Source organism: Sminthopsis crassicaudata, chromosome 3, assembly GCF_048593235.1.
Source record: "Sminthopsis crassicaudata isolate SCR6 chromosome 3, ASM4859323v1, whole genome shotgun sequence".
In the NCBI taxonomy this organism is placed as follows: Eukaryota; Metazoa; Chordata; class Mammalia; order Dasyuromorphia; family Dasyuridae; genus Sminthopsis; species Sminthopsis crassicaudata.
The window spans coordinates 259,622,629-259,738,426 of NC_133619.1; the positions used below are offsets into that span (position 1 = coordinate 259,622,629).

The 115,798-nt window shown below is 33.6% G+C and overlaps 2 protein-coding genes across 8 annotated transcripts; one reads left to right on the forward strand and one right to left on the reverse strand.

The window, feature by feature from the left end:
- Nucleotides 1-12,648: 12,648 nt before the first annotated feature.
- On the forward strand, nucleotides 12,649-100,745 carry HLCS (holocarboxylase synthetase). Of its 7 annotated transcripts, none has more exons than XM_074300590.1 (11): nucleotides 12,649-12,707; nucleotides 22,965-23,117; nucleotides 29,629-29,791; nucleotides 31,702-32,630; nucleotides 33,440-33,619; nucleotides 46,174-46,445; nucleotides 88,931-88,998; nucleotides 91,616-91,776; nucleotides 96,500-96,614; nucleotides 99,017-99,230; nucleotides 100,094-100,745. In XM_074300590.1, the coding sequence occupies exons 3-11, from the start codon at nucleotides 29,740-29,742 to the stop codon at nucleotides 100,263-100,265; spliced, it is 2,163 nt and encodes a 720-aa protein (XP_074156691.1). In that variant the 5' UTR covers nucleotides 12,649-12,707; nucleotides 22,965-23,117; nucleotides 29,629-29,739; the 3' UTR covers nucleotides 100,266-100,745. The 7 variants fall into 7 exon arrangements, with proteins under 7 accessions (XP_074156691.1, XP_074156687.1, XP_074156690.1 ...); XM_074300586.1 differs by lacking the exon at nucleotides 12,649-12,707 and adding an exon at nucleotides 18,258-18,339; XM_074300589.1 differs by lacking the exon at nucleotides 12,649-12,707 and adding an exon at nucleotides 18,275-18,378.
- Nucleotides 100,746-103,734: 2,989 nt separating this feature from the next.
- Nucleotides 103,735-109,871, reverse strand: LOC141562009 (uncharacterized). The gene is made up of 2 exons (XM_074302037.1): nucleotides 109,868-109,871; nucleotides 103,735-107,528 (listed from the first exon to the last, which is right to left on the reverse strand). The coding sequence occupies exons 1-2, from the start codon at nucleotides 109,869-109,871 to the stop codon at nucleotides 106,771-106,773; spliced, it is 762 nt and encodes a 253-aa protein (XP_074158138.1). The 3' UTR covers nucleotides 103,735-106,770.
- Nucleotides 109,872-115,798: the final 5,927 nt, after the last annotated feature.

Genomic DNA, 115,798 nt, shown 5'->3' on the forward strand with positions numbered 1-115,798 from the left:
GCCTAATATTTTTTAAAATGGAAATAGGCTTTCATTTATGCTTCCTTTTCAATTATCTTAAAATATTCTCATACCCTTTCTTTCATGTAAATAACTATTTTCCTCCCATAAATTAACTCTGGACAGAAATATCTCATTCTTTTTTTATAAGGACATTCCTTGTATCTAGAACTAAGAAACTAATGAATATTTCTTCAGCTCTCCGTAACAGGGAGCTGGTATTTAAAACGTGACCCTTGATGCCCTACATCACTCTTAAACCTCCTCCTATCCCTTTTCAAAGCAGTAACTTCATAATGAAAGATCCTAAATGTTATTGACTTTTAATTGGGTAGAAGAGATCAAGACTCATGGGAAAGATCATTTTCTTAACAGTTGATCCTGGAAACAGGGAAGAAGTATCTAAAGTATTTTTCACCCTCTTATCTTCTTCCCTAATAGTTTCCACTACTAGGTTAAGTAATGCTTTACTCTAATAGTCTAGCTTTTAAAAAAAAAAAAAATTTAATATCTTTTTTAATGCCTACAACACTTTATGTAGCTGAAGTAAAACTCTTTAATTTCTACTTTATGTGCAATTTGTCAATGCAAGTGATATAATGACATTTGCCATTTAAGTTATATAGTTAGAAGGCTTTTCTCTCAAAGATTATAAAAGGAGTAGTATGCAATTATAAGTAATAGCATAGCTTCAATTAACCACTAAAAGTTCAAAGATACTAATAGTCCCCCTTTTGTCAAAGGAAAAAAAAAAGACAAGTTACTTATGATTTTTCTAGCTGATAAAGGATTGTCTGGGGAGAGGGAAAAACCTCTATCTCTTTTGGATCCCGTCTCTCACTAAAAAACATGTGTTTGTTGGCTTGGGGAAAAGGACTGAATCCAGGTTATCTTTGTCTACATAAGAACCATTATTGATCCACTATTTTTTTTTTTCCTCATAAAAAGTATTCCCCATAGCATTTTTTTCCCCCATGGAGTTTCATCTATTTCCCCCGCCCCCCATTGGTAGCCATCTTATTTGCCTTATCCACTAATGATGTCAGGAATATCAGCCAAGAAAATTTCAGGTTAATTTGGGCTTTGTCCTACATACATATTTTTTAAGCTAATGAAAAGTCATTTGGAAAGCTTATTATGCAGCTTTGTTTTCAAATGTCCCTTCATATAAAGCAGTTTACATCTATAGCTAACTTGCCTAAAAATTGACAAAGATCAGGAAAAATCATGTGTTAGCATGTTAAATTAGAGGTGGATTATCCAAAAGAAAGATGCTTTCTATAGTTGAACTCCACACTTAAATTAAAAATGTCTTATGAAACCAAGTATATCATCAGTAAATCCGAAATAATTCATATTAATACTTGCATTTATTGCCTAAGCAATTATCTGAAACCCTTCCATTATTGAACAAGTATATTTCTTTGAAAGTTTATGTTTCATTTATTTTTGGTAAGGTCTGCTGTTTTTCTACATTTGTGATTTATGCACATTCCTCCCCTTTAAAAAGGGGTAGTGCAACTTTCATATAGCACAAAACTGTTTTCAAATTTGTCGTATTTGCAAATCTTTGATTAGCAAGGTCATCAGACCTAAAGGGTATACAGATATTAAGATGTCAATGATATATTCTGTTGCTACCAGGAAAAAAAAAAAATTACCAATCTTTTGTAAAGGGAAGCAGGATTTTTTTGAATATGTTTTTACTCTTTAAATAAAGACACTTATACTGTCATAGTAACAATTATGTATTCGTGTTTTTTTAGTAATTTTAAATAAAACAATTCTTTTCTATTTTTACTCAGATATAAAAATATTTGTGCATAAAATGTCAAAATCATAAAATAAGAATAATAAAACTGTTGAACAATAAATGTCTTTGATGTTTGAGGGTTTTTTTTCCCCTAAATATAATAGTAATCTCAAATTCCTGAAAATGAGTAAGAAGTTGAGAATATCATACTACTATATCATATCTAAGCAATTAACACTTGAAGGTCATACACAAATACAGGAAAGTGTTATTTCACACATAGAAAACCTATAGATTTACCTGCCAGTTTCTGGAAAATTGCCTAAGCTGCATGGAGATGAAGTCCCTCGTCATAACTAGTAAGTCTTGAAAGGCCAAATTTTAACCCAGGTCTTTAACCTTCTTACCCTAGCATTTTGTCTAGTCTATCTCACCGAGGACCCTAAACAGAATTAGTGTCTCAAAACTGATTTTTGGGGAAAAAAAAGTTTTTTTCTATGAAACTAAAAATTTAGTCTATTTTCTATGAATGCAAAGGGCTACAATTTGATGTTTGTTTTTTTAATAATCACAGACAGTGCTTGCTTCTGACATAATGGTGATAATGGTACATAGTAAAAGGATTTTTTAATCTGAAAGTTTAAGCCTTCAAGTTAATTTAATAAGGATAAAAGTAGATCAGCAAAATACTTAAAATTGCACTAAAGTTCAGATTGCACTAAAGTTCAGATGAGTTCCTGGTTCAACACTTTGGTAAAGCTTATATACCTTTAATTAGAACTAGATCACATTTCAGCTTTTTTAAATGAATTTTTTGAATACTTAAAAACGAGATAGCAGGGACAGCTAGGTGACACAGTGGATAGAGCACCAGCCTTGAATTCAGGAGGACCGGAGTTCAAATCTGGTCTCATAGACACTTAACACTTCCTAGCTGTATGACCCTGGGCAAGTCACTTAACCCTAGTGGGGGGGGGGGGAAGGGGGGATATATATATAAAAATGAGATAGCTTTAAATATGCTTACTTGCTATCTAAATGAAGTAGGTAGTGCAATGGAAAAACTATTGTATTTGGAGTCATAGAACTTGGGTCTTAATCCTGATTTTTGCCACTGCCTATGTGATCTTGGGCTGTTGATTTCTAGGCCTTTTATTCCTTCATCTGTGAGGGTCTTGGACTAGTTGATCCAAAACAGCATTCTTGTGAATTGTTGCCTTGTTTTAATTTTGAAATTGTACACAATGTTAACTCTGGAAAAAGTCCAACTCTGTCTCAGATAAGCAAAAGCAAAGAGATTAAATAACTTTGCAAACAGCAGTAAAACTAAATTGAAAACCCATATCTTCTAATTGCCAATGATTTCTTATTTCTTTGTCCAACAAAAGACTATTTTAGCTATTAGCATCACGATTAAAGAAGTGATGAGATATTTTCATTCATCACAATTTGTGTCTAAGACTTTTCATTTACTTCTTGATTCTATAAAAGTACTGGTTTTGTCCTCACTGTTCCCATAATATATTTTACTCTCTAAGGCATGTGTTTAAACATGATCATACCTAGAGTGAGGCTGACTAACCAAAGAGCCCTTTAGAATATTTTTAATATTGATGAGTAAGTAGAATATAAATGGCACTTTCATTTGCTAAGGATATAAAGAAAAGTTAAATATCCATTCCCAAGGAGCTTCCATTTGGAGCAATGAGACATAAAAGTAAATACAAAGTAATTGGAGAAGTAGGGTAAGGACTAGTAGATGGGAGGAATCAGGAAGACTATATATGTGCTTTCAAAGGAAATAGAGATTATAAGAGGTAGAAGTGAAGAGTACTTTCTAGGCATCAAAGATAGCATAGACAAAGTCCTATAGACAGTATTTTTGTGTGTATAGCATAGTAAGCAAGCTACTTTGAGAAACTTGAGTTCATGAAGAGAAATAATAAGTAATGAACCTAGAAGGATAGGGTAGAGGTTAGTTACTGAAGGGCTTTAGATAGCAATCAGAAGCATTTTGTCTTTTAATATAAACCATTAGCAGTCACTTGAGCTTTCTGAGTAGTAAAGGATATCATGGTTATATTTATGTTTGAGGAATATCTCTTAGCAGCCAGAGTTAGCTCAGTGTTTGGGAGGCTCTGAACAAAAGTGTGGGAGAAGAGAGGTATTAAGCTAACTATCAACTGAAGGTCTACAGATCCATTGTTCTATCCTCACATTGTTGTATGTTGGTGAGACCTGGACTCTATGCCAGCACCATGCCAGGAAATTGAATCACATCCATTTGAATTGTCTTAGGAAGATTCTGAAAATGAGCTGGCAAAATATGATACTAGACACTGAGGTCCTTTCTCAAACTAAACTGTCAAGCCTTCCAACTCTATTGCAGAGAGAACAACTCCATTGGGCCAGCCACATTGTTTTGAGTGTCAAACGTACACTTGCCAAAAAAAATTATTTTATGGAGAACTCGCACAGGACAAGCATTTACAAGGTGGTTGGAAAAAGTGATATAAGGACACTCTCAAGGTCTCTCAACTTTAGAATCAATTGTATTATGGGAGATATTGGTACAGAACCAACCAACAAAGTGTGCCCTCAACAGAGAAGGTGTCATGCTATATGAGCAAAGCAGACCTGAATTAGCCCAAAAGAAATACAAATGTTCAAGACAATTCTCAGAGGAAGAAATTGAAACTATATCCACTCACATGAAAGAGTGTTCCAAATCACTACTGATCAGAGAAATGCAAATTAAGACCACTCTGAGATACCACTACACACCTGTCAGATTGGCTAAGATGACAGGAACAAATAATGACAAATGTTGGAGGGGATGTGGGGAAATTGGGACACTAATACATTGCTGGTGGAGTTGTGAAAGAATCCAGCCATTCTGGAGAGCAATCTGGAATTATGCCCAAAAAGTTATCAAACTGTGCATACCCTTTGACCCAGCAGCGCTACTACTGGGATTATATCCCAAAGAAATACTAAAGAGCGGAAAGAGACATATATGTGCCAAAATGTTTGTGGCAGCTCTTTTTGTTGTAGCTAGAAACTGGAAGATGAATGGATGTCCATCAGTTGGAGAATGGTTGGGTAAATTGTGGTATATGAAGGTTATGGAATATTATTGCTCGGTAAGAAATGACCAGCAGGAGGAATATAGAGAGGCCTGGAGAGACTTAAATCAACTGATGCTGAGTGAAATGAGCAGAACCAGAAGATCACTGTACACTTCAACAACAATACTGTATGAGGATGTATTCTGATGGAAGTGGAAATCTTCACAAAAGAAGATCCAACTCACTTCCAGTTGATCATGATGACAGAGGTAGCTACACCCAGAGAAGAAACACTGGGAGGGGAATGAAAATTGTTAGCACTAATATCTGTCTGCCCAGGTTGCATGTACCTTCGGATTCTAATGTTTATTGTGCAACAAGAAAATGATATTCGCACACATGTATTGTACCTAGACTATATTGTAACACATGTAAAATGTATGGTATTGCCTGTCGTCGGGGGGAGGGAATAGAGGGAGGGGGGGGTAATTTGGAAAAATGAATACAAGGGATAATATTATAAAATATATATATATATATATATATATAAAATAAAAAATAAAAAAAAAAAAAAAAGAAATACAAATGTTCATAGAGAGTATTTGTGCCGACCTCTGGCAGAGCATTTTGAGCTCATATTGGTCAGATACACTGTAACTCGACAACACAGTGATGTCATTTTCAAGAATGAAGGATAAATGGTGATTGACAGAAATAGGAAAGGGAGGAGGAGGTATATTGAAGAAATGATGAGATCTCTTTCAAAATTGCATATGAGAAAACTAGGACAAGATACCAAGTAAGTGGCTGAATGCGTAGGACTAGAACTCAGGATGGAGGATGAGAGCTGGATGTGTAATTTTGGGAGTCATCATAGAGATGATAATGGAATCCATGACATTTGTTGAATCCTAAAGAATAATTGAATGTTTAAATCACTATAGAATACATAAAAATAACAACCAGATACTTGTAGATATCTTCACACTAGATGGTATCATATAGAAACAGCTATTAAATTTATTAATAGCAATAGCAGCTAGGTGGTGCAAAGGATAGAGCACCAGCTCTGGAGTCAGGCGGATCTCTGAAATTCAGCTTGAGATATTTACTGTGTGACTGGGCAAGTTGCTTTACCCTTGATTGTGTCTTTCCTGAATCCTCTACATCCCTTACATGCCCCCCAAAAAGTGCTAAAAACAACCGATATAGAAAATACAGAAGGAATTACAGTAGATACCCATTATAAAAAGGAACATTATTACTAAGATTTCACCGAATATCATCCTCCCATGTATATAAAGTGTCAACTTACCACAACAGTATTCATTCAGGTTTTTTTTTTTTTTTTTTATATTGAATTCAAGTATCTGACAATCCGCCATTCTACTTAAAATCACTGTAAATAAATTTTAAAAATTCTTTATAAATTACATTATCATGCAAAAAAGCTACTTTCTAATCTCATTTGTCATAATTTCAATTTTTTACTTAAACAAGAGGAGTTTTGAGGAAGTCCTCTCAGGCATGTTTAAATCTTTGTGACTCCATTTAAGGTTTCTTGACAAAGATATAGAAATGTATTGCTATTTCTCCAACTCATTTTATAGGGGAGGAAACTGAGGAAAACCGGGTTAAATGACTTACCCAGAGTCACACAGTAAGTGTCTGAGGCCAGATTTGAATTCAAGAAGATAAATCTTTTTTTTTCCCCTCCTGGCTAAGGCAATTGGGGTTAAGTGACTGCCCAGGGTCTCACAGCCAAGATGTCTTAAGTGTTCGAGACAGATTTGAACTCAGGTCCTCCTGACTTCAGGGCTGGTGCTCCATCCACTGCATCACCTAGCTTCCCCCTTTCTAAAAATCTAAAAAAAAAACATATTTTATATATATATATATATATATATATATATATATATATGTATGTGTGTGTGTGTGTTTGTATATTCCATTACATTCATATAACTTATTCAACCATCCCCCAATTGATAGGTATCATTTTCTAATTCTTTGCCACCAAAAAAAAAAAAAAAAAAAAGCTGCTATAAACATAAATATTTTTGCACATGTGGGTTCTTTTCTCTCTTAGTATTTCTTCTGAATTCAGACCTAGTAGTGGCATTGCTGAATTGAAGGGTATACACAGTTTGATAACCTTTTGAGCATAGTTCCAAATTGCTAATCAATAATGATTTAGAGCATTTTTTTTCATAAGACTATAGATGGCTTTAATTTCTTCATCTGAAAATTACATGTTCATATCTTTTGACCATTTGTGAATTGGGAAATGACTTTTATTCTTATAAATTTGACTCAGTGATTTATGTATCTTAGAAATAAGACCTTTATAAGAAATACTGGCTGTAAAAATTTTCCCCCAGTTTTCTGTTTCCCTTCTAATCTTGACTGTATTAGCTTTTGTTTTGCAAAAACTTTTAATTTAATGTAATTGCAAGCCATTCTCTAATTAATAAATGGTCAAAGGATATGAACACAGTTTTCAGGTGAAGAAATTGAAACTATCTGTAGTCATATGAAAAGGCGCTTTAAATCACTATTGATCAGAGAAATGCAAATTAAGACAACTCTTAGATACCACTACTCACTCTCAGATTGGCTAAAATGACAGGAAAAGATAATAATGAATATTGGAGAGGATGTGGGAAAACTGGGACACTAATACATTGTTAGTGGAATTGTGAATGAATCCAACCATTGTGGAGAGCAATTTGAAACTATGCTCAAAAAGTTATCAAATTGTGCGTTCCCTTTGACCCAGCAGTGTGTCTATTGGGCTTGTATTCTAAAGAGATCTTAAAGGAGAGTGCAAAAATGTTTGTGGCAGCCCTTTTCTTAGTGGCCAGAAACTGGAAACTGAATGGATGCCATCATTTGGAGAATGGCTGAATAAATTGTAGTTTTGCAAGGGTTGATGTTGAAAAATTACCCATGTGTATCTTTCATAAATAAAAAATTATAATTAATAATAATAATTTGCTAGGATTCTTACAAGGTACTTATGCACTTACAAGGTACTTATTCACACCTTTAAAGGAGTTCGTTCATTGGTCCCACAAGCCCATTCTAATCTGATGGAGTCAAGGGGAGAATTTCAGGGAAGCTCCAGGAGATTCAGAGCCAGGATTCAGTGGATTTGCAAGTGCAGGAGATTCACAAATCTAAAGGAAAAGCCTGCTCATGGATTTCTGGGAGATTCACAACTAGGATTGACTCTGGGAAACCCACAATCCCACATTTGGAGGCAGAGTCGGATTCATTCCCATGTCTACCTTTGTGTTGGCTGGAGGCTTTGGATTCAGAGGGAGCTAAAGACTGAAGCTGGCTGGAGACATTCTGACAAGAGCTCATTAGGGAATCAAGGAGAGAGGAAGGCCAGAGGAACTAGCTGAGCCCCAAATGAAGGAAATAAGATTTGGAAAAGAGACCGTAAAGGACTTTATCTCCTGGCTGCATTTTGGGATTATTGAACTGAACAGAAATGAAGGCTGCCTTCAGAAGCTCCCCAAAGAAACCTGCCCCCAAGAGAATGATTATAATGTAGAGAACGTGGCAATAATTTAAAAAAAGAATTTGGATGCTGAATCATTTGGCGCATATACATTTACTATTGATATTGATGTAACTAAATGAAATTAGGTCTAGTGGCAGCGTGAGAGTCCTCTGTAAAGGAATTTACAGATCCGAAAACCTAGACTGATAAAAGAGGTTTATTGGAAGTAAAGTTTAGTTAGTAAAGTTGAGGGTAGAGATAAAAGGGCACCGGAATAGAATTCCAGTGGACAGAGATCCTTGGTGCCATGCATAAGGCTGCCATGTTATGAACCTTTGCAAAGAGAGTGCTCCAGTCTGGCTCTTTTATAATGAGAGATTTAGCTAAAAGGGCCTGTGTGTGGTCCAAGTTGGCTCAGATCTGGTTGGGGCTGGGACTGGCCCAGATCTCCTATTGGAATTCAAAAGTGTGGTTTTGACAGGATTTGTGAATCAAAGGTCCTAGCTTCTTGAATTGATAATGAATCACCTAAGACAGAATCAGAAAGGAATAAATCCATCTGAAAGGATTAATTTCTTAAAGGGAGCACAACCCACATCAATATCATTTCATTGCCTATGGTGCCCTTTAACAAGTTGTAATTTCCTTATCACTTTTCATTAAATCTATTTTTGCTTTTGCTTTAACTGAAATCAGGATTGCTATCCCTGTATTTTTTTTTTCTTCAGCTGAAGAATAATAAATTCTGCTCCAGGTTTTTACCCTTAATCTCTCTATTTCAAATATTTCTTGTAAACAGCATATTGTAGGATTCTGTTTAGTTTTTTTTTTACTCTGCTATTCACTTCTCTTTTATTGGAGAGTTGATCTCATTCACATTCACAGTAATGATTACCTGCTGTGTATTTCCCTCCACCCTCTTTTGTTCCCTATATATACTTTTTTCTCTCTTTCCATTCAGTTCTTAGAAGTATTTTGTTTATGATTTCCCCCACACACACAACCTGTCCTCTCTTCTATCACCTATTTTCTTTTACCCCTTTTTCCTAAGTGTTTCACCCTCCTTTTTATCCAGCCCCTCCCTTTTCTTTCCCCTTTCTCCTCTACTTCCTTAAAAGGTAAGATAAAATTTTATAACCTCTTTAAGATAAAACTGATAAGACTAAGCTTCAGACAGCTCAACTCCTTCCCTTCTTAACCTCCATTTTTGTAGTTTTTTTGCCTTTTCATGTGATCTATTTTATCCTATTTTACTTCCCTTTTTCTCTTCTTCCTTTTTCTATCTCTTAATGTCTTTCTCATTAGAGGAGATAATTACATCAGAGTCCATTCATACTCACAACTCTGTTTACATGTCCCTTTAACTACTTAATAAAAGATACAATTTTCAAGAGTAATACTCTATTAAGCAATTTTAATTACTATATAGAGAGGGTGTATTTGAGCCTTGGGTGGGTGGAAGATGTTTGTATGTATCTTCTGTGTCAAAGCTCAAATTCTACCAAAAGGAATAAAAAACTTTACTATATATAATGAAATACAAAAAGCTTTAGAATAAAAATTAAGTGAAGAGATGGGAACACATACCAAGCTGTCTATGGCTAAGTTAAAGTTACTTGGAAGGGTATTGAGGTGGGAATATCTTTTACAATATAGAAAAATGCAAGAGACAACGAGACATTAATTTTTTTTGTCAAAAAGTCTGCTTAAGGACAAAAAGCCCACTTAAACCAGGATAATCCTATTAGCACTTCTGGCTTGTATAGTAATTCAGGCTCTCTCAATGCCCACCTTGCTACCAAGGACCTCAGCATTTCTCTCCTCAAACATATGGGACCCAGAATCTTTTGGGGTTGAGTTGAAGATCTTTTGAATCTGTTTGTAGCTGAGATTGGGCATAGAACTGTCCCTGTTTTAGTAGTCCTATTCAAAGGGGTGATGTAGCTCTTTTTGTATAGTGAAGAACTGGAAACTAGGGGAGTACACAATTGAGGAATACCTCAACAATTTAAAGTATATGAATGTGATTGTACATTATTGCATCATAAAAAATGGTCTGAGTCAGTTTCAGAGAAATTTCGAAAGATTTATATGAGGTGTTACAGAGTAAAGGAGAGAACCAAAAGAAAAATTTGCATAATAATGGATTGATCAAGATTATGTGATTAGCAATGATGGACTTAGCTTTTTTCAATGAAGTGATTCAAGGTAATTTCAAAAGACTTGTAAGGAAAGTGCCATCAGCATCCAGAGAACTATAGAGACTAAAAGTACATCAAAACATGGAATTTTTACACTTTTTGTTTGCAACTTTTCTCCCCTTTCACATTTTTTTTTTACTTTTGATCCAATTTTTTTAAAAAAAATTAAGCTTTTTATTTTCAAAACATGCACAGATAATTTGACAACATTGATCCTTGCATAGCCTTGTGTTTCAGATTTTCTCCTCCTTCCCACCTCCTCCCCTAGATGGCAAGCAATCCAATATATTAAACATGTTAAAATATATGTTAAATCCAATATGTATAAACATATTTATATAATTTTCTTGCTGCACAAGAAAAATCAGATCAAAAAAAGGAAGTAATTGAGTAAGAAAACAAAATGCAAGTGAACAGCAACAAAAAGTGAGAATGTTATGTTGTGATCCACATTCAGTTTCTATAGTCCTCTCTCTGGGTGTAGATGACTCTCTTCATCACAAGATCATTGGAACTGGTCTCAATCAACTCATTGTTGGAAAAAGTCATGTTCATCAAAACTGATGGTTGTATAATATTGATGTTGTCATTACAATTATCTCCTGGTTCTGCTCATTTCAGTTAGCATCAATTCATGTAAATCTCTCCAGGCCTCTCTAAATTAATCCTCCTGATTGTTTCTTATAGAACAATAATATTCCATAACATTCATATTGTGTGGTTCAGAAATGGTGAGGGGTCACCATTTAATTAAAAAAAAAGCTGGAGAGATCTTTAGAAGCAAAGCAAAATTTATTATACATTCTCTTGAGAAGGGCATCCCACCCATCCAGCAGACAATGGAAGGGAGGAAGCACCTTCTGGGGTAGGGTTAACACTTTTAATCCCTAAGGCAAATACAAATACCCCCTCCCACCATTGACCCTCATCCTCATTGGCTGAGGATCTTACATTCTAATCTCCAGAACTACCCAAGAAATTTAACTGGATCAATAAGCAACTATGCCCATACTTGACTGAAATAGGGAGAAAATGATGTCAAGGGAGGATTGCAGGAAGGGGACTTAAGTATGCCCTTGACTCAATCTTCAAAGTCCTTCAGGCCTATTCAAACTCTTAAGTTGATGAAGCCTTACTCGATTTTCACAAATGTCTTGAAAGATCTAACCTCATCTTGTTCAATATATCATGATTTAATCAGCCATTCTCCAACTTTTGGGCATCCACTCAGTTTCAAATTTCTAGCCACTACGAAAAGGGCTGGCACAAACACTTTTGCACATACGGGTCTCTTTCCTTCCTTTAAAATCACTTTGGGTTGATCTGCTTTTTCTTGTACAGCATGACAAACATGGAAATATGGTTAGAAGAGTTGCACATGTTTTATATATATTGGATTATTTGCTGTCTATGGGAAGAGGGAGAAAGGGATAAAGGGAGAAAATTTTGGAACACAAGGTTTTACAAATATGAATGTTGAAAACTATCTTTGCATGTATTTGGAAAAATAAAATACATAAATAATTAAAAGACAATAATGAATTGATTCCTTAACTGATAGATGAATCTTTTCCCCACTTTCTATATCTCTTTTCTTATTTTTTTTTACTCATCTGTATAATATATCTTGTGGTCAAAGAGGCTGACAGAGAATCAGAATAATGCCATGGAAGCCAAGGGATCCTAAATGTATACATTTTAAAAGGTAATGTTCTTAGAAGTAATTTAATCGAATTCTTTATTTTTAAAAGTGAGTAAACTGAGTCAGAGAGGTTGGATGTTTCAATGTCTTCTAAGGAAAAACTACATTATCTTCCATGGGTTTAGAGGAATTGGTATATTTTTCTTACCAGATTCTATCTCTTGGTAAGTTCCTTAAAGTCCTTAAGATGCCTTTAGAGTTTATAGTCTACCTTAACCATGGGGATTCAAAAAACCACTAGGCTGCACTAAAGGAGGAAAACAAAAATAGAAACAAAAGTGTAATCCAAATTTCCAACTAAACTTGGAGGATTTCCATGTAACTACTTTGTTGTGACCTCTTATTAATAGAAGGGGAAGGGACGGAAACAAGCATTAAACTATGCTAAGTACTAGGAATACAAAAAGAAGCAGAAGAAATCTCTACCCTCAAGGACCTCACAAATTAATGATACTCACAACAATCTCAACAGGTAAGTGCTATTATTATCCCCATTTTAAAAACAGGGGGAACTGAGATTAAGATAACATACATACAGATTAAGTGATTTGCCCAAAATCACACAGATAATGTCTGAGGTTGGATTTGAACTCAGGTCTTCCAGGCTCCAGACTGAACATGCTATCTACTGTACCACCTAACTAATATAAAGTGGTATGCTTCCATAATAGTTGGAGTTGCCCTGGTAACTTTTGGGAGAAAAGAGACTTTTATACTTCCAGAGAACTTCGGAAGTACTAGATTCTCTTCAAGATTAAGTCCATAAAGGTAGGCAAGGGATGGAGTATAGAGAACTATAGATAGACAGGCAGATAGATAGATAGATAGATAGATAGATAGATAGATAGATAGATAGATAGATATAGATGTTGATAAATAATCTTTACATATATATATGTATATATGAAGGGAGAGAGAGATGGAGAGAGATAGAGACAGAAAAAGACAGATAAAGAGAGAGAGAGAGATACTTTGGAAGGTACAGACACATAAACTAGCTCTTCAATATTTCCCTGATTTCTAGCTTTTTATTTTTTCTAATCTTTCTACACTTAAAGGGATTTATTGTGTGACACTAGGGCCTCTCTCTTGGTTTGAGACAAAACATCTCATTCCCAGAGGGAGAACTCATTTACTCTTATCTTCTGGCATATCTATATAAATTCTCTGATTTTTGTTTGCTATCAGCTGGGAAAAAATTGCCTTACTACCGAAATTTAGTGTGAAGGAATTAAGTATATAGACTTAAGCTTGGGATAATTCTTCTCCCTCTAAGGGATAATAACTAAGAAAGTGGCTTTTTGTTTTGAACCAAAATTATACACTGAAGGCAGTAATATTTATGAGGTGATAGATATAATTCTATAATAACAAAACCTCTCAAAGACTGAAGAAAAATGTCCAGTCTCATGGCCTATATCCTGCTCTTTTTAAGGCTGGAATCATTATTATTTCTTCTTTGTAGAAGGATAGGAAAGATTTCATTAATATCTATCAATGCTTCCTCCATGACCTGTTTTTAAAGAACCCATGGAGACATATCTGTCACATGGGCAGACATTATCATGGCAAAAACAAAATAAACAAAGTTGTACCTCCCAGAAAGTGACTAAATATTCAATTTTTCATTTCAATTCAGTAAGCTAATTAGACATCCACTGTTTGCCATGTACTCTACTAAGGGCTGGGAATACCAAAAAGAAAAAGAAAGTTCTTATCTTCAAGAGTTTAAAGTCTAATGAGGAAGAAAATACACAAAGGAAAGCTGAAAAGGGCTGGTGTGTGTGTGTGTGTGTGTGTGTGTAAAATAGTTACCTGGAAAGTTTTGAACCCTCTAGAAAGGAAAGTTTTGGGAGGCATTTGTGACTCTAGCACTCCAATTAGAGGCAATTGAAGAAGTTGAGAAAGTGTTAAGTATTATCAAAATATTTTGAAACACCCAGTTTTTCGACTTAATATCAAGTATGCAGATTGCACCCTGAGTTTGGCATAACAATGATCCTTTTCAGGCTGGAATAAACTCAACCTCTGGCAAAGTATTACTAAATAATACAAAGTATTATTAAGAAATTTAGCTCACCTTATTTCCCAGTGCCATCTATCACACATTCATAATTCCTGTTCCTTGTCATTGATTACACTCCCATTCCTGTAACAAAACTGGTTCTCTGCCTTTCAGAGTGGACGTGACCCCTAAGATCTGAAACAATGACTGCTCTCATGGGACCCAAGAACATTGTATTGTTCCAAGAAATGCTAATCATAAGCACTATCTCAAGATCTAAAAATCATTGTGTTGTGGGCCAAATTCTTTCATGTAGATAAGTGGACCCAGTAGCCGAAGTGTAAGCACTCCTTTGGAGTTGGGGTAGCTTCCCTTTTCAAATGCCATTTTCCTCACTCTGAAATTAATTGAATTTCTGTTTAAGTCGTGACTCTCTAGTTTCTAGCCTGCTTTGTTCAGCTCTCATTCTTCCAATCTTCCTAAAGATTAGAGAGTACTTTTGGTCAACTTCTGATTCAAACTACATAAGGAGGAGCTTCCTGGTGATCAATTTAGCCTGGAGGTGACATAATTATTCTGCAGAATGGTAACCAAACAGAGCTGCTAAAGGAAGATAGGTGGCAAAGAATTGGAAATCTAGAGGAAACTCATCAATTGGGGAATGGTTGAACAAGTTACGGTTTATGATTGTTGTGGAATACTATTGTATCTTAATGAACGAGATGAGATGAGATCTTGTTCATCTACTTCAGAGTTTGAGTAGGTCTGAAGGACTTTGAAGATTGAGTCAAAGACATACTTATGTCCCCTTCTTGTTATCCTCCCATGACATAATTTTCTCCTTATTCAGTCAAATATGGGCAACTATGTACTTATTGGTCAAATTAAATTTCTCGGGTAGTTCTCAAGATTAGAATGTAAGACCCTCAGCCAATGAGGTTGAGGGTCTGTGGTGGAAGGGGGTATTTGCCTTTCGGATTAAAAGTGTAAACCCTGCCCTGTGCTTCCTCCCTTCAATTGACTGCTGGAAGAGTGGGACGCCCAATTCTCTTGAGAACATATAATAAACTTTGCTTTGCTTCTAGAGATCTCTCCAGCTTTTTTATTAAATGGTGATCCCTGACCATATCTGTACCACACATTAAAAAATGGAAAGCAGGATGGTTTCAGAAAAATCAGGAGGTTTTATATCAATTGATAGCATGTGAAGTAATCAGAACCAGGAAACCATTGTACATAATAGCAAAACAAAGGTCTGGCTCTGATTCATTGTACATAAGGATGAGATTTCTGGTGGTCAGTTTAGCCTGGAGGTGACATAATTATTCTGTAGAATGGAAACCAAACAGAGCTGCTAAAGGAAGATGACTGGCAAAGAATTAGAAATCTAGAGAAAGCTCATCAATTGGAGAATGGCTGAATTGTGGTGGAATACTATTGTACATTTAGAAATGGAGAGCAGGATGGTTTCAGAAAATCTTGGCAGGTTTTATGTATCAATTGAAGCTATGTCAAATAAGCAGATAATAAGCAGAACCGGGATAACATTTTATATAATAGCAAAACAAAGAACAACAGTAAAAGAATTATCTATTCTGATCAAGACAATGATCTGAGATATTCCTAAAGGACTCATGATAAAAAATGCTATCCATTTTCAGAGAGAGAAGTAATGCATTCAGAGTACAGACTTAGAAGCATATTTTTTCACTTTCTTTACTTTCTTGGGGTTTTTTGTATGTCTTCCTTTGCAACATGGCTAATATGAAAATATGCTTTGCTTGACTTCATATGTATAGTCGATATACTGTTTGCCTTCTCAAGGGGTCAGGGAGAGGTGTGAAGGAATAAATGAATGTGGAACTCACAACTTAAAAAAAAGGAATGTCAAAAATACTTTAAATATAATTGTGAAATATTAGTGAACTAAATAAAATACATACATGAAAGTAAAAAAAAAATAAAGGAAGATGAAGAAAACAGGACAACAAAGACAAGAAATTCCAAGCTTTGCCAATCTTCTCATCCCATTTTGGAAGAATTGATTTCTAGATCTAAATGATGAGAAAGTTTTCCCCATTTTGCAATTCAGGAAATCTTTGCAGTTCATAATGGAATTCTCACTATAAAGAAGTGAGGACATTGAGCAGAAGCACCAGAAACATCTGGGCTACCATGAAGATGTCAACACTTACTGTATGGTTGGTGATGCTCATCACTCTCTTTTATATTTAATACTTTTATTTTCCCCAGTTACATGTAAAACAATTTTTTTACATTTGTTTTTTAAAATGTTGAGTTCCAGATTCCCTCCCTTTTTCCCCACGCCTACCTCCCCTCCTTTATGTGAAGTTATGATGCTCATTACTATCATGGTACCATGTGCTACATCTATTTAGGGTTCCCTGACCCACTAGCCAATTATATAATCCCCTTTTTAGAAGCCCCATGGGGAAGAGCAGAAAAACAAGACTTTGCCCTATTAGAGACTTCTGAGGGCTTGCCTTTCTTTTTCTGTTGACATCGACACTTCTATGGTTGATAGACACTTTAACCTCCTTCCTATTTTCAGACAGCAAGTCACCTCCCAACAATGATACCTTTTTGATCTTCCAGTCCCTCTGGGGAAGGGCTGTATTGGTAGCAGTGCTGAGGACACAGACGGTAATTTAGTGGTGAGATCTGGCAAGCAATGAAAGGTTATTCAGGGGAGGTGTTCAAGAGCAGAGAACAGTAGAACTGAAATGGCTAATTGTTTGAAATTGGAAAGGGAAGAAGGTCAAGTCAGAGCAGATCAAATGACCTAAGAAGGTACTGAAGGATGGAGGAAATAAAAGTCTTGTGGACAAAGAATAGATTTCAAAGTAAGGCAGAGAGATGGAATAAATATGAGGTTATTATCAGAAAAATAGTAAGAGTTTTTATCACAGAAGTAGAATACTTGGTGAATAACATTGAGATCATGTGTGACTTTTCTATATATGATATAGGTGGAGTGAAGAAATAGGTCATGGTGATGGGGGCTGGAAATCAGAAAGGAATCTTAAAGGGACCTCACCCCCCATCAATGGGAGTGAAGGTAACTGAAATTAAGGAGTTAGAAGATGCATTATTGCCAGAGTTTTGAGTAGAGGAAATTTGTGAACTAGGGAGTACTTCAGAAATGATTAGCTCTAGGCAAATTATTTTACCTCAGTTAGCCCCAATGTCCTGAGCTGTCAAATGGTGAAAATCATAGCACCTACCTCTCAGAATTGATGTCTGGCTCAAAGTAGAGTGCTTATCACGTAGTAGGTGATAATGAATACTTATTTCCTTCCTTCCTAGAACACGAGGAATGATCTGGAGGACATGAGTATTAGCTAACATGGTTTGGATTACCTGGAAAATTTTGAGGATTTACCTTTAGGATCTTCAACTCTAAAAGGAGGGGGTTGAGACAGATAAGGTATTCAATTTCAAACACTTAATATCTAGGCTTCTCATACTTAAACCCAAAACTTTTGTGGGTGTGTATTCTTTTGCAAAGAAAGTGATTTTTTTTTACATTTAAATTGGGAAATATTAATAAAATAGATAAAATATATTTTTTAAATCGCTGCTTTTAAGATTTGTTTAAGATATTTTTTTTCTTCTGAGGCTGGGGTTAAGTGACACAGCTAGGAAGTGTTAAGTGTCTGAGACTAGATTCGAACTTGGGTCCTTCTGAATTCAGGGCTGGTGCTCTATCCGCTGAGCCCTTTTAAGATTTGTTTAAGGGAAATAGCCCGCAGAGGTTATTCCGGTGAATCAGATAGGCAACTTTATATTAAAATAAAAAATAGAAAAATGAAAAAAAAAAAACAGGAAAGAAGTAGAAAGAAAACTGCAGTATATCGGACAGGGAAAATCTCAGGCCCGGCTGCCTGCTAGGGCTCTTTCCCTCAAACTAGGCAAAGAGAGCAGAGGCGGGGCCTTTCTCAGTCACTCCCGGACGGACCTATCAGAACCGTGCTTTCTCTTTCAGAAGAGCCAATCAGAGAAGGAGGAGGAGCCGGAGAGGAAGTGGTAAAGGTTGTGCCGGGGCGGGGGGGATTAGCATTTGGGACCCCCTGCTCCGGTGAGTGACTGACCAGTTGATTGCCTTCCGAAAGTGGAGGTAGGGGAGGGGACCTTGACGCGGAAGTGTAGGGAAGGGCTCGGAGGCTTCGCTGCCCCCTTCTCGCGGGCACCTGAGGCACCTGAGGGGAGTTCACGGGGCATGAAGCGCTAGACACTGCGGGTGCTGGAGACGGACGAGCCGGGGCTGAGGACAGCAGGGACGCAGGTAGTGAAAGCAGTTAGGAGAGGGTCGGAGAGGGTCGCAGGCGCTCCGGGCATGCTGATCACGCTGTGTTACCTGTACCTGTGGGCGCGCTGGGGGGCGCGGCCCACGCGCATTATCCACAGTACGGTGCGCAGGCTGCATCGCACCCGCTGCTCCTTCACCTTCTGCAGAAGTGGCGGGGTCGGCAAGCCTAGCCCGGGGGCCTTGGGGATCTCCGAGGACCGTGTCTGCCTCAGAATGGGAAACCGAGTCTTCTTCACTGACGAGTCCCAGGTAGTTCTTACTCTTTCGGGGACTGGGCTTGGTGGGCTGCGGAGACACAGGTTGGCTTTGCGTAACCTCCCATTGCCTAGAACGGAGCGGTGTCTTTTTCCCAGCTGTGGGACGGCCTGGAGCTTTTTTTTTCCGTCTCTAAAATGGGGATGGATGCCCTTGGTACCCATCTCACAGGACTGCTGGGAGACGCAAATTATGTGTAACGCTTTTGCGAACTTGTAAAATGACATAAAAACGAAGTGAGTTTTTATTGACTTGTGGAAGGATGACGTGTTTTCTGCAGCCCTTGCGACCACTGAAAATAAGTTGCATTTGTTAAGAGCTCTGTGGTCATAAGGATATTATGATATTAAGAATCCTGAGTCGGGGAAATAGCATGTACTTGCATGACCTCGAAGTAATTGTAAACATACTCGATAAGAAATTTTATTCTTGTTGGGAGCATGTTCTCTACTATTTAGGGAGTGGAATTGGAACTATCTACAAACTTTTTCAATTTGACTAAATCCTGTTATTTTTGAGGATTTATGTAAAATGCTGCTTGAAAAGTTAGCGCTGGCTAGGAGAGCAGTTTGGCCTGTGGGAGAGAGCACTGAAGTTCGGCTATCCTAGTCAAATGCCATCTTGGGGGACCTTGGATCAGTTATTAGAGAATCTCCCAAACCTTCCTCCAGTGCCTCGCGGTGGTGTGGAGGTGACCACGCTTTAACCAGATAGTAGAAAAAAAGGTTTTTATGCACTTTGTGATACCTTGTTAGTTATAAGGTGACGAATTCATTGTATGGGATGCAAAGATGGTACCTCCTCTAATGGTGGTATCAAGTACCATCAACATGTTAAATGGCTCTTTTCAATAATGAGATGATGGAGGCCAGTTCCCATGTTCTGTGTGATGAATGGAGCCATCCACCCAAAGAGAGCACTATGGGAACTGAGCGTTTTCACTTTTTGTGGTTTGCTTGCATTTCTATTTTCTTTTTTGCCTTGTTCTGACTTGTGGAGAACGATAATTGTATAAAGATGTATATATAGGATTTAATATTTTTTCTTAACATATATTGGATTACTTGCCACATAGGGGAGGGGGCTAGGGAAAGGGAAATTTGTAACACAAGGTTTTGCAAGAATTAATGTTGAAAAAATTATCCGTGCATATGTTTTGTATATAAGTAGAAAAAAGGCTTGTTAACTATAGAGGTGGTTACATTCATGCCAGGATTTTGCTTGAGAATGTAAAACACTCCTGAAAGCTGTGTAAAATTGTGGAGAAAGGAAGGATAAAGTAGTACCATTTGAATGGAGTGAGTATAATTTGATATTCCAAGAAATGTAAATTTGGGCTAAAAGAGGGCCTTGTAAATATTTGAGCAGTATTTTTTTGAGCATCATGTTCTCAAATCCACCCCTCTTTCAAATTTCCCTGTTACGTTTATTTTTTTTTTCCTGAAGCTGGGAGTGACTTGCCCAGGGTCACACAGCTAGGAAGTTTAAGTGTCTGAGACCAGATTTGATCTCTAGTTCTCCTGACTTCAGGACTGGTGCTCAATCCACTTCGCCACCTAGCTGCCCCTTGTTACTGTCACTTTTCTACTCATTGGTCAGAACCATTGTATAGTCCATTGCTCCTAATTTTTATTCAATCAACATATCCAATCTTGCTTTTTAATCTCTACAGCATCTCTGCCTCTCTGTCCTATCTTATCTATCAGGCTTTGCCTTCCTTAGATGGTATCTTCTCATAGGTTTCCTCAATAGCCTATAGGACTCTGTAGGAGTGCCTCTGATGTGAAGGCTTGCCTTTTTCAAGGCTGCTCATTCGCCTCTGGTGTCCACTTTCATCCAATTGTTTTCTGTAGCTTCAAGTGTTCACACTTCCTAGTGTACATACCCCAACAATTTTCTCTACAGATAGGTTACACCATGTTGAGGGTAACCTCAAACCTATGGGAATTGGATGTTTAACCATGTATCTGATGTAGATGGGAACAATTTATGAAAGTGGGTGAAACAGACTTTGTGGGAGCATCTAGAGCTTGGTCATACATGATGGCCACTGGACATTGACTCTGGAAGAGAAAATGAGGTTGATGACTTGGTGAACTCTTCCCTCACTTTAATTCAAATCATATACAAGGCAAGATATCATCCTGTGATGCCATTGATCCTCTGAAATGAAGGGACAAAACTTAGTGGAAGCAGATTCCCATTCCTCTAGCACACTACATATAGATTGTACATTGGCGACAGTGAATTATAATTATGTCTACAAATGACTGCATGTATTCAATGGACCCTCTAAGTTGTATGTGTTATTAGTGCCTACAATATGAGCTGTGGAACTGTGGAATGATTACAAAGGTATCAGCCCATAATGTGTTGAAAGACTATTTTTGAAGATACCTGACATTTTGAAAGTACCAATAGGTGATTATCTGTTTGATTTAGAGTTGAACAAGAAGAAAACATCAGGATTGTTTTTAGTGAATTGAAGTGTCCTTTTTTTATAGTACTAACATTATATCCATGTGCAATAGTGCCCTCGTACTGAGTGCATAGCAAATGCTGTCTCTTACAATCTCTGTACAAAATAAGTTTCAGAATTTGATTTTCAAAAAGATTCTAAAAAAGATCAGTCTTGTTAAACTTTTGCAGTACTTTCCAAAATCTGGGAATTGAATGAATTACAAAATTGCTGTAACTTTATTGGTACAGGCTGGTCAGTAGGTACTGCTTTGGATTTTAACTGCACTGTATCTTAGTCGATGGTTTCATGAGTTCATGTAGCCAAAATGAGGAGGGTATAGAATGATTTCCTTGCAAGAGCCCACTTGATGTTGATAAACATGCATTTTGTTTTCTCTAGCTCTATTTGCTTTCTATGTCTGACCTTAGATAAATATGCTCAGGCATTATTTTAAAATGCATATTTTATATTTCTAATAGGAAAGGGCTAGATAGAAAGTTTTAGGATATTTTGCTTAAGCACAAATGCAACAAAGAAGGGATCTGATAACTGTTTAAACTGGCACGGTTTAAAGTGACCCTTTCTGAGGTTTTTTTTAAATAGCACTCAATACAGATTTTGCCACATAGTAAGCATTTAATAAACATTTGTTGAATTGAATTATACATTCAATTGTGAGTGGCTAATTTTTTTCCTACTTTTTAGAAGTACAAGCATATTTATTTATTTTTTGTTATTTGCTTTGTGTTTTACATATGCTGTGGGTTTTTTTTTTTTTTTTTTTTTTTTTTAATTCCCCAAATTGAAGGTTTGTGGAAATCCTGTAAGGATATCATTGCTCACATTGTGTCTCTGATCACATTTTGGTAATTCTTTTCAATATTTCCTACTTTTTTCATTATTGGTTTCTGACTATTGTAATTGTTTTGGAGTGCCTTGAATTGTACTCTTGTTAGATGAACTTAGTAAATGGGTGTGTTCTGACTGCTCTACCAACTAGTAGTCTCTTTTCCCTTTCCTAGGGCCTCCAGTATTGAAGAACATTATGCTGTCAAATAGCATCAAATGCTAGAAAGAAATCTTTTGTGAAAGGAATAATCAAATGGTGTGAATTTGAAGGAATAATCAAATTTTATTAAATTTTATTTCAGTAGCCTTCTTAAACAGCAGTCATCAACAGTCAAGGCAAGACCTTCAAAAAAAATTGCTGCTAACTGCTCAGGTGATAAGAGCATTTTTTTTTTTTTTTTTTTTTTTTTTTTTAAGCAGCAAGGCATTTTCTCCCCCTGAGGCAGTTGGGGTTAAGTAACTTGCCCAGGGTCACACAGCTAGGAAGGATTTGACTTGGCTGGTGCTTTTTGCACTGTGCCATCTAGTTAGCTGTTCCTACAGCAAGGTATTTTTAAATAAGATATATTCATTGTTTTTGTAGTCATCATGTTATTACACACTATTATGTTGTAGTATAGTATAAACCTAACCTTATATGCATTGGGGATTTACAAAAATCATGCAGAAATTTTGTATGATTTGTTTTATTGTAATATTTGTTTTATTATAATAGTCTAGAACTGAACCTACACTATTTGAGAAGTCTATAGTCAAAATGCCTGGCACTGTACTGTTAGAATAATAATAATAGATCTAACTTTTCCTTTTTTCTCCCTTTACATCCTAGTCTATTGATGACTTAAATAAGTGGGCACTACTTCTTGTTTCTCCTTTTATTTATCCTGGGGATATTCTTGAAGCAGAACACATAGCATTTGTGATAGAAAGCATTTTGCTACGAAGTCAGAATTTACCAGCACCATTTTTCCCTACAGAAACGGTGAGTGATATTTTTATATCTTGCTGAAGATTAGACTAATAGAATAGTAGTAGTTTTAACTACTGTGCTGTATATATCAATAGCATGATGGCAAACTAAATTTAATAAGGTAAATTGCCTTTGGAATTTTAGATCACACCAACTCTAAATTCCCATTTTCTGAACCCAAATAAGACCTTCCTTAAATGCCATTATAAATGTTAGTTTTTACTAATCTGTTTCCTCAAAATCAGAAAATTTCACTTGTTCAATTTTAAGAATTTTTTGACATGTGCTAGACTCCCAGTATCACTATAAAAATGACATCCAGCCAGTTTTTTTTTTTTACTGATCATGTGTAATACCCAATTACTGTCTCTATTGGCAGTAACTCTGACAATGAATTTTATATTTCTAACTATATTTAAATGACAAAACTACCTAGTGCTAGGAAAATTTGACTTTTCAGGGCATCCTGTGGTAATAGTGGTACTTGTCCAGACCTGCTAACAGTCCCTGGCCTTATTTAACATTTTCCCATCAAGTAATTGCCAATATTCTTCAGGGGGTATTGCTCAAATCTTATTTTTTCTCTTCATCTTTAGAAAATAATCCTCTATTTTATTTATTTGTTTTATAATAGTTTTTATTTACCAGATATTTGCATGGGTAATTTTACAACATTGACAATTGCCAAACCATTTGTTCCAATTTTTTCCCTCTCCCCCTCTCCCCCCATGGCAGGTCCACCAAAACATTTTAAATAGTTTAGAGTATAAATTAAATACAATATATGTATACATGACAGTTGTTTTGCTGAACAAAAAGAATCTGACTTTGAAATAGTGTACATTTAGCCTGTGAAGGAAATACAAAATGCAGGCGGACAAAATTAGAGGGATTGGAAATTCTATGTAGTGGTTCATAGTCATCTCCTAGAGTTCTTTCACTAGCTGGTTCAGTTCATTACTACTCTATTGGAACTGATTTGGTTCTCATTGTTGAAGAGAGCCACGTCCTTCAGAATTGATCTTCATACAGTATTGTTGTTGAAGTATAATGATCTCCTGGTCTGGATAAACCTGTATTTTAGATAGGATGCATTCCTCACTCTTCACTCTACAAGCCACAAATTCCTTATCAGTTAAACAAGTCCCCATTATCTTGGGGTTTATTTCCCTCTGGTTATCTCTGTGTTGCTGTAACTGCCCTAGGTCTTTTACTAATCCACTCTGATTTTCTTTTATTCACAATCCACTAAAAATTCCTGAAATTCCCAACTACTTTACCAAGGAGATCTCTGCCCCAGTATCTACTAAATCTTTTTACTCCTGACTAGGCTCAGCCTAGAGTTACTAGTATTTCTTGGTGGGATCTGGAAAGAAGGAACCCCAGGCTCCCTAACTCCCTGAAGTGTCCATTCTTCCAGGTGGTCTGACCTCTTTCTATCCCCATCTCTCCAGTAAGGGGGAAATTTTCAATATTCTTTTTGCAGAGTTCCTTCCTCAGTCTATTATGGGCCATAATGTTTTTCCTCCTCTCAGCTTCTCTCTCCTCTAAAGCTGCTTCTGTAATTTCTGTTGAAGGAGAAAATACATAAAGTGGGGGAGGGCTGTACCTGAAAAATCTTTGTGGCCATTAATCTGCCATTTCAGTAGGAAAATTATCTAACTCCTTACTAAAAGGTTCTTTCCATTCACAAAAATATTAAAGCTTAAAACAACCAATCTTTATCAGCCCCAAACTTTGGCCGGAATATTGAAAGTCTTATAGTAGGATAATAATTCTGTGGCCATTCATAAAAACAATACTTTGATCATTTTCTTTTCCCCAGGTTCACTCAGTCTCCCCACTTTTCTAACATCTTTTATATCTAGTTTATTGAAAGAATATTGACTTTCCTTACCTCTCTTCAGTTACCTGTTCCTTACTATTTCTTATTCCCTTCTTTATTGGACATTCTCTTCTAGTTTAGGATCTGAACTAACCAAACCCATTTTGGGCCCCAACCCAAATTTTGATCCTTTTCTTAGCTTGTCCAATGTACTAGCAAACATGGTTCAGAAATTCATTCCAATCTCTGCATTAGGCTCTGCTCAATGCACTCCTTTTTCAGGTATCCTTACAGCTGAGAAAACTAGGCATCAGGACTCCTCAAAAAGGAGAGGTACCACTTTTCCCAATTCCTGACCCACTCACCTCTTTCAGTGATTTCCTGGCTAATGCACTAATTGTTAGAAATGAAAATTTCACACTTGAGATTTCCTGGAGAAAAGGTTTTATTGGGTGTCTAGCAAGAAGTGAGTGCACTTTGAGAGGACACAAAGACCAGAACCACATTTACATATACAATGTTTGCATATACATATACAATCCTGTTCCCCTCTCCCTTGCCATATCATATGTTCAAAAGTAGTGGATGTCTCCTTAAGGGAGAAGAATCTGGGGTAGAGGAGGGAAGACATGTCTTGTGTTTCATGTGTCCCATGGAGGAAAAGACACCTGTACTTATTATTTACATTTTATTTTTTTCCCTAATTTCATGTAAAGACAATTTGCAGCACCTGTCCCCAAGATTGCAAGCGATTTTTCCAAATTCCAAAAAAAATTCCCAAATCTTTCTTTGCCTCTCCCTTCTACTGTTACCCAAAATGGCAGTCTGGTATAGGTTATACATCCGCATCCATGTTCAACATTTCTACCTGAGTAGAAACAAAACAAAAGGAAAAACCCCACCAACCTTCCCCCCCCCCCAAAAAAAAAAAAAAAAAAAAAGAAAAGAAAAACTATGCATTTAGACTGCATCATTTTATTCTCTGACTAGATAGTAGTAGCATTTTTAGATCTGGATGATCTGTCTGTTGTCTGGTAAGAGATCATCGAATAAGGGTCAGAGGAAGAGGATATAATTCAATTCTCAGGATCACTGAAGTCCACTGTTGACCTAATTGATAACTATAGAGATCAGAAGTAGGATAAATTTGAAAGATGGGAATTTAGTAAGGAAGTGACACTTTCCTATTTTCAGGGTCATGTTATAGGAAAACAGGATTTGTTTTGGCATGTACCCTTAATTTTCAAAGGTTTCAAAGAAATGGCCTGTGGAAAAAATTGGTTCTGGTGGAGTCAATCCGGGAAGGATAAAAAAGGATCAAGAAATTTTGCAGAAAATAAGAGATTTGTATGCAAAGGGAATCAAATCAAATCAATAAAGCAGTGACTGTCTCAATCAAAAAGAGTTAATAAAATCTTTAAAGGGAGCTTCTTAATATTATTTGTGTCTTGGGCTTCTTTTATGTCATTTGCCTCTTCTCAGAATGTTTTATTGTTTGTTTTCTGAGGCAGTTGGGGTTAAGTGACCTGCCCAGGGTCACACAGCTAGGAAGTGGTCACACCTAACTGCACCCTACTTAGATTTTACAAGAAATTTGTAGAAGATGGAAGCAATGTCAGAAATTCTTTTGTGAATGAAGAAGAGTCCTGTAAAATTGTCAGGAATGCAAATGTTAAAAATGAGTGAATGAGAGAAAGCAAGGACATCAGAGTTTTTTCAGCTGTGTTGGCAAATAGAATCTTTGCCTGGGAAGAGAATGGCACAGTGATTACTGCCAAGAAGGATGTCATAGCAAATGACAAGACAAAAAAAAACAATAGAAAGTTAATATTTAAGATAAATGAGGAAGATTGTAAATGAGCAGTTACCGGCTCTTGATTTAGGTCACCTGGAAGAGAAAATGTCTTGAATCCTGAAAGCACTGGCAAATGTAGTTCACCTTATGTGTTTTTTCTCCCTTTCTTGATTGATGAATTTGGAAATATGTTTAGAAGAATTGCACACCTATATTGGATTGCTTGCTATCTTGGGGAGGGAAAAAGGAGGGAGGGAGAAAAAATTGGGACACAATGTTTTGTAAAGATGTGTATCTGTATCTATCTATATCTGTATATTATTTACTGGACCACTGTTTGAAAAAAAATAGAAGAGGTGCTACAATATTAGAGGACAATAAAAGATGCAGATGCAGTAAAGCTCTATTGAACTTGGCTTGGAATCTTAGGAAAACTAAGTTTGTCATTGTTTGTGATCAATAGTTTGTGAACATGTAGAAAGGAAAGTAGAAATTGCAGCTCACTTTCAGATAATTCCAGAATAATTCCAGAATTCCAGAATAAATCCAATTAAATTTTATCTGCCTTTTGACAGATTACTAGTAAATGAGGGAAATCATAATTTTTCTTGATTTGAGCCCTCTCTACTGTGCTTTTGACTTTCCAGATTTCACTTCAGTACTTTTAAAAAATATATATGCAAAGATAATTTTTCAACATTTACTCTTGCAAAACCCTGTATTCCAAATTTTTCTCCCTTTCAACTCAAGAAATCCAATATGTTGAAAATACTATTGTGATCCACTTTCAGTCCCTACATTCCTTTCTCTGGATGCCTGAAGGCTCTCCATTGGAACTGGCTGTTGATAAAAACTCACTGATAAGAACTCACTGTTTAGATCCATGTCTATCAGTCATCATATAATCTTGTTGCTATAGTACTATACTGTTTCTTTACTATTATTACCTTAGGAGTATTCATTGGTCTTTCTCACTCTGAAATATTCCTCTGCATTGTCAGCTCCTTTTTACCCATTGGTCAGTTCTTGTAGAGATATTAATTTTGTGAAGGTATCTAAGCAAGCTAATCTTTTGGCTGTGTTTTTGATTTTGTTAGAACCATGCTTCTGGGATAAATACTCTCATATCACGTCATTTTGAGGAACTCCTTGAAGTAAATTTTTTTTCTCAGTGTGTTTTTTTCCCCAGTAACGAGCACAATACTCATGCTATTAAATATTTGTTGTCTTGTTTTGAGCAAATAATGATTAAACATACATCTGTCATAATTATCAGTATCACAATCTGTATTTGATTTGTAGATGTCACAAAATTGGAAGTAATGGTTAAGACATTGCAGTCAGGATCCAAAAGGATCTTGTCAAGAGGTAGAGCATTGGTGCAAGAATAAGGTGGGAGAGTTTTAGTAGATAACATTCAAGATGAGTCAGCAGAAGGATATGGCAGCCAAAAAGCTAGGATAATGGGTATAATTTAATTTTGGTGGTATGGTCACTAAATTTTTTTTTTTCTGGCATCATCTAGTCTTGATTTATTTTTTTTTTTAAGGAACATAAATTTTGTGTGCTGTGATTTATTACATTTTAGAGATTTTCAACAAGAGTTGAAACTTAATACACACATTATCAAGAAAATTTAGTTAAATGACATACTTGTTACTTGGGCATTCTAGATAAACCACTAATCAGAAAAAAGCTTTGCAGCTTTGACATTCAAAATAGGTTAGTTTTATGTGGTCATTTTGATCTTTGTGAACTTTGGGGGTAAGGAGAGATAGGAGTATATTTTCATCCCTTTTTACCCATTTCTTTAGTATGCTATTACATAACTCATACGTTTATTAAACTTTTATCACCTAAAACTATAGCAATAGCGTTCTGGCTTCCTACTTCAATGACTTGTCTTTCTAATCTAATCCTTTCTGTATTCAGAGCTACCAAAGTGATCTTTCTCAAGTATTAGTCTAACCATGTAATTCCCTTCCTTCTCCCACTTCCTTCAGTCTCATCTTTCATTATGCTACTTTGGCTCCCTTCAAGATCAATAATGGCACCAACATCAATACAGCATGTGTTAAATATTTTTAGATTCCACAATATCTCTGGGAGACAAATTATGATTATCACTATTATACAAAACTAAAGCTAAAAAACCAAGATAATGAAATTTTTTATAAGTACAGGGAGGGGACATGGCTTTAGGAAAAAAGGAGGCAGCTAGATATAGCACCAGATCTGTATACCAGATAAGTGTATTTCCTAGGGCAAGTCACTGAACCCCAGTTGCTTCTCCTTTCCTATCCTCCCCCCCAAAAAAATAAAAATAAAAATAGGGAAGGAGTAGGGAAGGGAGTAATTAATCCCAAGGAAATAGTTGTTAAGACACCAAAAGAACTGAAAAAATATTTTGGGTAGGAAGACCTTACTCTTGAACTCCTGCTCATGCCTCCTCCTGGGTTGTAAGGCTTGTCCTATACCTATAGTTATAGCTGTACATTTTTTTCTTTTTATTTTATTTCATTATTTAAATTTTTTTTTCCTTAGCTCTCCACAATTGTCATTCTATTTTTTCTCTGCTTGAGAATGTAAAACTCCTGTAATGTGACTTTAGGGTAATACAACAGAGGTAGAAAATAGTAAGGAAGAAGGCAGTTTGTACATAATATAGTTAGGCCTGAATAATAATATTCAGTTCTAGAATCTCTGGGTTTCTTTATTTGGAGTCAGAAGATTGCACTTGTTATTTGTAAGCTGTGATTTTAAATTCTTTAGCATTTCTGCATTTGAGAAAGCTAAAACATAGTAATTCTATTAATGTGTTTATTAGAGTTTAAATTTTCTTTATAGATATGATTTTTAAAAAATGACTAATGTCACTTGCCTTTTTTTTTTTTGTCTTTTAGACTGTAAAGTGGTCAGACTGTTGTTTGCCATTAGCCTGCAGACCTGGTGAACCTTATAAGCTATTTGCTGAAGCAAGTATAGATAATTTCAGCAAGTTGGGCATTGCATTCATGGAAAACAGACTCCAAATGGATAATGGAATGGTACCACAAAAGATTGTCTGTAAGTATGTTCATGAATGCTAGTATTAGCAATAAGATTAAGGGCAGCTAGAGAGCACAGTAGACTGAGCATTGACCCTGGAGTCAGGAAGACCTAAGTTCAAAGCTGGGCTCACTTTACTGGGCTGCACTTTACTAGCTATGTGACCCTGGCTCCCTAGCCTGGGTGGCCAAGCCAAGATGGGTAGCCAAAAGAGGTAAGGAGTTTGGTAGTGAACACGTGGGTCTTCTGACCAGGTGTTCACTTGGGAACCAACAAGTCAGGGCATCAGTCAGGGCATTATGTGAGTAGGTATAATAAAGGCGCGCTACCGGTTATTAAGCTATAGAGATTGTGACCAGAGACCTTTGAAGGCCTCAGAAGAGGCGAGCTGGGTAGAGTTCACACTGCAAAGGACAGTGGTCAAAGGTACTCTGGTGGGTCTAGGACAGACTAGTAATTGTAACTGCCAGGAGACCACGTTATCTTAACCCAAATTACCTCACACACACAAAAAAATAGGTAGGCTATTTTTTAAAGAATAGCAACTAAGGATTTTAATTAATTTTAATTTTAATTAATTAGTTTTAGTTATTAGTTTAGTTATTAAGATTTAAATATTCAGTAAACATTTTAATATTCAAAATCTTGTAAGCATGAAAACAAATAAAACAGTGATAATATGCTTTTACCATGCTCTTTCACTTAGCTCTATTCCACTTCCTGCAGGAGGTCTTATTTCCTTGAATCAATCTTGTCACGAATGTTTTCTCTTTTATAATACAAGTTTCTCAAGAGTAGCATTTATTTTTGCTTTTTCTTTTTATCCTCAGTGTGCCTAGCACATAGTAATTGTTAATAAAGCTTGCGGATTTTATGCTCAATTGAACACCTTATAGAATACTTTATTGTTCTTTCTAGAGTGCTATCTTGAAATTCAGAAGCCAGGTTATTTATATGGTCTCAGAATACTTTCACTTAAAATCAATTTTTAACCTATTTTTATCTCCCACTTAATCCATAAGTTTATAGTATTTCTAAGCTTAGATTTTACTTTTTTTTTTCTTGCTGAGGCAATTGCCCACTTCAGCACTGGTGCTCTTTGCTATCTAGCTGCACCAGATTGTACTTTTTAAAAATTTCCTTTTTTATTATAACATTTTTTTGACAGTACATATGCATAGGTAAATTTTTTTTTAACAACATTATTCTTTTGTTTTCCCCTCCTTCCCTCCACCCCTCCCCCAGAAGGCAGGCATTCCCATACATATTAAATATCTTATAGTATATCCTAGGTACAATATATATGTGCAGTACCGAATTTTTTGTTGTTGTTGTTGTTGCAAAGGAAGAATTGTATTCGGAAGGTAAAAATCTGGGAAGAAAAACAAACAAAAAAAAATGTTCACAGTTTATACTCATTTCCCAGTGTTCCTTTTCTGGGTGTAGCTAATTCTGTCCATGATTCTGAAAATTAATGCAAAAATGTTTAATAAAATTAACATAGTTTGGTATCTTTGAACATAGTTTGCTTATTTTTGAGGGTGCCCAGCAAATAATAAAATGATCCATTTCTACAAAACATCCTTAGTTGAAAGGGATTTCAAGAGGTCTACTCTGTGGTCTACTTCCCAATTAACAATTAAAAACAAATAATCAGACATTCAAAATTAGAGTTAGAATCAAATGAATTAATAGCCACCAGACATGAAAAATGTATTTTTTTTTCTTTGTTTATAGTTCTGGTAATATAGTTTAAATAGATTTTTGGAGTAATTTCATTTTATAAAGCCTATGCATAATTGTTCTTTGAATAAAGGTTGTATGGTGTTTTACTTTTTAAAGATAGCATAATGTGGGGGATTCACTTTGAATATTTATGAGATGTATTTTGTCAGTAAAAAAATGATTCTTTCCTCTTTATGCTCTAGCTGTACATCTTCAAGACTCAGTGTTAAAAGAACTACAGCAATTAACAGTATCCAAGATCACAGAAGTGGAGGAATTTAAAATCAAACCAGAAATGATAGAGCCTTTATTAGACAGGGATGACCAAAAGATTCAAAATGAGGAGTATAATCACAAGAAAGGCAGTGCTTGTCAGGAAGAGCCCACCAATGCATCAGAAAAGGGAGCTGAATTTGATGAATACCATCACTTACATCTTTCAAGCTGCCATGAATGTTTGGAACTAGAAAGTAGTACCATTGAATCTGTCAGATTTGCATCTGCAGAAGACATTCCAGATCTTCCTTATGATTGCAGCAGCAGCCAAGAAGGCAGTGATAACACAACTTGCCAAACTGGACAAAGGAGAAGAGTCAATATTACTGGGAAGCCACCGAATATTTTGCTCTTTGTGGGCTCTGACCCTCAAAAAATACATCAAAGATTCCAGCAGCTCCATTCCATTCTGATGGATTGTATTGACACTGATTGTTATATAATCTACCACCTGAAGGAGAAAAATGTGCTCAGTGATCCATGGGTGAATAACTGTTTATTGTTGATCATTGCCACAGAAGAGCCTATTTCTGAAGCAGTTTACCAAAAGTTCATGGTGTACCTGTCCCAAGGTGGGAAGGTTTTGGGGCTATCTTCCTCCTTTACATTTGGTGGCCTACAGTTGAAAAGCAAAGAGGAATTGAAGAAGAGCATTCAGACATTGGTTTTTTCCAAGACTGATGACAGTGAAATGAAACTGAATGTAGTGACAAGTGGGACCCTATTTGAAGAAGGCCCTGGAGAGCTGCCAATACATCCTGGAAAGCTCAAGGGTTATTTAGAAAACTTGGATAGAGACAGGATGATTGTTCATCTGCCATTTGGAACAAATGGAGGAGAAGCAATTCTTTGTCAGGTATTAAGGGCAGAACTTAGGGCTTTTACCCTAAAAGGTTAAATTTGCATTTTGAGGATTTTATTTTTATTTTCTTGGTTTATGTTGATTGTGTATAAACCCAAATCCTTTCTATAAGGGAAGCCTTTTTGTTTTAAGCTTAAAGATACATGGTCCATCCTTTCTTTGGTTTAGTATTTTGAAGTGCCTCAAGCTTTCATGATTATGAATTTAATCATCCTCTGTTGGGAATTGGGTCAACTATATTTTGATAAATTATTTTTCAATTTTTATTTGGGTTTTTTTAGATCTCTTTCTCTTAGTCTCCATCTTGTACTTATTGTGAAAGCAATAGAAACAAATAGAAAACAAATTCCAAATTATCTCAAAAAAATTTTTTTGAGCTACTCTTGTATCTACTATTTCATTTTTGAGCTGAATGATCCTGGGGAAGTCAAGTAACTTTGTTCTTGTTTATTTGTCAAGTGGTGATAGGATACTATGCTGTCTTTAAAGTAAATATATAAATGTTTGCTGTCATCATCATGATTGTTTCAAAATACAGGGATGATAGCTGTCTAGCTCAGAGCTTTATGGACTTCAAATATAACTGACTCTGGGAAAACAATTGTGAAATGGCTCCTAATTCTCTTTCTGGGGAAATAGCATCCTTTCTCTCCCTCTATTCACCAACCCAATTTCTCCCACTACCAATAAAACCTGTTATGATAAGTTATTACTGATTTAATTATTCATAAGCATTTTTTTGGTATTACTGTAGTATAACTGTAGCATACATAGGTGTACTAATTCTTTATTCTTTTCTTTAGGTGCATTTGGAAATGTCCCCCAGCACTTTAATAGAAACTCAAGATGCCTTTAATTTGTTGAAATCAAGCAATTTCATGAGATTTGAAGTCCTTAAGGAGATCCTAAAGGTCCTTGGCTTAAGTTGTGAATTAAAGAAAATTCCTCCCCTGACTCCTCTTTATTTGCTCACAGCTGATGAGGTAAGTACCTCAACTTGTGATAAGTTAGCTTAATATAGTAAATTCAATGTGAAATTGATGCTTTTTTCTCTTTAATTATTTAATCTTTCTCTCTAAATGTTTTATTTTTTCCTCTTTATGTAAATATACTTATATGTATATATGTGTGTGTTGTCACATTCCTATGAAACATTTCACCTGGATTTCATCTTTTTTACACATACACTATACATACATACATATGTATGATAAACACATGTTTTGTGTGTATAGTATGTATATATGTATGTTTTATGTTAATGTGTGTATACAAATATAAATTTTAAGAGAAGGGATTTTATTTCAACTTTTTCTTTTTACCTGATACATGGAAAAATCTAATGTCAAATGATTCTTGAGACTTTGGCGCATCCTTTAACCACAAAAATGTTAAACTTGGAAAATAATTTTGTATACTTTTGTATCTTAACTTTACAAATACTTTTGTATTTTGACTTTATTTTGATCCTGTTTCTCTAAATCAAGCTTTTGTTTCATTCTAATATCTGCCACCTAGTGGCCAATAAGCCAGATGTTCTGTTTTCATGCCACAGTGGATAGGTTGAAAATTTGTCTGTTCTACTATTCAAATTTAAATGTAATTGGATATATAAATCTTTGGTTGAGTCTAGGATACTTTGGTGTAATTATGTACCAGGTATTTTCAGCACATGCTCAGTGTCCTTTCCATTGCCAATTTGACATGACACCTAATTGTGGATTTGTAGAAATCTGATATGGGCTGCTATGTTAGAGTTCTGGGGCTAGAATCAGGAGCACATAAGTGTGGCCTTTATAGTATTGGCGTGAAACTGGACAATTTACTTAACTCTATTTGCCTCAATTTCCTTATATGTAAAAAATTGGAGAAGGAAATTATTCTTTGATAAGAATTCCAAACGAAGGGGCAGCTAGGTGGTGTAGTGATAGAGCACCAGTCCTGAATTCAGGAGGACCGGAGTTCAAATCTGGTCTCAAACACTTAACACTTCCTAGCTGTGTGACCCTGGGCAAGTCACTTAACCCCAGCCTCAAAAAAAAAAATTCCAAATGAGGTAACTAAGTATGAGATTGAGATTTTCGTTTGATCTAATAATTGTTAAGTGCTTTCTTCCTTTGTCTTTGGAAAGGCTTGTTTTGTGACCATAAGTTACTTGCCTCTTGTTGCCCCAGACAACTCTCTACATATCCATACTGTTACCAACATTTCTTCTGCGTATCTTTTGTCCATTCACAGCCACCAGTAACCTCAGGCCTGGACCTCTTCAGTAGCTTCCACTCTGCCTAAGTAAAAGACTGACCAATGTCATATCAGTGCTCAATAAACTTGTTTCCAGAGTCAAATATAAAAATTCAAAGCTCTACTTGATGAGGCACTTTCCTGTCTTTTTTAGTTTTCTTTCACTTCATTCTTTTCCATGTACAACAGATGCAACATCTGTTTTACACTACACTGTATTTCTTGACTCTTTGTCCTTTCTGTCCTGAAATGCTCTTAGTCATACTGACTTACTTCAAGATTCATCTCCTTGGGAGAATCTTTCGCCTAGTACCTTCCCTTCTAAATCAAATTTTAGAATAAAATTTTGTTTTAAATAGGGAAAATGCTGTTAAAAAAAAAACTTGCAACTTAACACAGTTCATGGAGATGGTATTATGGTTCATAAAACAAACACAACAGAATCAGTAGATTCAAATCCTGCCACATTGTATGATCTTGGGCTAGTCACTTAATTTCTCTTTGCCTCAGTTTCTTCATCTGAAAAGGAGGTTGAACTAGATGAATAGTATAATAATATAGTTCAGTTCAGTTCATCAAGAAAGCTATCCATGAAAAATCAATCCCAACACTGGTAATTTAGACTGGGGGAATACATTTACTCCCTTTTTTTTTCCTCTTCTAATCTTTTTTTTTTTCCTCTTCTAATCTTTTGGTAATCTGGCATTGTTTCATTATTAACTTTTCCAGCTGACAATAATTGGCTATTATAAAGCAATGCATAAATATTTAAAACATGTTTGGAATGGATGTCATGACTTTGTTTTTCCCGTGCATCTCATTCAGCTTTTCTGACCCATTCCTTAAATTTGCCTTCTGTAGAAGGCCTTCCCCAGGTCTCTCCCCTGCTAGTAATCTAAAATTGTTTTCCATTGTATTGTTTGTATCTTGTAGCTTGTATTTACATTATTTACATGTATTCTCAGTTCATAGAATTTTATAAGGTAAGGGACCATATTTTTGCCTTTAGTGTTTATTCCTGGAACAGGTTCTCTTAAAGTGCTTAATAAATGCTTGTTGACTAACATATTAAATAACATTCTTTTCACTAAGCGCTTAGTAAGGCAGAGTCAGATTAAAGTAAGGATTTTTTGGTTACCACTTTGAGGACATTTCTTCTGTATAAGGAACTCCTATTAGATAAATTTTTTCCATTAGTTTAAGATTTATAATCTTAAAATTTCTGGGAGTACCAGAATTTGCTCAAAGACACATAGATCAGAAGCTGGATTCAGCTATTCTTGGTTCTATTGTTGGCTCTTTGTCCTACCTCCTGACAATTATCTATTTTGTGTATAAAGTTTTCTTATACCTCAATAGTAGTTTCTTATACCTCAATAGTAGTTTCTCTCCTACTTACTTACTTCAGATTTTATGTAAAGGCATTTTGGGCAAGGCATTCAATTGTAGTACGTAAAATCTGAGATCAAATTATATAACACACTTAGTGCTATATAAATGCTTCTGTTTCCTTTTGCTACATCCCCTCAGAGACATTGAGCAATTATAAGGCTAAGATAGTAAGTCCTACACAATGATAATTATAATGATAATTATCTCTTCATATAAAGAGGTCCAGTGATTTTTGGATTGGTTTTTATATCACTTGTTTTGCGGCTATAATCTGATCTTTGCCTCTTGGAATGCACCATCTTTTATGCTATACATATATGGTTAGATTAGATGTTTAAGTCTTCTGATATTTATTTATGACCTGTACTTTATGAACCTCAATTGTCTTATCTTTTGAAATAGGGTATTTTATAGGACTGCTTTGAGAAGGTATTATCTAAATATGATTTTATTTTCATTATTTCATAGGATTGTTTTGAGAAAAAAATAATTCATAAACCTAAAAAGTTAAAAAGAAAGTGCTGAGAATAAGATGTGGAATTTAAAATGTCAAGGTTATTGTTAGCTGTCATTTTACATTAAAAAGAGTGGATAACCTTGCTGCTGCTGAGAATTTTTTGCCACTAGGTGTCCTAAGTGAGTTAAGAATAGCTGAGAATACATCATAGTTCAATTTCTATTCACTGCCCTTTTAAACAGGGAAATAATTTAAATGTCAAAACCAAAAAGCATTTCTACATGTACAATAGGGCACAAAAAAGACTTCTAAATAAAGCTGTGAATTGCTTCTGGTCATTGTATTTTCTGTCTATTTTCACCAAAGTTAAATTGCAATGCTTTTCATTCTCAAAACTTTAATTTGCTTGATTTTGCTCATTGATTTAGTCTCCTCAATGGACCAAATCTGTGGTCCATTTCAGATACAGAATTCCAAGAAAAAACAAAACCTTAAGTACCTCTATGGGGAGCAACTCTATGGCTGTTCTTTGGAAGATTGAACAATTAATAATTAAGATGTCAGTGAAACAATTAACATTGTTTCTTATTTTGGGGTTTATATATTATATTTTAAGGTCTATACATCATTTTGGGGGAAGACAATACTAAAGGAAATTATAGTTCAATTATAACAAGTAATTGGATTATAGGACAATGAGGTGGTACAGTGTTCTTGTTACGTTTCACTTCCTTTTTGTGTTTCTCCCTTTTTTTTTTTTTCCTATTTTTTGGGAGAGGTACGGGAAGATTTTTCACAAGGGTGGACCACAAACTGGGTAGATTTAGGTCAGGGAATGGCACTCTATGGTGAACTTGCCAAAGATAGCAGTGGAGTCCCTTGGTATCATCATACCTCCCTCTCTCCCTTCAGCGTATCAGCTGTCAGTGTCTGCTGTACCCTTCTGTCATACCAGAAGCACAAGAGGATTAATTTTTCCATACTGTTGCTGTCTGCTCTTTTAGGTGTCTTTTAAGTCCCAAAATTTGATCTTCCTGAATAATTTTAGCAATTGGAATATGCAGTCTATTAAACTATGACATGAAATTTTTCTAAATATAAAAGTTCAATCTTTTGGTCTGTAGCTAATTAATAAGACTGAGAATTAAAAGCAAGTTTGGCATTGGTTGCAATCTTGTGAAATGTTCTCATGTTAATTCCCCAAGGATCACAGATGTAATTTCATAACAAGAAATAGCAACAGTGTTATTAAACAAACTGGGTTAAAATGAAAAAATATATTATGCTCTTTTTTTAAACTTTGAAAGCTTATGTTTAAGATTCTAAAGACTCAAAAAAATTTAACAAATATTTATTTTGTTAACTTTGTTATTAAATAACAATTCCTTAATCACTTTTTTAAACCAGCTTTTTTAGCTTCTTAACTTTTTTTATTATGTCTTTAGCCATTTGGTCAAAATATTAACAAACCCAAGCAACATGAATTCTTGCTCAAGTTAATAGTTATTGGGTTAAGCCATAGTATGTACAATATACTGGATCATCATGTGGAATTTATTCCCAATGATAGTCAAAATAAAAGATTTCCTTTTTGAAATATCGCTTTTTGGTATTTTCAAATATCTTTTTCAAACAAATTGGGGAAAATTCTCAAATTGTTGTATCACCAAGTCAATCATATGTCTCCTTGGTATGATTCTGATATGATTTGATAGGTTCCTTTTTTTAATCATTAAAACTACTATATTCTTTTGTGCTTTTCTGTGTACAGGTAATGTTTAGGTATTTTCACAAATTTTCCCATTTGTTTTGGTTGACACCCTTAGTACAATGTTTTTTTTATATGTATATATTCACATATATATACATATACACATATTTGGACAGATGCATACTTGTGTGCATATCCATGTATCTATCTATATCTATCTATATTTTTTTTGTAGGCTTCCTTCCCTGTTATTCCTTGCTAATTCTTATATGACTACATCATCCTGGAAAAAAATGAGAGAAATCATTCTGCCTTTGTATTCCCTTCCTTCAAACTTTCATTAAAAGAAGTGCTTGGGTCAGAAGTGTGAATTATTTTTCTCACCATTTTCTACTTCCCCTCTTTCATTCCCTTTTTTTTTTTACCTTCTTAAATATCATCTCTCTCCTTTGGAATGTAAGCTTTTTGCAGGGCAGGGATTAATGTTTATGTTCCAAAAGTAAAAATGTCTAAAGTCTTTGTACCTTTTCACTAACCTTCCCTGGCTACTATCCTTCAAGTTATAGATATACACATATTGATATGTGTTCCTTTTTGTCTTGTAATTTTCATCTTTTTGATCTTGAAAAACTGGCAACTCATACATACTTCAAAAAGCTTAAATTTTTAAAAGATAAATTAGAATTGTGATGTTAATATTGAAAATGGAATTAATCACTTTTGTAGAAGAGGATACAGAGGCTCAAATACATTACTTGTTCAGCGTACTATGTGCCTCCTTGTACCTATTCTATTTGGCATTTTTATAATTTTTCTCCAGAAACACTGAAAACCATGTGTAGTTTTGTTATTCCTTAATAGCCTTTTCTTTTAACCTTCAATATTTATTCATAGATGTATGGATGTCTTTTAATTGAGACCATATTCTTAGTAATATCTTTTCTCTTTATGTGTGATACCCAATCTATAGTTCTTCCTTTTGGTAATTTCATTCCTTTGTTCTTTCCTTTGCTTCTTTTCTGTTTCCCTCTACCTTCATGATAATCTTTGGAAGGACTGGATTTCAAACCTTGGCACTTGGCATTTTACATTCCACACCTCCTTATTTTCTGCCTTTTTTTTTTTTTTTTTTTACTTTTAACTGTTAAAACAGAAGTCGATTTTCCCCTTGGACTTAATGGAGTGCATCATGTCCCAATTCTATTTCTCAAGTTTCTAATGAAGTGCTGTGTCACTCCCTGTTCTAGTCAGAAGTTTCCCCAGACATGCTGAGGAGAGAGATTAGCTTGTTGTCTGTTTGGACACCACTCACTGCCTTTATAGTGGGACTTGAGAGTGGATTTCTAGTGATCACATGATAGAATAAAAAATTAGCCCTCCTCTGCTTGACCATTGCATTGTTTTTATCATAGTGCAATTTTAGTTCTTAGTGCAAGACTGAGAGATCACAATATCAATTGTTTAGCCCTAATTGTGGTCAACTGACTAGGAAGATTTTTTTGCAGGAAAAAGGGACAATTTTAGGGATAGTAGACCTCTTTGGTGACTGCATATTTTAAATCAGGGGTTCTCAAACTAATGTTTGAGGCCAGATGCCACAGTGTTATGGCAAATGGGCTGAGGGGCAGAGACAGAGTGCGAGTTTTAGTTTTTACTATAGTCCCAGCCCTTCATCAGTTTGAGGGACAATGAACTGGCCCCATAATTTAATAGTTTGAGGACCACTGTTTTAAATCATTAAGGGTATGTGATATGAGATCATAAGAGTGTGTGTGTGTATGTGTGTGTGTGATAATTGTACAGATTTTTTTGTCTGGATCTTTTTACTTTGTGTATGAACCTAGAAGTTTTCAATGTTTTCTTAAATTTAAAACTTTTATATGACCCTTGGATTTTGGGTTTTTTTTTTTTTTTTTAGACTTTACACAATACATCATTGTTTTTCCTTCAAATTCAATGATTTTTTTTTAAAGTTGGAATAATTTTTGGTATTAACTTAATAAAATGAACTTCTTGTAATTGGAGACTTTCCCGTACCCTTAAATATAATAAAATATCTGTATCTAGAGATTGCAGATCTTAAAGGAAATTTTTTCACATCCTGTAATTTTTCTTTTTTGAGTGTTACATTTTCTCATTTCCCCTTGACAAATATACTTGGAGAACTATAAAAACAAATGCAAATGAAAAAATAATAGAGAACAAATGAACTATAATAGATCACTCCTTTAATATTATGGCTTAATATGTCTTTTCCTCTTTGGGATAGGATTTTTAGTTTTACGACTTTATACCTCTTATTTAGAAATTGGATTTCCCATGAAAATGAGCTTAGCTATAAGTTATTTTCACATAGATGATTTCTGTTTTGATAACTGAGAAACTAATTGGTACCCTATGTTTTCTGTACTTGTTTATTCAAGTCTTTGTATTTTAGCACATGAACTTATTGATTAGTGCTTACAATGTGCTAAGACTTGCGATACAAATAGAAAAGGCAAGATAAACATTGCTTTCAGGGAGCTGACATTTTAATTTTAATTAGGCAAAACAATACATATAATAATATAATAATATTCATCTAAAGAGTATATGGAAGGTGTCAGTGGTAAATGGCAAGGCCCAGAGATTATATCTAGATTACAATGAAACACACAGAATCCGGATTGGTAGTAAGTTCTAATCTTCCATCTCATTGGAAGGAATGGATTGTGAACAATGAAGCAGCCAAGGTGGATTTTCTCCTTGCTTACTATAGTTTTGGGGAATGATTTCTGAAAAGTTCTGAGAGAGCCAGGATCCAGGTTAGAGGCAGGGAAAAGTACCTTGATACTTGTTTGCATTTCCAGTCTCTTGTTTTTTGTTTTTGTTTTTTGGTGAGGACAAAAATTCTGCATTGAAATTCTAATTTGTTTTTTAAACCAATCAAACATCATGTAGTCTATTCCTGTTCTCAAATTCCTTGGAGTTCTCTGTGGACTCTCTGCTCCATCAATTATTGGATCATTTTCTTTCATTTTGCTTTCTTTATTAGCACTTTTTCATTTACCTTCAGTAAGAAGGGAGCAAACTTGCAACCTGGCTAATCACCCTTAACATCCACCCAGTTCAGTTGGTCCCATATCACATGTATTGACTTCTCCAATTACACAAACAGTATCCTAGTGTAGACTTTCATCTGTCATCTTTTCAAGTCTCTCCCAACTATTCACTCAGCTCATCTTCCACTTTCTTCTCCCTTCCTCTCTTCTGCTAGTACATTCCTTCCCAGAACTACCTTGCTACTTTGAATTGTATTCTTCATGTTCTTCAGTTCTTCATGTTATTCATGTTCTTCTTCTTAATGTTCTTCATGTTCTTCAGTTAGATTGTAAGCTGCCAGGGGTCAAGAACTTTCATTTTGCCTTATATTCCCATTTTGAAGGGTATAGTAGGATTTTAAGAACTGCTTCCTCATTAGTTTTCTGCTCTTAGAAAATTACTGAATAAAAATAGTGAATAAAATTCTGAATACTGGATAAAAAATATTACTTAGGCTTAGTTTTGATAATATGGTTTTAAGGAGACATATGGGGAGCAGGTGAATCTTTAAGCAAAGATTAAAAATCTGCTTTTACTTATCACTGTGGCCAAAATGTCCCTACGGTTTTGAATGGTTTTAAATGTTTCTCCAAGCAGGATCTGTCACTTCATTTGGGGATTGACATTTTCAGAGTCAAGTTCTGAATACTGTTAGTATTCAAAATTGGTTTAGTATTTAGTTAGTATTTCTTTTCATTTGGCTCTATAACTGAAAGATTAATTTAACTGTTATGCATTCCTGTTTTCAATCCAAGTTTTAGGGTTCATTAGCCATTGTGGTTCTTTCTATATTCATTCTACAAATTGAATAGCTCATCTATCCTTGATCTGTGGGATTTTAATATGAAGTTATGTAGACAGAAACATTTTAGAAATATTACTACTGCCAGAATGGCTGGTTACATCTAGTTATGTGGTTAGAGATCATTATTCTCTAATGCTAACATAGCCATTGATGAAACTTTGTTCCATCTCTCCTACATGCTATATTTATGTGAACCACTAGAGGTTGCTAGGAAACAAGCCAGCAATATATGCTTGTATAACTTAGCTAGTATAGGGAAGTGTAGACCTAACATGCCAAAAGGTGGAATTGACTGTACACTTCTCTATATTAGCTAATTCCACCTTTTGGCATGCTAGGTCTAAGTAAAAGGAGAAATGGAACTATAAGAAAAGTGACACAAACACTACAAATCATATGATTTTTTTTTTATTAAAAAAAGGAATTTGACTAAGTAAGTGTAATGTTCTTTAAAATATGTTCTCTTAGAGCAGGTTTCTTTTTTTATTTATTTTAATTTTATTTTATAATTATAACTTTTTTTTTTGACAGTACATATGCATGGGTAATTTTTTTTTACAACATTATCCCTTGCACTTACTTCTATTCAGATTTTTTCCCTTCCTCCCCCAACCCCCTCCCCCAGATGGCAGGCAGTCTTATACATGTTAAATATATTACAGTATATTCTAGATACAATATATGTGTGTAGAACCGAATTTCTTGTTGCACAGGAAGAATTGGATTCAGAAGGTAAAACTAACAGATTACACTCATTTCCCATTGTTCCTTTTCTGGATGTAGCTGATTCTGTCCATCATTAATCAATTGGAATTGGATTAGCTCTTCTCTATATTGAAGATATCCACTTCCATTAGCATACATCCTCGTACAGTATCATTGTTGAAGTGTATAATGATCTTCTGGTTCTGCTCGTTTCACTTAGCATCAGTTGATGCAAGTTAGAGCAGGTTTCTTAGGGAGCTTCTGGGAGCAGCCTTCATTTCAATTTCAGAGTAATAATCACCCCAAATTCAGCCAGGAGTCCAGATCCTTTTTTTTCTTTTAATTCTTTTCCTTTTAATTCTTGTCTCTTTTCCTGGGGCCCGGTTAGCTTTAATAGAGGCCTATCTGTCTCCTTGGTTCCAAGAACTCCCTCCAAATGTCTCCAAATCCAAAGGTTGTCCTTCAGCCTCCAGCCAGCACAATGGTAGAAGTTGGAATGAATCTGACTCTGCCTTGTGGACTGCTGTGGGAGCTTCTCCTTATATATATATATAAAGGTGTGAACTCCAATAATTACTAAGTACATAATCATTGTCTATTCCAGTGACTTAGCACTTAGAGAGAATGAGAACAGCAAGTGGTAGTAGGAATTAAGTGAACCATACAATTCTGGAGCTATCTCATTTATAGGTCTAGCCCCATACTGCTCAGTTTGTTCAGATGTTGTTCCTTTGATTGAATACAGATACTTTCTGGGAATTCTCTCTTTACTTTGGAAAGTCTTTCATTTTTTTATGAGTAGAACTCAGATGACTTAATTTTGTTTCTTTTAACCTTATTTGATTTATTCATTTTTCTGTATTTAGGGCCCAGTGCCAAAGCTGAAGGTCATTGGTCCCAATTTGTTATGCATTGCTAAATCATTTGATACACTCAGGAACCGTAGTCATTTAGTCTTCCTCTGCCACAGAAGAAATCCTGTCTCATTTGTGAGATCCTGTGCAAGTGAGATCCTGAGCAAGTTAATTGGGAATAAAAATAGTCAACAGTTTTGTCAAGATCAAATGAAATGACATATATAAATATAATATCATATAAACATTACCATTATCAATAATGGGAGCTTTAAAAGAGAGATGCATTAAAAAAAAGAGATGCATTAAAAAAAGAGATGCATTAAAAAGAGCTTTAAAAGGAGATGTATTTCATGGAGTCCAGAATTTGAAGACCATCTGGGTCCATTCATTAGTTGTACACATTTCTATACCATGTGCCTGCTATTCTGACATTCATCTTCTGCACTGGAAATTTTAATTGTACCCCTGTGAACACCCTGGGTTGTTATAAAGGTTTTTGCCTTATTTTGCCTCATCTCAAGCTTTCACCTTACTTCTTCACCTTACTTCTTGGCCATCCCTTTACTATACCAACTTTTGCCTCCCCATAGTCCTTTTTAGAATATATAAACTCCTTGGGGCAGAAACTTGTTTACTTGTATTTGTATTCCCAAATCACTTAGTCAAACTTTTATTAAACTTATATTATTTTATTTTATCATTTTCTCTCTTTCTCTGCCTTTTTTTCTTTTTCCTTTCAAATGCTTTTCCCCTTTTCTCTCCCTCCTTCCAGTATTGCATTAATGCATCTTAAGGGCCTTCTAAATGCCATGTTAAATGTTCAATGTAGTTAATTCAGTTAATTCAGAATGTTCTTTGTTCCCACATTAATAGTCTTGGTGTTGGGCCTAGGCTTATCACAGGTAGTGGAATCAAGATTAACCCCCAAGTCAGTTCAATAGATGACATTTCACAATGTTAGTCATTCTGGGCACATGTTAAATATTCTGGGCACACATTTCTATTTGTCAGATGGGTCTCAGATCAGTGAGATCCTACTCCTAGGTTATATGGATTATAACACCATAATAATATGGAGCTTCTTTGTTAGGGCCTCTGATCACTTTTCTCTGCAAAGCCCTTTCTCTTCTTCAATCACAAAGTCATTTGGATTCAATTGTGCCAATTAACACAAAATGTTGTAGATCAGGCCGGGTTCAGTTTTGCAATTGAAATGAAATGAGACACTGGTAGACCAGTTAATTGTTAACAGAAGCATAAGAAAGATGTTTGATAGGGAAAATTGATTGGACATAGATTGCCTGTTTTTCTCTGCTATGGTGCTGTCAATAATAGTCAATAGTTAATAAATAAGTGACAGGCACTGTGTGTTCTAATACAGAAAAAGATAGTTCCTGACCTCAAGGAACTTACCCTCTATTGAGGGAGGTCTATTTGACAATATGGAAAAGGAAGCTGATAAAAAGCTAGGGTTGTGTTAGAGGGGTATGGAGAGGGAAGATGTGATCAGAGCAGCTGATGGAAAACAGAAAAATTCTGAACAAAGGATTTTCTCTACAGGTTGCACTCTGGATGTTTGCTACCATGTCCCATCTCTTTATTCCAATGTTTCACTGTAGCCCTGGTATTCATATGTTGTCCCTATGTCACTTATTCTCATTATTCTCATTCTCCCAGAATCCCAGGGCAGCTGTGTCTCATTCCTCTCTGGGCTTCATTCATGTCCTTATGAGGAATACCTTCGAAAATCCTATCCATTCTCCTATTTCATCCTGTTTTTGTATTTCTATTAGAATGCATCTTATTTGTGGAGCTTGTGTGCTTCTTTCTAGTATACAATGTCTGGCACATGGTTGATTTGTTGTCCTTTTGTTGGTTGAGGATGATCACTGTTAGGGTCAAGGTACAGTGTGTCTGGAATAGAGCTATAGCTCTATTCCAGCTGGGACATAATTAGTCCATAAGATTTGGGTTGGAGATGTCTTAACATTTGGTTAAGTTTCAGTGTGAACATCTAGTGGTTTAGTTATATTTGTGTCTGACTTACAAGGGACCTCTGTTGGGGTTTCATGGTAAAGATATTTGAAGTGATTTCTGCAAGAAATCTTCACTGTTGTGAAGATGGACAGTTGCTCTGTGGAAGACACAAACTAAGTTAAAAATGGAACTCCTACTTCTGGCTCCTACTATTTTTGTTTTTGTTTTATCTCTAGTAAATAGCATAGACTTATGCTTAATAAATTTGTTGAATTGAAATAATTTACACCTTTTCATTTCTTTTGATGCAGGAAGTCCGAATTTCTTTTATGCAGTGGCTCATGAGAAATGTGGGACCTGAAGGAGTAATGACATTCAGCAAGCTGACCCTTAAATTTGTTTCATCCTATAAACCAGAATTGGAAGTAACCCCATCTCATATGCCAGTTATCACTGCTACAGAGGATTTTGCCCCAGAACATTTTAACCTGGAGATCTATCAAAAAAATTTGCATACAAAGCGACTAGGAAAAATAATTCTGTTTGCTGAAGTGACTTCATCCACAATGAGTCTTCTGGACGGGTAAGATTTTGGTGCTTTTAAAAAAATTATTCATAGACCAAGGAATGAGACATCCCCCCATTTTAGAAGAATGTTATGGTGATTAGATAAGTTTCATCATAAGGCTTCAAGGTTTATATTCAAGATTTTCAAGAACTGGTGATTGTGGATCTGATTGTGAGTGTGGCTTCTTAGAATGGTTTCTGAAAAGGGTTAAGTGACTTGTCCTGGGTGTAGAATGTATGATGGAGTTCGTTAATATCATATGCTTTGCTGAATAAAAGGAATGATACATTTTAGAATTAAAAATATAAGTAAGATGATATAAAATATATATAGGATATATAATATAAGGTGATGTATTCTGGTATTCTTGTAGAGATGGAATTTCAGCTTATGCCATATGTGTTCATAGCTTTGATATTGTATTGTTTTGGGACAATCTTTAGAAAGATTAGTTTCCCAAAATTTTACTTCACTGAGTTAATTTATACTTCAGGGTTTGTTTGTTTGTTTTTATTTGCTCTCCAGATTATGACCTAATTCAGGTGAATTAAAGGTGATAATTTACATGTGTAAATCACTGTCATTGTCCTTGAAATCTTTCTCCTACACTATTACAAAAAATAACTGTTGACAAATAAGGTGGAATTGTTTCAATGATAATGGAATTGTTGAATAGTAGAGTGACTAGTAATGTTAACTAATAGAGTGCTAAGGATACAAAAAAAAATAGACACTGCCCTTAAGGAGCTTAAATAAAGTTAAATAGTAAGTAAAGAGGAAGTACTAAATTAGGAAAGCTTCTGGTAAAAGATTTCAGTTGGGACTTAATGACTCTTAAATTTGAAGTCAGTAGGTAGAGCATACCAGCCAGTCTCTAAAATGACAAACTAGATAGAAAATATTATTACATTTATTTACATTTTTAAATATATGGTACATAATTTAAGGTACTTCAGAATTTTATTGTGCCTCATTGTCTTTATTGTGGACATCACTTTTTTTGTTCCATTATTTTGGAGATCTGAGATCCAAATAGAATGCTTACATTTTGTATATGTATATGTATATATTTTCACTTTATTATGTAATGATGCCTTAGCTTATTATCCATTTCCAACATTCTGAACAGCTTACTGCTTCTGGATTACTCCAAGTCCAGAAAAGTCAGGTATATATAAAGCTTTAGGAATAGTATGCTTGGCTTTTCATTCATATATGTAGTATTTATCATTGAAAGACATTCTTGTATGTACAGAAGTAAACATAAAGAGGTGTAATCTGAGTCTTACATAGTATATCCTTGTGAGTTACATTTTGGGGGGTAATATTCCATACCAGTTTTCACGGACTAAAGGTCAGATCCAAGAGGATAAAGTGGATTAAAAGCTAGCCTTGATGTCAGGAAGTCCTTTACTTTGAAATATACTAGCTTGTGATGATGGGCAAGCATGTTATTTAACTGTTTCTGATAACTATTACTAGTATGTTTGCATTTTGTAGGGAGTTCCCAACACTACTGAAATTTCCTTATCAATCTCCCTTCTCTTTCTATTCAGCATAGCACTGTCAAATAAGACTTTCTAGTTCATATTTATGATCATATCATTTCACCAAACACATTTTCTTTACCCCTTCACATGAATAAAAAAACTAACTAATCCAGCTGAAGTTCTCTGAAATGTTATCAAATGAAAGATTTTGTTTCTTGGAGCCATAAAACTTGTCTTAGATAATGATGATTCAGTGTAGTTGGAAGGAGCTTGGTTGTAATTAAACATTGGGAAAATGGAATGTTGGAAGAAACATGGGATATGTTCATGCCTAAACAGAAATGATGTCATGGAATTTGGAAGTGGAAAGGAGAAGCTTAGGAGAAAGGGGGAAGAGAACAAGTGAGCATTTTCTGGGTATTCTCACCATATTCCTCTGAAATTATTCATATTGCCTCCTTATTTAGCTACTTTGATCTTAAAATTTCTGTTAGATATTTAATTCATTTATATATTCATTTATATATCTCTGTCATTTGTGAAGTTTAAATTTTAAACTGATCTCCCCACTCATTCTCTTATGCAGGTCACTGTTGAGAATGTTAGTTTTGTGATTAGCAAAACTGTCATTTAATAATGACATTTCTTTCAGTTTCAGAATTTAGGGTTAATGAGAGTTTAATTCGATTATCAAACCTTTCTTTTCCCCTTGTGCTACTTTCTTGTGACATCCCCTCCTGCTCCTCCAGTCTACGTTCTAATTTCCATTCCAGTCTCTTTTCTTCCCCCCCCCCCCAACCCTTCTCTTACTCTTACCCACCCCTCCTGAGGCTTCCCTAAATCCAGTTGGGGGAGGGGAAGATTGAAACCCTGAGAGGACAAGAAATTGGGCTGGAACTAATTTAATGGCTGAGTGACCTCACAGTAGAGAAATCACTAGATCCTAATAGGGGTCTTTGTCTACATTTCCACCATAGCTGGTAACATGCCAGTCAAGAGTCAAGCTTGAGAAACAGGTGGGAGCTATTAGACCTGTCATAAAGTTTGAAAAATTGATTCAGGAGTTGAAGTGAATAGATTGAACTTGACAGTGTTGTCCTAAAGATTCTAAGGCAAAATTCTGTAGTTAAAATTTTAAATCCCTTGATTATTCATTAGCTTTCCAGATGGCTTTTGTTGATATTTTGCATATTAATGCCTATATTGTGTCATCATGTACTCTTAATTTAGATTAAGGTAATGAGGAAAATATAAATATACCTGTATCTTAAATTAAGCAGATGTTAGTAAAATAATATGAAAAACAATTAAAACTCCCAAGACCTATTCCAAAGCAAGAAAACTTTTTAAAACTTATTTAAAAAATCTTAATCTAGTAATGCCATTATTTTAAAAATTAATTTATATTGATGTTTTAGTTTTACATCACGTACTTTCAAACTGTTCTGCAAAAAAAAAGTGTGTCTTAGAAAATTTCATCTTTTTAAGATGATTAATTTAGATATTCATAGTACCTTAACAGCAGTTTTCCACATTTTAGTAAGATAGTTCTTGACTATCTGACCAAGTTAATCTTTAATGTAGAAAAATAGATTTTTAAATAGCTTTAGTTGACTAGAATTCACTAGAATTATTACTTATTAAATACTTATTTACCATCTTGTAGTTTGAAAGTCTTATTACTACACTTTTCATTGCTTTATGGCATTACTAGGGAAACATGAAATTTCTCAAGAGTCTGAGGAGTACCAACATTTGGCAGTATTAATATTTATCAATGAACAAAGATAACAAAGTCTATGCAGCTTTATGAAATAATTATTTTCTTTGTTCACAAAATTTATGGAAATCTTTTCAGAAATTGATTTTAAAATCATTCTTTGTGACATGATCAGTGATGTTTTGAAGGTGAATTTAAATTTTTAAATGGAAAGTTCTGTTGTGAGGTGGATATTCAGTTTTTCAGGAAGATTTATTGTGTATTAGGTCATTGTCAATTTAGAGGAGTCAGTCATCTTTTCCCTTCATTGCTCAAATTTTTCAAAAAAACAGATTGGTTGAAATGAATTCTGTATGAGTAATGCCATTATTTTAAATTTATTGATATCTTTTGTTTTTACATCACATGCTTTCATACTATATTCTTCCTCTATTCCTTAAAGTATATAAGAAAAACAACTTCTGCAAAAATGTATATTAGAAAAGTTCTGCAAAAATAACCAACCGATATAAAAAAAAACCCACATGATATTATATACAGTACATATCTCATTTTCAGTAAGTAATTATGTGTGTGTTTTCCTAATTCTGTTTAATATATTTTACATATCAGTTCATATGTGTGTCAGTACTTCTGCGTATTCATGATTTTTTTTAAACTACAGTTTCAGATAATAAAATAACCTGTCCTTTAGTCCTCTTAACCATATGTAGTTGTTTTTTTAATTGGGTTCATAATCAGCCTTTCACATATGTTGACTATTACCCTGGACAGTTAAAATCCCAATATCTTGAATATCTGAATGAAAGGTGCTGAACATAGTTCCCTCCTCCATAAGTTTCTTTATACTACTCTAGTTCTGATCTGTATCTCTATTATCTTTATCAAGTCATGTGTTCTTCTTAATATAGTGATTTCTGCCTAGTTTCTGCCAGATTCCTATATAAAATTCCAAGAGTTAAATTAGATTAATTAGATTATTTAATTCTTTATCCCATCTATCTCATGATCCTTTCTTTAAGGAGTGTGTGTATGTGTGTGTGTGTGTGTGTGTCCTAAAAAAAGTCCTAGTATAAAAAATTTTTTTTGCTTGATTAATCAAGCAAATATCTTATGTTTCTTGTTCTGTGGACTTATGAGAAATTAAATTGGATTTTTCCATATGTATTGAAATACTTCTAAAAATAAAAAAGGCTTTTGAAATATTTTGGAGAAACAAACTATTTCTTAAAATAATATATTAATATATTTTTTAGAATTTACATATTAGTTCATCAAGCTGAACCCATTATGCTCTGAAATACTGGACTTGGACTTTGGACAGTAAATCATGCTCTATTTCAGCTTGAGTGGTATTCTGTCCAATCTAAAACCTTAAATTTTTTCTGCATTGCACAAGGAATCATTCATCATTTTCACTTTTTTCCTTTCCCACAAGAATAATCAAATTAGTGAATAGGAAAATGATGAAATCATACTTGGCAATGAATAACTTCAATGTTTTTAGACTTTTTTAGTCTTTGGGAAGTTGAGGAACAAGGGAGACAATGGGGAAATAGTACATATACCTTTTCCTCCTTCATTCTGATCTGAGGTTTTAATATGGCTATAGATGGTATAAAATATTCATAAAATGAATCATGGGTTATACTGCAATAGAATTTTAGGTATGTTTAATAGAATTTAATAGAACATATTTAATAGAATTTAGTTATATAAAGGTCACTTGGGTGACCTTGGGCAAGTAACAATCTTTTATCTGTATAGTAAGAGGGTTAGTCCCCAAGAGGCTTTCTACATTTGCATTTTCTACATTTGCAAAATGAAATAGTATCCTACACTTTGAATAGCAATCTTAATTATGATAAATTGTGGTATATATGAATATTATGGAATATTATTGTTCTCTAAGAAATGACCAACAAGATGATTTCAGAAAGGCTTGAAGAAACTTACATGAACTGATGCTGAGTGAAATGAGCAGGACCAGGAGATCATTGTATACTTCAACAATACTATATGATGATCAATTCTGATGTGGCCATTTTCAACAATGTGATGAACCAAATCAGTTCCAATAGAGCAGTAATGAACTGAACCAGCTACACCCAGCAAAAGAACTTCTAGGAGATGATTATGAACCACTACATAGAAGTCCCAATCCCTCTAATTTTGTCTGCCTACATTTTGGATTTCATTCACAGGCACTATTTCAAAGTCCGATTCTATTTGTACTGCAACACAACTGTTTGGTCAGTATTTAATTTATACTCTAAACTATGCCATGGGGGGGAGGGGAATTAGAGGAAAAGGTTTGGCAATTATCAATGTTGTAAAATTACCCATGCATATATCAAGATAGCATTGTGGAAGGTAAGTTTTTACCTTTACTTTTACTTACATTAAGCCTATTTTCCAGTTTTTTTATCATGCATTTTTGATATATTCACATTAAATTATAATTTGTTTAGAATCTACTTCCAGTTCTTTGCTAAAACAAGTACTATTGCTATCAGCATTTTATTAAGTATTAGTATTATTTATTAGTATTAGTATTGATTTGTATTTGAGATCATATTTGATCTCAGGTCTTAACTTCCAGTGCTCTTGAACCATTGTTAAATGTGTTAAGTTGTTTTTAATGTTTGTATGTGCACTTTGTCATTGGCCTTAATTAAAGTTGTTTTATATGTGTATATATATATTTATATATATTAAATATAATACATAAAATATAAAATCTTAGGTAAAAGCTAGTGTCTAGGGTCTGTTCTGAACATGAAAGAATATAAGCAGTAATATTAAGTTGGGATTCTAGATTTTAGAGTTGATAAGCTACGGAATATTTAGAAAAGCATTAGATTATGCTGTAATTTGAAGGAACTGGGATTCGCTAGATTGACATGGAAAAGTTTTATCTTGTTATTGGCCAAGTGTACTAGGAACAACAGATATAAGTTCAATTTAAGCTGATGTGAGGAAAATATTCCCAAAATTCCATTGTTTGCAAGTTAGCAAGTGTTCCGTAATTATTTAAGGTCTCAAGGAAAATTCATTGTCAGGAGTTGATTTTTGTTTGAATTTGGATCAGATTGCCCCTTCCAACAATATTTAATTTAATGGTGATACTAAAGGAGGCAATATATATAAGGCTAATTAAATTATTTCCCTTTACTTGACTACCACCTCTGCTCTGACCTTGATTAAGATAGTCCAGGACTATAAATTCTGGGAAGGACAGTGTCTTTCTTGAAGACCTACTTGTTGGGTTACCAGGTTCTTTGTCCATGTCAGATGGTTAAGCCATTCAATGGAAATGACAAAAAGTTGCATTGTCTTCTGCTTTGCTTCAGAACATTTTCATATGACTTGATCTCTTCTAATAGGAGAGAAAAATGAGATTTCAAAAATCCCTGTGAAAGCAGGATATTGGCAAATTGCTTTTCTTGGCAGTTCACAAAATGTTAAAGATGAGAATTCAGATGAGAAAATTAGCTAATTTTCTAGAATAAAATAAAATGGAATAAAAACTTTATCATGGCTCTCTTTTATTCTTATTTTATTCTTAAAGTAAGAGTAATTGACTTACATGATTGTAATTTAGTGATACATACAAAAATTTATATGAAAATCCACAATCTGTGTACCCTTGTTATGCTAAATCCCAGAAGCTTAATTTCACTTCAGTTATGCTCCTAGTGAATATGTTTTTAAAAATATAAATTTGTATGCCCATGAAGTTTCCATTTCTCACACCTCACATCATTTAGCTTTGTTACAGGTTTTATAAGTTAAAAGGAAAATGTAACTCCCTGTTGTACATGTTGTACATGTCTGATTCTCAAGTTTGCTATAAAGTACATAATTTTGCATTCTAAAGAAAAACAATGGTCTCATTTAAATTACTTACAAAGTAGAAAGAAGGGGATTGTTATAGTTTTTTGCCCTGTTTATGACCTCTTCTAAAAGATTCTGAAGGTTCTAGATATTATTTTGAGAACTGCTCGTTAACTTGATCTTTCAGATTTGGCTTTTTGTTCTTTTGTTGGAACCCTGAATATTCAGAGAAATTTGTTTTGCAAAAACCTTTCTTTAAAAATTTCTTTAAGAATTTGACATAACAAACATGAACATATTCTTATAATACCATGAATGTAATTTATGTACAGTCAAAATCTTCAAAAAAAGATGATTCAAGGCAATTCCATTATAATTGTGATGGAAAATGCCATCCACATCCAGAGAGAACTATGGAGACTGGATGTGGATCAAAAAGCATAATATTTTCATCTTTTTGTTGTTGCTTGTTTTCTTTTCATGTTTTTTCCTTTTGATCATCATGACAGATATGGAAGTATGTTTGGGAGAATTGCACATGTATAACATATCAGATTGCAATCTTGGGGGATGGAGCAAGGAGTTTTGTGTAGATAAACTTTGAAAATAAATACTAGCCATATCATTGGATCAGTTAATTAGGTTCAAGTTATTCAAGGTTAATAATCTAGAAAATAAATAAATGGAAATAAATTGAACAAAAATAAATAAGAATGTAAAAGAAAATTTCCAGTAAAACAAATACTTTAGTTTTCTTTTTTCCTTTAAAAATTAACTAAATATTAACTAAAAGGATGGAAACTAAAAAGGATGACCTTCATTGCTTAGATGTGGTCTAAGAACTGATAAAATATTATTGTGATAGTAATAAATACCTTATTACTGTCACAAGATTTGAAAAGACTTATATGAACTGATGCAAGTAAAGTAAAGCAAAACCAGAAAAACAGTATTATTCCTTCAATATTTTGAACAAATTTTTCAGGAATTTTATAATTAAAATTTAGCCAATAAATTTGCTGCAAGTATCATGATAAATAGTGATCACGTATGATTCTTTGGGACAAATGATATTACAAAGAGATTATGGATTTAGTATGTACAGTGATTCATTTCCACATAGATCAATTAAGGGAACTTGTTTTTCCTCAGGAGTTATGGGGGAGGGATTTAGTGTGGGAAGCAAAAAAAATTTTTAGAAAGCCACAAATAAGAAATTTAAATTAAAATTTCTTTACCTCCCTTTTTGTCCTCTCATTGAAGGCAAGCCATTTGGCATAGGTTATCCATATGTAGTCATGCAAAACGTATTTCCACATCATGCTGTGAAAGAAAAGAGACCAAAAGAACCCCTAAGAAAAACAAAGTGTGTCTTTCGGCATTTCAGCAGGTTCTCTAGAGATAGACAGCACATTCATTATAAATCCTTCAGAATTTTCTTGGATCATTATATTGCAGAGAAGCTGCTTCTGCTAGTGTTGCTCATTTCTGAGTATCCTTATCTGACCTTAGAGATTAAGATAAATAGTGACACCTAGCTAGTGAATATTTGAGGCTTGATTTGAACTCAGGTCTTACTAATTCACTACTTAATAACTTCCATCCACAAAGTTGTGAGAGGCTTATTACCAGGTTGTCTTATTACTGGTTTAGTAAGGTGCCATGTTGGGAAATAAGGAACAAGAATAAAGCAGAAAGAAACCAACCTGCCTTGTACAGTAAGGAAAGGCTATCAAGGAAGACAAAGGTCAGATCAGTTAGATAGCACCAGGTCTAGTAAAGTTCATTTTCAAAATGGTACTTTATATGGGTCAGTTGTGAATAGACTTTCTAAAGAGGGAGGGAGATTTCTAATAGGGATTTCTAATTCAGAGGTAGATTCCTGATATTCAAATTCTCCATCAGACTTTCAGATGTTCCTGTTGGTTTCATTTTTGACAATGAATCTGGGGATTTGAGCTTCTCCTGAACTTCAAGGTAGGTTAGATATTGAGGTCTTTATACAAGTTGATGTTAGCATATAGAACTTTTGTTTTGTTAAAAAAAAATGGTCTGAATTTTTGTCTTTCTGTTTCTCCTGTTTTCAGTTTGAAAAATGAGAAAAAACAAACAAAATTTGTTGTCATATCCTCTGAAATTGTGTTTGGTCATTGTCTTGATTTCCTTTTTATAAAAGTCTTTTACAGTGGTTGTTGGTGCTCCGGGTTCTGCTCATCTTGTCTATCCAACTTTCTTTGAGACAATCCTCATCATTTTATTTATTTTATTATTATTAATATAATCATTAATATTATTATTATTACTGCAGAAATATGCCTCCTCATTCTCTTTGCCAATTGAGAATGAAAGAATAGCAAACATGTATGTAAGAATATACAAACATGTATAATCAATTGACAAATTTCTACACTGACCATATTCTTTATGGACTCTTCAGCTTTCTACCAAGAGTTGGATCATTTAATTGACCCAATATAACTAATCCTTTTCTCAAGCTATTTCTCTTTACCATATTTACATCTGGTTTTGTTTACTCTGCAAAATTTCATAGAAGTTTTCCCAGGTTTTCGTGAAACTATGTACTGCATCATTTCTTAGAGAACAGTAGTATTTGGTGACATTTATATACTATAACTAGTTCATCCACTTCTCAAATGATGGCCACCTTCTTTGATTACAACCTCAAAGAGCTGTAAAAATTTTTGTACATTCTCATACAGTTATAGCCAGTCTGTCTTGCTTAGAACTAATCCCTTCCTCTTAATCCCTCCTTCCTCCTTCTCCCTTTTCCCTTCCATTTCCTTTTGTGAATGAAATATGTCTCTACTCAACAACATAAAGGTCTCAAATTCTGCTACAGATTCTTCTGTAAGTGTACATTCTTTCCATCTTTGATCAGTTCAGATGAGAGTGTGGTTGAAGCGTCAGTTTTTTTTTTTTTTTGTTTGTTTTTATAGGTGGCTAATTTGCCCACCCTAATTTTGCAAGGTAATTTTCCCTTCCTTTTTTTACCTCTCATATATTCTCATCCCCTCTTTTTTTTTTATGGTCAGGAACTACTCTCAGGCCTTCTGTCTAATTAGACTGATCATGATAGAGTTTAGAGGAGAGACATGTATCATCTCATATTTGAATGTAAACCCTGGTCTTTGTCCTACATTTACTAGTTTGTTTCCCTTAAACTTCCAGTACTTATAAAGTATTCTGATCCAGGGCTCAATTTGATTGCTGCCCCCTTATCTGAGTTTTGATCAGAGCATATTAGAGAACGAATCCCTCAATACCTGCACTAAAATGCACTAAAAAGAGCCATGATGCAGCTTTCTAATTTGGGACTACACATAAAGACACCTACTGCTGAAGCTGAAGAAAAACCCATAAAAATGTCCACTAGAGCTTCAGAGATCTTTCCCCAAGCACTAGTATTGGGAGTATTAGAAGAAATGAAAGCAAGAAATGCAAAGATCTGGTGATTAGTATGATATAAAATTCAGTAGATAGAGGCTTGGCATTTTGTTTTGCCATTGGACTTAGCTATTTTTTTCTCTTATTATTCTTATAAAAAGACAGGCATCTATTGTAGAATGCTTCTGGACTTAGCAGCCATCTGGAAAGCTTTATTGATTCAGAGCAATAGAATTGTGGACCCCTAAACACCACCCCTGGTGTATAGGTTCCCTCTTAAGTCTGCCTTGGATCTGTGACCCATAACCAGCTGAAGGAGAAACTTTGAGCTGGTTTGTTTAGAACTTCCTCTTGCTTTGGTTTAGTTTTCTCTGGTCATTTTCTTTGTTAAGCTATGGTGAATTTGAGCTGAATAAATTCTTCCATTAGGATTTGCTTGGTGGCATTTTCTAGATCTGTTATTAGATGTAGAGGAGTTTTGAGAGTTGTTCACTGTACTACCTGATACTCTTATCTTGGCTTTTTCCTTCAAAATTATTTGCAGCATGGTAGTATTTCACAATTCTGTTGGTGGGATGGGTTTCCTTAATATATTTGAAGCCAGGATCCATTACTTTTATAGATTAATTATAACAACATTTAACATATAATTTCTGGGGGCAGCTGTGTGGCAGAGTAGAGGCTTGGAGTCAGGACACTGTATTAGCTGTTTGACCCTGAGCAAATCAGTTTCATCTTTAAAATAAGCTGAAGAAGGAAATGACAAAACATTCCAGTATTCCAGTGTTTCTTCCAAGAAAACCCCAAATGGTGTTTTGGAATTAGACTCAACTAACAGCTACAAATTAGGTGCCAAGCTAAGTGCTTTAAAGACATTAAAACCTAGAATTAATAGATTAAAAATTAAATAATTTTTTTTTTTTTTTACTGTTACTGTTTAATTTAGAACCTATCCCAGACACAGATTGCTTTGGAGAAATTTGGAGGCAGTGGTGTCAAATTCAAATAGAAGCTGGGGGAGAGAGGGAGGAAGGATGATGATGACAATTTTTTAGAAAACCACAATTTAACAATATCTATGTTATATTCAATATTTAAAGATTTTCCAGTTACAGTTTAGCCTTGGTTTGGTGCACAGGGTTACTGTTCTAAAGAATGTGACCTTTTCTTTTGGAGGTACTCAAGACTTTCATAAGGACAATGGATCGATGTTTGTTGCCACTGTGCTAAGCTTTTGAACTGCCAAGGACAAGAAATGAAATGGTTCAAAAGATCTAGATTAGTAACAATTGAGTAGTATCTGGTCTCCACTAGTGTTTTCCCTGGTGTTTCTATATATAGCTTATGTATAATATTTTGGCAAACATGTTTTCTTTTTGATGATTAGTCTTCCTTTGAAATTCTGAAAATGTTTCTTTGCTAATAGTAGGTCATCAGTGTGCTGATGCTTCTGTTGGCTTTTTGCATAACCTCTAACTCGATATTATTTATTGTTGCTACTTTCTTCTAATATCCAGAATTCAAGAATTAGTTGCTCCTTTTCCTGAAAGTAAAACCATTTTAAGCATCATTAAACAACTCTATGAAAAAGGCTTTGTATTATTTTACATGATTTTAGACTTTCAGGACTGGAAATTAGATACAGCCCTAAGTTTACAAAAGTTCAAGTGAAATATAATTTTTTAAACTTAGGGCATACCATTATTTAAAAAATCAAACACAACACCGTACATGGAGTACAGTACCAGATTTTATATGAAATACAACAGAGATTACTGATGGCCACCTGCTTACTGCTTATTAAAATATATATAATAGCTGATGTCATTTAGCATATAGAATATAGTCCATATCAGAATAATATTTTTCAATAGACATTTCTGTTTGGAGATTTCTGTCAAGTTATAAAATGTAAGGCGTTTTACAAGGTACTAAGTGGAATTGAGAAGACAGTGGTTTAGCATTGATTTGATATTACAACAAATAATGGTTTCCTAGTAATATAATGATTGGTATACACTCAGTGTGGGGCATATAAAGAGGAGGTCTCAGGGCCAGATAGATGTCCCCTGGAAGCTCATTTGGAGGAGCTAGAGGCAGAACCTGGCAGGGGCAAAGGATTAGGGACAGGAATTCTTGTAACCAAGGCTTCTAAGAAAGCTAACCAGGCCCCAGGAAAAGAGACAAGACTTTTGAAGAAAAGAAATGTATCTACCTCTAGAAGCCCAGCTCCCCCCAAAGAAACCTGCTCCCAGAGAACATTTATATTTTAGAGAAGAATATTACAATAAAACTTTTGGTATGATTGTCACTTGTTATTAATTTTTGAAAAAGATAGTTGAATTTTATTTCCCTATTTCAACTTGTAAGTAAGTACTTTACTGTAAGGAAAGAGGAAGTGGAAAGTATTCTTGTTTTTTGAAGTTTTTGAAGGCCAAGAAATAACTTGTCAGAGGACAACTGAAGATGCTTCCAATCATGTTTTCAGTTACATTTCTTATTTTTATATTTATTTCTTATGTATTTCATTTAGTCAATGTTTTATATTTTTATTTATTTTGTATTATTATTTAATAATGAGTATTTGAATTATAATAATATAATATATAATAAGTGGTTACATTGGAGAGTAATTCTAGATCAGTAATTCACAGATCCCTTAATTTTTGGTGATTGTCCAAGAGCTTCATGCTAAAAATTCTTCAATGGCACCTTATAAACTTTTGTCATAATAAAATACATTGTTACAAAAGCATGTGTATTTTTTATTATAACCTTTTTTCTACAATGTCAGACAGATGGGAATACTGTCATTTGTGTCTATACAATGCACCAGAGTAGCTCCCTCATTCCCTGCTGTCCCTCTAATTGTACCTTAGCAGCTGTGTTCTCATGTGATCAAGATTTTTTGTTCTTTTGGTGCAGATATTAAGACTATTTGAAATGTTCCTTGTGCAAGGACAAGCTATTCTGAAAATCATCACAGACCATCATAAATATTCTGTAGAACAAACCTTATATTGCCTCTATTGAGAATGTGATTATGAGGTCTTGCTGCATTGCTTATAACTCTTAAAGAATGCTCTACATAAAATTCATATTTTTAATAATTTTATGATATTTAGAGTTATTTTTTATGAAAATTACAAAATTTGTAGTTTTGGGCAGGAGTTTTTGTAAGCACTTAATGAATAAATCTAAAACAGTATTAGTAATAGTTTATTAAATTACCCTAGGGATTCAGAATAAACAGTAGGAAGTAAGAAATTGAGGGAGAAATATTTCCCCTTTATGGTAAGATCATGAACACTCCAGTAGTAAGAGGAAGTGTTTTTCTATTTCTATTCACTTCTATGAGGGAAAATATTTAGTCAGGTTAAAAAAAGGTAGAAGCTAGCACAATGATTTTTTAACCTATCTTTCTTCTTACTGCTCAAAAATGTGCAAAATTATGTCAGAAGAACTGTACATCTTAAGCACATACTGTGGACCAGACACAAATACAAAAAAAGGTATAACATAGTTAATAGTTGGGGAGATCAGGAAAGGCTAAATATTTTTTTTTAAAAAGGAAGAGAAATTTTGTGATTGTATTGGTACATTGCATTGGTACAATGCATTGTACAAGAGGGAATATATATATTCTAGGCATGGGAGCCAGCAAGTGTAAAGGCATGGGAAATGGAACCCTATGGAACAGAGACAGGGCCATTTTTGACTGGATTTTAGAGTAGGAGAAAGCTATATTGTGGGTTGGTGTGTGTGTTAGGTTTTAAAACCTAAATAGAAGAATCTATTTTATATTTATTCAGGCATAAAGCCAGGTTAGAAGTCATATTGCTAAGGGTTGAGGAGTAACAGTTCATATATATAAACTGCTTTTTGAGAGATGGGACTGAGAGAATGTCAGAGAATGTTTTTATACAAGTTATCTGGACAGTTGTATTAAAGCATTTTTAAAAATTCTTTTGAGATGCTGAGTTCAGGAGAAGGCAAGGTTGTAGGGCAAGAATACGTTCTACTTCATTTTAGATTGTGACCTTAGGACAAAACCATTTTTCCTTTTTGGCCTTTGGAGAATGCTTTATATTCTAAAGGGAATTGTAAGTGTAAGATTTCAGCACTGCTTTTATTGTGGTTTTTTTTCTAAAAATAAACCTGTAAGTAGGTAAGTGTCTCCTTCTGTGGAAGTCTGTGAACTGTTATTTCTTCTATTAATATATTCTCAGATTTATCATCTGGTATATTTTTCGTATAAATAACCATAAGTATCAATATAGCTATCCTTTCTAGCTATTTTCTGCTACAGCTTTATAAACATTTCCTTTCTGTAATATTCTCTAAATTGTGACCTTCTCCTGTTGGGGTTTTCTCAGGGGTCTCTGGAGGCAGCCTTAATTTCAGTTCAGTAATCACCCCAAATGCAGCCAGGTATTAAAGTCCAAATCCTTTATTGTCTCTTTCCAAGTCTTGTCTCCTTTCCTGTGGCCAGGTTAGCTTTCTTAGAAGCCTTCTGTAGTCTTGGTTCCAAGAGTTTGAGCTCCCGCCTGCCTTCTCTGGCTTCTGAATCTCCTCAGGAGATTCCTGGTTGAGTCTCCCAGCTCAACTAAATATTACTAATGCTGAATTAGATCTCTATCAATTCCACTGACTTAGCACCTTGTTCTAGCTCACTGTGAAAGCTCTTCCTTTCCATTCTCAGTACATTTTCTTTTTCTTTTTTGAGATCATCTGAAGATAATCATTTGCATCCATATCTGTTTATGTAGACCCCTTATTTCTGCCCTAATTATGGGTTCTATTTATAATGTTATAAAATTATAATGAATAGTAACAGTTAGATTAGTCATTTCTTTCATGTTTGTTTTTATAATTCATTTTCTTATGTTTGTTACATTTTTCTATTCAGCTTTGTTCTTTTCATCAGAAATTTTTATTATTTTTATTATTTTTATTATATTTTTATTAATTTTTTATTTTTAAATTATTTTAATTATATTTTTTATTATTTTTTTAAATTTTTTATTATTTTTTATTATATATGTATATATATATATATATATATATATATGTAGTAATTTTTTTGATTATTCTCAGTTGTAATTCTAGGCCTTTTGTCTTCAAGAATATCATTCCAATCCCTCTACAAATTTTGCTTGATTCTGATTGTGGCTCCTTAATATTTTAATTAATAACATATTCATTGTCTCTTTCTGGTTGCCTCCTGTTTTCCCTGACCTAGGAACTCTGAAATTTTGCTATATTCCTAGAAGTATTTATTTTGAGATTTCTTTCAGAAGTTGCTCAATGGATTGTTTCAATTTCCATTTCTATTTTGCCCTCTGAATCTAAGATCAGTTTTCTATGACAAAAATGATGTGGCTTTTTTTTATCATGACTTTCATATAGTCATATTTTATATACCATATAAAGATAGGTAAGCAACAGGAAGCCACTGGAGTGGAATGTAACAAGGTTAGACTTATGCTTTACAAGGATACCCATACAATTTATTACAAAATAAATGTATGTGAGCAGAAAATGGAGAAAGACCATGCCTAGAAATCAGATGACTGCTGGAAGATTTTTGATTGGATTGTAGAAGTAGATTGAACATACTTCAAAGAAGAGGTTATGATAAGGGGAGAGCCTTGAAGTGGCTGTGGTGAGAAAGCAGCATTCCAAATCCTCCACCTTGATAAGTGAGTTGAAGAAAATGGATAATTATGTAATCAGTGCTAGAAAGGGTAGCTAAGGAGGACAAGTTATAAGAAGGAAGCCAAATCTTAGAATCAAAGAATAGAGGGTGTGGAAAAGGAAAGAAAGGAAAGAATTTAACCTTTTCAGCATTTTTTCATCATTGCCTTTTATGGTAATAGGAGAAATTTGGGGGTTTTCATTTTTACTTATACTTTATAGCATTCTTTCCTGTTAATAGCTTTTGAAAAGAATTATACATTATAGTTATGTTCACATAGTTATGTAATATACTGTCAACAGAAAAAAAGGCTAATTGAAAAACTTTGTTCATGAGTATGATAGTACTATCTAAATTAATTTTGTTGTTCTTACACCATACCAAACTACCAAAGGTAGCTCTTCATAGACACCTGAGTGCAGTCAATCCTTCATTTCCAATCTATTTCCAAGGCCTGTCAGTTTTGCAATATCCCACAAATAACCCTTCTGTCTTGGTATTGCTACCATTCACATACAGGCCTTCATTACCTCATGCCTGAACATGAGTAGCCTGTTAATTGGTTAGCCTGCTATAAATTTCTCTAATCTCTCCTCTAAACAACCTCCCAAGTGATTTTTACTGGTTCAACCATATCACCTTCTTTACTGACTTGCTATTCCCTTTAGGATCAAGTACATAATTTTCTGAAGTTTAAAGCCTTCCATAATCTGCCCTGCTCTGCCTTTCTAGTTTTATACCTCCCTACTGTTCTAGTGACATTGCTATTTCTGTCTCTTGGTCTCATTGGCTTTCTTAAAATCCCAGCTAAAATCCAACTTCTTCTAGTTCCTTCCCTTTGTTGAAAATTTCTATATATTTTTGTACATAAATGCACATTTAATATATGTATAATCCATATATGTAATATGTAAACTATATGTAAAGAAGCTATAAATAGATATATAGATATTCACAAATGTGTTAGCTTGTTGTCTTTCCATTATCTTGACTATTTGTTGCTTTATATTGCCAGCATTCACACTAAATGTTTAACTGATTGATTTTAAACTGAATAAATCTAAAAATCTCTAGGGTGGGATGATAGGGAAGGAAGACTGCTTAGAAGCCCCCAAAATTTAATTTAATTTTTAATTTTAATTTTTAAAAGAATATTTAAGTATTTAATAGATACTTATTGACTAATTCTACACCTTGCTATCAAGGGGCTAGGTGCAATAGGAGTGATATTTGCCACTTAACTAGTATTTCCTTAGAGGGTATTAAACCTGTTCATAATTGGCTCATATAGCTTGAGCCATTACTATATAGCTTCCTGATTGCTTAAATATGAAAGCCAGCCTCTAAGGAGTAAGGATTTGCTCTTCCTCAAGCTTAATTGGGGCTAACACAGAAGCTAGAAGTTGTGCTCAAGTGAATCAATGTGTTGTCCTTGCTATGTGTCCTTTCTGTGCTGTAGCTAAGTAAAAATTTTTTTGTCTACTATTTTGTTCCAATTGCAAACCAGAAATGCCAGATAGGCCTGAATTATATATAGTCTGAAAGTTTCTTATTTTGGTTTTGGTAAGAAAAATGTTTATTAGAATTTTTTTCCCTATCTATTAAAAACATAGGACAGAAATTATTTGTGTATATTACCATATGATACCATGATTCATGTACAGTGCATTTTGTTGTGTTTCAGAAGAAAAAGCATAGTCTTATTTATATTCCTTATTTATATACCCAGGTGATTCTTTTTTGGGATGCCTTGTTATTTCAATAATTTGCATGCTACTTTATTTCCACACTTTCTGAATGATTGTGGTGTCCTTATTTCAGAATTAGATTTTATTTCAGAATTAGATTAGTTGTAACTGTTTGGCACAGTGTCAGGCATACAGCAGGATACGCATAAATGCTTATTCCATTCCCCTTTTTTAGGATTACTTACAAATGTCTTTAGATTATGAATCCAAGTGAATTATATGGTGATAATTTTCTAGGAAGCAGTTTAATACCAATGATTAGTTATAGTACTTGTTTTTGTCATTACTGGTATGGTCTTGGAAAGTCACTATTCTATTAGAAACTGGACTAGTTTATCACTAATCTTCTCATTTGTCAAAAAACATCTACTTTTCTATCCTGTTTATATATACTCTTCAACTTTTGTCTTACTATTTTCAACTTGACAGGAACTCACACAAGGTCTATGTGACCTTTTTTAGGAGTGCCCATTTTTACTCATTTCCTGAGAATTCATTTCTTGATTGTAGTTATCCTATAGGATAAAAATAAACTTCTAATTTAGCATTTTGCAAAGCTCCTTGAGTACAGAATATGGGTGAATGTATTGAGCTTTACATTGTTTACTGTTGGACCAAACTGAACAAAGACAGGTATCTATTGACTAGAATGTTTCTAAAGCCTCCACTTTGAATAAAATTGTTTGCTTTTGGATTTAGTTGTTCTTCAGATAAGCAGAACACCTTTATTCAGCTCAATCCTGAATAAACTGAGTTCTAAGTTGAAAGAAAATTTTAAAATTTTAAAAATCACAACAAACAAACCCAGGACTTCTAAACTTCTTTTCTTAAATTTCTCTTCTGGCTATTTCTTTCATGTTATTTCTTGATTTTTGGTGTGAATGCCTAGAGGAGGCATTCTTAACCTGAGCTGTGATTTGTGTTTTTTTTTTTTAACCTTGAATATTCAGAGAATTTTTTTCATCAGCATACAGTGGAAATTTTAGCTCTGAATTAAAGATTTTGTTTCAGACAAAGACTGACCTCAAAAACTGTACTTTTGCCTTCTTGATAAATTAGGAGTTAGACTTATCAGCACCAATTGAAGATTTTTTTTTTTAATATCTGGCAACAAAAAGTAATATTTAAAATTTTGCACTTTTTTGAATTTTAGTTTTATCTAATTCCGATTGAGGGTGTGAATTCAGTACTGGGTCAGATTGCAAGAGAAATGGCAAGCTGTATGTTTCACATGTCACCCATAGTTTTAAAAAATTGCCATGCTTATTTAGCAGTATCTTTGAAGCAGTATAAATTATTAATTTTATTAAATCTTGACCCTTGACAAAATGGGAGGTACACATTCAGGACTTGTGCTATAGGCTATTGTCTCCAGAAAATGCATTTGGGTTAACTGAGTTGAGAGCTTTATAGAACTTTTGATTGATGGTAGGGGGAGGAATCTGGCAAGCAAGTAATTTTTTGAGATATGAACAGAGTCACTTCAAGGAAGAAATATTTGTTGCCAATGGTAAAATTTGAATTTTCAAGTGAAATTTAGAATTCTAGCCATGATGAGCTTGTCATCTTTCTAATACTTTTCCAATGAAAAGTGGTGGCAATATTAATTTCTTTATATTGTATAATGAAACGTGATAATAGGGATCAATATTGCTCACTGAACCAGTATTTTTCAAATATACCCATCAATGGATGAATAAAAGATCCATTAAAAGTGCAAGACATTGGTGAATTTTAATGTACAAAAAGTTCATTGAAATGGTTTCAGATTCCACATACTTCAAAATCAGATATATAAGAAATAACATTTGTTGAATATAGTATGAAGTATAGTAGATTATAGTATCCCAAGCTTTGGGATTTTTTCCCCCCATTTTTTCAGCTATATCTGTGTCTGGGCTCAGACATGACATTAAAGAATAGCCCTTCAGTGATCTTATTTTATATGCCCTTTTTTAATAATCTGGTATATACTAGTGCTTTCCAGCTAGCTTCTTAGCTCTTGGAAAACTAAAAAAAGTGATCTGCCATGTTTGTCACTTATACCTAGTTGGCAAGTGTCAACATTATTTTTTGCGTCCACTTGTGTGCAGGTTCTTAAACTATTAAAAATCTATTATTATTAATCTATTAAAAATTTCATATCTACATAATTGATCTTCTCACAAGGATCGCACTTCAGTTGAAACTAAGCACAATCATTCAGTCTTTTCCAATGGCTTCTTATCTCTAGAATCAAATATGAATAGATGCCTGATGATATTTGATCTCTTCTCACTTTTTCAGTCTTCTTACACTTGTCTGTGATCCAGTGACACAGACCTTCTTGATGGTCATTGACCATAACATTGGTTTTTTGGGGGGGAAAGTGGGTGGGGGACAGTTGACTTGTCCAGCTAGTAAGTACTTATTTGATTCTAGAGATAAGAAGCTCAGTGCTGTATCTATCATCTCATTTACTAGCTATCTCCAAGCTTCCAAGCTTGCAAATTCTCTTCTGGAATTCTTCCTTTCATCTCTTTCTCCTTGTGCCTACTAAACTGACTTTCTACATTTTTCTCAATATCCCTTAATGGTAATGCTTTTCTTTTGTACTGATCTTCTCTTTATCCTATCACTATCACTATCATTATTTGCTTGTTATCTCCCTCTAGGCTATGTATTCCTTGAGAGTTTGTCTTTTTCCTTATATCCTTAGTTCTTAGCCCTTAATAACTGCTTTTTGACTTATTTACTTCAAACGATCCAAGACCAGCCTTCAAAGTACAAGAAATTAAAGCACTCAAGGACAAGGTGAAATTTGGATATAAAATTTGGGTTGAGAAAGGAAGTTTCAAATCTTACAGGATACAGGAACATAGGAACACGAACTTGATCTGGAAGGAAATACTCACTATCTAGTCATTTTTCATACTATCAACTGAGGCCATGTCCTTTGGTTTCCTGGTTTGATTTTTTTTTTGTACCATTCTTGACATGTTGATCCCCTCAGCTGAAACTGAGGAATTTTTACAGATTTTTTTCACATTATATTTGGCCTTATGTTATAGTATACCACTCCCCTTCTCATTACCTTATAAGCTCCTTAAGTGTAATGGCTATATTTTATTTCACCTTTATATTGTATTTGTTCAATAAGTGTGTTGAATTTAATGAAAGGAGAAATATCTATTGATCCAAAAGGCAAGCAAAGGTGAGTAGTTGTGAGTATTACTGGTAAAAGCCAGTTACTCCTAGATATTTGAAGTATTTGATGTAAGTCAGGAAGGATGCTAGATGTCCTAGGCTCAAGGAACTCAACATCTGCAAATTGCTAGAGAGAGAACTAGCCTTCAAAATGCATAAATGATAGAACCATCATGCACAGTGTGATTTATTTGTTTCAGGAGTCTTACTTGGATTATTTTTGAAGCTTTTTTTGATTCAGCTTGGAGAAACATGGTAATCAGTGGAAGATTGGAGGAAATTCACTATTGTTAGTTATATTATATTATTATATATTATAATATTATTAGTTATATTATTAGTTTTGAGGAAATTTTGAGGTTTTTGAGATTTGTTATCTCACTCCATGAACGTTTGTTTGCTAGATATTGGGAAGAAGTCACAGATTATAGCTTATTGGGGACAGGTTGTAGTTTCTACTATTTTCTCCTTTGAAGTATAATAATTTCCTTCTATAATTTCTGTTAGGAAAACTGAGTTGTTATTATTCAAATCCACATATCTTAGCCATTTGTTCAGCCTGTCATTGTCAACTTATTGTTGGTAGTATTTATGCAGATATTTTCTTTATTCTGGGATCTTACCTGTCTTCATCTGACAGTAATCTATTATGTATCAGTGTTATCTGCTGTCAGCTCTCACTAATGTTCAGTGACATTGATATCTGCTTATTCCAATAATATTTCTGTATGTTTTAAAATCTGTACTTATCTTGTGCTTGGAGAATAGCAATTAATCTTGCTTTTTTGGAGGGATGGGGGAAGTTATAAATATGTTTTACTCATGTTGTATTGACTGTCAAAATCATTAAGGCCTATTTTATTATGCTGGTTATGTTGTCATTATCACTGCCATATTCACATAATTATATTCCTTATTTTAGCTTAATTGGTGTAATGGGGAGTGAAGAAAAAGTGTAAATTTTGAATGTGTCATTGTTATTGTGTTTTCCTAAAAAAAATCACCATTGCAGAGGTTAAAACTCTATTTCCTATATTAAAAAAAATAACTTTGAGTTGTAGATAAAAAGGGAGGGTTAAATGAAAAGAAACTTACTGCAATGGGTTTGTTCATAGAACTTAATTGGACCAATTGACCTTGTGTGATGTATTTACAATTGCCTTAAAATTGTAAGCAGATGTTTGAAAACCCTTCATTAATAGGTTCCTGACATCTGTTTCAACACTGATATTGCCCACCAAAGCAGCTCTAATTAGTAGAATACCTAATGCGTGCATCTTTTCTTTACTAGTCTAATGGATCAGTTTTGTTCCTTAGATATATAAGGCAGCCATTATAGCTTATTTAAATTTTACATTTTTCCTTTTTACTCATACAGTAAATCAGTATACAATGCATTTAGAGCATATAGCTGTGTCTGGAAAGTGTGAGTGTGTTTGTGTGTGTCTGTGTCTGTGTGCGCGCTCCCACTCCCATGTGTTTGGAGATAAACAAAAGTACAGTATTTTATCAAGGGATGGATAGGTTGAATATAATATAATATATAATATTTTAAGCCCCCTCAATCATGTTATAGGTGTTTTCCTTGCTCTGTTAAAATTACCAAATTGGGAAATTGGGAAAATTTCTGTTTATTAATATATAATAAGTTTTATTTGCCTCAGTTTTATTATCTATAGATTATATATATATTATCTATAGAATGAATTTCTTCCCATGGTTCTGAGGATCCTTCAGAATTCAATCTAGTTCTTGTTAGCCTTACTTCTTGTATAACAAGAAGACAGAGTGCTGTCTGTTCTGGTTTTAGTCAAGTGGGGAGTTGAATTTCCTTGAATTCCTATCCTTGGCAATATTTAACCATCAACCTTTGATAAAGTCTAAAGTAAAAAGCTGTATTTTATTAGATACCAAGCTACTGAAGGAATGAAGTTGAAGACATAAGTAGCTTAGTTAACTGTGACTCAACACTGAGAAAATGAAGCTCTAATGGCTTCAAGCCATTATAGGAAATGAAGAATCAGCAGGAAAAAAAAAACAGCTAAACAAGTGTAAATGATTCACATCTTCTGTGGATCTTAATACCTATTTAATATTATTTAATATTTAATAATAATAGTTTTAATAGTTTCATACTTTAATAGTTTAAAACTTTAATAGTTATTTAATTTGTTCTTGCATTTGAAATTGAAATGGAACTTATTTCATATAGTCATACTATACATACACTTATTGTTAGAAAGACTGCCAAAAAATAGGACAATTTGGCCAAGACACATTCCCATTTAAAGAAAAGGAACGTAAAAGATAAATTGATTTGAGAAAGTGAATAGTTGGCTAAAATATGGAATCTGACTTTTGGGCCGTAGCTCCTGAAAGTTTCTATAACAACTTTCTAGATAGCTTTTAAGAATGTATTGTATATAGAGATGGTGAGAGAGAAATGTGCGAAGGGAAGGAAGAACGAAATATGATGCCTTGTTGTAAGTCCAGGTGCCTTGAAAGGTTTTCCACAAGCATGAGGGCATACTAGAATGTTTGGGGGAAGGAAAAATTTTATAAAGGGAGGATAATTTCAATTAGGAACGTGTCTATAAGACATACTCTAAAACATACTTTCTAATACTTTCTAATTTGAAGTTGTAGGTAATATTGGAGGCAAGTTGAAAAAGACATGAAAAAAATCTGCATTGGAGATGTTAATTCATAATAAGGTTACCAAGATAATAGTATAGAGGGAACATAGAGGAAAACTTTCATTCAATGGGCATAATCTATATTGTAGATCCAGCAAAGGAACTGGAGAAGTGTCAAGGAGAAGGAAGATCAAGATTGAGAAAAGGCCATTGTATTTGTCTGTTGATAAACAGTTGGAAGTTAAGGAGAGTCAAAAATTTAAGTGGAAGAATATTTACAATTTGTCCGTTTCTCAAGGAATATAATAGGAAAGACTGGTCCATACTAGTGGATGTGGCCGATATGTGTATATGGATGGATCGACTTATTTCTGGATTTTTTTTTTCCTGCTGATTTGGGTTTTTAAATTTTTTTCTAGAAACTTTAACAACATTTTGTGATAAAATTAGAACATTTATACTAATGGAACATATACTGTACATTATGCTTATAATAGGTTTTAGTAAAAAGGATTTGCCCAATTAAATTTACAGATTAGTTCTTTTATTCATTTATGTCATGTTGGAAATCAATACTAAAATACTTTGAATCTTTAATAGTCAATCCATTTATAAAAATTTAGTTTAGGGAAAGCTGCTAATGTGGAATTTGTTTTAGTGAATAGTATTGATATTATCTAATGCAGTGAGAAATGTGACAATAGTATAGCTAAGTAGGGGATGAACAAAGTTTCTATATTTTGGAAAGTTTCTTATCAGTGGTGGTGGTGATTGCTACTACTGAGCTGGTAAGTATTACTCTTAGTTGCCCATCACTTTTTTGGTCATCCTTTATTTATTCTAATTTTAAATAAATTTGACTCTTCCCTATATTTGAAAAATTAAGCCTTTATCACAGAACCTTGCTGCAAAATATTTCCATTTTCATTTCTAATATTAGCAGCATTGAGTTTTTTCTGTGAGCTGTTGTCAAAGTGATGATAGTTGGAACTATGGGAGCTAATGAGCTAATGAAGAGCAAGTTTATAGAGAGAAGAGTTTATGGAACAGGCTGTGGGATGCAAAAAAAGGGGGTGGAATAGTAGAATCTCTAGGTTTATACAGTGTTCTGAGGCAGTGCTCTAGAGTAGTGATCTTCAAAGTGAATGTTATGAACTTAAAAAAATGGGTCTTAATCATTCCTCAAGTAATATGTGATCACTATTAGAATATGGGTAGATAGCCTGCATCCCATTTTGCATTGAGGAGGCAATTATAAAATTATAAACTCCTGTACTTTTATCTCCTGCTGTTGTGTAAGCTTTCAAGCTTCAGCTGATTATGACTCTGACCTGGGAATTCATCTGCTTTCATCACACCCAGCCTCTACCTTTTTTAAACTATTTTATAGCTGTATCTAGTATCCTTCTGAGGGGAGGTGTGCTTATACATGTTTGTGTTTGTATGCACACATATGAATATAGGTTTTTTTCATTCTTAATTGGATAAGGACAGAGAAGATATGGATCTAAAAAGATAATTTGAATTAAAAAGTCACTCTAGTGGGTCAAATAAAAATTCTTTGTTTGAAATGTATGACTCATAACCTACCTGCCATTATACGTTAACCTATTCTTCAATCCTGGCAAATTTGGCCTCCCTTTTCCTCATGACAGGTATATCCAACTATTTATATATATAACATTAGTACCAATAGAGATTATCAAAGATAGTTTTCAGCATTCACCCTTGCAAAACCTTAAGTTTTTCTCCCCCTTCTCCCCCAAGAGCAAGTAATCCAATAAAGGTTAAACATGTACAATTCTTCTAAACATTTCTATATTTATCATGTTGCACAAGAAAAATCAAGATATTTTATAACTAATTTTAACTAATTGCTACACTTGTTAAATAGACCTCCCTTTGTTAAATTCTAAGTCTACCTCAGAGGAACATGGAAAGAAAATTAAGACTTAATTAAGTGGACCATATTTTTAAAAAGACAATAAACAGACAATACATTGGATTTACATTGGAACAGCTAGGTAGTACAGTGGATAGAGTGCCTTCCTGTCCTGAAATCAGGAAGATTCATCTTCATAAGTTCAAATTTGGCCTCCAAGTTTTGTGACCCCAAGCAAGTCACTCATTTTCCTCAGTTTCCTCATTGGTAAAATGATTCCTTCTGAAAAGCAACCATATTTATGGACTACATTTTATTGTGTATTGATCAAATTAAATGATTAAGTACTAATGTTAATTACTTGCCAGTTTCCTAGAGCATACACTGGGCTTTTTGGGAAAATCACATTGCTCTCAAGGACAAAAATGGTTTCTACATCATTATTATTAAAATAGATTGCATATTTCATTTTCAGTCTCATTTTGAAGTCTTATTAGGGGACTTTTTTGCTAAAGGTGGCTTTATAGAAATTTACAAATTATTTAAATCTTACCATAACCTTCTCTATATTTACAGTATTAATGAATACTGGAATATTAATGGGAAGTCATTTGTTTGTCATTTGTTTCATTGTTCCATGGCCTTAGGAAACAGCACCCATTGTTACAAAAGGGTTGTCACAAAGAGGTAGTGGTCATATAGTGACTGACAATGAGAGAATAAAAAGTAAGACATTTTGTTCTTTTTGTTTTACTTTGTATGTTTTTGTTTGCTTTTATGGAGCTTTCTCAGTTTCCTCTCCTCTCCCCCCTTAGTAGTTTCAAGGTATTCATTCTCTGTTGCAGCCATTGATGTTGCTTTTTTTTTTATCCTAACATAATTTAGAGACAACAAAATGTCTTTATGTGACTATCAAAAGTCAATTGTCATTAATTATTCTCTTGAAATGTTTTCTGCCCATAACAGTAAATGTTTCATTCTAACTATGTTTTAATAAGTGACTATTTTGTTTTCTTATTGATTTCCAATAAAATACAATAAAAAATGTTCAAACAGATAGATATTTCACTATGGGAAATTGTGCTTTTTAAGTGACTTTAACATTTTTATAATTGCTTCACACATGCTTCTGAGTTGGCTTTAATTGTTCAGTTATGCTTTCTTATAAAAAATCCTTCCCTTTCTCAGCATTTAATCTGTTTCATTTGATTACTTTATCATATCTTAATGTAAACATTTTGGTTACAGGTGTCAGATGATTTTCTGGATTCTCTTTTCAACATTATCTGACAATGAATGAATCTTATTGTGAATTAATTAATGAATTAATTAAATGAATTAATTTAAAAAATGAATTAAAAAAATGAATTAATGAATCTTATTGTGGACACTCAAGGTCTAATAGTATGCCATTTGGTAAAAGTTGTTGAGAATTTTAATGCATTTTAGTTCTCATTCTGCATGTCCTATGTGCTCCTCACAGGAGGGTCTTTAGAAATAGGATTAACTTCTAAAAGAATGCATTAGGCATGCCACAGAAGTAGGCAGTGCTTTAACTAGTCTGATAAATTGTTCCATGCTTCAGATCTTCTGTCAAGAGAAAAAATCCCAAACATATACATATATGTATATCTATATATACACATACATTCTTATTGAATAGATAGGAACTATATTATATTTAGGAGTTATATTTTGTATTATACTAATCTGATCTCACATCTACTTTCTGAAATTAATTCGACACTGCTTTATATGTTAATCCACAAAGGATTGATTTTTTTTTTTTTTTTTTTTTTTTTTTAAAGGAAGGTCAATGCAGTGCAGCCCCAGAAATGGAAGCAAAGCTCCACTTAAAACAACTCATTATTTCAGTTCCCAGATGTAAGGCTTTTCACTGAAGCTGAGCCAGCTATAGGCGGCTTGGTCATTTTGCAGAATACATCAAACAAGGGTGTTTTGATGTGATCAGTAAGATAGTTGAACTAATTAAGTTTAGTTAACTAGTTCTCAAATTGGACAATTATACTTGGAAACAGTCTTTTTAGCCACAAAAATTCTCAGTAATGGAACAGTATTTAAAAAAAAAAAAAGCTTAAATTCATGCAGTGTAGATATCCCTACGTTTTATTTCTGTAGTTCCTAAATTCCATTCTTTATTCAAGAAAATGCATCATTTATAAAAGAATTGGAAGTTCAATGTTTATCTTATTTTGATAGTTTTTAACTACCTTGATCAAGAAAAAAGGGAACAAAAGGACCATAATATATATCATGCTGCAAATGTACCACAACTAATATCTATAAGAATATAAATAGGGATCATACATACATGATCATTTAGCAAAATAAATAAAAATAAGAACCTTTTTTTTTTTAATGAGTGCAGAAGATTTGGTAAGAAATTACCAGTTGAGGCACAAGGAACACCTATAGAAAAATTCTCCCTAAATCTCCCTAAATATATTGGTTGGACATGGATCTATAGGTGGATGGATTGTCTATTGATGGTACATTTATCTTGGATAGATACTGGACATAATTCTCATATTTGAACATAATTCTCATAATTGAAGAGAGTGTAGCCTTTGGGTTTTGGTTCTTTCAGAACCATTTTTCATCCATTTTTCTGGCACTTCATAAAATCCCTCAGTTCCTTAATTTAGTGTCACCTTCTATACAAGCTTTTCAGTTGTTAGCACTCTCTTTGGTTTTGGAATTACTTTGGTTTTTGAAATTACTTTGTAAAGATTGTATATACAACATCCCAATGGTAAAAAATCCCAAAAAATCCCAACAGTAGTATGTCAGCTCTTTGAGGAGAGGGCCCTTTTCTCCCTTATCCTGATTCTTGTGCTACACTTCAGCAACCAGCACAGTAGTAGAGGCTTAATCCATAGAGAAAGAAGAGGGAAGGAAGGAATGGATGTAGACAGAGAGAAAGGAAGGAAAAAAAGAGCATTAAATGTTTTCCATATGCAAGGTACTATGCCAAGTATTTTAAGTCATTTGATCCTCACAACAACTCTACTATTCCTATAGTATATTTCCATTTTACACTTGAAGCAGATAGATATTCCCAGAATCACTCTGTGTCTATAGTTGGATGTGAATTCAAGTTTTCCTGACTCCATCAAATTGATTGTGCTGTTAGCTGCCTTTTTAGAAACAAATCTATCTATTTCTGCTAGATGCTGAAGATTCTTTCCTCAAGGATCTAGTAATAGAATGGATGAGATAGAAATAATCTGTCTTTAACCAGGTTATACAGGGCAGAATATGATAATTACATTATCTTCTTCTTTTTTTTTTTTTTTTTTTTGGGGCTGGGATTAAGTGACTTGCCCAGGCTCACACAGCTAGGAGGTGTTAAGTGTCTGCCACCAGATTTGAACTTGAATTCAGGGCTGGTGCTCCTACTATTCTCCATTCATTTTATATATATATATTTATTGTACAGATACAAAGAATGAAACCATTCTCACTTAAAAAGGATTCTCACTCCTAAAAGGAGTTCTTAAATAGTAAAGGGGCACATTTTAGCCATGGAGGATAGTATGAGTAAATGCAGGGGAATGGGAAAGGGAAGGATGGGAACAGTACAATAAGGACAATTAGTAGCTAGCTTCAGTGTATGTGAAGGGAAACAATATGATAAAAATGATTTATTTGAAAAAACATTTTTATTTGAAATAGTGGTATTTTAGGAATGCTCATCTTCTGTGTTTTCTATATAAGTAGAATTTAAAACTGAATAAAAATGTGTAGGTGATTTGTGGAAATTTGAATTAGTGGAATTAGTCATTGATCTTGAGGAGAAAATTGCATATTAGTAATAGTAATATGTATATAGTGATAGTATATGTAATATACTATAGTATATATATAATATAATAGTATAGTAATAGTAATAGTGTATAATTAATTACTCTTGAGCTTCTTGTCTTTCCAGGTCTCTCTCTGGGGTCTTATTATTTATTCATCCCATGATATTTCTCCATTGTATATATTTTTTTTTTTGGCAAGGGAAGAGAATATGGCTTTTGAGGAAGAATGGTGGATAAAGTTTAGATCTTGCATTTTAAAAAATTGTCCAGATGTAGTTTAAGGAGGAACCATGTCTATTGTCATTTTCTTATCCTTTTTATGCTCTGGTCTTCATTTGTTAAGCAAGTGACTTGCAAACATGTCACATTTTCCCACATTTGAATTTGAATTTATGTAGGTTTGTTGCATCAGACCTCAACTACTAGGTGTCAGCCTCAACCCATGGGGAGGGGAATTCCCAATAAGGAGCACTAGCTTCTTGTATTTAGTGGAAACTATTGGTTTTGGAATCAGAATATCAGGAGGGTAAAAGATGGAGAAGTGAGGAGCAAGGAGAATGTTTGGATCTAGTTTCCACTTTTTAGGCTTTGAGGCAGTGTAATAAGTAATAGTAATATTAAGAAGGAGTAATAAGGTGTATCAGCATGTCCTGGCTTTTCTGTCATCTGGCAACTAGTTTGGATGGATATTAACCAATTTTAATTTTCTTCAATCATTTCAAAAATGTGCAGATACAAGTGGATAAATTTTAAAATCCAGTTTATAGTGTATTGAATTGTATTGAAATTTGTGACATCTATTTTTGCCTTTCCATGCACTACATATTGTAGTATCCCTAGCTTAGCACTAAAGAATAGTAAGTGCTTAATAAATGCTGATTGATTGATTGTTCCTTTAATGACTTGAGTCATTAAATATATATATTTATGAAATATAAATATATTTCATTTTTTAAATTGAAAATATTAATTTTCAAACCATGTTGACAACCACATTTTTAAAATCTTGAGACATAGTCCATGAACAACACAAACTGGTGATCTACCACTTGAAAATTTTTAGTTCCTCAAGTTATTGAAAGATTTTTTTTGGTTTGAAGTAGAGGGGCTTACTTAATAAAGCAAATATTTGATTCTGATCTTTGTACCATCTTCTATTATTTTAGTCCTGTTCACATTGTTCCCAGCTGCTTTATGTATCCCCAGTGCCAAAAATTAAGTCAATGTAAAAGTATACTCTGGTTTTTACTCAGAGGTCACGGATAGTCCCTCTACCCTTGGCAGTCAGCAGTGTTCTTATTATACTTCATTTATATACTTGAGAAGACTTGAGAGGACCAGCTGGGCTCCCTGTCTGCACTCATCAAGAGTTAATTTCTGAGTGAGGTACTGTTGTCATGAACAAGTGCAGAAGATACTTAGGTGGTCCTGCCAAATAAGAAGAGCCCTTAATTAGCAACAATGTTCAATCAGACTGCTTAACCTGCCACAGGGCTAGGAAGGCCATGTTCCTTCTCGCTACCCTGCCAGCAAACAACCTCAGAAGACAACTTAAATGTTTCTTTTACTGTGAAGGGAGCTACTTAAATGGAAGACAGGCAGTGCATAATCCAAAATAGACCAAAGCCTATTGCATGGAATACCTCCATAATTCTGATAGGAAGGGAAGGTTAAAATCTTTCATTTTTGTATCATTTTCATAAGCCATGTGTTTTCTAAGTAGGGCTACATACCTGTGTGGGTTTTTTTTTTTGTTTGTTTGTTTGTTTGTTTGTTTTTGGCTTTTCCTCATGTCTGATTTTTCTTATTGTCTCATGTTTAATGTCATCATTTTCCCAAGCTGTATGTCGAGACTGTAAAAGTAGCATTTGTATATTGGGATTTTATATTGAATCACAAAACCTGTATCTTTATTCCAGTTTCCTACTTATTAATGATCTTTATTATGCCACTCATGTCTTGTCAAACCTTATCCGTGGATTATACCCACTCTGTCTACTTCATTCTTCTTGTGTTTCTGAATGGAACAGACAGAAAATACAAAACCATGCTACCTGCTAACAGTCAGATAACAAATCGTATCTTACTGATTCTTAGGGCAGCTACATGGTGCAATGGATAGGGATGGCCCTAGAGGCAGGAAGACTATTCAAATCAGCTGTGTGACCCTGGACAAGACATTTAATTCTGTTTCTCAAATATTTCTCTAAAATGAGCTGAAGAAGGAAATGGCAGAGTATCTTTGCCAGGAAAACCCAAATGGGATCATGAATTGGTCACAAAAATGCCAGTAGCATCAATTTTTTTTACATTTCCAATAGGGGATAGTGCAAGTCTTCAGGAAGTACAGACCCAAATGTAAATGTAAAAATGTAAACTAAATAGCAAAATATTATGTAAAAATAATGTAGACTGAAGCACTAAATTCTTGTTATGAGTCACAATATAAAATATGTCAGATGTCACATTTGACATCCAAATATGAAATGACTATGCATGGTTAAAGATCTGAGGCAGGGGGGACAATATATGATTAATTGTGAATAAAAGGTTAGCAATAACTTCCTCCCTTCCTGTGACTAAGTAATGTTAATTGTTTACCTGCAAGGTGGTAGTGGACTAAATTTCCTTGAAGGATAGGTTGGTGGTTTATATACTAGACCAGGCTCCCTGGTGTCCACCACCATTATCCCTTAGAGATAATGAATTTCTATGAGGCATGAATAATTCGGAGGATTAACTGGGTTTCTAAACTTGATACTTTCAGAGACAAAGAACCACATCTTTGCCACTAACAAATCAGTGGGATCAAATTTTAAAAGGTAGAATTAATTTGATCATGCCAAAAGCATTTAACAGATTGATAAAAGTAATATCAAGGGAATATTAAAACACTAAATCATTATCAGTCACTACAGTAGGAATGCAAACAAGTTTCTGGAAAATTCATGGTTGTAAGGTTGGGAACTCCCTGCTGTGCTTTTATCAGCTTTTGAGGTTCTGACCCCTCCTCTTGCTCTCTACTCTTTCCAACCATCCTGAACTGCCATTCACTTAGTTGCTCTATCCCTGAAAAAGTTTAGAATGAAACCACCTTTGTTATGTGCTTCATGCTAACTAAAACCTCACCACACTAACCCACTACTTTACAGTAGGACTGTTTGGTGGCCAAAAACCAGGCTGAAGTCAGATTTGTCTTCAATACACTTACTAGCTGTGGGCCCCAAGCAAGTCACTTAACCCTGTTTGCTTTAATTTCTTATATTTAAAATGAGCTGGCAAAGGAAATGGCCAACCATTCCAATTTCCTTGCCAGGAAAATCTCAGATGGGGTTGGGAAGAGTTGGACAAATGACTGAAAAACAAATGTAGCTTTCATCTTTTCCAGTGAAGGTCCACAAGCTTAGTCCTAGTTGAATTAGATTCAGTGAATTCCTTTCTTCTGTAAGACCATTCTCATCTTCTTGCTCAGTCTGAGGTTATGGATAAACACACTCACCCCTTTTTTATGGATAAAAACACTCACCCTTTTGTTTTTATCCTTTCAAATTCTGAATGTTTCTCAGTAATCAATATCCAGCAGTCCAAAAAGCAGTACAAGTAAAAAGAGTAAAAGGAAAATTTTTAAAAGATCCCTCTCTATCCAGAAGAAGCTTGCTTTCTCAAGGGAGGAGATAGGGAAAACTTAGTAGCGAAGTCCAGAAGTCAGAAGCATAGCTAGGAGGGAACTGAAACATAACTGGGCAAATGGAGACTAGCAAGGGATGACTAGAAAAATGCTCTAGGATCATACAAGGTACTTAAGTACATCTTGTAGCTACCATTGAAAATAGCCTTAAGTTTATCCATATTACAGATTCATGGGTGTTTTACCAAGGTGTGAAATTTCTAAGTTGTGCATGCAGCATGACAAATACATAGGTCAAAGGAAGGATATAGTATGTGGCATTATATAGCATGTTTCATACAACAGACTAAATAAAAAAAGATATGGTAGAAAAATGGGTTGGCATCCTAAAAGGCAGTTTTAATGTATTAAATGGGCATCAAATGGAAGTTGATCAACTGGAAATTCAACTTCACAAATACCCAGAGAGCAACATCCTCTTATCCCTGAGGTGAACTTGCATCATTTATACTTTTGGTATTCTCAGGTTTACTTAAGTCAGTCTACAATTTTAGTATTGCATCTGAAGATGAATACTACTTTTAGTCTCTAATCCCTAATTAGTAAGGCTCAGCGGGTGGCCTTTGTTCCCTTGAGGGCTCAATAGCATAAAGTATTAAGCAGGAAATTGATAGCTTGTAGATCAAGCCTGCCTTCTATCAAGGCAGAGAGCTCTTTAAGACTTGAGCATTCTTAGAATGTTTCTTTCATTCTTAAGAGGACATGAAAATGAAAAGGGAAAATCCACTCAACTTTCTTCATACTAACAAGTATGTTACTTGTACTTTGCTACTGTCATAATCACCATCTAACCCAGCAGGACATTCTACATCAAAACAATTTGTATTGCCCAGGCTCCCATAAGACAAAATAACAAAGACCCTAGAAAAATTGACAAGAGCCAATTTTTCAAAACTTGGCTTCCACTGGCCCCCACTTCTCTTCTTCCCCTACTTGCCGTCAGTGTTATTCCTGTTTATAGTAAACCAATGCTATATTCTGTTCCTAAGTACACCCAGTGTCTATAAACCTGTCTTGCCTATGATTTTATTTATTTTTAAATTTTACTTAAATTCTTTAAATTTTACTTCCGCTCCTGCTAGTCCCTACATATAAAGCACTTATAAAGCAAGTATTTAAGTCATGCAAAGCATATTTACACCTTAGCTGCCCTATAATTTGCTTATGATATCAACCATTTTCAATTTATCTTTGTATATATGTGAGATGTTGGTCTATGCCAAACTACTCTCCAGTTTTCATAATAATTTTCATCAGATAGTGAGTTATTGTCCCAGTAGTTGTGATTTGTGGGTTTATTTACTGTACTCATTCATGGCTTTATATTGTGTAATTTCATTGATTAATCACTCTACTTTTATGAATATCTTTCTGTAGCAGTACTTTAGCAGTACTAAACTACAGTTTAGTAACTGTAGCAGTTACTAAAACACATTTGGCTTCCAGTCTTGCCTAACTCTTAATAACCGCATTTGGAGTTTTCTTGGCAAAAATACTGGATATTTCATTTTGTAATGGATAACTCAAGCAAGCAGGGTCAAGTGACTTACCCAAGTTAATAGCTGGATATCTGAAGCCACATTTGAACTTGAGAAGGAAATTTTCAGGACTGGAACTTTATCTGGACAGGCAGACTTCACAAATTTTATAAAATCTTCAGTCATCTTAATGTAAATTTTCTGTTTGAAATAGTGATAATTTATAGGGGTTTATTTTACATCATAGTTTTTAAAATTGAGTGTAGTAAGTTATCATCTGCAAAAAAAGGGATAATATTGTCTCCTCATTACCTATTTACACCTTCAATTTTTCATGTCTAAATGCTCTAATAAGCATTTCTAAAAATATTGTTTTCATAAGACTAATAGTTTTAGTTTTTAATTTTATTTAATTTTAAATTTATTGATTTTTGAAAACTGAATTTCAAATTATCAGTTTATGATCTTTGACACAATCATTCTTTAATATTAGATTATTGATTTTATAATTAATTTTTCTAAATTTTAGTCTATATTTCATTTCTATTTAAATATAATCCGGTGTTTAAAGGACATAGATTTCAGTTCATATCTTTTGTGTCATATCTTTTACCTTCCTTCCTTCCAATAGATTGCTAACATATTAGTGCACATGTGTTCACTATTATTTAAGGTTACTTTGTCGTCTATGATACCTTTTTGGCAAAATTTTAGCAAAAATTTGGTCTGTATTTGCTTTTGATCTGAAATTAGTATTTGCTATACTTGCTTTTTTTGTCTTCCTCTACTATACCTAACTGGATCCTGTACTTAGTGTTAGGGGCCAGTAAATGACAATAAAACATCTTCATTTTATCCTATATGTCACTCCAGTAAGGAGATATTCTTTATAATGCTTTAAACAAGAAAAGAAATGTTTTGGTATAGGGAAATTTTTTTTTAAGTTTTTAAATTATTTTGTTTCATTTCCACCCAGTTCATAATCATTCCTTTCTACCTTTTCTCAGATACAACTAGTCATTAAAATCTTATAGTTTTGATGATATTTACAGGGAAGCTGATTTACTGGAATAAAGAAGTTCTTTAAGTTTGAAGCTTGGAACATTACCAGTTTGTCTGAACTTAGGTTTCAAATTTTACTGGCGCTATGTTGGCAAAACACATTTTGGAGTCCTTCCATTTTTGAGCATGTTTCCTGACACCTTCAGTGGTATGGTACTGTTTTAAAATTTTAATTTTCCAAAAGAAAGGCAAATGCGCATGTAAATATACAGAGGAGATTGATTACTAAAATTAACACCTGAACAGTCCTTTTTAAAGGTGTTGAGAAGATAAGCCTGAGCAAAAAAAAAAAAAAAAAAGTGTTTCTTATAGTATTAGATAATTGTCAATATAAATGAAATGTGAAGGAAAAAACAATACAATTAAAACATAATCTATCTATAAAACATAATCCATTTTTGTCATGAAACCCTTGCATTAAAGAAAGAGTTCCTGTACTACTGAGGAGTTAAAATGGTGGCAAACCTTTTATAAAATGGTTTCTACTTGCAAATTGATCTCCCACAGGATAGAGTGCAAGGAAGGTTCTGGAGAGAAGGCTGAATGTGAGATTGTGGTGGGGTGATGCTCAGGGCAAATGGTACTGTGAAAGGAATGATGTTTTTGAGGCCAGCTGGCAGGAGTGGAAAATTCTTCCTACTAATTATCCTGAAAAGGATAAGTAAGGTATTGGCTGGAAAGACTAATAATGTACTAAGTGGTAGTATGGTGCTGCTCTTTTTCTTTACAGAAAGAAACATGCTAACTTTTAAAAATTTGTTAAAATTTTGAAATTTGTCTTCCCAGATGTTCAGGCTGTATGTATCCAAATGTAAAGAAACAGCATATGAGTATATAAGAATGTTTAGAGGAACATATTACATATTTAATACAGAATGTGCATAACATAAACAATTACACACTCAAATACTAATTTTTAAAAAACATAAACTAAGTTTGCATTTCAAGAATAAAAGAATAAAAATTTATTATATTATATTAAAACTTGGGCTTAGATTGAATTCTGTAGAAATTTTTATAAAGACCTATATGAAGTCAAATCAAAATTCACTTTTTAAGTTCCTTTTATATATGTCAGATATTGTGGAATATAAAAAAGAAAACCAAAAACAAAAATCAATAATAATCTGGAAATAATCCTGATGAGAAAGTATTAGTGTTATGAAGAATCAGCAAAGGCTTTTGATATAAGATAGAACTTGAAGGAAGACAGGAGAATATGAAGGATAGAATTCTAGGTATATGGGAGAAAGCCAAGTTGTGAGATGTGCTTTGGATGCGCAGCTCCAAGTATCATTGTTGCAGAAGTATTGTGTGTAAGACACTGGAAAATTGGAAAAGCGCAGGTTACAAAAGAATTTAAAAACTATATTTTTGGTAAAACTATACTTACATAAAATACTTTGATCATGGCTTGAAAAGGGTAGGGGAAGTAACATTGACAGACCACAGTTAAGCGGAGAATGGACTGGAATGAGAAGACACTTTGAGGGAGAGACAAATCAATGAGATACTGAAGCTCTGCACTAGTGCAGTGGTCAGAAGAAAAAGGAAGGTATATGTTAGAGATAGGGTTGTGATAGGACTTGACACCTTGACTGTGACCTGGTTGATTGGAAGAATAGTGGTACTCACAATATCTTGTTATTTGTTTATTGGAATATAATGTATTGGAAGTATTTTTGTAACTAAAGATATTGATAGATTGTTTAGGGGAAATTGAGGCAAGATCTAACTTCTTTGAAGGTTCCTTCGTTTTTACATTATTCATTAGGAGGATTGGTCTTTCATTTTCTTTGTTTTGATTCTTACTAGTTTAGGTATCAACAGCATATTTGTGTCATAGAAGGATTTTGACATTTTTCCAAAATAGCTGAAATATTGTTTTAATGCTAACTCAGAGAAGAAATGTGAAATATAGAGCAATGTGAAAATAGAGCATTTCCCTTTAGCTATTTTGGTAAGAACTCACATAAACTCACAAAAAAACTTCTCCTCTACTCCTCCTACTTTGCTAGTCAGCTACAATAGGAAAAAGAAAGGGATTACATAAGAATGAGTGTTTTATCCTGTCTCTTTTTTGGTTTTAAAAAATGCAGGCAACCTCATTTTCAGAAATATAAAAGATTCATAAATGCTCCATTGTTAACTGGGAGCTATATGGCAAGGCCCCTAGAGTCATCTCAGATAGCACAAATAAAGCCTCTGGTTTTCTCAGCCTAAGTAGTTAGCTATGCTATGCTCCTCCTTATAGAATTTCTTCATTGCCTGTAGGCAGAACAAACTTGATCCTCTCATTTCATTCATATGTTCCCTTAATCATTTCTCTTTGTTTTAAAAGTCTGTGGCTTTTGAACCAACCATTTTTCTGTTTATGATCTCCACTAATTATAGTATATAGTTGTCTAGTATGCATGTTTTCATGTAAAGAATCATCTGAACCATTCTTCAATTGATAAATGATCAAAAATTTAAAATTTAAATCCTCTAAATCACTATTGAATAGAGAAATGCAAATTAAAACACTCTTGAGCTACCACCTCACACCTATAAAGATAACGACAGAAAAGGAAATGATAACTATTTGAAGGGATATGGAAAAATTGAGACATTAATGAGTTCTTGGTGAAGTTGTATACAGATTGAACCATTCTGGGGAACAATTTGTAACTATGCCTTATTTTTATAAATACATACACAAATAAATACATTTGTATTTATTTATATAAATATATATTTATGTATTTATAAATATACATATGCCTATATGTATAATATTAATGTAATAATAATGTAATGTTTTTTATATAATGGCATCATCAGTAGGACTGAGCAAGTTGTTATATATGATTGTGTGCTATAAGAAATGATAAGCAGGTTAATGATAAGCAAGTTAATTTCAGAAAAAACCTAGGAAGATGTATGCATCATGAATTGGTGAAATAAGCAGTATGTGTATGTAATCTCTTCACTATTAGTTTGTTTAAACTTTTGCATCATTACTCATTAGGGAGATTGGTCTATAATATTCTGTTTTGGCTATTAGTTTAGGTATTAGCACTATATTTGTGTCATATAAGGAATTTTGCATATTTTTCCAATATATAGTAATGCTATGCAGCATTTGGTAGAATTTACTTGTAAATCCATCTTGCCCAGGAGATGTATTTTTCTTTGTATTTTTATATAAAAAATAAAATAAAAACAAAAGTAAAACAAAACAGAACATTATCATGTGCCCAGCAGAACGTCTGGAAGGATTCAAAATATGTAACAAGAAAGGATATATAATAGAAGAAATTATATTATATTCATGAGTGTCCAACTTTTTTTATAGGCTATACCTTCCCCCCTCCCCCCCATCACCCAAGTGATCAGTTATAGTTCAGCAAGTGTGTGTGTGTGTGTGTGTGTGTGTGTGTGTGTGTGTGTGTATCCCTCCCTTTCCCCTCTGCCCATTGCTCTTCCTTATTTCTTATATCTTATTATCTTATTTCTTTATAGATTTTGGAGGGTGTGAATTTTAGTAGGATTTAGTACCCTTTAAGTGTTGTCTATTTAACTCATTCCTGATGAGTAGCCTTCTTTTTCCCCCTCTAATGCCTCTGTGTCAATTGTTCCTCACCTCATTTGTATAACATAATTACTGTTTTTACCTTAACTCTTGATTTTGAGCTGTTCCAGGAGCTGGAACAGCTTGTTTTCTTTTGTTTTGTTTTGTTTTTTGTTGTGGCTGCTGCTAAGTATCATACAATTTTGATTATAGATCCAGTGTATTTGAATTGGTTTTTGTTGAATTTTTTGTTTTCCTTGTTGATGTGAGGTTTTTGAAATTTGGCAATAATATTCCTATGTGTTTTCTACAAAGGATCAGTGGATATTTCTACTTTCCCCTCATATTCAGGACAATTCATGTTACAGGACAATTTTCTTGTACTATTTTTTGCATTATTGTGTCAAGGTTCTTTTTTCCCCACAATCATTCTCTTCCTGATCTGTTTTCTTTTAGGACTATCTCCTTTTCTAGTTGTTGTTGTTGTTTCAAGTCTCTCAATGTCTCTCATTTGATTTTTAAAAAAAGAGAAATTTCTATAAATTCTCTCAGGGCAGAGAGCTCACTCTTTAGGGCATAGAAAAAGCTTTTCCCCTTTTTTTCACTTCATTGCCTTCCTGAAGATGTTTCCATGTTTCTATAGTAAGTAATAGTAAGATTCATTCTTTCAATGAGTAATATTGGTGTAAGAACCAATTGTGGGTTGGGATAGTGCCTCTAGCTTCATTTCAACTCTCCCCTTTAACCTGGAACCCTAAACCAAAAGCTCTCCCCTTTGATCTGGAACCCAAACCAAAAGCTCTGCCCTCCTACAGATGCTGCAACCAGCAGCAACACTCAACTCTACTCTCAGTGGGTGTGTTGGTTCCCAGGGCTGCATTTCTGCAGCACAGCTGAGCCTGGTGTTCCTAATTAGCCTTCCCACACTCGACCCCACACACAGTTGGGAAGTTTCTATGGTTCCTGCTAAGGTTCTAGCCAAATCCAGCTAGCCCCAGGTTTCACCACTTTGAGCTAGCCTTGAAGTGTTTGCACTGTGTTCTTTCTTTGGGTCTTATTGGGTGTACAAGGAGGAATGTCCTGGCAAGTTCTGTCTTTTTTTCAACAGATGTTCTTCCTGTGATCAATTATATGTTATGTTTAGAGGGGAAATTATCCACCTATACTGTCATCTTTCTTTTCTAATCAAATTAACCAATAATAACCTAACTATTTGATTTTTAAATTAAAAAACTATAAATTCTCTCTGCAGGGAGCCATTTAATTTAACATTACTCTTTGGGGGATAGAAGAGGCTTTCAATAATTTTCTTTCAATTTTATTTATTTCAATTTTATTCTCCTTTGATTTTTGGGATTTCTAATTTATATTTAATTGGGAGGTGTTTTAATTTGTTTTCTAGCTTTTTTAGTTGCATGCCTATTCATTGATTTCTCTTTTATTTATTTTATTTATTCTATTTTATTCACTATGTGTGTGTGTAGGTTTGGCTGTATCCTGTATCCTGTAGGTTTAGTTTTTATTATTATCTTGGATGAAATCATTTCTTTGTTTTCTTCTGTGAGCCACTCATTGTTTTTTATTTATTAAATTGTATTTTATAAGAAATTGGATGTAGAACTGGCAAATGGTCCTTAAGGCTTGATTCTCTTTGAAAATAGTTGTGAAGGTAAACATCTGGTACACTTGCTAGTCCTCTTTTCAGTTGTGATTCAAAGTAAATTGTCTCACAACGGTTTGTAGCAAGATGTTTTAGTAGTCAGATGTTTAGCATTCTGGTACCATCTATGAATTATCAAAGGGGTTACAAATTTTTTTTTTTTTTTTGGTCACTGTTAGCTGTATTTTCTATTACAGATAGTTTTAGCTTTATTTAGACTGAAATAAACAATTATTCTGTAGCATCTTTCCCATTCGTACATATTAGAATAATAGGAAGAATAGTAGTACTTACAATTAGCCTCCCCCTATAGAAGTACTCTTAATTTTCTTTTAAATTTTGAACTTCAAATGTGAATACTTTTACACACAACAAAAAGGGGGTATGTATAAAACTTATCCCTTAAACTCTCTTCTTCTTTTTAAGCTTTTGGGAATTTTTATTTTTTTGCATTAATCTTATTACCTCTCCCTCTTACAATTTAAATAGAAGTCATAACTTGTAATTAAAATTTATAGTCGAGCAAAATAAATCAGTACATTGTGTCCGTAAATGTATTGCCAATTTGGCTAAGAGAATGGAAATCTTTCACTGCATGCATTTATCAGAGAACTTTGAAGTCCTTTACTCTATTATGATAATATTTTAATTTTTAATTTTTTTTCCTTCTGGTTATCCTCATTTTACCCTACATATAATATTCATTTCCAGGAAGACCCAGCCCGCATTATTTTCCTTCAAATGGGTATTTTCAAATAAAATTAGGTTTACCAATACATTGATGAAGTTTCACATCATTAATTCAGATCACCTAATTTATTAAAAGTAAATTTTTGAGAGAATTCAGGTCGATATTCAGGTCTATTTAGAAACTCAATGGAAAAAAAATAATACAACATGAAGTTAAAATAGTCTAATATAGCTCAGAGGAAATTCTCACAGTGACATTGTTGACTCATTTGGTAGTATTAAAGTATACTTTTCTACCTATCCCCAGAAGGGAAGTTCATGTTCTTTAAGTGAAGCCATTTTTAAAAGCAAAAACCAAGCCTAAAATAATGCAGGGTTCTCCAGAGTTCTCAAAAGGTGTGGATTTATTTACTATAGTTAAACATAATTAGTTCTCCTGGGAAAGTGTATCTTTTAAACTGCTTTATTGCCACCATATTGATTTTCGAAATAATCGGAAACTTATGTTATTATATGTATTCTAGAGTTTGAACAAAAATGCACTCTTTTAAAAAATGCACTCTAAGTAGAAACAAATGTCAGGAATTGCTGATTGTTTCTTGTTGGAGATGGGGACACCAGCTTGGAAAAAATATGCCCTTGATAGAAAATTCAAAGAAACTTTGTGGTATGTGTATTTTGTATGTGTATGTGTGCATGCACACATACTCACAACCCTTTTGGGGAAGTTTTCTTTAATTTAGTAAATAATCTTTGTTTTCTCCTGACTTTAACTTAATCAAGGTAGCTACCATACTTTTATTACAAAACAAATAGTAGTCCAAAATAGATCAATTTTTTGTTTGTTTGTTTTTTTTTGTTTTGGTTTGGTTTTTGGTTTTTTGGGTTTTGGGGGGCTTTTATTTTCATTTTTGCTGACCATCTTTTCCATAATTTGCAGGTTGATGTTTCAAGTGCCACCGGACCTCGGTTTAGTAGCAATTGCAGCCCAGCAAACACAAGGGAAAGGTCAGTCAACTCATTATATTCCAAAATTTCAGCCTTATGTTTCATTGGAATTGCCTTGGAACTATAGTCATTTGAGGTACTTGATGTTAAAAAATAGTAACCATAATAAAAAACCACAATAATAATGACCAATAAATAATAATATAATAAATAATAATCAAAATGAATAGCAGGGTTACCACTCTTGATATAGACCACTCTTCTTGGTCCATATGTCATTTTAACTTTTGGTTAGTTAAATCCTATACATTTTCCTTAATGATTTTTCAGGCTTCATAGTACTAATTGAGGCCATATTATATGTGAACTTAATTTTTTTTTTCAAACCCTATGCAGTATCTGTTATATTAATGTTTAATATTTCAAGGAAGAGCAAAGGTAACTTTCATTTCACTATCATGTAAAATGACACAATAGCCTCAGAGACTCCCTTCTAACTTTAAATCTAATTAAATTAAGAATTCTCCAGCCTTCTACTAAGAAGGCAGGGAAATCTTGTCTTTGTCTTACATTAATATTGTGGAATATTAAATCTATACCATTTACAATAATGTCTTCAAGATCACAGATCTCCACACAAGATGGCCAGGCTTCTCCTTAGGTTGGGCAGGAATAAGGAAAAATAAGGAAATTTCATTGTAAATATAGAAATCCTAATTACATAATTATACCTCATCCCTTAGCACATAATCCATCATACATTCTAAATGGATGCTCAGCCCTATAATATTAAAGATCATAGTAGAATTATGTGAGCAGCAAAATGGACATTTTTTCCTTCTCATCATGATTTCTATGATCTCTCCAAAACAGAAATGACATATCAAACAAAGTCATCTCCTCCCAAAATCCAAAAGATTTTTTTTTTAAATGGGGTGGGGGTGGGGGAGACACCTGTCCTTTACCTCCCACACTAGTAGCAGCAAGAACTGGTAATTGTAGACCCAAAGACACTAGTAGGCACATTGGTTGGTACTTGCAATGAAATCCAACCCCACACTTTGGTTCCCCTTTCTCTTTTCAATATCATGGAAATACATGTTGGAAGCTTTGAATGGCACCTTCGGCACTGTCCAGAAGAGTTGTGTGTGGTGGTGTTGATAGGGTGCTATGTATTTATCCATTATATAAGTTAGTATATATCAGACTGTATTAACTTTTTATTTCATTGTAAAAGAAAATGTGATCTTTAAAAATTTGATCTTCATCAAACTGGTCTTCATCAAAATTTACAATGGATAAAAATAGAATGCAGTCATTCAGCCAAATACAAAAAAGATTAATGTTTGGACAATTTTATGGAAAATAACGAATCCTCGACAGTAGATGGATTTTGGTGCCCATCCCATACCATATGCCTCATTAAGTTCCAGTTGTTGATGGACATAATTATGAAATATAACTATACAAAGAATGCAAAAAATGTGTATACTCAATAGTGGAAGAGATAACTTTCAACAAATAGAAGGAATTATTAGATATGAGACAGATGTGCTTAATTATTAAAAATTTTTAAATGCTTGTGACAATAGAATCAAAAGAAAAAGGTTAATACTGTTTTTGGAATACAAGATAGTATTAAATCTAAATTACATGAGGAAAATTTTAAAATTTATTAAGACTTGCACTAGTTAAATAACCACTGTATGTAATAGACAGTAATTAAAAATGGAAAAAATTTGCAAAAAGTAGTTCACTAATCAAAGAAATGCATTTTACAAGTATATTGTCTTCTACAACAAATAAAAGCTTTAAAACTCAGTGAGAAACAGGTTGGAATTGCAAACTTGCAATTGTCTTTTTAGAGCACCATCTGGCACTTTATAGGAAATGTTATAAAAAAAATAATCATTAAGCACTACTGTATTGTGCCTACAAAAAGCAATCCCCATCCTTACATTTTAATGTAACTTACATTTTAATGGAAAACATGCACCTAAAGAAGTAGGTCTTTCCTTTGGCACTCAGTTCACACTATCAATGACAGGTTGTATCCCCCAAAGGAATTCTCGAATGACTGTCTTGTTAAACTCTAGTTTGAAAGTCCCCAGAAAGTTGGCACAATCTGCCAACCAGCTCAAATGTACAGCTACAAAGCATTTCCCCAAAAATCAGAGGCTTTGACTCCCACAAAAACACTGAACCCATGAGAAGGGGAGTAGAAGAAGCCAATTTAAAATATGGTAGTGAGGCACATATGTGAAGAAATTAAGACTAAGTGAAAGTTTTTGCTTCAATTGTAATGTTAGTGTTATGTCTTGCACATATTTCAATCCTTCTTTGATTTTTTTTTTTTTTTTTTTTTATTCTGTTGTCTTATCCTGTGGAAGTGATAGTTCAATTAAAATCTTTTTCCCTAAGCATTTCAGATAATCAGTGTTTTTCCTATGATTTAATCTTTCTTAGTATCTTTGTCTTTCTTTAAAGAATTTTAAGATAAGATTGTGTAATATATGTGAAGAGCCATCTATATTGCCATAAGGAATACCCACACTGATGAAATCACAGAGCACTAAAATACTGCAATATATATTACATGCACACAAACATGAATATGTGTGCTGTGGAAAGCCTGTATAAAAACAGTACATTTACTAATGGTTTATTTCCTCCCTAGGTCGTGATGGGAATGTCTGGCTTAGTCCTATGGGATGTTCTCTTTCTACCTTACACCTCCACATCCCCCTACATTCTCATCTGGGTCAGAGAATTCCATTTGTTCAACACTTGATGTCTTTGGCAGTAGTGGAGGCAGTTCGATCAATTCCTGAATATCAGGTACATATTCTAATACATATTCTAATATTCTAAATCACTTTTGTATGTGTGTGGTGGGTTTTTTTTTTTTTTAATGCAGGAAATTTTAAAATTTAAATTAAAAAATTTAAATTTATACAGTAATGACATATAAAATTTTTGTCAAGTTAGTCTATATTAGCCATTGGCTAATACAGTTCATATTAGTTCTTAATAAAAGCAATAGAGATTATAACCATCACAATTCTTTGATAGTTTCTTTTTTTTTTATTTTTATTTGAATTCATTTGATTTATGATAGCAAGTGGATTGTTCTGCTGTGGAGAATCATTTTTGATGTGTATGTGTGTATATAAAACTATTTTTCCAAATAACCTCAATGCATTCTTCCAGAAAGATTTTTTTTTAACCTAAAGCCTTTTTTTTAAAAAATATATACATGCATAATTTTCAAAATTCACCCTTACAAAATCTTTTCCCTACCTCTTCCCTAGATGGCAAATAATGCCAATATGTTATGTTAATGTGTTAATATCATTTATGTTAATGTTATATATGCTAAACAGTGCAATTCTTGTATGTACATTTTTAAGGATTTTTCAGAAATAATTGTAGCATAAATTTTCACATTTGATCAATTTATATCCTAAATTTGATCTATACAAAGCTCAAACGAGAGGGAGCTTGATACATTGATCACTTCTTGCCTTTTTTATTTTTTACTTGATTAGCTGTAAAGATACATTTGCCTGCTACATTGTCTGTCAGATACATTAGTTCTGATAATGTGCCTAAGACTAGGTCAAGAAAATTAATAATCCACTGCCTCCTTTATTCCCAATTTCCCTTGGTTCCACAAGCCTTTTTCCCCTCTATAGACTCTAGCTCTTAGCGGGAGAATTTCTTTGGCAAGCAAATTTAGTTTTTGGTCAACAAGATTTTTTTTCCTTATGCTTTTTTAGTTGAAATGCCCTTGTGTCATTTCTGAAATAAACTCTTAATTGAGTATGTCTTTTGAGAAAATCTCCAAATGAAAAACTGAACATCTTTATCTTACATAATTCCCTTTTTAATGTTGCCATTTCCTAATATTTGCTGCTAATAAAACTTTTGGCATTTTACAGAAGAAGTTAACTCAAGACATATGTTTCCTATATCAAATCAATGACATACACATTTACACATGAATTTATTGTAGCACCCAGTAGCTCTGCTGGAGTATAAGTGTTCAGTTACATGCTTTAACATCCAGGCTTCAGAAGTTGCACTGTAAATTTTCACTTTGAAAACTTTGAAAATTTTCACTATAAAATCTTATAGCAGGAATAAATAGTTTAATTCTAGCAGAAATGGAACAAAGAGTTTAGCACTTGTTTTAACTTTATGAAAACTTTTTTGTGTAGGAAGTCTGAAATGCATATTATAAAATATTTTTATACCTAAGCTAAGCAAAAGTAAGTGTCTATTGTATACTAGGGGTTTGTGTTTGGCTAAAATTTTAAATAGTTTGACATGGCACGTCAAATTCATAAGTTTACAGTTTAGAGATGTCATTTAGTTGAAAAATTCAGAGAAACTTGGAAGATTTGCATGAAATGATCGGAATAAAGAAAGTCAAGCCAAAAGAGCAATATACTATGACTAAAAAGAAACTATTTCAATGAGTCATTTTGGTTCCAGAGTACAGAGTTTCCTTTTGATAAACAATGTAACTTTTTTCCTTTTGTTAGCCATTTAGCTTTGTTTACAAGGGAAGGTTCATTACATACAGTATAAGTGGAGAAATGAGTAATGTTCTCAAAGGAACAACTTTTTGGGAAAACACTTTGTGTAAAATATGCTACTAGTTTTATCTAGACACCTACATTCCACAACAGTGCTGCCACCGGTGGCACTTTTGTTCTGTTGTGTTTGAACAGAACAGGTTGCTTGAATGGTCTTTCTCCTGTCCAGGTTCTTAGGTAACCCATGGCTGAATGATGTCACACAATGGCTGCCTGTCTTTATGCTTCTTAGAGGCATTTGAGTAGGAGTCTAGTTTCCATAGTTTCTATCTGTTCATGTACTTTTCAGTAAACTTGTAAAGTAAACTTCAGTAAACTTTTGATCACTCAATATCCTCCATTTTCCAGATTTCTTTCAAAGAGAGTCTATAACAAAGAAGAAGGAAAAAATAACACTAGAAGCAAAAGTATGTAAAGTGGAGAAATAATTACTAGTCATAGGTAGTTTAGGGCACCATAATTATAAAAATTAACTTGCAAGCCCAGTGCCACCAAAAGAGCACATCATAACAAAATTTAAAAAAAAATTAAGGCATGAAGAATTTTGGTACCTTTTACAGCTATGTTATAATTATAATTTTTTTGAAAGTACATATGCATGAGTAATTTTTTTTTACAACATTATCCCTTGTATTCATTTTTCCAAATTTCTTCCTTCCTTCCCCCCCCCCCCCTTTACTTCCTCCCCTAGATGACAGGCAATCCCATTCATTTTACATGTGTTACAGTATAACCTAGATACAATATATGTGTGTAAATCCACGTTAAGAATTGGGTTCTGAAGGTATAAGTAACCTGGATAGAAAGACAGGAGTGCTAACACTTTACATTCACTTCCCAGTGTTCCTTCTCTGGGTGTAGTTGTTTCTGTCCATCATTGATCAGCTGGAAGTGAGTTGGATCTTCTTTATGTTGAAGATATCCACTTCCATCAGAATATATCTTCATACAGTTCTGATGTTGAAGTGTATAGTGATCTTCTGGTTCTGTTCATTTCATTGAGCATCAGTTCATGTAAGTCTCTCCAAACTTCTCTATTCCTCCTGCTGGTCATTTCTTACAGAGCAATAATATTCTATAACATTCATATACCATAATTTACTCAACCATTCTCCAATGATGGACATCCATTCATTTTCCAGTTTCTAGCCATACAGGTTTCCAGTTTCTTAGCACATACAGGTCCCTTTCCCATCTTTAGTATTTCTTTGGGATCTAAGCCCAGTAGTATGTATGCACAGTGTGATAACTTTTGGGGCATGGTTACAAATTGCTCTCCACAATGGCTGATTCTTTCACAACTCCACCAACAATGAATCAGTGTCACAATTTTCCCACATCCCCTCCAACACTCATCATCTTTTCCTGTCATCTTAGCCAATCTGACAGGTGTGTCTCAAAGTTGTCTTAATTTGCATTTCTCTGATCAGTAGTGATTTGGAACACTTTCATATGAGTGGGTATAGTTTCAATTTCATCATCTGAAAATTGTCTGTTCATATCCTTTGACCATTTATCAATTGGAAAGTGGCTTGATTTCTTATAAATTAGTTCTCTATATATTTTGGAAATGAGGCCTTTATCAGAACCTTTAATTGTAAACATATTTTCCCAATTTGTTACTTCCATAAGGGAGAATTCTTAACCAAACATGATAGAATAGATTGTTTTAATAAATTTTTATGTATTATTTTTATTATTTACGTGATAAAACGTGATAAAAAACAATTATTTGTGATTTGACTTTTAGGGTCAAATTAGATCTCTTTTGTTCATCAATAGAGCATAAATGGCAATTATTTTCTCGTTTATTCCCCTTCCCTCCTCCTCCTCACCCCCAAAAGTTTCAAAATCAAATCAACATGCACTTTGATACTGATGAGACCAGATGCTAGGAGCAAATGAAAATGGATTCAAATACATGAGAAAATATAGTTGTGGAGAAACACTTGAGAGAAACAAAAGACTTTACATATTAAAGTAAAACAACGTGAGCAAAGGTATAGACTTATTTGTCTTCAAGAAATTGCAAAGTTTTTTTTTAATTATTCCAGACTCCCAGAAACAAAGATCTTTATTTCAATACCAGTATTCTAGTTACATTATTCAAAACTTGGAACACAATAGTCTTCTATGAATTTAAAATTAATATTACACAGGGCGGTGAGGAGACATGTGATAAGTATATGCCATAGTAAATAAATGACTTTGGAAAATGGGATTAAAAGAGAAAACGAGCTGATTATGTGGTTGAGGGATGGGAATACTGATTCCATCAGTATTTTGTAAGACATGAGAAAACCACTAAGGCCTTTAGTATTTGGGGTATGCTTCCTTTACCAGGTATATTGGACAGTCAAATAAGATGGGTAGTGATCTTCATCATTGAAGGGAATATTCAAGTTCACAATTTTTTAATAATTTAAGTGGACCTCCTAAAACATTGGGTTGTCTCTCTTAGGGATTTTTGTTTTTTGTTTTCTTTCTTGGGACAATGAGATAGTCTATTGTATGTAAAGTCTAATATAGTAAGGAGAGATGAGTTAATACCACAGTATTAATTTTTTTTAAAAGTTTTTTCTCAAAATAATTTTTAACATTCACCTCTGTAAAACTTTTTTTTTTTTTTTTTTTTTTTTTTTTTTTTCAAATTTTTCTCTCCCTTTCTCCCTGAGTCCTCCTGTAGAAATCAGGTAATCCAATATAGATTAAACATACACAATTCTTCTAAACATATTTTCACATTTATCATGCTGAACAAAAAAATTCAGAACAAAAAGGGGAAAAAATGAAAAAGAACCTCTTAGTATTACTTATTTCATTTAGCATCAGTTCATGCAAGTCTCTTCAGGCCTTTCTGAATTGAGTATATTAATTTCAAGATGACTCACCACAGTTTGCTTTTTAAATGACCTCCTAAGATCTATTCAAACGAAATTATTATATTGGTTTTTCTATAGGATATCAATTTAAGAGTAAAGTGGCCCAATGATATTTACTACAGTGATCAAATGAAGCTTGGTGGAGTTTTGGTCAAATCAACACTTATGGGAACAACTTTTCACATTCTTATTGGTAAGTTTTTACATTGTTTTACTAGCAGTGTTAGCACTACTACTACCACCAACCACATTGTATTTGGTCTATTTTTTATTTTATTTTTCAAGTAGAAAGTAAAATAGATTTTGCTTCAGCTACTTTGAATTTCTCTTCTCATTTAGTCTGTAGCTTTTATTTTCTTTTATCACTATCTTACAGAGAAAAATGCTAATAAGAGAAGGGACTGTTAGATTACATAAGAATTTGGGAGTTCTTAATTTTATTCAGGACTTTGAAATTTTCCTGAGACCCTGGAAAGGAGAAAGTTGCTATCATGATTCTGTGGGTATCCTAAACCTGTCCCATCTAGGAATATGAACTGGAGTCCTCCCCTAGAAAAGCCTCCTTGACCTTGTTACCACTCTTCTGACTACCCTACTACCCTCCTACCCCTACTCATGAAAAAAGTAGAGTTCTAACCCTGCCCCATCTTAAATTCAGAGGCCTCCCTTGGACTTATTGCTAAATGTGGAAGCAGCCAACTTCCATACTCTACTTCAGTGTCTCATCCTTTTCATAATATTTGAATATTTGAATGCCCAGTTTTCTGATCCCTTGTTGCAAGGGCCCTTTCCAAGGCCAGGGTCTCAGACCACAAACTGAACTAGGAATTTTTTGAGTGTCAGAAGCCATCTCGGAATGAGCTAAAGTCATGTCAGATATGAGTTCAGTCAACTTTTGAAGTTTTGATCTTTGGATGTTTATTATTTCAGATATTCCCAACCTGATTGGTTTAACACCTTCTGCTGCATTATTCATCCTAATATCACAAAACCATGTTATTTCAGAGTAAAAGGGATTGTAATGGCCATCTCTGACTCTGGGGTAGTGTTCTCCAAAGTATAAGGCAGGGCGACCTGAGGTGTCATGGAATATTATCACAGAATGGGGAAGATTACTTCCCATCCTCCACAAAATAGCCACTCACAGGGTTTGTTTATCCTTCACCTATTACATTCCTTTTCCACTGACATACAGATTCTAAATGACTTTTCTTTCTGGAAAGTTATAATCTTAACTCTGATCAGAACAACTAATGGGGAAAAAAAACATTCTTCCAGAAGTTCTTATTCAATTGGTATTTCTGATATTTCATAGCTAGTAAAAATGGAGAGTGATTATGGGGAGGTTAGAAAAAAAGGTACAAGGACATTGATGGTCTCTCTGAAAAACATTTGTATTGCTCACCATGTTATACCAGGTCAAAGAATGACCTGTGCTCTCTGAGCAAAGCAGAATTGAAGAGGCTCAAAATAAACATGAGACACAAATTTAGAGACAGCTCCACTATAAATGTTCACATAGAATAATTGTGCCCAATCTGTGGTGGAGCCACATCTTTTCTTGATCAGTAGGACTTATTATATACCTTGATCCCCATGTAGTCATTTTGGTCCTTTTGGTAAATGAACAACTCACCAAATCTATCTAAACTATCTTTAATCTGCAACACGAGACATTTGAATTTTTCTATAAAGACTTCTATAAGAATAGATTTTTTCTATTCTTATCTATAAAGATAAGATTTTACCCTTTTTCCTGTTATATGCTATTCCTTAGTAAGGACCTCTAGATACTGTTTTCTTGAAAACAGGTCATAAACTGTCTTTGAGAAGACGGGTTTGTTAGGTAAGGGACCAGGTAATGTTCTTTAGAGACTACCTGTACTAATCACTTTCTTTAAGTATGATTCAGAGGACTATGAAGGAGCCTAGCATATGTTCTGAAAGAGGGTCACTTGGCAGCACTAGAACCTTATCATTTAATTTATAGTCAGGAATCTGACTATAAGAAACTTTGAAGGGCTGTTAAAATGAAATCAAAAGAAGTGTATTGGTCCTGTTGTGACCGAGATTTAAATCAATTGAGCCAGAATTTCTGGCAAAAGTCTGTACTTCCAAAGATTACTACATAGGAGGAATAATCTTGTTTTTGGTCAGATTTGGCTCACCAAATCTGTTTTTGGCTCATCAAATTGGCTCAGTTTTTGGTTCACCTCAACAGTCTGAAATAATGCTGAGAAACTTGTTTGCCTGCTCCATTGTAAGTTTTAAAATGAATTCCTTTGGCCTTTTCTGTCTCAAATTATCATTTTCCAACAAGTCTTTTCTGTATAGTAACCATGGCTGGCCAAACTGACAGTTACCAGGAGGGAAAAAGGATGAAAAGAGAGATGGCATCAGAAAGTCCTTGATGATCAGAGTAATATGTGTATCTTATATATAGGGATTGCAAGAAAAATAATGAATTTTGGGGAAGGAATGAAATCATCTTTCCAACTGATTTCAATGTAAATATTATATATTTTCCAATAATGATTGCCTAAAAATAAGAGAAGCAGTTTATATATATATATTTGATGTTTATTATTGTTTCAGGCTGTGGAGTTAATGTGAATAACAGTAACCCTACTATTTGCATCAATGATCTCATCATAGAATATAATAAGAAACACAGCAAAAACCTCAGTCTATTACGTGTGGATTATCTTGTTGCAAGAACAATAACTGTGCTGGAAAGCCTAATAGATGCATTTCAGGACAAAGGACCTAATGCAATTCTTCCTCTGTATTACAAATACTGGATACACAGGTTGGTGGGTTTTTCTTGTTTCCTTTCTTAGTTCCATTGTCAGAGAAATAGTTTATAAAAAAGTAATTTTGAAGCACCTCATCAGCATTCACCTGGGTATTTTAGACAGTAGCCAAAATACAATTTTATAAAATATTAAAGTCATAGTAATAATAACATAGTATGAATCACACAATTACTTTCATACAATTAACCCTCATATAATTACCCCCATACTATATTTTTCCTAAATAACTTCTTTAAAAAACTTTTCCCCCCAAAATTTTCAAATTTCTCCCAATTTTTTCAATCCTTTATTTCTCCCCATCTGCCCTGATTTTATTTTTAAAATTTTTATTAAAAATATTTATTTTAAAAATATTTATAAAATGTGAAGGTCCAAGCTAGCTCCTCAGAAGGGCTCAGAATAAGTCCTTGTCAGGATAAGCAAAAGTCCTTGCCCCACGTTGAGCGACAAAATGTAATGTTCTGTTGTCTCCAGAAAGTGCTGAGCGCTCTCTGGGAGGAGATCTGCTGTCTCAACTCAAATTTCCTGGCCAGATTCTTCCTGTAGAGAGCCATCCCAACTCTGACCTAGAGTAGACTCTCTCTCCTGCCCCAATGTTGTCTTCTTTTATCCTCGCAGAGATTGTAATGAGAACTCAATGGATATTCTGGATAGAAGAAGTTTTTAACACTTCATGTAGTTTTAATTGTGTAAAAAATAAAGGATAGGTTATTAAAATCATTATCATAATACAAAAACTTGGAAGATTCCCCATTCTGGATTTTTCATTGTTATTTTACTAGTTAAAAAAAAAAATACATTTGTAAGATGTATCATTATTATTAAAGTAATTAGTTCCAATGCTTTTGATCTACAGTGGTCAGCAAGTCCATCTGGGAAACGATGAAGGCCCATTGGTATGGATTGTTGGAATTGATGATTCTGGCTTTCTTCAAGTTCATCAAGAAGGAGGAGATGTTATAACTGTGCATCCAGATGGCAACTCTTTCGACATGCTGAAAAACCTCATCATCCCCAAGATGTCATGAGCAAGATAACACATCTGAGATTAATTTAAGGCAAAAATGCATAGCCACCTGCAAATACATTCCTGCTTTATTTCTTAGGTCCATTAATCAGAAAGTTCAGTTTGGAATTGTGGGTGCTTCAAGTTTTTTCCTTAATGACTTTTCTCATGCCTTTTTGTTTACTTTTTGTGTACTATTTATTTCTTGCTTTTTAAGAAGTCACCAGCCTTTCCCTTCGTAGATTTAACTTGGTATATGTTGATACATGTAGCTCTTTTATGGAAATAGTATAGGAAAATTTAGATGTTTTCACAATAGTCAAGCCCTCATAATTGCTCCCTTTGAAAAGGAAAAAAAAAAACCAGTCCTCTATTCTTGAGTCATTGCTCAGTTATGTGGGATGGTAATATCCTTTCTACTGAACCAGGGAGATATTTTGCAAATAAAAAAAAAAAACACTTTGGTTTTATTTCCTTATTAAAAAAATATAAATTTTTCTGAGATGGTGCTTATTTATTTGTCATTTGTTATATTTAAGTGGCTAAAGAAATTTAATGAAGAGATCAAAGTATAGTGGAAAATCACTAGTTTATAGTAAATGTGTTTGGAGAGTAGGAATGCAAATTTCATATATTGAAATTTTCTACAAAAGTTGAATGAATTTTTAAGCTCAAACTTAATGAAATTTAGTAGGTGTTTGGTGTTGTATAACCTGACGTGGAGATACCGAGAGGGAAGATTATCTGACGATGCCATAGTTGCTCTGCAGAGTATGTCTTAACTGCAGTGTTTTAAGCTATATAAGTTATATATATATATATAAAACTTATAAAGTTATAATTGCCTGAGATTTTGGGGATATAATATTGCACTTTAAGTGAGGATTTAAGTGAAGATTGGGACCTTCTAAGTCAGTTCTAGCTTCGAAATGTGGAAAATTCACTGGAACAGAATTATAAAAAGATAACAGCCTTTAATTCAAGACTGAATTAATTCAGTATTTGGTTTGTAAATTGTAAGCTTTCTTTCTCCCTCATTTCACATTTTCAAGAAATAAAACTTTTAAGCTAATTTAGACTCGGTTATTGCTTAAGTTATTTTATGGTTTTAAAAGATGTTAAAAATCTGATAGAACAAAAGAAAGGAAACTTTTTTTTTTAATTCCATAGTGCTTCATGTTTTTTCTATGAAAATTTTTTTTCCCATTTCCTGGTATTCCTTAGTAAGAGCTTGATTTGATACTGTTTTCTTGAAAAACAGATGTTTGTTGAAGATCATAACCTCTCTTCGAGAAGACGGATTTGTTAGGTAAGGGAGCAGGTAATGCTCTTTGGAGACTGCCCGTTATCTTGTAATACATGCTACCTGCCAAGTTTTTGTCTAACCTTTCCCAACCAGTCTTAGGGAAATAATTGGAAGGAAAGTGGAGTAGAACAAAGCCTCTTCATTATATAGTAATAGTGAAAAGTTAATGCAAAAAGTGAGTTTCATCATATACTGGTGAGGCACAGTTATTTGCTCAGCAAGGAAATATTTAGCTAAGTTAAGCAGTCTTTGGAAATCTAACAAAGAAAATTTGCCACTTTCATAAACAAGGTTTCAATTGGTATTACTTGTGGAGGTGGGATGGGGAAGAGAGACAACAACCAAAAAAATCTTCCCAACATGCCTTTATTTGAGATTAGTCACAAATTTTGTTTCTTTTTTTCTTACTCTTTCTCTAAAATTATAAAAATGGGCTCACCTTTGAGGAGAAGTAGTCTGTGAAATTTCACTAAATTAAGAGTGAAATGCCTCTTGCCTACACAGTGAATAAATTTTTTCTTGAATCTTAGGACAAAATAAGTCCTCTCTTAGCATTGTATGATTAATTTTTGAACCTCCTTGAAAAAGTTTTGTTTTATTTTGTGATACTGTTTTTGAAAGGTTTTATTGAAATTACTTAGAAAACTAAAAAAGTATGGAAGCATCACAGTCCCTAGATCGACATAGACATAGATATATTTTGATATTTTCAACTTTGTTTTTAAATACTGGTCAGAATTGTCTGAACTACTTTAATTGAATGTTGCATTTTTTTATAAAACTGATTTTGCTTCTGATACACCAAAGAAATTGTATTGTTTTAATCCTGTTCTATAGAATGGCTAAATTAAGGTCACTTCAATGTTTAGCAGTTACTATCAAGAAAGTAATTTCTAAACTCACATCTAAATCTAGATTTTAAAAAGTGTTAGAATTATTTCTAATTCTTAGTAGTAATTTCTACTAAGAAGTAACCTAGCCATTAAGCAGCTCCCTGATCCTTAGAAATAAAATTATTAAAACTTCTGTATTACTGGAGTGTTTGGTGATATTCGTAGTACTAATACTGATGAAGAGCACGAGAGCAGCAAGGTGATTCAGAGGATATGGTTGGGAAAACTGGAATTTAAATCAGGTCTCAGACACTTATTTGCTGTATTATTCTGGGAAAGTTATTCAGCTGCTCTTTACCTCAGTTTCCTTATCTGTAAAAATGGGAACAATAATATGACCTACCTTCTAAGGTTGTTGTGTTAAGTGAGATAATAATTATAAAGTGCTTAGTACACTGGCACATATGCCTTGGAGGAAAAAGTGCCTATATTATACACCGCAGAAATAATCAGGACTTTCTTTAGAATATAGGCTACCCAGGGAAATAGTGTATCTGAACTACTAATTTTCAAAGGGTGTTTATATTTGTGGATATGTCTTATGGCGAATTTAAAGTTTCCATCTGTCTCTTAGTCTTTAGAACATTCAGAAATGTGAGTCTCTTCTTGTATAAAATACCTCAGGAGCTAATCCTTAGGAGTTAGAGTTGCAGGTAAAAGAAATTCAAGGCCATTTATTGAATGGCAACATTTTCAGTCTTTAGGGAACATTTATTTGAAAGATCTTGGCATGTAGGGGTGGGATGAAATGGATATTTATGAAATAAAAACACTAATATTGCTTGGTAATAAAGGGAGTTGCCTTTAATTTCAACCAAGCAAAGGTTAAGTAGTTTGTGATGGGAGGGAAGCATGACCCCACAGAACCCTGTAGCAAAATCTCGCCTTGAGGAGAAGGCTGGATATGATATGATCCCATGGGCAATAGCAACACTATTCACTTCATTACTCAGCAGATTGATGGATAAAAACTACTCTAAGGGAGTAGATCATGATCTTAACTCTGGAAAAAATAATGGACTTCACCCCCAGTGTAGAAAAATGGTAAATGAGAAATTTGTGTTTAAAGGGTTTGAACTTTGACCTCATACAAAATTAATTTCTCCTTAATATTTAGAAACCAAAGACTTTTCTTGCTTCTAGGAAATTGCTATACACAAATGTAATAAAATGAAATATAAACTTACATTTTTAACTTTGAAAGAAAAATCTTTGTAAAGTATTTATTCAAAATAAATGAACAACATCTTTGGAAAAGAAATGCTTCAAAATTGTTTGGTCTTTGTTATTCATATTGTGTTTTATTTAAGACAACAATCAACTATGGTAGTTTTTATTAATATGAAAAATACATAATAAATGACAAAAATAAGGAATGCATATGCATTTGTAAGCATTGAAGTTTGGCTTTGGGGGTTGGTTTTAATAGTATTTTTGACAAGTTTATTTTTTCATCACAAAACAAACTCCTAAAGCTTAAAAAATTAAGCTTATTAGAAGTAATAATAAATCTCAAATGGTTTTAAGATAGATAAGATGTCCAGACAACTAAGTGTTTTGAAATATTTTCATTTCACTAAAATGGCTTAACTTTAGGATATAGTATCCATTTTAACATATGTGTGCTTTTAAAGATCTTATTACCTTTGAATATTGTGCTTTTTTTTTTTTTTTTTTTTTTTTTGATGTGTTTTTGATAACCAAAAGCTCAATAAAGAGCCCAAGTTTTGTGGCATCATATATATAAAATATTGCATTTTAATTATAACATCCATACCATCTTAAATGTTTCACTCTTTTAATAAATGAAAACCAGTAATCTTTGCTCCCCATTCTACAAAGTTACTTTATCCTCCATGTGCCAGACCCAAGAGCTTTTCTTGCTGAAAACTTTTTTTTTTTTTTTTTTTTTAAATTTTTATTTTCCTTAATAGTGTTATTAAAGTAATACCTAGACCAGTGAATGTTGGTTCTTTTCTTGGAGCAGTTCTTTGTAGATGAATTTAAGTTACCTCTGTAATATGTTTCTTTAGAGTAGGAAATTTTCACTGTTAAATTTGCTAATTACAAAGTTTAATAGTGCACATTGTCTCTTATAGACTACTGTTTGCCTTAATAGAAATCCTTGCATAAGCAAAACATTTCCTAAAAAAACCCAAAACCTATATGTTCACAGTTCCAAAATGTTAATGATTAAGAGTCACAAAAGGGGTACTTTAAAGAAAAAATATCAGATGGTATTTCCTACTAGTCAAGTCTTTAAGGAATTATTTCATTATGAAACCCAAAGGAGTACTCAAAAGTTACAAAAAATTTGTCTTTGTATGCATAGATTCTCAGATCTTGGAGTATGATTAAGTAGGGTGTAAAACAGGGTAGATCTCTTTGATGATGTGAACAATATTGATTATATTTACACATGCATTATGTACATAATTATATTGGATTGCAAAATCTTTAATTCATTCAAAAGACAAATTGGTTTTATACAGTAACTGATTCTGTTATATCCTATGTAATGACACTAGTTTGACAAAAGAAAATAATTTAACAACATGACAGTATATTTTTAATTTATAATGATAGTTATGAAAATGTCTGACTTTATTTGAAACAAGCAAAAACAAGCATACCTCATCAAGTAGGGCATTTTGTAAAGACGAAAAATGAAATAGTGTTGGAAATTTGGAGCATTTGGACAAAGTATCCAAGAGTGGACAGGGGAGAACTTTGGCCAAGTGAAATATTTAGACCAGTGCTGAAATACATGGTTAGCCTTTAAGCAACATATATATGTATATAGAGAGACATATGTGTGTTTGAAACTTCTGATTTTTTTCTTTAATAATATTTGTATTTAAGTATTCATGTATTCCAAGTTGAATTTATTTTCACTTGCTATGTATAAAAAGCAAGTAAAATGTGTACATAATTTTTATTACATATTTTTAAATTTTTATTGAACAAAATGGTTAATTGATACTTTTCCACATTACACATGCAATTCAATTAATTTTATTAGGGTTATTTAAACTAATTGTGAATGAATATGAATTTCTACATGCCAAATTCAGAATGTTTTGTCATGTATTTAAATTTGAATGGGCTAACAGATTTTTGCATCACAGGACAACTACATGTTGACAAAAATGTATGTATGTATGTATGACAAAAATATTTGTACCAGACAAGAAACAACCTATAGATTTTTATGTCCTTTTATGAGACTAATGCATACTCCTGGGACCATGAAATAGTCTTTTTCTTTATGTCCACTTAAACCACGTTCTGCTTCTTCTAGGGATATGTATCCCATGAAAGGTAGCATGGGATAGAAGTTAGAGAAACAGGCTTGACACCCAGAAAATTTGGTTCATATCCTGTCCCTCACATTGATTTTATGATCCTCTCAGTGCTCATCTCTCTAAAACTAGAAGTTGCAAAAAATCTCCCTCACCTGGAAGTCCTCTCTACCTATGAAATCGCAGATGTAGTTCTCATCCTCTGGACAGATTAGGACTTTGATTTTGATCAGGCTCTTTTAAAAGAATTTAAAAAAATTTTTTTTAATCACTGGCACAAACATTTCTTCAAATATTGGCCACTGGTTGTCAGTGTACCCGAAAATTAGCTTGTTTTCTGATGAGGATGTTTTATATTTAAAGCTGGAAAGAACTTGAGGTCTTCTAGAACAATTCCCTCATTTTAAAAATAAACTAAGGCCAAGAGAGGTTAAGGGACTTGGTCCATCAATGTCGAATGATTTGAGATTTTTAGAGAAATGCTTCAGGTAGTTATCTGTTTTAAGATAAAACCAAGGCTATCTAACAAACTTTTGTTCTTGTTTTGGTTTAGTCAATGAGGAGAAAAGGAGCAAAATGCCTTCAGTTTGAACATTTTCCTGAATATCTAGCATAGTATTTTTACAGTTCTTCATACTCATAGTTTATGGCATTTTGATATTTAAAAATCTAAAGTACTTTTTTAAAATCAAAATAGTTATCTGTATAAGATAATTTAAATCTATGCATATTTAGTCCTTGCCTCTTAAATTTGTATAACTCTCTAAAATAATGAGATCTGGCATATGGCATCTCATTAGCATTCTTCACCAGAGATCAGATCATAGTAATGCTACACTGAATCTTCAGTGTTTTTCTCTGACCTTCAAGGTATTATTACACATGGATTGCCAAGAACACATGCCAGTTTGTCCCTCATTGACCTTCCTGATCTGCTTGATAAGTGTAACCATGTTGTCTTGTGCTTTTTTTTGGAAATACTTCCAGTTTGTTGGGTTTTAATTAAGAGGCCAGTTTCTATTATTGTCACCTTGAATTGATTATTACAGAAGTTCCAATATAATGGCATAGCTCAGTTTCCCTGTGGGTTTCTGGGGGTGAGATTGAGGACAGACTTGGGTTTTTTGAAATAAATGTGTTTACCTCTTCTGAACTAGATCCATAATTTTCAGCTACATGTCTGGTGGTTGTGCATGATGAAGGCTGAAATGTCCCGTGTTTGGATAACAGGTGGTGGTAGTTGAGAAGTACAAAGGGAACTTGTCCTGTGGGCTGCATCTCCATCATGTGTTCGCTCTCAGAGTCATGGTTTATCTTTGCCATCATTATATTATTGCCATCTAGCTTATCTGAATGAGGGGTGTGGTGTCCAATGGGCCCGTACTTAGGTTCCTTCATGTATATCCTTGTTTGTTCATATAAAGCTGGCACTGGTAAAAGATGGCTTAGTTGTCCAAGAGTTTTGGGTTGAAAACATTCTGATTTAGGTAATAGGGAATTTGGCACAAAGTTCAAGGAGGACTTTTCATTTGCATTCATTTTTTCAGTTATATCCCCGTTGAAAGTTAACTTGCTCTCTTCCTTGATGAGATGGTGGGAAGAATGTATCCTGCTTTCTACTTTGTTGGATTTCAAGATGCTGGAATCATAAACATCCTTCTGCTGGCTGTTAGGGATGGCTGCGGCACAGCTTGTAAAGTTATCAGATATGATGTCTTCATTATATCTTTGGGTTGATATGGGCACTTGAAGGGAAAAGTAAAAAACATTAGACAATGGAGTTTCTGAAATCAGGAATCAGGAGAATTTAAGGAGCTGTGTCAAGTCAACATTTAGCAGTAAGTATGCTTTCATAGTTGGGGGGGAACCACACTTGCATTATCATGCAGATTGACTTAAAAGAAATCCAGACTTAAAAAAACAACCAAATCTTCATAAATTGATGCTGTCTGAAAATGTCTAAGAAATTTCAGACACTAATTTACTTATTTGATTAAAAAATTGCAAGAATTAGAATAAGTAAGCAGCCCATCCTGCAAATTTGCTGTATCACATGCTTTTTTGTTTTCTTGACAGAAGCAGTAACCATCCCCCCGAGTTAGAGCTATGCAATCAGTTATCTCTCTACAGTTTTATTTTTCTCTTGAAAAAAGAAATCATTAAAAACTATTAGGAGAACTGGCAGAGCCTCAGTATAGACCAATACATCAAACCAATATATTAAATTGACTTCTAAATGAAAATATGACTTAAACATAAAAGTTGACATCCTAAGTGGAGGAGCAAAGAAGAATTTGCCTGTCAGATCTATAGGTAGGGGAAGCATTTGTGACCAAAGAAGTGAGATAGAGCATCACAAAAAGCTGAATGGACAATTTTTATTACATAAAATTAAGAATATTTTGCACAGATAAAATCAATGAAGCTAAATTTTTTTTAAAATCAGGTAAATGCAGGAGGGAGATATTTTTTCATAAAATTTCTTTAATAAAGGCCTAATTTCTAAGATAGTGAAATGATTCAAATTCAAGAATAACACATTTCCTTCTCACCCCACCATTGATAAAGGGTCAAAGAATATGAACAGTTTTCAGAAGGAAACTATCAATAGTCATATTTTAAAAATGCTCCAAATCATTAATATGTAGAGAAATGAAAACAATTTTTGGGTTTTATCTTAACATTTATCATATTGGAAAAAAAAAAACTGACCAAAAAAATGGCAAATGCTGGAGGGGTTGTGGAAAAATAAATACATTTATGTAATATTGGTAGAATTATTAATTAGACCATGCCATTCTGGAAAGCAATTTTGTATTATGCCCTCAAACTTATTAAACTCTATACTCTATACTCCCTTTCATTCCCTACCCTTTAGGATACAAAAGGACTCATATGCACAAAAATACAGGGTATTTAACCCTTAACATTTCAAAATTGCCCCATGATTTTGGGGATTCCTTGAATTTATAGAAACTCTTTTTGTGGTGACAAAGAGCTGGAAACTAAGGATAAATAGGGCATCAGTTGTGGAATGACTGAATAGTATATAAATATGTTGGAATACTCCTGTGTGATAAGGAATGATGCAAGGTATGGTTTAAGAGAAACCTGAGAAATATGTAGTATGAAATGCAATGAACCAGGAGAACAAATTCAATAAATCCAACAATATTGCAAAAAAAAATTGAAAGTCTTAAGGAACTGTGAACTATGACTATAACCATACCATAATTCCAAAGGATTCATGTTAAAATATGCTACACTTCTCCTGAAAGGTAATATACTTAAGAGCGTTGATGAAGACTTTAAAAAATAGCCAATGGGGAAATTTTTTACATACATACATATATATAAAATTTGTAACTAGGCAGTTTTTCATCAAAGTGGGGAGGGGTGTAGATGGGTGAATGAGAAGGAAAATTAGTTAATTCCAAACAATTTTAGGAAAAAATCCTATGGAAATTATGAATTGAACCACAAATTAGCACCATTTTATTTTTGCTAAGCATATAATTAATGGAATTATTTTAAATTTTCTCTTCCTTTTTTTCCCCCAACAGCAACATAAAAATATAATCCTGTAACAAATTCAAAACAGGGGAAAGAAATCTCTGTTTAAAAATCTTCCTTTAGATATCCTGGAAAATATATTTTCTCATTAGCTTAAGGGTCCAAACTTATTTGAATCTCTAGTTCTGATGAAAATGCTGTTTCTGTTGTCACACATTAAGTCACATATTAAGAATTTCACTAAAATTTTTGGTCCTATTACATAATCTTTAACAGGTTGAAGTTGGTTTAGATTTTTTTTTTCTTGAGGCTGGGGTTAAGTGACTTGCCCAGGGTCACACAGCTAGGAAGTGTTAAGTGTCTGAGTTTAGATTAGAACTCGGGTCCTCCTGAATTCAAGGCGCCTCCTAGCTGCCCCAGTTTAGATTTTTAAAAGCTCTTCCTAGCCCCACCATATTTAATTCCTGTGTCTCAGAAAATTTTTTGTCTCCCAATTCAATTAGTATTTGTTAAGGATGCCATGTGCCAGGTTCTGTGTCCCAAGATGCCTAATTTTACCATTTTTAGAACTTAGAAGTTTATGCAAGTTAATTCGGAGGGTCAGTCTTACCCATAGACCTACATGATACAACAGGCTGTCTTAAAGTTATTGTATATATCATCTTTGTTAAATATTTACTTACTAAAATAAGAGATGCTACAATTGTGTATATATTTTTGCTTGAACAAATAGAAAAATCATCTATTAAGTGTAATATATATAAGATACTTTACTAAGCACTGAGGTTGCAACTATGAGCCTAAGACAATCCATTCTTTTAAGAAGTTCTCATTCCAACACATGGAAAATAAGAAGAATGTCAGAATTTTATCAGCAATCTTTTTCTATGGCAATTGCACTTGCCCACCTATAGGATCTGTGTACTTAGTTGTATTTTCATAATCTATTCAATAAAACCTGTTGGACAGTAGTTTAGTTTGAGTAAACTGAATAAGCTTAAGATATTCTGAAAATTCTTGGATTAACTCCTTACCTCAACCTTCAACCCAACCCCGCTCTATAATACCTGCAGATACCTCCCCGCCAATATCAGAGATTAAGAGGGTGTCAGTCTAGAAAGTATGCAAGAGTTTTGTCCACAGATTATTTAGTGATAGTACTTATTCTCACTAAAGCTAAAAAGGAGCATATGAAGCTTCACTATTACCTTCTTCCTCTTTAAGAATGTCTTTCTATCTGTCAAGAGAAATTCATTGTTTTTATTCAAACACAAAAATGAAACAATTATATTATTGGTACTGTCAAGGTTATGGTGAAGTTTAATATTGAAACTCAAATGATATTTACTCTCAGATTTATTTGTGGGTTCAATATGTGACTTTTAGAGTTTGTGACACTCTTGGAACATAAATTTCTGAAATAAGCTTATCATGTGTTTCTTATTCTGAGATTTATTTTTATTTAAGAATTTTATTTCCTTAGTATGGCAGAAATTAGATATGGATCCACACTTAACACCATATACCAAGATAAGATCAAAATGGGTCCATGATTTAGGCATAAAGAATGAGATCATAAATAGATTAAAGGAACAGAGAATAGTCTACCTCTCAGACTTGTGGAGTAGGAAGGAATTTATGACCAGAGGAGAATTAGAGATCATTATTGATCACAAAATAGAAGATTTTGATTACATCAAACTAAAAAGTTTCTGCACAAATAATACTAATGCAAACAAGATTAGAAGGGAAGTAACAAATTGGGAAAATATTTTTAAAAGTAAAGGTTCTGACAAAGGTCTCATTTCCAAAATATACAGAGAACTGACCCTGATTTATAGGAAACCGAACCATTCTCCAATTGATAAATGGTCAAGGGATATGAACAGACAATTCTCAGATGATGAAATTGAAACTATTTCCACTCATATGAGTGTTCCAAATCACTACTGATCAGAGAAATGCAAATTAAGACAACTCTGAGATATCACTACACACCTGTCAGATTGGCTAAGATGACAGGAACAAATAATGATGAATGTTGGAGGGGATATGGGAAAACTGGGACACTGATACATTGTTGGTGGAGTTGTGAAAGAATCCAGCCATTCTGGAGAGCAATTTGGAACTATGCCCAAAAAGTTGTCAAACTGTGCATACCCTTTGACCCAGCATTGCTGTTATTGGGATTATATCCCAAAGAAATACTAAAGAGTGGAAAGGGACCTGTATGTGCCAAAATGTTTGTGGAAGCTCTTTTTGTTGTAGCTAGAAACTGGAAGATGAATGGATGTCCATCAATTGGAGAATGGTTGGGTAAATTGTGGTATATGAAGGTTATGGAATATTATTGCTCTGTAAGAAATGACCAGCAGGAGGAATACAGAGAGGCTTGGAGAGACTTAAATCAACTGTTGCTGAGTGAAATGAGCAGAACCAGAAGATCACTATACACTTCAACAACAATACTGTATGAGGATGTATTCTGATAGAAGTGGAAATCTTCAACATAAAGAAGATCCAACTCACTTCCAGTTGATCAATGATGGACAGAAATAACTACACCCAGAGAAGGAACACTGGGAAGCGAATGTAAATTGTTAGCACTACTGTCTATCTACCCAGGTTACTTATACCTTCGGAAGCTAATAATTAATGTGCAACAAGAAAATGGTATTTACACACATATATTGTATCTAGGTTATATTGTAACACATGTAAAATGTATGGGATTACCTGCCATCAGGGGGAGGGAGTGGAGGGAGGGAGGGGATAATTTGGAAAAATGAATTAAAAAAAAAAAAAGAATTTTATTTCCAGAGATAAGAAAAAATGGCAGAGTCATGGGAAATAGAACTGAGATCTCAACATCTCCATAAAGTTCTAAAAAGTATTGATGGCTGAGGTTCAGTGATCCTCTAAAGATAAAAGAGGAACTCAGCAATCAAAGGAAGAGTGCATAGAAGATGGGGGGTGGGGTTTGCTAGAGTAAGGAGAAAGAGGGGAGGCAGCTGGCAACATTTGAATCTTACTTTCAGCTGAACTAGTCAAAGGAGAGAGAAATATATCCTCTGAGTTCAGTGCAGAAATATATTTCATTCACCAGAGATGCAATTAAGAGGAAAGGAGAAGGGAGAAGAAGGAATAAGAGGGAAATAAACATAGCTGCAGAAGGTAGGTTGAAGAGGGATTGAAGAAAAGGGAGAAAAAAGATTTAAAAAAAAAACAAACACTGGGATTTGAGAGAGGGAAAAAGATTTTAGGGAGCACTTAAGAGACCTGATTGTAGCATACCCCTTCTCTTTCTTTATTAGGATGCAGAAGAAGAGGAAAACGAAGAAAAATTATAAGGTTGAACTCACCTATAAAGCCAAAAAGTATTATGAATTAAAAAGAATACAAAAAAATTTATAAGAAATATACTTGAAACATGTTCACACAGTTAAAATAAGGAGCTAGTGCAATACTTCAACTGAAAAATAAAACAGGTACAGCAAACTTGATCTCAAATAAGACAGCAAAAGAAAAAAAAACACCTCAATTTAAAACTATAAACATGGAAATTATTATTTAAATATATATAAATATAAATATATATATTTAAATATATTTAAATATATATAAATATATAAATATTAAATATAAATATAATTATATTTATGCTGAAAGATACTATAGAAAATGAATTAATTAATATCAAACAATATATATGCACCAAATAAAATATTATCTAATATTTTAAAAAGTTAAATGAGTTATGGGGAGAAAAAGACAGTAAAATGATAATAGGAAATCTCAATGTTCTTCTTTTAAGCTTAACCCATAAATGGATTAACAAATAAATAAATAAAAAAGGTGTAAGGACCTGAATCGAATTTTAGAAAAGTTAGATATGATTGCTGGATGAGAATAGAAAGAAGCATCCATAATTCTCACTTGGTCAGGTTGCCTTTACAAAAATTGTAATTAGGGAATAAAAACATCACAAACAAATGCTGAAATATTAAATATTTCTTTTATAAAGCACAATGCAATAAAATATATCCAATAAAGAATCACTGGAAAAAAATTAAAAATAAACTAGAAATAAAATAACATAATTCTAAAGAATGGGTGGGTCTAAAGAAATACACACAATATAGAATTTCATTAAAGGGTAACTATAACTATGAGACAGTATAACAAAATTTTGGCGGTATAGCCCCATCAGTCCTTTGGGGAAGACATATCTTTAAATATCTGTTTTTTAAAAAGGAGAGAAAAGCTGTAACATTGGGCAAGTGACTTTAAAAAAAATCTAGGGGCAAAACTTAATTAGACGTTAAAATGTAAATTTCAGAAATAAAAAATAAAATTGAAATCAAAAGAAAAATTGAATTAATAAATAAAACTAGGACCTGTGTTATTGTTTTGTTTTGTTTTTTTCCTTTAGGGGAGATGAGTTGAATACAATAGAACAGACAAACCGTTAGCTTATTTGATTTTTGAAAGAGGAAAACCAAATTACCAGTATCAAAAATGATGTAATGAATTCCCTACAAAGAAATTATTAAAACTATTTTGTCTGATCAATAAAATTGACAATATGAATGAAATGGATGGATATTTACAAAAATACAAAATGTGCAAATTAATACTTCAAGAAATAAATGACTTAAATAACTTAATCTCAGGAAAGTAATTGAACAAACAATAATGTAAACTTGAAAAAACAAGTATTAGATGGAGTCATGAACAAATTCTTTCAAAAAAGTAATTTAAAAAATAAATAAAAAGACTTACTAAATTTTTTATACAATATGAATATGGACATGATATCTAAACCAAGGAAATTCAAAACAAAGAAAGCCACAAATTATATTCCTAATGAAGATTGATTCAAAAATTTTAAATAAAATATTAGCAACAATCACAAAGATTATAATCAAGTTGGATTTCATGAGGAATTTGAGGTTGGTCAATATTAGAAGTAATACCAACACAATAGAACACATTATGAACAAGAATAACAAAAAACATGATTATATCAATAGATGCTAAAAAAGCTTTTAACAAGATACAATACCTGTTCCTGTTTTAAAAAAATTAAAGGAAACATTAGAAAACATAGGAACACATAACTCTTTCCTCAACATAATTGTTATGTAGTGAGACAGTATTATAGACAATAGACACAAACTAGAGCATTGGTTGTCAAACTCTTGTTCTCAGTATCTTTATACTATTAAAATTGAGGATCTGTCCAAAGGTTTTTGTTTATATGTGTTATATTTGTTGATAATATTCACTTTGGAAATTTATAAAAAACCTAATTTTGAATTTGTAGACCCTCTGAAAGGATTTCAGAGACCTCCAGGATTCTCTGGACCACACTTTAAGAACCATTGAACTAGAAGATGTCTAGAGCACCACTGTTTTTTTATAAAGTACTAGAAATGCTACCTATAACAATAAAGGAAGAAAAAGAAATCAAGTATAGGCAAAGAAAAAACCAAATTATTGTTTCCCCAGATAATATGATAGCTTACTTGGAAAATCCTAGAAAGTCAACTAAAAAGTTAGATGAAACAAACAGGTTCAGCAAAGTTGTAAGATATAAAAAACACATCAGCATTTCAGCATATTATTAAGAAAACCAAACAAAGAGAGAAATAGAAATTTGATTTTAACTTAGAGAATATGTAAAATATTTGGAAGTCTACCTGTTAATGTACACACAGGAAATACATGACTAAAACTACAAAACATTTTTCACTTATGGGTGGTTTTCACTCATATTAGAAGAGCATGGAAAAAATTACCCATATCAATGGATAGAAGAATAATTCATGACCAAATAATGGGCAGAGAGGATTCAGTGAGTAAAATGGATAATTCTGATTACATAAAATTTAAGCTTTTAATGTTAAACTAATGAAGTTAAGATTTGGAGGGAAGCAGATATGGAAAAAATGTTTATAGCATTTCCCAGGTAAAGATAACATTTCTAATATACACAGAGAACTGATCCAAATTTATAAGAAACATTCCCAATTAATGAATATTCAAAGAATATGAACTGGAAATTTTCAAAGGGAAAAGGCCAAGCTATCAATGCCTTTATGAAAAAAAAAATGCTCTAAATTATAAGTTTAAATAACAGGTTCCTTCTTACAGCCATCATTCAGTAGCAAATTGACCAAAAAAGGAAAATGACAAATAGTGGAGGAGCTGAGGGAAAGCAGGTAGAATATTGATGGAAATGGAAACTGTAATTCTAAAAAGCAATTTGTCCCAAATATGCTTCTAAAAAGCAAATATGTCCCAAAAAGTATTAAGTAATGTATCATTTGACTCAGCAATACCACTATTAAATATGTACTCAAAGAAGCTCAATGGACAAGAAAAAGTACCCATGCATACAACGATATTGATCGCAGCTCTTTTTGTGGTGACAAATAATTGGAAATTAAGGGATGATCCTCAGCTGGGCAAATTATGGCTGTGGATGTAATGAACACTGCCTTGTCCATTACCATTGCATAGGGCACAGCTTGATGAT

What these genes read in the sequence shown, in the direction of transcription:
- HLCS (XM_074300584.1), top strand. Translation starts at nt 18,598, where the DNA reads ATGCTGATCACGCTGTGTTACCTGTACCTGTGGGCGCGCTGGGGGGCG. An exon ending in ATTTGCTCACAGCTGATGAG is followed by an intron (nt 33,620 to 46,173) that starts GTAAGTACCTCA and finishes CTTTTGATGCAG; the next exon opens with GAAGTCCGAATTTCTTTTAT. An exon ending in ACAATGAGTCTTCTGGACGG is followed by an intron (nt 46,446 to 88,930) that starts GTAAGATTTTGG and finishes CATAATTTGCAG; the next exon opens with GTTGATGTTTCAAGTGCCAC.